The sequence below is a fragment of the Lepus europaeus genome, chromosome 5, assembly GCF_033115175.1.
Source record: "Lepus europaeus isolate LE1 chromosome 5, mLepTim1.pri, whole genome shotgun sequence".
NCBI classification, from domain to species: Eukaryota; Metazoa; Chordata; class Mammalia; order Lagomorpha; family Leporidae; genus Lepus; species Lepus europaeus.
Genome location: NC_084831.1, coordinates 102940925 through 103059957, shown reverse-complemented (window position 1 = coordinate 103059957; position 119033 = coordinate 102940925). Strand labels below are relative to the sequence as shown.

General features: G+C 49.7%; 3 protein-coding genes and 1 non-coding gene across 7 annotated transcripts; 1 reads left to right on the top strand and 3 right to left on the bottom strand.

Moving 5' to 3' along the window:
• Positions 1-1247: 1247 nt before the first annotated feature.
• ELAPOR1 (endosome-lysosome associated apoptosis and autophagy regulator 1) lies at positions 1248-110405 on the bottom strand. Of its 3 annotated transcripts, XM_062191881.1 has the most exons (25): positions 110335-110405; positions 101309-101384; positions 100686-100844; positions 99958-100166; positions 38463-38583; positions 35933-36125; positions 30947-31094; positions 30416-30496; positions 29755-29860; positions 29479-29628; positions 21569-21657; positions 17959-18136; positions 17164-17292; positions 16725-16815; positions 14199-14304; positions 13814-13951; positions 12512-12775; positions 11050-11223; positions 6604-6784; positions 6224-6320; positions 5661-5762; positions 4038-4164; positions 3781-3959; positions 2704-2869; positions 1248-1650 (listed from the first exon to the last, which is right to left on the bottom strand). In XM_062191881.1, exons 4-25 carry the CDS (start codon positions 100108-100110, stop codon positions 1582-1584), a joined length of 3042 nt encoding a protein of 1013 aa, XP_062047865.1. In that variant the 5' UTR covers positions 100111-100166; positions 100686-100844; positions 101309-101384; positions 110335-110405; the 3' UTR covers positions 1248-1581. The 3 variants fall into 3 exon arrangements, with proteins under 3 accessions (XP_062047865.1, XP_062047864.1, XP_062047866.1); XM_062191880.1 differs by lacking the exon at positions 110335-110405 and having other exon boundaries at positions 99958-100163; positions 101309-107563; XM_062191882.1 differs by lacking the exons at positions 29479-29628; positions 29755-29860; positions 35933-36125; ... (3 more) ...; positions 101309-101384; positions 110335-110405 and having other exon boundaries at positions 30947-31035.
• CFAP276 (cilia and flagella associated protein 276) lies at positions 101252-105692 on the top strand. Its single transcript, XM_062191883.1, has 5 exons — positions 101252-101332; positions 103528-103644; positions 104154-104257; positions 104587-104726; positions 105493-105692. Exons 1-5 carry the CDS (start codon positions 101252-101254, stop codon positions 105561-105563), a joined length of 513 nt encoding a protein of 170 aa, XP_062047867.1. The 3' UTR covers positions 105564-105692.
• Positions 109942-110360, bottom strand: LOC133761362 (small Cajal body-specific RNA 2). Its single transcript, XR_009866160.1, has one exon. It is a non-coding gene; the product is annotated as a small Cajal body-specific RNA 2 (non-coding RNA).
• Positions 110406-114064: 3659 nt separating the features above from the next.
• TMEM167B (transmembrane protein 167B) lies at positions 114065-118571 on the bottom strand. 2 transcript variants are annotated; one of them, XM_062191879.1, is made up of 3 exons: positions 118457-118571; positions 115466-115645; positions 114065-114931 (listed from the first exon to the last, which is right to left on the bottom strand). In XM_062191879.1, the coding sequence occupies exons 1-3, from the start codon at positions 118464-118466 to the stop codon at positions 114738-114740; spliced, it is 384 nt and encodes a 127-aa protein (XP_062047863.1). In that variant the 5' UTR covers positions 118467-118571; the 3' UTR covers positions 114065-114737. The 2 variants fall into 2 exon arrangements, with proteins under 2 accessions (XP_062047863.1, XP_062047862.1); XM_062191878.1 differs by having other exon boundaries at positions 114065-114900; positions 115514-115645.
• Positions 118572-119033: the final 462 nt, after the last annotated feature.

The window sequence follows — 119033 nt, the reverse complement described above, 5'->3', positions numbered from 1 at the left end:
AGCCCAGCTCCCTGCTTACTGTGTCTGGGAAAGCAGCAGAGGATGGCCCAAGTGCTTGGATGGAGTTTCAGGCTCCTGGCTTTGGCCTGACCCAGGCTCAGCCATTGAGCCATGTGGGGCGTGAACCAGGCAGATGGAAAATCTTTCACTCTGTCTCTGCCTCTCTATCACTCTGCCTTTCAAATAAATTTAAAAGAAAAGAACAAGGAGGAAAGAAGGAAGGAACACACAGAGAGAAAGAAGGAAGTAAAGAAAGGAAGAGAGGGAGAGAGAGAGAGAAGCACATATCATGACCACCTCAAGTTTGTGCAACTGTGGGTTGAATCCTCCAATCTGGTCCCATTAAAACCCTGGCTTTCAGAATCAGACACCCCCGTTCCTTGGCTCAGACTTCTGGAACTGGGGTGCTCGAGGATGGCAGGGGTCTACTGTCTCTGCAGGTAGACGCCAACAGATGGCAAGGCCAGGGCATCTGCATTTGGGGCTTACCAGGTTCTCTCTCTCTAAGATTTATTTATTTATTTGAAAGGCAGAGTTTCAGAGAGAAAGAGAGAGATCCTCCATCTGCTGGTTTCCCTAAATGATTGCAACAGCCAGAACTGGGCTGATACGAAGCCAGGAGCCAGGAGCTTCTTCCAGGTCTGCCACGCGGGTGCAAGAGCCTGAGGACTTGGGCCATCTTCTACTGCTTTCTCAGGCCATAGCAGAGAGCTGGATCGGAAGTGGGGCAGCTGGGACTAGAACCAGAGCCCAGATGGTTTGCCGGTTCTGCAGGCGGCGGCTTTACCCACTATGCCACAGGGCCAGCCCCACCTTGTTCTCTTTAGTATCATGGGGATATGTTTAAAAAAACAAATAGATCCAGTAGGACTTTGGGAAATTTCTAGATGAGCCTTTTTCCTTTGGCTTCAGTGAGGATATTTATCTCTTATGAGAGAGGAATGAAGTACCTGGTTTAAAAAAACAAAAAGCCCTTCCTTATCGCCTCTCCCTGTGCTTATCAAGCCTCTGCTTGCCCGGGCCACGCTCACCTCGGCCTCTGACTGTCCGTTACTCACAGTGCTACAGGAGGAAGGAGCCCAGGCAACTGCAAGGCTCACCCACCTTGGAGCCCTGAGCCCCCTCGCTTTGTCTCCCTCCTAAGGCGACAGCGACCAAGAAAGCGTCCAGCTGTTCTCTGTCCAGCGACAGGACAGAGGAAGTCATTTCTCTACTTACCAAGGGAGATTTTCCTTCCAGAGCTACAAGAGTGACGAGGGGTGGGGGAAGAGCTGTGGCTCCAGCGGCTGGGCCACGGTAGGAAACAAGATGCAAGCCAGGGGGTGTATATAAACAACGTGTGGGTGTATTTGGCAGGTTCGAGACAAGCAGAAAGGAGGGTTTAGGTATTCCATAAAAAAACAAAAACAAAAAACAAAAAATAAAAACCCAAAGCTCTGAAATTCGAACTTCTTCTGTTAAGGCCACAATGAAGAGATTTCCAGCAGCGGGCTCTGATCGCAGGACGCCGGCACCCAAATCGCCATGGGCTCTGAAGGGGATGTGCCAAGGTGAGGGGGCCGGTGTGGCAGGCGATGCCTCTCACAGGTCCATGTCCGGGCCCCCTGACGACGTCTTCAGTGGCACCGAGTCAAACCCGTCAGGAGTTCTCTGAAAGAGAGATGGCGACAGGCGCTGGCCGCTGCGCACGGGCAAATGTGGGGAACAGAGGAGAGAGAGGGAAAACAGGTGACAGAAGGAACCCCGTGGCATCCCTGTTTTCAGTGGTTTTGTGGAAACACAGAAATGAGATACTTTCTATTCTTTTTGCTCCCTTCAGGGTCACTCACAGAATAAGGAAAATCTTAAGAATCCCCTGCTTTGCATCTTTGTTGCTAGATAAATGAGTCCCAGATAGACTCAAGGGTGAACTGTCCTTCCATTGATAAATTTGATAAACAGCAAGGTCTAAGGAAGATGGAGGGACTTACACTGGCAGGTCAGCACAAAGGGAATTCGAGTCAGCAGTCTGAGCACCTAACCACCACCCTCCCCACCCAAACAGGTTCCGGACAGCAGGCAGGTGTGGGCACTGCAGCCTGGGGGGAGTTGCTGGGATGCTGTCCGCTGGCCCTGCGCCCAGCGATGGCGCTGTCCGTATTGCATTTATGAGCTTCTCACTCATCCACCCACACACCCACCCAGAGCCAACCTTCCCACTGAGCCACTCACTCATCACTCAGCGGTCAACAGCTCACACTCAGCTGTGACTCAGCCCCTAAAGGGCCGGACCCAGACACCTAGGAGACAGCACCCTCCACTGGTCAAAGCAGAGGCCTCACCCCTATTGGAGGTTGATCCTGGAGATCACCTTTCCTCCCACTCCAAAAAAAATAGGGCGAGGATTGGGGGTAAATAGTGATTGATTCTAACAACGAGGATGGTACAATACTGCTTTGGAAAACTAAACATTTCAGCCAATTAGGAGTGCAACTTGGGAGAGAAGGAGCCTGGTCTTGGGCAGCCTTGGGCCCCAGGGACAAGAGTACTGGGTGGTAATGCAGAAAGTCCACGTCAGGATTTCCAGCGTGGGACACAGAACAGCACAGGGGCAGAGAGCAGAGTGGTGGTCATGGTCACTGAGTGGCCCAGGGCCAATTGGTGTCCTAGGAGTGTCTTCCCCAGCGCTCAGGATGACCTCAGCTTCCTGGCCAGCTTCCCTACCTTGGAGGTAAATGATTTGATCTTCCCGAAGAGGGACTTCTTGCTGGTAAAGATGAGGTCGTCTTCCACGTCCTCCCCTTCCATGATGGCACAGCTGTCAGCTGCGGGCAGGTCACAGTCCTTGAGCGTGGCGTTCATCACCAGCTTGGAGTACTTGTATTCCAGTCTGTGACCAGAGGGGTGGGAAGGACAGGGCATCAGAATGTGGCGATGAGGGGGAAGGAGGGAGAGAGGTTTGTACATCAACAGGTCCTCCCATGTTGTGGGTAAAGAAACTGAAGCATAGCAAAATGCTGTTCAGGTTGGGTGTACGGGAGGGATCTTGAGGGGGCGGTGCTGTGGCACAGTGAGATAAGCCACCATCTGCAGTGCCAGCATTGCATATGGGCGCTGGTTCATGTCCCAGTTGCTCTACTTCCAATCCAGCTCCCTGCTAATGCACCTGGGAAAGCAGTGGAGGACAGCCCAACTCTTTGGGCCCCTGCACCCACATAGGAGACCTGTAAGAAACTCTTGGCTCCTGGCTTCAGCCTGGCCCAGCCCTAGCTGTTGCAGCCATTTGGGGAGTGGACCAGCAGATGTATGATCTATTTCTCTGTCTCTCCTTCTCTCTCTCTCCGTAACTCTGCCTTTCAAATCAATCAATCAATTAATTGTCAAAAAAAAAAAAGGTTTTGACTGCCAGTTCAGTGATCTTTTTCTCTTAAGGCTGGCTGTTTCTGTGCCCTCAAAGATTACTGGAAATACTGCAATCATAAAGTCATTACTTGTATTATTATTAACAATACAACAGATAAAGGCTATTCTGCTTATCTAACAGCCATTTATAGGCTAATACAGTCTAATACTAATACTAATTGTTAGACTAATACTCATATAGACATGTGACACCATCCCAGTTCAGGAGTCAGGGTAACCGAGACATACACTTGACAAGTGGCCATCCAGTCTCTGGCCAAAGTCACAGAGTCTGTGGCCAATTCCAGAAAAAAGCCTCATTGATTGATCCACTCACAGGTCCCCCTGCTCATTGAGCCAACCCTGCCCATTCTCAGACTCCAGCACCCCACCATGTACTTTTGATTCTTCTTCCAGAAGTAGCAAGTCAGGACTGTGAGCAGGATGGCAGTACAGGTGCCCGCGGAGATGCCCACTTTCAGCCAGAAGTCGATGGTTTTGCAGATGGTGACTCTCTGCTCGGGCAGGGAGATGCCCCCGGCACAGATCCTTGGCTCTCGCCACACGTAAGTAGTCTTCTGTTGGGGAGACAGACGAGGACCTCAGATCTCACCCCTCTTCTCTCCTGCAAAGCTCCCAATCAGAGGGCAACTCACCTGGATCCCAGCCACACAGCTGCTGACGAAAGCGTGGTAGTCAGCGGCCGAGCAGAGCGGGCAAGCGGCCGCGCTCTCCCACAGGAAGTGGAAGTTACAGCCGTCGCAGGTCCCCTCGGAGCATGAGCTGGCAAAGCAGAAAGGATACTCGGGCTCTCACTAGCTGCCCCGGTGGGGAAGAGCTGGTTACCCGATTCATCGTCTCCCTGCCCGAGCTGTCAACTCAGCAGGATCCTCCCAACTAGTTCTCAACATAGGCTTAGGTCTCTGATGTCCCTTCCCAGCCTCCCCGGGGCTCCTCATCTCCTACCCTTTTACATCTCTGCTGACATCAGGAGCTCACATAAGGGGTCTGAGGCCTTGCCTGGCTGCCCCACCAGTCCCTAAGAGGCTCCTGTCCTCCCCGTGGGCCGGTGACATTTTGCATTAGCTACTTGGATGCAGCTTCCCGGAGGTGGGATTAGAGTTGAGGTGGGTTTCAGGAATGGACTTCAAGTCCTGGGTCTCTGTTATGACAGCAAGGACAGCGAGTGTATATGCAGACGCCACTGCTGGGTCAGGAGGTCCTGCTTCGATGCTCTGTCTCTCCAGCCAGTTGGCTTTTGGGACAGCGTTTCCCAAACTGTGTTCCTTGAGGCACTAGGCCAGCCAAGATTTTAGCTGGCCTTGTGTTGGGGTAAAAGGAGGGGGGTGGTGTCTTGAGATCCTACTAGCTTGGAAATTCTCAATTCTCAATTGGCGCTCAGCTATTAAACTAAGAGCTGGGTCTTCTACTTGTAGAAGAGATTCCTAGGATCCTTAAACCTTTACTAATACTAATAATAGCCACACTCCATGAGAAGTCCCAAGGTCTCCCTGTCTCAGTCCTCAACACAGTTCCACATGGAAACTTAGTGTGATGCTGATTTTACAGATAAGGCAAAAGAGGACCAAAGAAGATGAGACACGTGTCCATGATGAAATAGCTAGTACATTGGCCGGCGCTACGGCTCACTAGGCTAATCCTCCGCCTTGCGGCGCCGGCACACCGGGTTCTAGTCCCAGTTGGGGAGCCGGATTCTATCCCGGTTGCCCCTCTTTCAGGCCAGCTCTCTGCTGTGGCCCGGGAAGGCAGTAGAGGATGGCCCAAGTGCTTGGGTCCTGCACCCGTATGGGAGACCAGGAGAAGCACCTGGCTCCTGGCTTCGGATCAGCGAGATGCGCCAGCCGCAGCGGCCATTGGAGGGTGAACCAACGGCAAAAAGGAAGACCTTTCTCTCTGTCTCTCTCTCTTTCATTATCCACTCTGTCTGTAAAAAAAAAAAAAAAAAAAAAAAAAAAAAAAAAAAATAGCTAGCACATGGATGAGCTGACTGAAGAGCAGCCCTCAGCACGAGCCGCTGGGTCCCAGGATGCCACCGTAACGGTCTGGGATGCAGAGGTGGCTGGGACTCTTTCTTCTGCCCCATTCCTGCTATCTGAAGACTGTGGGTCTGGGCCCAGGACTATGCCCCCAAAGAGCCCATTAATGGATCTCAAACTGTTTTCTCTTCCGCTGTTTTTCAGTAAACTCTTGCTCACGGGCTAGAGTGAGTCCAGGGAAGGGGGACTCTGGCCTGTGTCACGTCCCCTGGTAGGGCTTACTTTGGCAGCGACAGAACTCCTGGGGCGGGCTTCAGCGGACTGCACCTGACGCGGATGGTGGTCGCGCGCCCAGCATTGCAGGACTGGGTCACATCATTGGACCTGCAGGGAGAGGCAGCCTTGACTGGAGGACGGGTCACTCAACCATGTTATTGGAGAGCCACTGAGGGAAGTCAATGTGGACAATTCCCTCACTTCCCAAGTCAGGCCTTGGGCTGCAGCCTGATACACAGGGAGTCCCCAGGCCTTGGTTCAGCCATGGAGAGAGTGAGGATCAGGGAGATCTAGTCGAGGGGGAAACCCACTGGCCTATGAAAGGCATGGCTGACACACATCAGGGACTCCATAGGCTGGAAGGGAGGGTCCTGTGGCTGCCCCAAGAATACCCAAGAAGCTGGGATCAGGGAACTCCCAGCCTTCAGATGGCATGAGCAGGCAGATCTGCTAGACCTCAGAGCTGCGCTGGCTTGATAAGGAGGGGGTGGCAAGGGAGGGAGGGATGCACCAGAGGTTGTGGGAGAGTCCTGAGCTGCTTTTGCATTAGCCTGGCCCCTCAGCCTCACCTATAAAAGAAGATCACATCTGGTATTCCTGAGGTCTCTGGGTGGAAGAGTTCAGCAGGGGAGGTGATCCCATCCAGAGTCAAATCTGTTGACACTCCTGCCAGATCAGACCCCCTAGTTAGGCCTCACTGAAGCTATTAGCTGGCGACCACTTCAATGCTTTCAAAACCTGTCCACATCCAATCTGATTTCATCTTAACACATCCCCTAGCGGCTCATGAAACAGCGAGCCAAGGGCTTCTCAGAGGTCCCATGGGCACTGGGCACCCAGGAAGGGATAGAAAACAAGGGTCAGGAGGTTGGACGTCTCATTTGGGACAATTTTACCTCCCAGCCACACACACCCACACACACACCCCTAGAGCAGCTGAATTACTCACCAATTAGTCGATCAGCCAGGCTCACAGGCTGCGAGGACACCCCGGCCTTGTAGCCCGTCACCTCTGGGGGGATGATGACTGCCTGGCAGACGTAGGCTGAGATGGATTTGGAGAATCCGGACTCGCCCTCGGGAATCCGGATGTCGGTGACGTTGTCAGTGCACACGGACATTTTCTTACCCTGGTAGGGTTGCGGGGTGCCGGGAGCAAGAGTGGGAAGAAGTGAATGCTCACAGAGGAAGTCCCAAAAGGGAGCAGGGAACAGTGTTTTTCACATCTAAAATTTCAGCCTTGCAAATGGTATTTGTTGCAGTGCAATGATTCATCCCAGATGGATTTAAATATGAAAAAAGACAAAGCTAAAAATAACACCTCGGTGTCCTAGTTTTTTTGTAACTCTGGTCTAGTCTTGGAGTTCCCAGTTTATTTTTAAAAGGCAGAGTGACAGAAAGGGGGAGACAGGGTGGGGAAGGGGATAGAGAAACATATCTTCCATCTTTTGATTCACTCCCCAAATATCTGCAACAGCTGGGGCTGGGCCAGGCCAAAGTCAGAAGTCAGGAACTCCATCCAGATCTCCCATGTGGGTGGCAGGAACCCGAGTGAGCTGTCACCTGCTGCCGCCCAAGTGCTTTAGCAGGAAGCTGGATTGGAAGCAGAGGTGAGACTTGATCCAGACACTTCCACACGGAATGTGGGCTTAACCCACTGCACAATGCCTACTCCCCAGTGGTTTTGTCTCCTTGGAGTCACCTGGGAGCCCTAGGTGAGAATGGCTGTGATCTGGAGGTCTAACCTACCAGCCCAGCACTTACGTGCCCTTCCTTATCCTAATCCGTTTTCTAGACAGAAACTGGAATGTGTAACTGATCCCAGAAGCGAGTGAAGTGTATTGGAACATTTGGCCTGGTTGATGGTCCTTCTGTGTCTGCTGCTGGGCTGTGACTCTACCGCGTTTGCTTCAGAAGCACTTTCCAGACAGAGATAACCAGGAGAGAAAACAGAGCCCATAACCAGCCCCTTCCTGCCTTACAGAAGGACCTCTGAGAAGTGTGTCCAGAGAAGGAAGTGTCCCTCCTCTCCAGTCCTTAACACCCCTCAGTGTAGACACGGGAAGATGGTGAGAGTGGCCACTCTTTGCTCGAGCGTTTGTAAAGAGGAAACATTAAGGTATTGCGCCTTCAGGACTGTTGAACTGGGAGGGTATTGTGGTGGAGCAGGTGAAGCTGCCGCTAGGGAGGCCCGCAACCCGTATCCGTGTGTCTGGAATTGAGTCCTGATTCCACTTCCATTCCAGCTTCCTGCTAATGCACCCAAGAAGCAGCAGGTGATGGTTCAAGCACTTGGGTTCCTGTCACCCATGTGGGAGACCCAGATGTGTCCCTGGCTTCTGGCTTTGACCAGACCAAGTGCCAGCTGTTGTAAACATTTTTTTTTAAAGATTTATTTATTTATTTGAAAGACGGAGTTACACAGAAAGGAGAGGCAGAGAGAGAGAGAGAGAGAGAGAGAGAGAGAGAGAGAGAGAGACAGAGAGGTATTCTGTCCGCTGGTTCACTCCCCAATTGGCCGCAACGGCCAGAGCTGCGCCGATCCGAAGCCAGGAGCCAGGAGCTTCTTCCAGGGCTCCCATGTGGGTGCAGGGCCCAAGGATTTGGGCCATCTTCTTACTGCTTTCCCAGGCCATGGCAGAGAGCTGGATCGGAAAAGGAGCAGCCAGGTCTTGAACTGGCGCCCATATGGGATGCCAGCGCTTCAGGCCAGGGTGTTAACCCACTGCGCCACAGCACCGACCCCTGTTGTGAACATTTGGGGAGTGAACCAACAGTTGGAAGATCTCTCTCTTTCTCCTTCTGACTCTCCACCTTTCAAATCAATAAAACTTTTTTTTAAATGTTAAATTTATGGGATATCAGTATATAACTTGTTTGCTAATATAAAATCATTTGTAGGATATTTTAAATTTAAGTGGACTACACATTTAGAAAATAAATTTTCAGTGTTATGAATGTTTTAAGTGGAGCTTAATGTTTTAAGTGGAGCTGTCCCTCAGGTCTTTTCCTAGATTGTTACAGGAAAAGAACTTGAGAACAGAAGGAAATGTTTACATTATAACAAAACAAAGAATTATTCTGTCCTTGAACAGAGGCACTGTAGTGTGACAAAAACCATCTATGAAAAGAATAAGGGAGGCTGGTGTTGTGGCACAGTGGGTTAAGCTACCGCTTACAAAGCCAGCATCCTCTATCAGACTGTTCTGTTTTCAGTCAGCTCCCTGTTAATGCACCCAGGAAAGCAGAGGAAGATGGTCCAAGTACTTGGGCCCCTTATCGCCCATGTTTGAGATTTTGATGGAGTTCCAGGCTCCTCCTGGCCTCAGCCTGGCCCAGTTCCAGCCATTGTGGGCACTTAGGGAGGGAGCTGAGAATGGAAGATACGTCTCCCATCACTCTACCTTTCAAATAAATAAATCTTTTTTATGATCTTTCATAGATTCCTCCATTTCTTCCCGTGCTCTCTACACACACATCGACTTCCCTCAGGCTGCAGAAGGGTAGGAGTTGGATGGGGCACAGGCCCCACCACCACCACACAGTCACAGACTGAATGCCCAAGAGGCTCTGTATCTTCTAACATTTGAACCGAGCTTTGCAAATTGTCCAGCTGCTAACTGTGGTTTACAGGGAGCTTGATCAGGCACCCTTTACACCCTTGCTCTTGAATGTTGAATCCCAAACGCCAACAAGGAATGGCCACAGGCCTTCCTTATCTTATAAAAGCCTTTCCTGTAGTTTCTTCTCGCTGACAGCAAAGACACATGGAGACGAGCAAAGGAAGTCCACTTTACACAATCTCTGGAAAGCACATCACAAATGCAGTGATATGGGGCCAGTGTTGTGGTGTAGCAGGTAAAACTGCTGCCTGCGACGCTGGTATCCCATATGGCAGCCAGTTCCTGACCCAGCTGCTCCACTTCTAATCCAGTTTTCTGCTAATGGCCTGGGAAACCAGCAGAAGATGACCCAAGTGTTTGGGTCCTTGCCACCCATATTGGAGACCCTGATGAAGGTCCTAGTTCCTGGCTTTGGCCTGGCCTAGTCCTGGCTGTTGTGGCCATCTGGGGAGTGAACCAGCAGATGGACGCTCTCTCTATGTGTGTATTTGTGTGTTTCTTGCTTTCTCTCTTTAACTCTGACTTTCAAATAAATAAATAAATCTTCTTTAAAAAATAGAGATTGTCATTGTGGCAAAGTGGGTAAAGCCACCACCTGCAGTGCTGGCATCCTATGTGGGCACCAGTTTGAGTCCCAGCTGCTCCACTTCCCATCCAGCTCCCTCTAATGTGCCTAGGAGAGCAGTGGAGAATGTCCCAAGTCCTTGGGCTCCTGTAACCATGTGGGAGACAGAGAAGAAGTTTCTGGCTCCTGGCTTTGGTGTGACCCAGTCTCGGCTGTTGTGGTCATTTGGGAAGTGAACCAGCGGATGGAAGATCTCTCTCTCTCTGTAATTCTGCGTTTCAAATAAATAAAATAAATCTTTTTTAAAATATAAAAATATACATGCATAAATAAAATAAATACAAATGCAGTGATTATCAAAGACTGTTTTTTTTGTGTGTTTTTTTTTTAAGGAGGGTGGAGGAAGGTTCCTCCTGCATATTTTTAAATACAGAGGTTGGGGGTGGGAGCAGTTGTGGTTGTAGTGCAGCAGGTTAAGCCGCCACTTGCCACACTGGCATCCTTATTGGAATGTTGGTCAAGTCCTGGTTGTTCCACTTCCATTTCAGCTCCCTGCTGATGTTCCTGGGAAGGCGCAGAAGAAGACACAAGTGCTTGGGCTCCTGCCACCCACACGGGAGACCAAGATGGAGTTCTAGGTTTCTGGCTTGGGCCTGGCCCAGCCCTGGCTGTTGAGGTCATTTGGGGAGTGAACCAATGGATAGATTTGTGTGTGTGTGTGTGTGTTCATCTGCCTTTCAAATAAATAAGTAAATCTTAAAAAAAAAAGATAATAATAATGAAAATAGAAGTCGACTATCTCTTATCCAAAATGCTTGGGATCAGAAATGTTTCACATTCAAGGAATTTTTTGTTGGATTTTGGAACATTTCCATAGATTCCACCAGTTGAGTATCCCTAATCTAAAAGTTGGAAATGTGAAATGTTCCAAAGCCTGGAATATGCTTACGCACCTGAGGGATACCAACTTGCAATCATTTTGAGACCGGCGAGCAGGTGACAGCGAGCGGACACCTTAAACATCTTTGTTTTCCTAAAGGTTTATGATCCAGATGGCTGCATGTCACGGGAGAATGGGGGTCATTGAAGAGCCCTCTAACCACCTTGGCCTGGAAAGTGTTCCTGCTTTTATCCTGGCTCTGGCTCTAGCCCAGACCCCCGGGCTGCCCCTTTAAAAAAGCCCACACCATCCCCTTGCACAGCTCACCTGGTTTCCACAGAGACTGACGGTGAAGTGATGGAAATATTTCAGCCCCTTGGAAGTGAAGCTTGGCCCTCCAGCCAGAGTTTTGATGTCTGCCAGAGCCGAGAAGTTGTAGTCCAAAGTCCTCGAGGGAACATGGCGGGAGAAGGTGCAGTCATTGTAGCAGAGAGAGTGGATCTGGGGGTGGGGGAGAGGCTGGGTCAGGCCCACGGGACCCCGCAGCACCTTGGGGGGCTGCAGCACAGTTTTCTCCTAAGCGCTGGAGAATGGGGTGGAATGGGAGTGAAAGAGAAGGAAGACAGGGCTCAGGTGGGCATTGGAACAGACACCAGTGGGACCGACGCACTTCTGCCCATTCAACTATGGGCACATATGTGACGTGCAGATCCAATTGCTAGTTTTCAGTGGACATTTTAGCCAAATTCTATAGCCTCACCCCGTGTCTAGATTACATGATCCTCTCCAAGACACAAGAAAGTCTTTCATACTAGCAAGCACAAGACAATGAACTAACTAGAAGAAGGGTGTCGGGAATGGCACAAGAGAAACTATAGGTCTGTCTCCATCCCCTGGCCACTTAAAACTCACTGGACCCTGTTTCTCCTTTCTCATTTTTTCCGCAGGGAACTCCAAAATGGGGCTCTAATTCCCATGGGGATAGCCCTTCTGCAGCACTTTTACACAACTGTAATTCCCTCCCTCGGCGGCAGAGGGCGCTCCAGCAGAAGAAGGGTGTGACAAAAGTCCAAGGTCCCCAAAAGAGGCTGCGAGGGCTCTGCAGTCATGGCACTTATTGCACAGCCGAACTGAGCCACATCTGCAGAGTATTTGAATAGTGTCTTACAGAGGTATGGCCAGGGGTTGCGATCAGTAAGACAGAAACTCACTTAAAAGCAAAATTTAGGGGTATCTCAGAGCCTTGAGTTCCAAGCACATTCCCAGACACAGAAAGTGCAACAGCACAGTTTCTCCACCTTGGGAGGAAACCTCTATACCTGTGAAGCTGAGAAGCCACTGAGACAGAGAAGAGCAATGCCCATTAACCACATGTCCCACTAGACGTTGGGGCAAAGACGATTTGGTTGTCCACAAAGAAGAGGGGACAAACTCCCATAATAACAGGCTGGACTGGATGAGGCTGAATTCAATCCATCAACCCCACGATTCCTTCCCTTTGGGTCTCTGCACAGATGCCAAACACCCCCAGGATTGGGTGGCCGCTGCTCTCCAATACCCACCAAAAGAAGATGAGCCCAGTCCCTGACTGTGGCTGGGCCTTGGACATCCAGCCCTGCTAGTGAGCACTCAGCATCCATCGTCACAGCCTGGTACTCAGGATGTCAACCCGAGGGTATGCTGGGGGAGCACCTGAGTACCAGCCCCTCGAGAACCCATCCAGAACTCAGCGCCTCCTGAAGACATTCAAACAGAGGCCAAGGTTGGAGGCAGGGCAGGCTGCTGGCACCTTGTTGCTCTTGGTCCCTGGACCACAGGGCACGCAGGCCTGGGCACCGTAAGGCTGGTGGGCTTTCAGGATTGTGTTAGGGGGGCACGAGTGGCACGTCCCGGAGTTTCGGTCGATGTAGTAACCGGCAGGACAAGAGGTGCAGGAGGAGCCCATGTCAGAAGCTTCTAGGGCACAGGGACGGCAGTAGGAGGCCACGCCATCCATGACGTTGGTGACATTGATGGAGTAGATCTTGGCAACGTCGTTGGTGTACCTTCTGCCCTGGAGACAAGGAAACAAGAGGGTAGAGAGTGGAGGCCTGGGACAGCAATGACCGAGTCCTTCGGAAATAGCTAAGTACTTCCATACCACTTTTGAGAAAAACCTTAGACACATCCTAAACTTCACAGTGACTATGTACATTTGTGTCATCTTAAAAGAACATTGGATCGGGCTGGTTCTTTGGCGTGTCAGGTTAAGTCGCCTTGCAATGCCGGCATTCCATATGGGTGCCAGTTCATGTCCTGGCTGCTACTCTTCCAATCTGGCTCTCTTCCTGTGGCCTGGAAAAGCAGTGGAAGATGGCCCAAGTGTTTGGACCCCTGAACCCACGTGGGAAACCCGGAAGAAACTCCTGGCTCCTGGCTTCAGATCAGCCCAGCTCTGGCCATTGCAGCCATTTGGGGAGTGAACCAGTGAACAGAAGACCTTTCTCGGGGCTGGCACTGTGGCATAGCAGGTAAAGCCACCACCTGCAGTGCTGGCATCCCATATGGGTGCTGGTTCAAGTTCTGGCTGCACCACTTCCAACCCAGTTCTCTGTTATGGCCTGGAAAAGCAATGGAAGATGGCCCAAGTGCTTGGGCCCTGCATCCACGTGGGAGACCCAGAGGAAGCTCAGGCTCCTGGCTTCTGTCTGGCCCAGCTCCAGCCATTACGGTCATTCTGGGGAGTGAGCCAGAAGATCTCCCTCCTCCCACCATAACTCAAATAAATAATAAAAATAAATCTTTTAATAAATAAATAGATTTTTTAAAAAAGGAAAACAACACCAGGTCAGGCACCACCCGTGGGGGCAGGGACTGCAAGGAGGGACAGGTTGCTTAAGGGGCTCCCGGAGTCACCTCTCCTGGAAGCCACTGGGAGAGGGGCGGATGGTTCTCAGAGCCCTGGGGCGGGCAGTTCTCTGCTGGGCTCCTTAGGCTGCACTAACGCTTGGGTGTGAACCTCAGACTCCCAGGTAAGCGACTGCTGAGAATCCTGCCGGGTGCACAGGGACTCTTGTGGGAGTCGGGGGTCTGCAGGGGGGGTGGAGCTCACTGTCTCGTGAAGGGTGGTCCTCTGGAAGGCCCAGGTGAAGCTCACGGTGGCGTTCTCCTCGATGGTGTAGGTGTAGGACTGCTTGCCTTTGGAACCTTTCCACGTCTCCACGGGGGTGTTGGTCCTGGAATTCATGCCCTGGGTCCAGCACAGACAAGGGAAGAAGGCGTCAGGGCTGGGGGGGACCAGGTGCCCACAGTGCTGCTGGGCCAGGGGCCATCAAAGAAGCATGGCTCCCCGCCAAGGCCCCGATGGGGCGGGCCCTTCCTCTGCAAAATCATTGCAAGCAGGTGTCAGTGACGCTGATGTACCAGTGGGGCAGAGGGGGGCAAACCCCTCCCCGCCCCCCGGAAGTCCCAGAGCAGGCAAAGAAAGGAAGACGCACCACCATGAAGTAGAGCTCACAGTTCACGGAACAGATGGTCTCAAAGACAAACGTGATCCTGGCCACCTCTTTGTTCTCTGTGTCTTCCATCACCGACTGAGGCGGTCTGTGGGGGCAGAAACTGAAAGTCAGTTCCAGGGACGGGAGCTGTGGTGCAGTGGGTTAAGACACAGCTTGGAACGTTGGCAGCCCATACTGGAGAGACAGAGTCCTGGCTACTCCACTTCCAATCCAGCTTCCTGCTGATACATCCTGGAGGCAGCAGATGATGGCTCAAGTGCGTGGGTGCCTGCCACTCATGTGGGAGATGCAGATGGAGTTCCAGGCTCCTGGCTTCAGCTTGGCCCAGCCCTAGCTGCTGTGGGTAGTTGTGGGGGTGGGGGGGTGGGGGTTGAACCAGTGGATGCAGGAGCTCTATCTCTCAAGTAAATGGAATAAAGAAGTACAAAGTCCCAGAGGCCAAGTGGTGCTTCCTGAGGAGTGTGTTCATCAGCACAGGGGCTGCTGGGCACAGCATTAGGTTCTGAGTATGTTGGAAAGAGCTTGGACCAAGTCCAGCTGTGCTATGGGACCTTGACTCAGCCTGAACTGTGCCTTCCTCATCTGTAAAATGGAGCTGACAGTATCTTTATTATGCACCTCCCACCACTGTGGTGAAACCCAGAGGCATAACAGATGTGCAGGTGCTTTGCAAAATGCTTCGGGGCCTCACTAGCAGAGCGTGGACTGCACACCAGCAGCATCACCAGCTCTGGGCATTTATGAGAACTGTAGAACTCCAGGGCCCTCCCCAGACCCATCCAATCAGAACCTGTATGTTGGGGCTGACATTGTGCCATAGCAGGTTAAGCCTCTGCCTGCAGACTGGCATCCCACATGGGTGCTTGTTTGAGTCCCAGCTCCTTGCTAATGTGCCTGGGAAAGCAGTGGAAGATGCCTGCCCAGCTCTGGTCATTGCAGCTATTTGGGGAATGAACCAGCAGATGGAAGATCTCTCTGTGTCTGTAACTCTGCCTTTCAAATAAACAAAATAATTAAAAAAAAAAAAAGAAGAAGAAGAACCTGCGTGGTTCACTTGATTCCCCAGTGATTCACATATGCAGTAAGTGTGAGAAGCGCCACTCCCATAAGATGTGAATTGCCCACATTACTCAGTAGCTCTGCATGGATTAAAGCAGCAGAACATGCCCTCGAAGCTGGCAGGCTGCTCCCTCTGGGGAACGTGAGAGACACACCCACGTGCGTTAGGGTAAGAGTGAGGAAGAACTTACCTGTGGTGATCAGTCTGGCAGACTGAAGAAAGTTCGCTCCCCCGGCAGTCATGGGACCTATCTGGTCAGCTCTGAGCAATGTCAGTTAAGGGATGGAAAAAAAAATACCTTTAGGGCAACTGACAGGGGCTGAGAACCTGGAGGGAAAGCAGAGGAGGGCTGGAGCGGCCGAGCTGGCGACAGGGGAACCACGCGGTGGCCTCCCCCTGGCACTAACGCACACATGGGCAGGAGGGTTCGCAGTGGCTCTGCAGACGAATTCATGACTATTCTTTGGACGTTAGCCATCTGCCTGGATTCTGAGGTCCCCCGGCTCCCACTCCTCTACACAGTGCACTAATCAACAGGCTCGAGGAATCATCCCAACCTGAGTTAACCCTAGGTCACGACCCGGAGCCTGAAGCTGTTCACAAAATTGCGGCCAAGTTCAAGGATGCTGTCTCCCAGTCCAGCACTCTTTCCACCACATCATACTGCCTGGAGTATTATTTTTTTTTAATGGCAAATAAATTGCTTATTGTCCCGGAACTTCTTGAAATACGGGACAAATATGACCATAAGAACAACCCTCTTGCTCCAAGTAAAGACGAGCTGTCTATGAGCACTTCTAATTCTTTCAAGTTTAAAAAAAAATATTCTCTGATCCCACGAGGAGAAAGGATTTGACTAAGACGTGGCCAGTGGCTGGGAGACGCTAGACAGGACGGGAGGGCGGCAATCAGCCCGGGAGCAGCTCAGAGAGCACAGGAGCACCCACCTCGGTGCTGAAGCCGCTACTGCGCTCTCTCTGCTCTAAACAGACCCGGGACAGAGATGAAGTTCAGCTCCAGAGGCCCTCCCCTCCACAGCACCCCAGAGCACGTGGGATTTTTTTTTAATGTATTTTATGTATTTGAAAGAGTGACACAGAGAGAGTGGGAGAGACAGAGAGCGAGATCGAGAGAGAGTGTGTTCCATCTGCTGGTTCACTCCCCAAATGGCTGGGGCTGGACCAGGCTGAAGCCAGGAGCCAGGAACTCCATCTGGGTCTCCCATGAGGGTGGCAGGTACTTGGGCCATCCTCCACTGCCTTCCCAGGAACATTAGCAGAGAGCTGGATTGGAAGCGGAGCAGCCATGACCTGAACCGTAATCCAACACGGGATCCAGCCTCAAAGGCTCTGGTCTAACCCGCTGTGTCACAACGCCAGCCCAGTGTGTGGGATCTGGATGTGGCCAAGCTGGCCTGGGCTTCCCCTTGGTTTTGTAGTCCTCACCTAAATCCTGGCACAACCAGAGTGAGGATCATGAAGTCATTGTCCGAGGCGCCAACGGCTGTATAAATGTGATCGCCAGCCACCTCCCAACCTGCAAAAGGAGTGGGGAGGGTTAATGCCCTCGTGCTGGCCGGGGCAGGGCACATGAGCACCTGATGACGGTCTGGAAGGGTGAGATGGCGCCATCGCCCGACAGGTCCAGAACCACTGCCGGATACGAACCCTGGTCAAAGACCGCGGGACTCTCAGAGCAAGACCTCTGCACGTGTGCGCATTGTCTCTAGCTCTGTGTTCGTCTCCGGATATACATCCACGAAGAGTGGAACTTTTGAGGGAACGCGTGGCCTGATCGGCATGTCTTTATGAAGAACTGGGAAGGTGGTGGGATTCCTGGGGCAGCACGACGGGGTGATGAGTCAAGGCGGGGAGAGGCAGTTACCTGTCATGCCCTTGTACTCGAAGTTGATCCCACTGAGCACGGTCGTTTCCATGTTTGTGGGCAGCGTATTCCACCACTTGTATTCAAACCCCATGGCAGGCTCCGTCCCCGCTGGGCAGTGGGTACAATCTGGGGGAACCACAAGATCCATGCCTTGAGCAGGAAGGCTGTAGCCCCCCTGGCGGGAGCTGCTGACCCACAAACAAACAGCAATGGTAGCAGGCAGCCCAGCAGGCCTGGTGGCTGCACACTGTTACTCAAAGACTTGTCAAACTCTCCCACAAGCAGTCTGATGACGGATTGGACAAACGCAAGGTGTCTACACTGACCCTACATTCCAATACCTGAACCACCCTACTTACCCACTGAAATGTACCTTTTAGTTGGCCATGTGCAGTTCCTACTGTCATCACGATTCTCATGAAATACTTTCATGCTGAGAGGGACACAAATCCCCCCAACTCCTTTTTTTTTTCTTGCAAGCACAGCTTATGGGTTCTGACTGTGGCAAGCCAGTCAGCCCAGTGCCCCAGCTGGTGGACATCCCCACCATGTGCTGGAAGCCTCAGCCGGGTGGCCCGGGGAATCTTCAGGCCTGAGTCCCATTCGCCGTTAGAATGAGGCGGAAGGAACACGGTTCTCAAGTCTGACCCTGGCCTGCCGCTGGGAGCAGCCTTTATCTCCATCCCTGAATGAGCCCCCATTCACCGGCCCCTCTGAAAGCCCACCCAGCCCACCCGTGGGGCTGATGTAGGGACGGGTGGGACGCAGGAAGCAGGGCCCGAGGGAGGTTACCAGAGCCGTTGGAGTAGGAGCCGTAGGGGCAGGGCTCGCAGGTACTGTTGCTGGTTTTGAAGAAGCCTGGGTTGCAGGGGGGACAGCGGGTCTTCACGCCGGATGCGGGCAGCTTCACTGCGCCCTCGAGGTCCTCGCTGCAGATCTTTGGCTTGGCCCACTTGTACATGAGCTGCGTCTGCAGAAATGGATTCAGCACTGCTCACGGGTGGGGGGTCCAGCCCATCTGTAGGACTCTAACTTGGGGACGGGGTGAGGGTGGGGGTGAGCAAGTTTGGCGGCAGACTTCCGGGCTGGAACTGGGGTGAGAAACTTGTTTTGTTCACCGCCGTGTCCCAAGTACCCAGCCCAGTGTCTGACACGTGGCTGTGCTCAGTTACTGTCTGAGGACTTTGGGACAGAGGGAACGGGGTGGGGGGGTGGGGGTGGGCAGATGTCTTCAGAGAAAGCCCAGCTTCCACTGTGGAATCTGGGTCCCACCGAAGTCACAGGAGAAGCAGCTGATCAAAGTCTCCAACACAAAAGGCATGGACCAGAGGAGGCCAGGCCAGGAGGGCGTGGCTGCGATGTCCCAGTTTGTTTTCCCAGCAGTGCATCCTTCGCTCTTTGGTTTGTTCAGGAAACACTGACAGAAAGTCGGGTGCATCTGTGTGTCAGGCCTGGCGTCTCCGAGACAAAACCAGACGTGGCTCCTGCCCACCAGGAGCTCACCAACCAGCAAGGGCAACGTGCACACAGCGGTCCAGGTGGGACATGGTGTGGGCGGGACATCAGGGCCAGGGAAAGGCCAGTTAGCAGTTTGGTGGACAGGGGAAGTCAGGTCCTGTCACTGCCCCCCATGGAGGGGGCATCCCTCCTCTGTTGACGGAGGTGTTGGGTACAGAAGGGGAGATGAGTGGCAGGAGGCGTCTGCTGTACCACGGGAAGTTGGGGCAGCTCCACTCTTCCCACAAGACCCTCTCATCACTGAGCCAGAGACAGAGGCGCCCAGATGGACCACAGGGAGGGGATGATGGAAACGATGTGTGTGGCAGACGACACATGTGGACAAACAGCCAGGGAGGCCTCTGTTCCATTTTATCCAGAAAAAGAAATGGCAAGGCCAGGGCTGGCGCTGTTAAGTCTCAGCCTGAGGTGCCGGCATCCTATATGGGTGCCAGTTCATGTCCCAGCTGCTCCACTTCCAGTCTAGCTCCCTGCTAATGGCCTGGGAAAGCAGTAGAAGATGGCCCAAGTGCTTGGGCCCCTGCACCCGCATGGGAGACCCCGAGGAAGCTCCTGGCTCCTGGCTTTGGATTGGCCCAGTTCTAGCTGTTGTGGCCATCTGGGGAGTGAAACAGTGGATGGAAGACCTCTCTCTCTCTCTCTCTGTGTCTCTCCCTCTCTCTGTCTGTAACTCTGCTTCTTAAATTTAAAAAAAAAAAAAAAAAAAAAAAGCTTTAAAAAGAAAAAGAGAAAGAAAGAACAAGGCCACAAGGAGGCACCTGCACCACTTTCATTGCCAGCGAGCTTTGGGGCCTCTTCCTCTGCTGTCCACTCAGCCTCCTCCCTGTGAGCAGCAGCCAATGGCCAGGCTTACGTCTTAACCTTGCCCTGCCCTGTCCCATCTCCTGTAACTTTTAGGGACAGGAGGGTCCATCAGGCATGAAAACTGAGCTGGGCCCTCTCTTGGAGTGACACATTGAGTGGATCCAAAGGATGGGCCATCCTGGTCCCTGAGAAACCACTGAATCACAGCCAAGGTTGCAGGGGCAACCACAGGCATCAGTACCAAGCGTGTTCCTTGATTTTAAAATACAGAGTCACGGGCAAATGGAAATCAGCAGACTGAGCAGAACCAGCATGGGTGCCAGGCACGAGGGACACTTCCACGAGGTGCTGCTGGTGAAAGCGCGCTCCGTGTGCTCCCTAGGCCAGGTGCCTGGGTGCCCCTGCCTCTGAGCCGCTCTGGCTGTCTGCACGGCGGGGGTTTGGGCTCTGGGCCGACCCAGCATCTCAAGACCCGCAGTGGTCAGGTGAGGACAGACCCCCAGGCCTGCAGGCAACACAGTACACGACAGGTCCGGTCTAAAAGGCCTTGTCCTGAGTCTGGGAGGGCAGGGAGTGGGGCAGGAGGAAGGAGGCACAGTGCTGAGTCTACACGGAGAAGAGGCGCAGGATTAACTGTCCCCAGTGTGTTATGAGTCAGCCGAGACCAAGCAAATGAATATAATTTTGACGAGGTCACACAGCACAGCAGGTGCTACAAGCTGTCTCAGGTCCCAGTGACCTGGAACATAGCCCCTCTCTCCTGGCTGCCAGGGGGCGGGGAGTGATGCTCCAAATCGGGGGAAAGACAGTGATAACAGGTGGCTATGGAGAGCCATCACTTTTAAGGGAGAACTCAGCTGACTGAGGCATCCAAAGAGCCAAGCACTGTGCCTGGTGCTGAACGCAGGATTCCTGGCTCCTAATTCCATCTCCCAGGCAGGCCCTGGCTGAGGGACTGCCAGTTCAACCCAGACGTTGAGCCCGGACATTGAGTTTTAGACAGATGCCTCGGCTCACACCTTCTGGCCCACTCCTGCTCGCTTCCCAGCATCCCTCATTCCTCCGACTGGCCAGGCACACGCCCCACCTCTTCTCCACCTGCTCTGCCCTCTGCCTGGCTCCTCCCTCATCTCATTCAGGGCTAAGTTCAAAGGGCAGCTCCTCAGCGAGACCAGCTCTCCCCCCACCCTCCTTCTCTAGCTCCTAATCTCATTTATCACCCTGTGATCCATTACATTGCCATCTGCTGTCTCTCTCTGCTCCTCTCAAGAGCTAGATCCTCCTGTGGTCTTATGGACGGGTAGGTCCCTAGTGCTAGTCCCTAGCGCTGGCACGCAGGAGCTGCTCAGTGGATGTCCGCTGATTACTGAAGTGAACAAGTGACTGCTACACGAGGCCTCCTCTGGCTCCCTGGTCCTGGTGGCCCCTCTCCTGGGTTCCCCTCCCCGCGCCCTGCAAATCTGCTGGGTGCTTTGGTCGGGCGCCGTCTTTGCCCCCTCTCCAGCCTCCCCAGGGGTCACGGATCCTGCTCCTGAGAGCAGGAGCTTGTCTCCGGCCCATGTGCTCCCCAGCCTGTCGCATAAGGCCTGGCCCAGCAGCACGGGCGCTGTTGACTGAGTGACCATACAGAGGGAGGCTTTTCCTGAGGCGAAGGGCGTGGGGGAAAGAGAGAAACAGCAGCGACGGACCGAGGAAGGTCGTCCTCCGGGGAGCCAGGGAGCAGCAGTCCCTTGCCGGCCCACAGACTCAGAGCTGTGGGGACAGGCCTGACGCACTCCACGAGGATAGCCAGGCGTTGCCCGGTGGGGCCGAGCAAACAGGACACGCCAAGCCAAGGACAGAACAGGATTATTTCGGAACACAGCACTCATGAAGAAGTCATGAAACAAGTGGGAAAAAAAAAAAAAAAAAACAGGTTGTGCTCTGAAAACAAATGACGTCACCTTGTTTTGTCTCTCTGTACAACCCCCACCCCTGGCCCTGGAACCAGCGCGCAGATCTGCAGGTTTTTCTCTGGGGCTGGCTTTGCTGCCTGCTGTCACCAGGGGCGGTGCAGGGGCTCCGAGACCATGCAACTCACCTCTCCGTTGGCATCACAGGCCGTGTGTGTGTAGAAATAATCCTTGTCTGTGCAGGCCGGGCGCACTTTGCAGGAGGAGGATCCTTTCTCTACATCGCCAAAGCAAGAAACACGATTGGAAAGCAGAGCTCCTGACGCTGGCTTGTGCCCCCAGACCTCCAGGCCGCTGGGCTGCATGGCGCCCAGATGCTGCAGGAAGCAGAAGATCCTGCAGGCCCACCCTGCCCTCTGTGTCATGCCCAGTCCCCCAAGCCTGCTCAGCTGTCCCCTTTGCACCTCTCCCAGGTGCTGACGAGAACCCGCTGGCCTGGGCTGCAGGAACAGCCAGGGGTGGGGTAGCTGGCAGCAGCCTCCTGCAGGCTAACCACCCGCAGCCCCCCCCCCCCCGGCCCCTGCAACCCGCCATCCCCCTAGTGCCTCTGCCTTCTGAATGTGGGTGTGGATTCTCCACTCCTGAAGGGTTGAAGTAAAACTCACTAAAACCTAGGACATTGCTTTCCTGCTCTTTTTTTTTTTTTTTTTTTTTAATTTATTTGACAGGTAGAGTTATAGACAGAGAGAGAGGACAGAGAGAAAGGTCTTCCTTCCGTTGGTTCACTCCCCGAATGGCCGCTACGGCCAGTGCTGCCCCGATCCGAAGCCAGGAGCCAGGTGCTTCCCCTGGTCTCCCATGCGGGCGCAGGGGCCCAAACACTTGGGCCACCCTCCACTGCCCTTCCAGGCCACAGCAGAGAGCTGGACTGAAAGAGGAGCAACTAGGACCAGAACCCGGCGCCCACATGGGATGCCAGCACTGCAGGTGGAGGATTAACCAAGTGAGCCAAGGCGCCAGCCCCCATCCTGCTCTTATCCTAAGCCTTCCTCTGGCTTTTCCCATGGTCTGCACTGAGAACGAAGGCCTCCATCCTTTGAAATTCTCCTTGTCTCACACACCATCCTGCACAAACAGGTTCCCTGTTTGGACTCCATTTAAGATATTATGTGGTTCTTTCCACGTTCCTCAACACAGGCATCCTAGCGTCTTTAACCCTTGACCTGCACCCAGTGAAAAATGTTGAGCAGAGACTTACACTAGCAATTGTACTTTTTAAAAATTAATTTATTTCAGATGCAGAGTTACAGAGAGAGAGAGAAAGAGAAAGAGGTCTTCGATCTGCTGGTTCACTCCCCAAATGGCTGCAACAGCCAGAGCTGGGCCAGGCCAAAGTCAGAAGCCTGGAGCTTCTTCCAGGTCTCCCAGATGGCGGGTGCAGGGCCCAAGCACTTGGGCCATCTTCTGCTGCTTTCCCAGGCATGTTAGCAGGGAGCTGGATTGGAAGTGGAGCAGCCAGGACTCAAACTGGCACCCATATGGGATGCTGGTGCCACAGGCAGAGGCTTAACCTGCTATGCCACAGTGCTGGCCCTTACCCTAGCAATTAAGATGCCCACACCCCACATTAGAGTGCCTGGATTCAATTCCTGACTCCAGCTCCTGACTCCAGTGCCCTGCCAGTGTAGACACTGACAGGGAGCAGTGTTCCCAGCCCCTGACTGCAGCCCCAGCCATGTGGCCACTTGGAGAATGAATCAGTAGATAGGAACCCTGTCTGTCTCTTTCTCTGCCTTTCAAATAAAAGTTAAAAATAAAAATTTTGAAAAGAAAAATGTTGAGGCTGGCATTGTGGTGTAGTGGGTAGAGTTGCCGCTTGCGACACTTTCATCCCATACAGGTGCCGGTTTGCATCTCAGGTGCTCTGCTTCTGCTGATTGCCTGGGAAAGGCAGCAGAAGTAGGCCCAAGTGTCTGGGCCCCTGCCACCCGTGTGGGAGACCCAGAAGACGTTCCTGGCTCCTGGTTTCCCCCATTGCAGCCATCTGCAAATACATAAATCTTTTAAAAAATGCTAAATCTCAGTTTTATCCTACTCTCTGCATGAAGATACTTCAAAAAAGTTTGTGAAAAATTGATTATTCATTTTGGTGCAAAAAAATTTTGAACTCCAAACTTAGTTTTTTCATAATATGCATTCCACAGACTTCTTTTTTGAAATTTTTATTTACTTATTTGAAAGGGAAAGAGAGAACAAGAGAGCACTTCCATCTGCTAGCTCACTCCTGAAATGCCCACAGCAGCCAGGGACGGGCCAGGCCGAAATCAGGAACCAGGAACTATATGCGAGTTTCCCATGTAGATGACAGAGGCCCAAGCGCTCAGGTCATTACCAGGGAGCTGGCTCAGACGTGGAGCAGCCGGGACATGAGCCAGCACCCATGTAGGACGCCAGCGCTACAGGTAGTGGCTTAACTCACTGCTCTAGAACACTGGCCTCTGCTACCATTCTTTCTGATGTGACTACTGTGTCAGCTGCAGATGAGCATTTAATAATAATGATACCTCCCCCCCACACACACTCTCTCTCTCTCTCTCTCTTTCTGTATGTGTGTTACCTGACAGTGGAATGAAATTTTTGGGGAAAGATTTATTTATTTATTTATTTGAAAGTCAGAGTTATACAGAGAGAGGAAAGGGAGAGGGAGAGGGAGAGGGAGAGGGAGAGGGAGAGGGAGAGAGAGAGAGAGAGGGAGAGAGAGAGAGAGAGAGAGAGAGAGAGAGAGAGAGAGAGAGGTTTTCCATTGGATGGTACACTCCCAAATTGGCCGCTATAGCTGGAGTTGTGCTGATCGGAAGCCAGGAGCCAGGAGCTTCTTCTGGGTCTCCCATGTGGGTGCAGGGGCCCAAGCACTTGGGCCATCTTCTACTGCTTTCCCAGGCCATAGTAGAGAGCTGGATTGGAAGTGGAGTCGCCAGGTCTTGAACCAGCGCCCATATGGGATGCCGGCACTTCAGGCCAGGGTGTTAACCCACTGTGCCACAGTGCTGGCCCCGGAATGAGGTTTTAAGGAAGACAGATCGGGGTTTGAATCCTGCTTCATCATTTAACAGTTGTGTCACCATTTTGGTCAACTTAATTACCCTCTGACCCTCAGCTGTTTCAGATGTTGAGCAGGAATAAAAATACCTGGAGTAAGGGACCTGTGCTGTGGTATAGCAGGTAAAACCGCCACCTGTGATACCAGCATCCCATATGGGCACTGGTTCAAGGCCTGGCTGCTCCACTTCCAATCTAGCTCTCTGCAATGCACCTGGGGAAGCAGTAGGGACGGCCCAAGTGCTTGGGTCCCTGCACCACGTGGGAGACTCTGAAGAAGCTCCTGGCTCTTGCTTCTGGCTTCGGCCTGGCCCAGCTCCAGCCATTGCGGCCATTTGGAGAGTGAACCACTGGATGGATGACGATCTCTCTCTCTCTCTCTCTCTCTCTCTCTCTGCTTTTCCCTTTTCTATGTAACTCTTTCAAATAAATAAAATAAATCTTAAAAAAAAATACCCTGCCACCTAGTAAGCAGCTACTCACTAAAAGGCAGCATTATTATTTTTGCAGTAATTACTACTACCTGCATGTCTGGGGATTACTTTTATCTCAGAACTGTCACTGGGGATTGAATAAGGATTAAAAGTCTCTTTTCCCTCCCTTGCCGGTATGGGCTTATTTCACAACCGGTCTCTTCTTTTCAATGCACCAGGTGAGTTCCTGGCTCACAGAATCTAATCACAGCCACGTTGTCCTGCACTGGGTTGTTCCTCAACCACCCATCTGCAAGTCTTCTCTGTCTCCAGCTTATTACGCTGTGCGGGAGGGAGCCACTGGCTGCACGACAGCCGAGGTCGCCCCAGTCATTTACTTGGTTAACAAGCAGGAGGAGCAGCACAGCCCAGAAGGTCCGGGGACTCCTGCTTTCCACTGACTTGGCCAGGAGAGATCTGGGGGGAGATGTTGCAAATGGGCCAATTTCCGGAACTTTGTATATTGGGGCCTCTGGAGAGCAAGTCTCCTGTTAGAAAATGCACCGTGCACCAAAGCTGTTCTCTGCTTGGGCAGGTATTTGTTCAATCTGACACCCTAGCTCCTGGTGTTTGGGGAAAAAAAAACAAAACAGTCCACCTGTTTGCACACTGATCACTGATAAGCAGGTTTTAATAAATGATTAACCCCGGCCCCAGCGCTGAGCTGGACTTCACTTTCCTAGCTCAGGTTTCGCCCAGGTTAAGCATGGTACAAGCCAAGTTTGAAAGATCGACTGGAGCTATGCGTGAGGGAATGACAAGTGGTCCAAGTAGGACTGGCCCTGGGCAACATGGGAAGAAAACACTTATCTCTTTCTGCACCTCCCTCCTTTCCCCCAGGAATACAGAGCTCCCACTCAGGATCCATCTTCTTAACTGCCCTGAGCAGTTAAGTACCCAGCTAACAGGTTGGGCGCTGGGCACACCCCCAAACTCTCTGACATCTTTATTCAGCTGTAAGTGGGGAAGTCACTCCTTCACTCTGCTTTGAGCAATAAATGAGATAATAGTCTGTGGATTATAAAGTGCTACGCAAGTGACTTCACATGATTGTAACTGGCACCATGAGAGGAGTGGCAGGGCTTAATGGAAATGCATGAAGAAAATGAGTGCTTCCTGCCTGCCCAGCCTCTTTCTACAGCTTTTACTCACATTAATCAATCTTCACAATAACACTAGGAGGTAGATATCATTGTCATTCCCGTTGTAAAGATAAAGAAACTGAGTCGCAGGCAAGAAATTGGTCCAACATAGTAAGTGGTGGGACAGAGATCTGAACCCCAGTGATGGAATTCTGGAGCCCACAATCTTACATTCCACTCTTCTAGCAGGGCACCGCTCACTAATATTAAACATAGCACAGAAGAATTAATGCTAACCATCAGATCTTAGGCTTCAGTGTTACAGGTGCATTTAGTCCAACTTCCTGTGAACTAGCTCCCCAGACTCCACCTTACTTATGTCCTGATACCACTGATGCACCTGCTGCAGAATCTCTCTAGCACTGTCTCTGCCTCCAGCATGCCCCTCCTCCTCCACCTGGCAGCAAGAGTCGCTTCTCAAAAGCAAAGCCAGATGGTGTTTAAAGCTATTCTGCGGCCTCTTTGGCTGACGGGCCCAGCGTTTTCATCAGTGCCATGGAAGGGCTGCCATGTCCTCTGCCCCTGCCCGCCTCTCAGCCTCGGCTGGTCCTTCTCGCCACCTGCTCTGCAGCCATGCTGAATCACTGCCCGCCCTCTGAGTCTATTGGCCACAGCTCACACTCCTATCCCGGGGGCCCCACCCCCATCAAATCACAGATTCAGCTGGTGAAGCCTTCCCGCTTCCCAGAGGGGCCAGGCCACCTCCCTTGTTTGCCTCCACTGCACGCTACCTACCATGTTGCACTACTCTATCCCGCTACTAACTGCACCACACAGAGTGACTGTGCTTAAGGTGGACATAACCACGTTTCCGCATTTCAACAGAAGCTGTCGGCCGGCATCAGTTCTAGCGCTAGCATCAAGCCCAGGGCTTGGCACCTGGCAGGCACTCGATACACTTGTAAATGGATGGGGCTTTCTTTTCTCTCTCCCCTGATGCTCGTTCCATCACAGGCTCACATGCTCACATTCTTCTGACCGCATTCTTCGTAGGAAAAAAAAAAACCAACAACCTCAACAACAACAACAAAAAACACCTCACTACTCAGTCTTATAAGAGGCAGATGGAGAAATCGGAGGCAGAGGGAGACTAGGCTCCGAGAACTGAGACTCTCCACCTAACACTTTCACAACAGCTCCCTGGATAAAAGCTGTTTGTGTGGAGTTGATCAAAACTCGCCTAGGCAGTTTTTCTAGAACCACCTTGCTGTTTCAAACTCTTGCACAAGTGCTGGGCTGGAAAGGAGCCGGGGACTTGACTAACAAAGGCTGCTATTGACAGAGGCAGAGCCAGGGAGGGGAATAAGAAATCCAAGTGGAAAAACAGGAATTTAGACTTAGAGATAAAAAGCTGCCTCCAAGATCTAAACATCCCTGTTCTGGCTGGCAATGACACTCAATTTGGCAAGATCTGTGTAGATAAATGGGACTTTTGTTTTAGGAACAGTGTAGGAAGCAGCACTTCGCAAGGTCAAGGGCTGGTCTTAGCTGAGCAAACACTGAAACACCTGCGTGAGTGTGGCTGTGTCCCTGTAGGGATGCCGGGGTCCGCCTGAGAGGGCCTTGCGCTGGGTTTGTGTATGCTTCTGTGAAAGAAGGGAGAAGTACAGCCAGGGTCCCTCCGGGGGAGGAGGGGACTCTCCCTCTCCCCTGTTCGTTTCAGGACCTGTCTTGGAGATTGGTTCCTGTGTCGGTCCCTGAACTGTGTGAGCAGAGGGCCCTCTACAACACAGCCTGAGCCCCTCCCTCTCCCCAGGACCCCTCAAGGGAACCGCGTCCTGTTTTTCAAATGGGGGTGCCTTAGGAAGCTATCCAGAACTATGAAAAGAGGCTGCTTCCAGCTGTCCCCGCCCTACGCTGTGTTCCAGGGAATACTGGGTTTCCTGAAAGCATCTACTTTGAATGGAAAGGATGCTCAGGTTGGTAAAAAGTAGCAACAGCCACTTTAATAGCTCCTGCTATTAAAACCCTAGTGCTCCCAGCCTGAGTTGATCAACCCGCAATGTACACACGTCTCAAAACTTAGCAAATACATACAATCATTACGAGGCAATGAAAATTAAAACTTTTTAAATGTTGGTGCTCTTGGGGCTGCTATGGTGGTGTAGTGGGTAAAGTAGCTGCCTGCAAAGCCAGCATCCCATATGAGAACTGGTTCGTGTCCTGGCTGCTCCACTTCTGATCAGCTGCCTGCTAATGGCCTGGGAAAAGCAGTAGAAGATGACCCAAATGTTTGGGCCCCTCTACCCAAGTGGGACACCAGATGAAGCTTCTGGCTCCTGGCTTTGGCTTGGCCCAGCCCTGGCTATTGCAATCATCTGAGAAGTGAACCAGTAGGTGGAAGATCTCTCTCTCTCTCTCTCTCTGTAACTCTTTCAAAATGAATAAATAAATCTCTTTAAAAAAGCTTTGTGGGGCCAGTGTTGTGGCATAACATGTTAAGCCACCTCTTGCAATGCCAATATCCCAAGTAGGCATCAGTTCCAATCCCGGCTGCTTCACTTCTGATCCAGCTCCCTGCTAATGCACCTGGGAAAGCAGCAGAAAATTGGCCAAGTTCTTGGGCACCTGCCCCGTATTTGAAGCTCCTGGCTCCTGGCTTCAGCCTGGCCCAGCCCTGGCTGTTGTGGCCATTTAGGGAGTGAACCAGCGGATGGAAGCTTGCTCTCTCTCCCTCTTTCTCTAACTCTGCCTTTCAAATAAATCTTAAAATAAAAAACGGTTGTGCTCTTCAATATGTAGCCTCATGATTCTTATAAATGAATTTGGATAATAATTTTTATAAGTTAGAATGTATAAATGTACACTCCTCTTATCTACTGTAGCTGTTGCTTTTAATTGTAACCTTACAATAGGTAAGGTTTCATTTTTAAAAAGACGTCACTGCTTTTCTATGAAAAAAAAAAAAAAAAGGGTTTCAGCCCCTTTCCCTAATTTCCTGGTCCCCCGAACTCTGAGCTGCTTTCCCTTTAGCCACTGCACCATGGCCTTGTCAACATTTAATAGACTACGTGACTTATTACGCAGGCATCGCTTATTCTCACGGCTGTCGTTCTGTATCTGCCTTCCTCCCACGGGGACGCACACTCCATGAAGATGAGGGCCTTCATCTATTTTGCTCACTGATGCGTCCCAGGCACCTAGACTACAGCCTGGCCGACGGGAGAGGCTCAATGGATATGTATTGGGTTCTTTTCTATTTCCAGAGTGACTGATGGAGCTCTGGATGGGCAAGGATCTCCCAGGGCCCAGGGAGGAAGGTTTTAAGAATGCCCATCTGCAGCTTGGCCAGAGGAACGCTCCTCTTGCTGGTTTCTCCCCGGGTGTTAACTGGGGACCCCCCCCCCCCACCAGCCACACTCTCGCCACTCCCAGGCACATCACCTGCGTATTTGTCAGGGTCACACGGGTGGCAGGAGGTTTCCCCTTTATTGGAGTACGAGTTGGCCGGGCAAAGTTTGCAGAAGGAGGAGCCCTGCTTGTCGGCGTAGGTGCCGGGTTTGCAGGGGAAGCACTCAGATGTGTAGGCCACCCCTAGGTAGGAAGAAGCGCACAGACAAGCCAGCAGTGAGCCCCTGGGAACTGACTCTGCCCCTCCCCACCAGAGGCCAGAGGCCGGGAAGTCAGCCCCCAGTGCAGGCCCAGCCCGCCCTCCCGTACCTGTGATGGCGATGTTTCTCACCAGCACAGGCTTGGAAACCTTGGACCACACTGAGAAGGCCGTGGTTCTCCAGTAGAGGACGTTATTGCCTCGATTTAGCTCCACCTGAAAACCACCGACAGGAGGCGCCAGTTCATCTCAGAGACGGGTGCCGCTAACCAGTGGGTTTCGCCTCTGCTGGGGCTCCCTCCTCTCTCACAGCCTTAGAGAGGGGGCAGTGCTGATTTCTACCCTCCCACTCCTCTGCGTCAGCTTTGCCCTTCCTCCCATCTTGACGCAGCCCCTGTCTCTTTCCAAGCCTCACCTGCCCTCTCTCATATGCCACTCGCATCTCTAATGGCCAAAGCCGACCAAGGGGTCCGCAGGTGCTGACAGTAGGGTGCCTGGCATTCCCTCATTCCTCCCTGGTTCTACGGAGCACAGGTGTCACCCACCGAAAAATTCTGCCTTAAAGCTGGAAAGCTGTGGGTCCCGGGGTCAAGCCACGGGAGCACAAGCCTGACCATGGCGCCATCCCCTCGAGAGGAGAGGAGCTCCAGTAGCATCCTCATTATTCTGCTCGGGACAGGTGGGAGTGCAGACTGGGAGTGGATGCTCTTCACGGAAGGGCCCTCGGTCCCTCCTCTGGGATCTGCAGGACCAGGCTGCGGTGGTACTCACGCTGTGGAATTCCCATCCTTTCTCGGTGGTTTTCATCCACCTGGAGTCATCGGCGTTGGGCTGGCACTGGTCGTTCTGAACCTGAGGCAGCAGGAGGTTGGGATCAGAGCCCCATCTTCCCAAGGAAAGAAGTGCCTTACCCTCTGTTGCACCAGCCCCCAGGAGGACCTTCCTATGGGACAAGGGCTATCAATTTCCATGAGGGACTGAGCTCAGGACCCATGGGTCTAGAAGCAAGGCATGAGCTAACGGCACACACAAAGCATCTGAAAGAACTTGCAATCCAGAGGCCGCTTCTACGCTGTAGTTACCGCTGAGCGGGGCTACAGGACTCTAAATCTCTCACGCCCTCCGCGTCCACCTCCTTTGCTTTTTGCCTTTTCCTCCTTGCCTTCAGAGGCCTCGGCTCATTTGGCCCAGAAACCAACTGTGATTTCCCACGCAGGACCATGATTGTGATTGTCTCCTGCGAATGAACCCCAGCCTCACAGCGTCCCAACCTCCCACCCTCCCTCTTGGCCAGGGGCTTACAAAAAACTCAAAGATGATGCTGGAGTCTGGGTAGTAGTATTCGAAATTGACCGTGCCGGACTGCTTCAGGTTGACAGCGTACATCAGCGTGGCTGTGCACTCATCCGTGTTGGAGGCGATGTAATCGCCCCTGGGAACCCACTTGGACCTGTGAGAGAACAGGAACCAAGTTCACCGGCATGAGCACAGCCCCTCAGGCTTCGGGCCAAGTGTGGGTCTTGGCGGGGAGGGGGGGCAATCGCAGACTTGTTTGTGGTTCCCATGGTTCACAAACTGAAATGTGAGCCTGGAAAGGCTCTGTAGGAGGGACCAAAGGAGCTCAGAGGCAGATCAAGGAGCGTGGGATCCAGCCAGGAAGAGGAAGACGCACCGGTACACTTCCGTACCATGCAAAACCATGGCAGGTGAAAGGGAGAGGTGTGTGTGTATGTGTGTGTGTGTGTGTGTGTAGCATTTATTGGTTGCTTACTATAGTCCAGCATGGAACTACATGTTTTATATTCGTGATTTCATCATAAGCAGATGTGCTATTTTTCCATTAAATGGATAAGGAAACTGAGGCTTGAAGACGACCTTGCCCAATATCATGAAGCCAGCAAGTGGCAGGGCTCAGATTCAAACCCAGGTCTGCTCAACTCCAAAGCTGTGAAAGGAAGCCACTAGACACAACTGTTCTTCATAGTATGGCTGTGTCTTGTCACCTGTGGTTAGGAATTGAGATTGTTGCCAATTTTATTATTATTATTATTATTATTGCTATGGTGTACATTCTGTTAAGGACGTTCTTGTTCCTGTGTCCTTCTACACATGTCTGAATGGAGTGGCTGGGAGGAGAGCCGCCAGGTGGGAGGGTGTGTGGGCCTTCAGCCTCCCCAGCCACAGCCACGTGGGTCCCCAAAGGGGCTGCATCATTTTGCACCCAGCAGCGGCGCTGGAGAGTCCCTGTTGCTCCACATCCTCTCCGACTGCTTCCAGTAGGATGTGGCAGGAAGTAAGTGTCTAAATGGGCGTGCACTCTCATTTCCTGGACTTCTAGTGAGGCTAAGCATCTTTTCATAGCTTATTTGCAATATGGATTTCCTGTGCTGGTTATATTTTGTTTTTGTTTTTGTTTCAAGATTTATTTATTTATTTATTTGAAAGGAAGAGTTACAGAGAGGCAGAGGCAGAGAGAGAGAGAAGTCTTCCATCCACTGGTTCACTCCCCAAATGGCTACAATGGCCAGAGCTGCGCCGATCCAAAGCCAGGAGCTTCTTCCAGGTTTCCTATGTGGGTTCAGGGGCCCAAGGACTTGGGCCATCTTCTACTGCTTTCCCAGGCCATAGAAGAGAGCTGGATTGGAAGTGGAGCAGCTGGGACTTGAACCCGTGCCCATATGGGATGCTGGTGCTTCAGGCTTTACCCACTACGCCACAGTGCCGGCCCCTATACTTTGTTTTAATTCTCCTTCGACTGATTGGCTGGCCTGTAGATTCTGTGAGAACAGAAGCCAAATTTGTCTTGCTCACTAATTTATTCCCCCCAGCACCAGGGCCAGGGCCTGGCATAGGGGAGAGTCTCAGGGATTATGGGTATGGGAGATGGATGCTCTGCCCAAGGCCAGCCTAGCTCTCCAACTGCCTACTTATGCTAGTGAAGGGAACCTCAACATCAGTCCACAAGTGTCCAGAACAACACATGGTATTTGCAGCTCTCCGGTAGTCAATGTTAGTCTCAAAACGGAAACATATGAGCTGAGCTCATCCAAAACGCCCTGGCTAACCCAATGGCATTGAATTCTCCTTGTTGGAGGAGGCACACCAGTGCCAATGTGTTCCCGGGACCAGCTATAAATAACTCCTGAAGTTTGATGAATAAATAAAAGGATGTCATGAGCAGGTAACAATGCAAAATGCATCACAATTCTGATTTTTGTCCGTGCTGTCCCTGGTGAAGACATTTCACGTGCAATAATAACAACATCTAGACTGATTTCTTGTGCTTGTATCAGTCTAAATTCTCTACCTGCATCATCTCATTTAACGCCTACCACACCCTGCAAGAAGAGCTCTGGCATTCTCGTGGTGAGGAAAGAGAGGCACCGAGGTGCTGGGATCTGCATGTGATATTTTAATTCCTAATGTGTTTACATCTTTCTAACACTTATGTCCATCTTGCATGCTTGTTTCACTGACCCAGCGTTTGGGCTTTTGCTCTTTCTTCTCCACTAACAAGCCACACCCTTCAACCACTGCCTCTTCACTCTTCTTCCCCTTTGCATATTGCAGTCTCTGACCTTGAGCTGTTTCCAGCTCCATAGTCCTGGGACATTTTCTCAGGAGCCTTGTGGGGGGGGAGGGATCTCCCGAAGGGCCGGGATCCTGTGCCGACACTCTGTTCAGTTGGTCTGTTTTGTTCCCAGTTGTTTATTTGTGCCATATAACACGTTAGAGGCTGAGGACAGAGTGACAAACACTATAGGTCTATGGGGTCAGAGGTGGTTTCTTGGAGAAACTGACTTTTAGGCAGAGACCTACGGGTTAAGATGGAGTCAGCGGGGCCAGCACTGTGGCGTAATGGGTAAAGCCACCTCCTGCAATGCCGGTTCCAGTATCATATGCTCCACTTCCAATCCACCTCTCTGCTATGGCCTGGGAAAGCAGCAGAGAATGGCCCAAGTGCTTGGCCCCTGTACCACGTGGGAGACCTGAAAGAAGCTCCTGGCTCCTGGCTTTTAATCGGCTTAGCTCCGGCTGTTGCAGCCATTTGAGAAGTGAACCAGCAGATGGAAGCTGTCCCTTTGTCTCTGTCTCTGTTTCTTGGTCTCTCTCTCTCTCTCTAGCTCAGCCTTTCAAACAAATAAATTAATTACTTAATTAATCAATAAAATATTTCAAAAAATAAAACAGTCAGCTAGGGGCCAGCATTGCTGCACAGGCATCCCTCATCGGAGTGCTGGTTTGAGTCCCAGCTACTTCACCTCCCATCCAGCTTCCTGCTAACGTAACTGGGGAGCCAGCAGATGATGGCCCCAGTGCTTGGGCCCTTGCCACCCATGTGAAAGACCTGGATAGAGTTCCTGGCTCCTAGCTTCAGCCTGGTCCAGACCTGGCTGCTGTGGTCATTTGGAAAGTGAATCAGCAAGTAAAAAAATCTCTCTCTCCTTGCCTCCCCCTACCCACCCAGTCTGTTGCTCTGCCTTTCAAATAAAAATAAATACATAATTTTTTCCTTTAAAAACAAAAAGGAGTGAGCTAGGGGGAGGGACAGGGAGGAGCATATTTGAAGGCCTCAAGGAGTGGAGGGCAAGGCGGCCCGTGCGACTGAAGTCCAGCAAGCAGAGGGAAGGTGCTTAGAGAGGCTGGGAGATGGGTGGAGGGAAGGTAGGAGACTTTATTCCCATAGCAGTAGGGAGCCACAGAATCCAGTACTACGGTTGGATTTGTGCTCTTAAGTTCAGGCTGGCTGCTGAGTGGATCAGGGCCAGGAGGAGGTCAGGAGTGGAAACAGGAGAGCCAGCTGGGAGGCTACAGAACAGGCAGAAGAGGATGCTGGCTGGGACTGGGTTTGGATCAGTGGGGCTGGGTCCAGGAAAACACACAGCTGAATGGGAGAGACAGACACTTGAGCTCCTGGGGACCAGCTCCATGACGGCCTTTCTGGGGGACAGTGGGAGAAACCACAGAACCTCTTCAGGTGGCCACGTCTTCTCCTTTGGTACAGAGCTGAGACATCCTGTCCCTCCGGGGATGTCCAGAGGCTGCAGCAACATGTACTGTGGAAACACAAGCTGTTCCTAACCGGCCACATCCTGGCTGGCTGAGGAGTAATGGTTCCTGGACACTCCGCGCGGTCCTCGGAGAGAGGAGAGGCCGTTCCTCTGCATGGGGGGCACTGGCTGGGCGAGCCACACCTGCACCTTGTCCAGGAGCACGTGGTACCTTCCATTAGGCCTCCAAGGGCCCACACACTCCCTCTCCCTCCATCTTTAACCTTCTCTGCCTGTATCTCCACTTCCAGCAAAACTGAGCTCTAAAACAACATTAACATGGAACCACTGAGGGTTTGCTGCTCGGCGCAAACAATGGTGCTTTTAGGAGACTTAAGTACACGAATGGAAGACCGTGCTCTCAATTTTAGAAATCCAAGTGTAACCCCATTCTTCCGTCCTTTTTAGCCATTTGACTGCTTGAGTATAGGGAGACTTTCAGTGACTTTCCCCTCATACTCATTGTCAATACTTAGCAAAGCCATGACCATTGCCTTCTGCACGTTGTCATCGGCACTCCTGCTACCTGGGGCCCAACAGTGCCCTGTGTTATCAGAAGATGGCAGTATGGGGCAGTAGGAAGCTTGGGCCTGGGTTTGAGTTCCAATCCCATCAGGTGCAAACTAGACAACCAAGGGCAAGTTGCTTAACATTGCTGAGCCTCCAATTTCCCTTCTCTGTCTCAGTAATAACTTTATCACCAGGTTCTTGTAAGGATTGTGCGTGTGTGTGTGTGTGTATAAGGGTGTGGCTTGGAAGATCTCGGTCGGCACTGGCCCCAGCGCTAGTCCTGCTGGATCTCCACAACACCCATGAACTGAGGTTGAGCTGAAGCCGTTTTAGAAGTGGACAGCAAAGCCAGGAAGATCCCCCAGTGCTTTGCACGTTGTATCTCAGTCAAGTCGAGGAAGCTTATTGGCAGATCTGGGATCCCACAGTGGAAACCCAATCGGGTTTTATTGTAAGCAGATCGGGCCATTTAACCCCTGGTCTGCTTACCCACTGCCCTCCGTCTCCCCATGTCCGTCACCTCTCCCGGACGCCTGTCAGTCACTGGTATACGCGGGTCAGTGAGAGGGGGCCAAGGCGGGAGGCACACCCAGCAGTCCTGTGGGGACCTGCTATAGTCCCACCCCCGCCCCAGCAGCCTGCCTTCTGCTCCCCTCCACACGTCCCATCCAGCCCCAGAGGCGCCAGCAGGGTCGCCCAGCGAGCCGAGCCGTGTGCGGGAACTCACAAAGTGCAGTTCTCGGTGGACTCGTTGGTGCTGTCGTCGATCTCCATGTTGGCGGAGAGGCTGGCAAAGCCGTGGGGCAGTTCATCCCACTCGTCGAAGCGGATGCCCGTGCCCAGGGAGTAGCGGCCCTCGGCACATGGCTTACAGGACTGGTCCTTCATATCCAGGAACTCCCCAGCATTGCAGGAGAAGGCTGGAATGCAGGGCGGGGACAAGGGAGGGCTGGTGAGGTCAGTGCCATCCCAGGAGAAGTAGACAGGCTCTGAGCCTCCTACAGGGAGGGGCTTGGGGAGGGGGTGTAGGAACCACTGCCATTAGGGCCATAGCATGGATCATGGGGTTCTGTTCACACTGGATGCACAGAAGAGGCAAAGCCATGGAGACAGAAAGTAGACTGGGGTGGGGGGTGCTGGCGCTGTGGCGTAGCAGGTAAAGCCACCGCCTGCAGTGCTGACATCCCATATGGGCACCAGTTCGAGTCCCAGCTGCTTTGCTTCCAATCCAGCTCTCTGCTATGGCCTGGGATAGCAGTAGAAGTCCTTGGGCCCCTGCACCCACGTGGGAGACCTGGAAGAAGCTCCTGGTTCCTGGTTTTGAATCGGCGCAGCTCCAGCCATTGTGGTCAATTGGGGAGTGAACCATCGGATGGAAGACCTCTCTCTCTCTCTCTCTCCCCTCTCTCTGTGTAACTCTTTCAAATAAATAATAAAAATAAATCTTAAAAAAAAGTAGATTTGGGGCCACTGGGAGTTGGTGGTAGGGGTAGATCTGGGGTGGGGAGAGCTTGTTAATGATGGGAGACTTCTTTTAGGTGTGGTTAAAATGTTCTTCAATTAGAAAGCGATGATAATTGCTAGGAATATTCTAACAATCGCTGGATTCTGCTCTTAAGTTTAAGGCAAATTGTATCTCAATAAAGCTGTTTAAAAATAAAAAGGTTCAGGGTCACGGCTGTGCTGCCTCACTGAGGGGCTCTGGGCTGATCCCTGGAGTCTCGGCCTCAGCCGTTGTGAGAGCTCCGCAGTGAGGGGGATGCCGGGGGCTCTCGGGCTGGCCCCCTGAATGGCGCACTGCCCTTCAGCTCTGCAGCTCCCCTCAGGCTCTCTGGCCTCTGCCGCCTCCTTTCTGGCTGTACTGCCACCGTGCTGGCCGGCATTCTCCTGACCTGCTAACCCAACCACTGCAGTGCCCTCCGAACGAGCTGCCTATTGCTTATTTTTGCTCATTGAGGGGCCAGAGCTGTCACCCTCAGCACTGATACGTGCTACCATTCTCCTTATTTACAAATGAACGAGGCACTCGCTTTTGGTTATAAGAGTTAAGCTCTTAGCTTGACATTCGACCTCTTCCACAGTCTCCCCCAAACCTAACTTTCTGGCGAGACCTCCCACTATAGATCTTTCTCCACCTCAAGCCCAGCTGTGGCCGACTGTGCTGTTTCCACCCCAGACCCTACGCTTCCCCACCTTGGAACCTGGGCTCTCGCGATCCTCTCGGCTGCTCCTGACTCCCACCCTCTCTCCCAACGTGTATGTCTGAACTGCTCCGGGGAGCGCTGGCTGGGTGCCTGGCACGGACACTGTGGGAGTTCCACAGGGATTTGCTCACACAGCGAGTGGGAGTGGGAGAATGAGCGTCTGCCCTTCCTCCATGCTTTGCGTTCCTGAAGGCAAGGACTGCGCCTTACCCATCTCTGTGGTTCGCACAGCACGTGCGCATCACAGGGCCGACACGGAGCAGGAGCGCACTGGAAGCGGCTCACATGCCCCCACTAGGCGCACCTCAGATCTGCTCAGGTGTCAGCGCTGTCCACTCACCAACTTACTCGCCTGCTGACTCGGGCCCTGGGCTATGCTGATGCTAGAGTTCAACACCATCTATCTCCTCTCAACCCTTCCAATAATTCCTTAATACTGGCTCCTGATTTTTATTCTTGTTCTTTCTGCGTTTTAAGAATCATGTGGGGCGGGGGGGGGGGGGGTGGGAGCTGCTTGGTGGCTGTGGATAAGTAGCATCCACAGAGTCACCGAGGCAGGGACAGGCGCGGAGGCGAACCACAGCCTCTCTGGTCACACGGTCAGATCCACCACCAGAAGATCCTGTGCCCGAGAGTGACCCCCTGCACTTTAAAGGCCTGTCTCTGCAGAAATTCATCTTCGCTGGCTTCCTTTTCTAGAACGATAGCGCACTGCAATGTTCCCTGATGACTGACTGTGGCTGGTGGGTATAGATTGGAGAGAAAAACACAAGCAAAAAGAAACAAAATATATGCAGACAGAAAAAAAATCTGAATGCACACAGCTGGAATTGCATATATGCACTGATGAGGCCTGAATTTTTTTTTTTTTTAACATAAGCAAATTCAGATACCAGTCTGCCTCCATGAAATAGCATTTCTGCACCAAATTTCAGAAGGGTTGAGGAGGGTGACTAACGGGGGGGAAGATCAGATTTCCTAAAGCAGCTGCCCTGCTGGGCAGAGCCTAGCTCGGGTGGCCAGGGAGGGCCCTGGACCAGGGTGGCGGCTTACAGCACTCGGTGCCCTTGACGGGGTCAGGGAGGCTGGTGCACAGGCCCGGGGTGTGCGGCACGGCGACCCTCCACCTGGAACCCGTGCTGTCACATGCGGTGTACTCATAGTGGTACTCGGACTGCAGGGGAGAAAACACAGGGAAACGTGCATCAGCAGTGGTCAGACGTAACAGCCCCCCCCCCCCCACACACACACACATGCTTCCCAACACGCTGGCTGCTGACTCTCATCATCGACTCTGGGACTCCTGGCAGGCTGTGGGCGTCACAGTGCTAAAGTGATTCCAAAACATGTACGGGAATGACGATAGTTTAGACCATTCCTTTCCACCAGGGTCTAAGCCCTGCCGGTACATTTTGGGGCACTGGTATTTGGTGCAGCAGTTAAGATGCTCCTTGTGATGCCCACATCCCATCTTGGAGTGCCTAGATTCAAGTCCCAACTCTGCTTCTGATTCCAGCTTCCAGCTAACGTGTGCCCTGGGAAGCAACAGGTGCTGGCTCAAATGCTTACACCCCTGTTTCTCATGTGGGAGACCTGAATTGAGTTCCTGGCTTGGGCCTGGCCCAGCCCTGGCTGATGTGGGCATTTGGGGAGTGAACCAGCAGATGGAAGATCTGTCTATATCTCTGTTTTTCCAATGCATTAAGTAAATAAATATAAATAAATTTTAAATATTATTAAGCAAAGTCACAATTTTTAAAAAAGACTTATGGGGCCAGCGCTGTGGTGCAGCGGGTTAACACCATGGCTTGAAGCACTGGCATCCCATATGGGTGCTGGTTCAAGACTTGGCTGCTCCACTTCCAATCCAGCTCTCTACTATGGCCTGGGAAAGCAGTAGAAGATGGCCAAGTCCTTGGGCCCCTCCACTGCACCTGCATGGGAGACCTGGAAGAAGCTCCTGGCTCCTGGATTTGGATCAGCACAGGTCCAGCCATTGCGGCCAGTTGGGGAGTGAATCATCAGATGGACAACCTCTCTCTTTCTCTCTGCCTCTCCTCTCTCTGTGTAACTCTGACTTTTGAATAAATAAATAAATCTTTTAAAAATATTTATTTTATTTATTTGAAAGAGTTAAAGAGAGAGAGAGAGAGAGTCTTCCATCCACTGGTTCACTCTCCAAATGGCTGCAAGAGGCAGAGCTGGGCCTATCTGAAGCCAGAAGCCAGGAGCTTCTTTTGGGTCTCCCAGGAGGGTGCAGAGGCCAAGCATTGCTACTCCATGCCCAGGCACATTTGTAGCTAGCTGGATCGGAAGTGGAGTTGAACCAGCGCCCATATGGGATGCTGGCATCGGAAGTGGTGGCTCTACCCACTATGCCACAATGCCGGCCCCAGTATGAATCATTTTTAAAGGCATGTTTTGGTAACTCTTTGCTACTATGTATAAACAATGTCCTGATGGGACAGAAATAAGAGAAGGTTGGAAACAGGTGAATTTTTTATTACTAGAAGTATGAGCAGGGGCATTGCAATGGAAGAATGTTCTAAATGGAAGGGCTGATCCACAAAGAATTTATAAAAGGCTGCAAAGAGGTTGTATTTCTATTTCCCCATGTTCCTCACACTCCATTCTGCCCAGAAGGATTCTGAATTCCCACTTGGGTTCTGTGAAAATGTCATATTTATCCCAGGCAGGAGATGAGCTCTTATCACGTGTGCTGGTTCATGCCTCATTTCTCTGTGCAATGGGAATCTCACAGTTCACTTGCTTCAGTTGAACTAAGAATAAACTGAATAGCAACAACAGAACAGCCAAATCAAGCATTAAATAAAACAACAAAAAAAAGCACTGGTCGGAAGAAAGAAAGCACAACTGATTTGCCAAATGTCCTTGAACATTTCTTGTTCCTTTAAATCTTGTAACAAACAACAGACTGTGGAATTAATGTCGAGTTTGAATGACAGGTTTTTTACAATCTGCACTTCCCTGAAACCCTATTTAAGCCCAGGGGAACTTTGTATTACCGTACCTGTGAGAAAAATAGGATGATAACCCCCACCAACCCACTTGCAAATATGAAGGAATGACACGTATAACTGCAAGAAACGGAGACTGAAAATGAGGCCGCTTTGAAGTTGGTTAATTAATATATCAGGATCCAAAGGAGAAAGCGTTAGCTTTCAGAAGAAATAAACACACTGCATCTCATCTGTTCTAAGCTGTGTGTTTAACGTCCACAAAACCAAGGTGTGTCTTAGAAATGGCCCAGGAACCCTTGGGTTGATATTTGAACTGATAGAGCCCTTTATGTCTCTGTGGCATCTAAAGAGTGGTGTCTCAGACTTGCTGAAATACGGTACACACGTCAATTCTGCTCTTGTGGTTGAAGGGACGTGGGAACAGGAGAGGACAATTTTCTATTTTCTTCTAGTATAAATATTTACCAAACCCAGGTTGTGTGCTTGGCTTGTAGAGGGACGAGATGTGCCCTGTGGGGCTCAGGACAGCAGCACATAAAGTCCGCTTTCACCTGCAGGGAGCAGGTGCAGAGCAGGGGGAGGAAGTCGGGAGAACGAGGAGACCAACTTTTGACCAGAATCTTCGGCTCTGGATTTAGGTGTCAGTGTGATGCACAAAATAAGAAACATCAGGGTGGGAATTCTCCTACTCCTGGTCACTCTCTCTCTCTCTCTGGTTCCTTTGTGCCTCGTAATTTTAGTCTTTTCCTCATCTCAGAGGACTCCAAGGATAAACAAGGGAACTACCCAGGAAGCACACTGGTGCCAGTCCTGAAAATAATGCTTTCAAAAGGGTTTTGCTGGGGCTGGCACTGTGGCGTAGTGGGTAAAGCCGCTGCCTACAGTGCCGGCATCCCATATGGGCACTGGTTCTAGTCCCAGCTGCTCCATTTCCCATCCAGCTCTCTGCTATGGCCTGGGAAAGCAGTAAAAGATGGTCCAAGTCCTTGGGCCCCTGCACCCACGTGGGAGACCTAGAGGAAGCTTCTGGCTCTTGGCTTCCAATCAGCACAGCTCTGACATTGCGGCCCTCTGGGGAGTGAACCAGCGGATGAACGACCTCTCTCTCTGCCTCTGCCTCTGTACCTCTGTAACTCTGCCTTTCTTTAAAGAAACAAACCAAAAACAAACAACAAAAATAAAGAGGGCTCTGCTGCTGCAAGCACGAGGGGTAGACCAAAATCCAGACTATGTAAATTGCATGGCAAACTGCATGAAGAAGGCAGAAGGAATGGAGCGTTCTGCCTGCAGACATCATGCTGCTCATTTGCCTGGTGCTCTCACAGCTCCCAAACACCTCCACAGCTCCCTGGAAGGCAAGTAGAGCGGGGTTGCTTCCTTCGCTGTACAGATAAGAGAGCTGACTCTCACGGGAGTGAAATAGCTTGTCCAAGGCCACCTGTAAGTCACTGACCTAGAACCTGGGCCACCAGGAATCCCCCACTCTCGTGGATCTGATCCAACGCAGACAGACCGGGCCAAATGTAACAGCCAAGTCTAAGAATTAAATGTGCCGGTGTTGGTTGTCTGCCAGCAGCCACACTCGCATCTGAGGCCTGAGAATCGGTGAGAAAATAGCCAATCTGTCAAAGCAGATGACGTCAGGCCACTCTGACTACATGTGCGTCTCGGAGACTCACGGGCCAAGTCCGCTCCTGTTCACTGTCTTTCATTTGGTGCTCCCCTGGGCCCCACGTGGGTGGGAGGTTTGCTGGGAAAATGGTGGTCCTGAGCCTTGGAAAATCCCCCTTCCAATCTGTGCTAATTTATGTCATGCCCCTCGGGAACGTTTACGCCATCCGGCGTGGCTGGCTCTGCTGCAGCTGTTTCAAAGCTGAACTGCACTTGGAGATCACGCCTTTCTTTCTTTCTTTCTTTTTTTTTTTTTTTTTTTTTTTTTTTTGACAGGCAGAGTGGACAGTGAGAGAGAGACAGAGAGAAAGGTCTTCCTTTTGCCGTTGGTTCACCCTCCAATGGCCTCCAAGGTAGTGCGCTGCGGCCGGCGCACTGAGCTGATCCGATGGCAGGAGCCAGGTGCTTCTCCTGGTCTCCCATGGGGTGCAGGACCCAAGGACTTGGGCCATCCTCCACTGCACTCCCTGGCCACAGCAGAGAGCTGGCCTGGAAGAGGGGCAACCGGGACAGGATCGGTGCCCCGACCGGGACTAGAACCCGGTGTGCCGGCGCCACAAGGCGGAGGATTAGCCTAGTGAGCCGCGGCGCCGGCCAGATCACGCCTTTCAAGAATAAGCTTGGAGAGAGCTGAGACTTGGCTCAGGGGTAAAACTGGCAGGACTCCTCAATTGTAGTCGGTGATCTATGGACAAATCAATTCCCGACAGGACCTCCACTCACCCAGCGATCTGTCTTTAAAAATGCACAGTCAGCATAACACAGATTCACGAGGGGGACACAGACACACGCAGTATCTACTCACGTACCCAGCACACAATTCCTTCCTCGCTGCCATGCACAATTACAGGACACACGTCCAATCACAGTGCTCCAAGAGATACAGCAGAAAGTGACTGCCGCCTGTTCACCAGGGCAACGGGGAAGGGTTTAGGGAGGAAGGGTGGGGATCTTTAGTTAACCCATCCCATCCCCGTCCCACCAACATCACCCAGCCGTGCGACACTCCTGGGCACAGAGTTGGACTCTGCTGTGCCCAGTACTGAGCTGTCTGTAGATAACACCAATGCTTCAGTCTGGAAGAACAATTCACTCAGACCCGAGATATGTTCCGTCTTTGCTGTGTAAGACCAATTGCTGAAATGACATTGTTACGGCTGATATTGTGGGGTAGCAGGTTAAGCCGCTGCCTGAGACACGAGATCCCATATCGGAGTGCAGGTTTGAGTCCCGGCTGCTCTGCTTTCAATCCAGTTCCCTGTAAATGTGCCTGGGAAGGCAGTGGAAGATGGTCCAAGTGCGTGGGCTCCTGCCATCCATGTGGGAGACCCGGATGGAGTTCCTGGCTTCAGAATGCCCCAGCCCCAGCCATCACCACCATTTGGGGAGTGAATCAGCAGATGGAAGCTCTCTCACTCAGTCTCTCCCTCTCTCTCTGTAAACTCTGCCTTTCAAATACAATAAAATAAATCTTTAAAAGAAAAGAAAACAGACTTTCAAAAGAAATGATAATAATAATATTAAAATTTCCAAAGCAGGATGATACCTGGATGGACACCTGTTTTTCCTGATACCTTTACCCCCTTTCTTTCAAAATCACTTTTCTTTTTTAAAACGTGATTATCAAAGTAATAGATTAGAGACCAGAGAACAGCAGTAGTCTATGGGTTGGATGCAAAGAAGGTATTTGGTTGTCATTTACTATGAAGACAGGTAAGGGTTAAGCTGGATGAGCTGATGACCAAGTGATGCAAGGCCCAGAAGTACTGGGTTAGCCTCTTTGGTGGGCCACAAGTAGACTAGTTGGAAGTGACTCCACCCCCCTTTCTCTGTGGGTCTCAACTCCCCTAAGCCATAGCTGTCTCATTAAAACATAAGGATGGGTAGACATATTGCACAATGGGTTAAAACCCTACTTGGGATGCCACACCGCATATTGGAGTGCCTGAGTTTGAGTCCTGGATACGCTCCTGATTCCAACTTCTTGCTTATGCGCATCCTGGGAGGCCACAGGTGACATGGATCCCTGCGAGTCACACGGGAGACCCAAATTTAGTTCCTGGCTTCTTGTTTGTAGCCCTGGCTATTGTGGGCCTTTGGGAAATGAACAACTGAATGGGATAACCTCTCTCTCTCTTTCTCTCCACCTTTGAAAATAAATAAACAAAAAACCATTTTTGAATGGGTACACACAGTACCTGCCACACTGGCATGGCCCATGGCTGCCGAATGTGATTGTGCAGGCTATTCGCAAAGACACCAAGCTCAGGGAATGAGCTGAGATTGAAACCTAGCTCCAGCTCAGCATGGTAGGTGAGGTGCCCTTTTATGGGGCTATCTATGCCCAGAGAGGAAGTGTTTCCACATGTGCAACAGGTCTACCATGAGCATAATAAAGATGATGTAGGTTAAACACTTAGTGCAGTAGGTTTCGTTTTTTCATCTTCAAAACAACCCGATGAGGTAGGAGCTGTTGTTTTGCCATTTTACAGATGAGAAAATTGAGGCAGTTGAGAAGCGAAGTCACTTGCTCAAGGCTGCACAGCCTGTGCTCAAGGCTGCTGGTGTTTGAAAGCAGCCTGTGTACTTCTCTCACTCACAAAAGGTGTATAGCTCTGTAGCCGGCTCTCAGGAGACTGGAAACTTTGCAAGGAGAGCCAAGGAGGTCAAATTTTGCAAACAAATCCCAAGGGGAGAAGACTCAAGCCCTAAGCCATACGGAGTGGGAAGGCTGGAAGGCATGGGATCCTCGCAGAAGCACCTTCGCTACAGTGGAATCTGTGGGTTTTGCCTGCCCAGTGCACATCCCCCCTCCGCCAAGGACAGCAGCCATTTGGAAGTAGGTCCTCCATGGCACATATGTCTGGGTGGGGTTGTCAAACGGGGGGGCCCACTCTCCCTTGCCCCGGGAGAGGCATGTGACCCGAGCTAGGCCCATCAGACACATTCCCCACCCACTGGAGAGGAGACCAGAGGGCTGAGGACATTTAGCCACTGAGTAGGGGTCTGAAGTGAGTCAGAAGTGCGGGAGGGGTGGGCTGGAAATGAGGGCAGCTGGGGATAAATGCCCCTCCTTACTTCCCAGTTACCTTAGGGCTGCCCTTGGTGACAACTCTCACTCTCAACCAAAATCCACAGCGGTTACAAAAATAAAGATTACGCCAAGGGAAATGAGCTGACCACAGAGGACAACTCTTAGACAAGTGCATTTAGATGAGGCTCACAGAGTAGCCAGAGACAGAAAGTAGGCCGGCAGATGGGGAGAGGGAGATAGAAAAAAATTGTTTAGTGACTACAAGGTTCCAGTATTTAAAACTTTATTTATCTACTTATTTATTTGAGAGGCAGAGAGAAAGAGACAGGTAGATAGGGAAAGCAAGCACCATCTGCTGGTTCACTTCCCAAACATCCACAGCAGCTGAGGCTGGGCCAGGCTGAATCAGGAGCCAGGAATTCAATCTGGATCTCCTCCCACATAGGTGGCAGGGACCCAAGTACCTGCTGCCTCCCAGGGTCTGCATTAGCAGGCAGATGGAATCAGGAGAGGAGCTGGGACTCGAACCCAGGCCCTCCAATCTGGAATGTGAGGGTCTGAACAGGTGTCTTCATGACAAAACCAAACACCCATTCCTAGAGTTTTCAGTTTTTCACGATGAAGAGTCCCGTATGTGAGTGGTGGTGATGGTAGCACAATAGTGTGAATGTACTTAATGCCACTGAACCATATACCTAACAACAAGGTGTTAAATTTCGAGACCAACACTGTGGCCTAATGGAGTTAAGCCTCCACCTGCAATGCCAGCATCCCATATGGCCACCGGTTCAAGTCCTGGCTGCTCCCCCCAATCCATGTTCCTGATAATGGCCTAGAAAAGCAGCAGAAGATGGCCCAGGTGTTTGGGCCCCATGTGGGAGACCTGGAAGAAGCTCCTGGCTTCCACCTGGACCAAACCCAGCTGTTGCAACCATCTGGGGAGTGGACCAGTGGATGTAAGATCTCTCTCTGTCTCTCCCCCTCTCTGAAACTCCGACTTTCAGATAAATAATCTTTTTTAAAAAACAGATGTTCAGTTTCATATTATGGATATTTACCACATTAAAAAAAAAACATTTTAACAGATTACAATGCAGCTTACGACACAGGTATCCCATATGGAAGCAGTGGTTCAAGTCATGGGTGCTTTGCTTCCCATCCAGCTCCCTGCCAAAACACCTGGGAAGGCAGAATAAGGTGGTCCAAGGCCTTGGGTCCTGCCATCCACGCAGAGGACCAGGATGGAGTTCTGGGCTCCTGGCTTCAGCCTAGCCCATCCCTGGTTGTTGCAGGCATTCAGTAAGAGGATCGGTGGACAGAAGATCTCTTTCTCTCTCTGTCTCTCCCCATCTCTCTCTGTCCTTCTGCCTTTTGAATAAATAAGTGAAATATTTTTTCTTTTTTCAAAAGGTTATTCCACAGATCTTGGGGCACATGCTCTATCTCAGATACCCCAAAAAGGAGAAATCTACTGATTTGGTAGCCTAAATTTAAGGAACATCTCCAAAATTATATATTATACATGTGCGTGTGTGTATGTGTGTGTGTGTGTTGTACAATTATAATCCAAAGACTCACCAAGACAGCGAAGCAGAAGGCAGCAGGCAGTGTGAACATCATGGCAGTGGTGATTCCCTGATGCTTATGTGTTTACTGTTAACAAGTTCCAAAAGCATTGCATTGCCATTGTGCAAATAAATGTTAAGTGCTAAAAGTGATTTTTAAACCTCCTTCCCTAGTATGTTACTGCTTAAATGCTTAAACTTTGGAGACATTATTAACTTGGAGCGTGTCAGGTCTCCTGCATCCTAGGCGAATGGCGTTCACTTACTTGTTCCACAATCAACAAGCACTTACTGAGCCAGGTCCTGCTGAAGCAGCAGTGACTGCACCAGAGTCCTGGCTGCCCCGGAGCTTTGTGTTGGGGAGTGTGCTGGCAGGCACGGGGTGGGGAGGATAGGGACCTTAAACACATCTCGTGTCCTCCAAAAGTCGTGGAAATGCGTATTACTTTAAAATTATGCATCGGTTTCAGGTTGTTTGTTTGTTTGTTTTGATGTGCAACATGTCTGATAGGATCTGGCTTGAGGCACTGAGAAGAGCAAGTCAGCAGTTTGAGAAGAACCCGACCAGAGCAACATAAATTCTGCTAACGTTGAAGCAGGAAGAAACAGGTCATCGTGAAGCTTGGATGGAAGACTGGTGAAATCATGATGCGTGAAAATTTTCTGGGGACAATGAGCCCCCAAAGAAATCCATAGTTCGCAAACGATGACTCATTTTAAGAAGGGACGAGATAATATTGACAAAGAAGCCCAAACTGGCAGACCATACACACCAATTTGTGAAGGAGAAAAAAATCATCTTGTTCATGCTCTAATTGAAGGGGACCAGCGATTAGCAGCAGGAACAATGGCCAACACCAGAGATCTCTCAACTAGTTCAGCTCACACAGTTCCGACTGAAAAATTGAAGTGGAGCAAACTTCCTGCTTGATGGGTGCCAGAGCTGTTACATCTAGTATGGCTGCAGACAAGAGCAGAGACCTCAAGGTAAATATTAAACAGGATCAAGATCCTGAAGCATTTACGCAAGGAGCTATGACAGGAGATGAGACACTGATTTACCAGTACAATCCTGAAGACAAAGCATGATCAAAGCAATGGCTACGAAGAAGCAGAAGTGAAAGATGGGCAAGAGAAAAGGTCACGGCAACAGTTCTGGGAGATGCTCAGAGCATTTTTCTTTTCTTTTCTTTTCTTTTCTTTTCTTTTTTTGACAGGCAGAGTGGACAGTGAGAGAGAGAGAGACAGAGAGAAAGGTCTTCCTTTGCCGTTGGTTCACCCTCCAATGGCCGCCGCGGTAGGCGCGCTGCAGCCAGCACACTGCGCTGATCCGATGGCAGGAGCCAGGTGCTTCTCCTGGTCTCCCATGGGGTGCAGGGCCCAAGGACTTGCGCCATCCTCCACTGCACTCCCTGGCCACAGCAGAGAGCTGGCCTGGAAGAGGGGCAACCATCTTTTCTTTTCTTTTAAGTTTATTTGACAGGTAGAGTTACAGACAGTGAGAGAGAGAGAGACAGAGAGAAAGGTCTTCCTTCCATTGGTTCACCCCCCAAATGGCCGCTATGGCTGGCGCTATGCCGATCCAAAGCCAGGGGCCAGGTGCTTCTTCCTGGTCTCCCATGCGGGTGCAGGTGCCCAAGCACTTGGGCCATCCTCCACTGCCCTCCTGGGCCACAGCAGAGAGCTGGATTGAAAGAGGAGCAACCAGGACTAGAACCCAGTGTCCATATGGGATGCCAGCACTGCAGGCGGAGGATTAACCAAATGAGCCATGGCGCCGGCCCCTTCTTTTCTTTTTAAAGGTTTATTTATTTATTTGAAAGGCAGTTACAAAGATAGGAGGAGAGACAGAGAGCTTCCATCTGCTGGCTCACACCCCAAATGGGCCAATCCAAAGCCAGGAGCCAAGAGCTTCTTCCGAGTCTCCAGGTGCGTTCAGCGGCCCAAGCACTTGGACCATCCTCTGATGCTTTCCCAGGCCATAGCAGGGAGCTGGAGAGGGAGTAGAGCAACCAGAACTTGAACTGGCACCCCTACAGGATGCCAGCACTGCAGGTAGTGATTTAACCCACTATGCCACAGTGCCAGCCCACTCAAACCATTTTTCTTACTGGCTTTATGGGTGTCCAAAGAACCATAAATTCTGCTTACTAGGAGAATCTTTGAGACAAAAATAGCAGAAAAACACCCAGGAAAGCTTCCCCAGAGACTCCTTCAGCACCCCAACAACACTCCAGGTCACTCCTTTCATTGAAAAAGGTAATTTTGTGAGCATTTCAATGGGAAATCTTTATACATCCACCTTCCAGTTATGATCTGGAGCCTTCTGATTTTTTTTTGTTTCCTAATTTGAAAAAAAAATCATTAAAGGACACAATTTTGCTTTGATAAATGCTGTAAAGAAGCTTGCCTGGACATAGTTAGATTCCTAGGGCCCTCAGCTCCTCAGAGATGGACAAAGTGCCTGGTGTCATTGCTGCCAGTGTCTTGAACTTGATGGGGTGTACATTGAGAAATAAAGTTTATATTTTTTTAGGATTTTATTTATTATTTGAGAGAGTTACAGATAGTGAGAGGGAAAGACAGAGAGAAAGATCTTCCATCCACTGGTTCCAAATGGCCACAATGGCCAGAGCTGAGCCTATCTGAAGCCAGGAGCTTCTTCCGGGTCTCCCGTCTGGGTACAGGGCCATCTTTTACTGCTCTCCCAGGCCATAGTAGAGAGCTGGATCAGAAGTGGAGCAGCCAGCAGTGCGGCTCACTAGGCTAATCCTCTGCCTGTGGCACTGGCACCTCGGGTTCTAATCCCAGTTGGGGCACCGGATTCTGTCCCGGTTGTCTCTCTTCCAGGCCAGCTCTCTGCTGTGGCCCGGGAGTGCAGTGGAGGATGGCCCACGTGCTTGGGCCCTGCACCCGCATAGGAGTCCAGGAGAAGCACCTGGCTCCTGGCTTCGGATCAGCGTTGGGGGGTGAACCAATGGAAAAAAAGGAAGACCTTTCTCTCTCTCTCTCTCTCTCACTGTCCACACTGCCTGTCAAAAAAAAAAAGTGGAGCAGCCGGGACTAGAACTGGAGCCCATATCGGATGCTGGCGTCACAGGTGGAGAATTAACCTATTGTGCCCCAGTGCAGGTCCCACATTCATAGTTTTAATTTTTATCTTTCAATCCCATTTTTCACGAGCTGTTTGACATCCCTCCTATGTTCTTACTCGCCTTTCCTCTACCAGGAAAGATCTTGATGTCTGAGGACTCTGGGGAAGACTATTAACACACATCTCTGACTCCAACCCAGCACTAACCACTGCACCACAGTGTTTCCTTTTTGATGGATGAGGATTTGAAAGTCGTGACAAGCTTTCAACATACACGTTTAGCCTCGTTGCTTAGAAATAACCTCTGCAGCGGTAGAGCTAAGAAGGCAGAGATGCCAGGTTAGAACCGCCCAAGGCAGAGGTATTAGGTGATGTGGTGGTGGGGGTTTGCTGTTCTACCAGCCTTCGTTCTGGCCAAGACTGCTTGTAACGGGCAGCCCAGACTGGCTAGAGAACCAAAAGGCTGCTCCGGAGTTAACATGGGCAATCCCTGGCCTGCAGGGGCACCCAGGGTCAGCGAGGGCTCAAGAGGGTGCAGCCCCATTGGGTCTCAGTGTCCTCATCCATACAATAAGAAAGCTGGACTTTGGTCTAATTCTAATTTCTATTGTTTATTTTTTAAAATTTTCTTTATATATATATATATTTTTATATATTCTTTATATATATGTTCTTTATATATATGTTTTTAAAGGATTATTTTATTTATTTGAAAGAATTACAGAGAAAGAGGTCTGCTGGCTCACTCCCCAAATGGCTACAACGGCCCGGGCCTAAGCTGATCCGAAGCCAGCAGCCAGGAGCTTCTTCCAGGTCTCCCACATGGGTGCAGGGGTCCAAGCACTTGGCCCATTTTCTACTGCTTTCCCAGGCCATAGCAGAGAGCTGGATGGGAAGTAGAACAGCTAAGGGCTCAAATCGGCATCTATATGGGATGCTGGCACTGCAGGCCGGGGCTTTAACATACAGCACCACAGCACCAGGCCCCTAATTCTAATTTCTAAGATCCCTTCCAATTCTAAGTCCTTGTTATGTGGTGCTGTCCCTGCGTGGAAATCTGTCCTTCCTTCCATCTTCCTTCCTCTTTCTTTCAAAATAGCACATTTTAGTTGCAAAAATAATTATCGGAGTAATACATGTTAAATGGTAGAAAAGACAAAATACAGACCAAAATAATAAGAGAAAAATCTTCCACAGCTCCAGCAGACAGCTACTTTTCACATCTTGCTGTATTTCTTTCCAGATTTCCTCTACCTGCACATGCTTTTTTTTTTTTTTTTTTTTTTTTTTTTGACAGGCAGAGTGGACAGTGAGAGAGACAGAGAGAAAGGTCTTCCTTTTCCATTGGTTCACCCTCCAATGGCCGCCGCAGCCAGCGCACCACGCTGATCCGAAGGCAGGAGCCAGGTGCTTCTCTGGTCTCCCATGGGGTGCAGGGCCCAAGCACTTGGGCCATCCTCCACTGCACTCCCGGGCCACAGCAGAGAGCTGGCCTGGAAGAGGGGCAACCGGGACAGAATCCGGCACCCCAACCGGGACTAGAACCCGGTGTGCCGGCGCTGCAAGGTGGAGGATTAGCCTGTTAAGCCACGGCGCCGGCCCCCTGCACATGCATTTTAAGAACAAAATGAAGATCACATTTGATCTGCACAGTTCTGTATTCTGACTTTTTCTTCCTTCAGTTTTAGGTCACTAAAAGCACTTTCCCACGTCTGTAATGGTTGCACTAGAGTTTCCCTCCCCGTTTTCTGATTATCGACACTGAGCTTTGTCCACTCAGCCCTTGTTTTGGATCACGCTGCAGTGATGTTTTCTATTTCTGATTGTTTCCTTTGGAGGGACTCCTAGAAGCAGGATTACCAGCTTAAAGAACATGAGTTTCTTTAATATCTGTGACCAGGAAGGGGGATTTCTAACAGAAAATAGACATCCCTATTTTTTTAAGGCTTATTTATTTGAAAGGCAGAGTGACAGAGAGGCAGAGAGAGACAGAGAGAGAAAGAGAGAGAGAGACAGAGAGAGAGAGAGAGAGAGAGAGAGAGAGAGGACTTCCACCTGCTGGTTCACTCCCCAAATGGCTGCAATGGCCAGAGCTATGCCGATACGAAACCAGAAACCTAGTGGTTCTTCTGGGTCTCCCACGGGGCTGCAGGGGCCCAAGGACTTGGGCCATCTTCTACTGCTTTCCCAGGCCATAGCAGAGAGCTGGATCATTAGTGGAGCAGCCGTGACTCGAACTGGCACCACCATGGGATGCCAGCACTGCAGGTGGCAGTTTCACTATGCCACAGAGTCATCCTATGTTTAAAAAAAATAAAAACTTATGTGGGGCTGGTGCTGTGGCATAGTGGTCTAAGCCTCTGCCTACGGCACTGGCCTCCTATATGGGCGCTGGTTCATGTCCTGGCTGTTCCTTTTCTGATCCAGCTCTCTGCTACGGCCTGGGAAAGCAGTAGAAGATGGCCCAGCTCCTTGGGCCCCTGTACCCATGTGGGAGACACATAGAAGCTCCTCGCTCCTGGCTTTGTATTTGCTCACCCGCTGCCATTGTGGAGTTTGGGGAGTCACCCTGTGGATAGAAGACCTCTTTCTCTGCCTCTGCCTCTCTGTAAGTCTGCCATTCAAATAGATAAATAAATCTTTTAAAAAAAAAAAAAACCTTCCCAATTTCTGTCATTCTCATTTCACCTGCTCCCACTCACGCCCTATTAATCTCCACCCACTCCTCCTCACCTGAGATCATTTGTAACAGTTCTCTTTTTAAGAAAAATATCTGTGCAATGAAATGTACAAATCTTAATTCTGCACTTTTGAGGCTAAGAAGAGACAACTAGGGGAGGAGGTACCTCCTGCCACCTGCACCTCACAGAAGAAACAGGTGGGGCGGAGCAGGTGCCTCGTCCGGAGTGCATAGCAGGGCGGCATAGCTCTCTGTGGGTTTGTCTTGGCTGCGGCAGGGAAACAGGTTCCTAAATAAACCCGGACTTTGCCTGGAGCCAACTTTTGACTAGAGATCTGGAGCGGGGGGGTGGGGGTGGGCTGCCTCCTGCTCCCCCTCCATGCACAGGCTCACCACCCTTCCCTCTCACTGGCCCTGAAAAGGCGAATCCTTGGGGGAAGATGTCAGGATGGGGGCAGGGCCGGCTGGACAATGCTCCTGAGCTGGGTGCAGTGGGGTCAGCAAGAGGTCACTGACTCCATTGCAAGCCATTCTTTGCTTAGCAAGTACCCGACTCAGATGGTGGCAGATCCCATCCATTAGTCCCAGGTCAACAGAAGCCCTCTGCTACTCTGGTACCCTCCAAAAATCCCCGGCTGCCAGGGTGAGGCCAGCTCTTTGCTGGGAGGCAGGAAGGAGCTCCACTTTGCACAGGATCCTGGGAAACTGCAGAGACTGTCAGAGTTGGAATCCTCGGTCCCCGGGAGGAGACTGTCTCTGGGCCCCGCCCCAGCTAGGTGTTCTCCTGCACCCTTGGGGTGCTGCGCCCAGGATTTGGGTAGATGGTCCTGCTGAGGCTCTGGGGCACGGCGACCTGGCTTGTCCCATTGCGCAGGGAGGAGGGAGGGCCTTCCCTATTGTTCCCCAGCTGGCTTCTCCCTGTCCTCCTCCCCACTCCCACACTCTCAGCCGTGTCTCCTTGCTCCCAGGGCCTGGTCCTGCCAGCCCTAGGCCTCCCAAGCAGACGTGAAAACTGCCAGTGATCATGCTGAAAGCTCCCCTTCCTGGCCTCTACCCCAAGACAATCAGAGTCTCTTCTGTCTCTTCTTCCCCCTCTTCCCTCTTTGTTTTCTTAAATTTAAAAAAAAAAATTTAAAAATTATTCGCAGGGCAGATATAAAACTGACAGAGCTCCCACCTGCTGGTTCACTCCTCAAATGCCCACTCGGAGACAGAGGTGCCCTAACAGACATCTTAACCTACTCTTCTAGGCCTCAAGACTTAAGTGCTAAAAAAAAAAAAAAAAAAAAAGACTTCAGTGTTTACCTCATTTGGAAGGAAATCAGGTGAACAAACCTCCTACAAGACCTGGACCCTGGGCAAGCAGGTGAGGAGTTTTAGGAGCGTGCATTCCACTGAGCTCCACGGTGGTCCTTGGATCCCCTCGGAGGTCTGTTATCCCCACCCACCCCCCACCCCATGCAGGATGACACTGAAACTTGTCACAATCTACTACTAATTTTAAAGTACTTTGATATTTCATCAAACCAGAGCTGTTCACTATTTTAAAATTTTATTTTATTTATTGTAAAGGCACACTTACAGAGAGAGAGAGAGAGAGGTCTTTCATCCTCTGGCCCACTTCCATGACCACAAAGGCCAGAGCTGGGCCCCTCTGAAGCCAGGAGCCAGGAGCTTCATCTGGGTCTCCCACTTGGATGCGGGGGCCCAAGCACTGGGCCATCTTCCACTGCTTTTCCAGGCCATTAGCAGGGAGCCCGATCAGAAGAGGAACAGCCAAGGCTCGAACTGGTATCATATAGCCAGCAACATAGGCAGTGGCTTTACCCACTGTGCCACCATGCCTGCCCCAGGCTGCTCACTTTTGAATAGAGAGGCTGAAATCCTTTAACCCATTGATTTTCAAACCATGTTCTAGAGCCCAGCGGTTTAGAAAGCCAGCCCCTTCAAAGGGGGAGCAGAGAGTCCCTCCAGCGATAGAGCAACACTTTTGTTTTTTAAATCTCTTTTACATGCTTAAAGCTTTTGAGTTGAAATTGTGTTTGAGGCGTTAGTTTCATATAAGGGAGGAGCTGGGATGTCAGAGTCTCTAAGGACTCAAGGTTGCTCAAGGTGGCACTGCGGGCCCTGAGGCCAACCTGCAGGGTCAAGGGTAAAGCTTTGACTTTTCTTAACCACCCACCAAGCCCCTTGTTATCTTTACCTACAAGTGAGACCCCCTCTCTCCCAGGGCAGGCACCAGACCCAGTGGAAGCCAAAGCAAACGAACCGCAAGCAGGCTGGCCCTGCTGGGCCACCCGATCCTGCACTGTTGCCTGGCAACACGGGGCCAGAGCCCTGGGCTCCCGGTCCTCAGCACTCAGCCAGCACCCCTTCCTTCAGTATTGCTCTGTTCTGCTCTGCATTTCCGGCTTCCCTTTTCACCAAAACACAGCAAAGGCAGCTTCCGGTCACACCACAGACACATCGGCCAAGGCGGATAACTGGATCTCCATGTTCAGCTGGGGCAGTCTGAGCTCCCAGGCCTGGGCCAGCTGGGACCTATTTCTTGCTGTCCAACCTGTCTGTGACCTTGGTCGAGAGTTCCTGGGAGACACTGGCCAGGTTAGTGAGGCACACGGACAGATGTGGTGCTAACAGCCACCACGCGGGGGCACCTCTGAGCACCCATGCATGGCTTTCTGGGCTGTACTATCCATCTTCCGTCCTCACCAACCCCCACCCTTTTTTTTTTTTTAACTTTATTTATTTGAAAGTCATAGTAACAGAGAGAGAGGAGAGATAGAGATCTTCCACCTGCTGGTTCACTCCCTACATGGCCGCAACAGCCAGGGCTGGGCCAGCCTGAAGCCAGGAGCCAAGAGCCTCTTCTGGGTCTCCCATGTGGGTGCAGGAGCCCAAGCATTTGGACCATCCTCTGTTGTTTCCCAGGTGCACTAGCAAGGAACTGGATGGGAAGTGGAGCAGCTGGGACTCAAACCAGCGCCATATGGGATGCTGGTGCTGCAGACAGCTTAATCCGCTGTGTCCAGCCCTGGCCCTGACCAACTCCCTTGAAGTATGACTGAGTTACTCTTGGTGCCTTGGCCTCCTTCACAGCTACAACCCACTCGGTCTGTGTCCCACCAAACTCAAACCCAGAAGGAATCTTAATTTTACTCAAGACACTTAGCACCTTCAAATACACTTTTGATTTAGTCATTCACTGTGCTGTTTCTGCCCCATTCACTTTCCAGGTCAGATGGCAGCATCATAAGAGCATGGATCTTTGCTTTCATTTGTGGAGATAGTCCAGATCCCCACACAGTAACTATCCATATTTGTCAAATTACTGAATTATGAAAAAGGGTGAGGCCCCAGAAGCACACCTAGAAGGACTGGGAGTGGAGCCAGGCAGTCTACACCCTGAACTTCTACAGCAAGATGTGGGTCAGTCATTAGATCTCCCTCATCTATATGTCAGGGATGATAACTCCCTCCTAAGATGATTAAATAGATTCCTCCCAAAACTGAGCCACACGCATTTCTCAGGATGATCGGGAGATTGTATTCACAAAAACTTCTCTGTAAATAGGTGAAAGGATAAAAAGGGGGCCAGCACTTTTAGCTAGGCACAGTGAATTTAGCCCCTGTGGCATCCCAAATGGGGACCAGTTCAAGTCCTGGCTGCTCTACTTCTGATCCAGCTCCCTGTTAATGTGTCTGAGAAAGTAGCAGTAGATAGCCCAAGTGCTTGGGACCCCGAATGGGAGACTTGGATGGAGTTCCAGGATCCTGGCTTCAGTATGGCCCAATCCCGGCCGTTGCGGCCATTTAGGGAATAAACCAGCCGATGGAAGATATCTGTGTGTGTGTGTGTGTCTCCCTCTCTCTCTGTAACTCTGCCTTTCAAATAAATAAGTCAATCTTTAAAAAGAAAAAAAAAAAAAAAGGCAGCTATGGCTCAGCCATCCCTGAGGGGCTCCCAGCATTTCCCCCTCCTTCTGGCAACAGGGAAGACAGAAAGGAGCCCCCCCACACACGCACCGGCATTTCTGGCCTAAGAAGCATCGGCCCTGGGCAGTTAGAGCCTCCCCTGGATGTTCCCTGCCAGCCCTGACTCACCTCCGGTCTAATCCCAGCTTCTCACACATATGCAACAACAGCTGTCCCCAGTTTTTTTCCGCCTGCAACTCCCCAGAGCTAATCTCTCTGAGACAAGGACCCGTCCCCAGCATTAACGACACTGACTGCAGCCACACCACCAGGTACAGAAGGTTTTCTGTCTTGGTCATAAAAATCCCTAGGATTAAAATGGCTTTGTAGCCAAGAAGCAAAATGTCCCTTGATAAATTCTAATCCCTTTCAGATGGAAGAGAGTGTGGGACTCACATTTGCAAGGCAGGACTTTATGCGATTATATTTCAAAGATGTGCTTTCTCTCAATTTTTAATGAGATCAAAATATTGCTTTTAATTATTCTTTCTCCTGAGCTTTTAATCATACACATGAGAATCAGGCCATGGCCTTTGCAAAGCTCTCCAAGGACATGGCCTGCCTGAATGTTAGCTGTTTATGACGGGGAACTTGAACCTGGAGGATGGACTTGTAGCCTGAGAACCACGTCAACAGACTGGGCCTCTGGAACTCCACTGGAGCAAATCTCTGTGAACAGCAGCAACACCACCAGTTCCTAGAACACTATTTCTCAAACTAGGGATCCTGGACCCCTGAACATTCCCACTTATGCTTTCAAGAGGCCTCAAGTTCTCTAAAGTATCTCTTTAAAATATTAGACTTTAAATTTTAAAGCAGTTTTAGGTCCACAGGTAATTCACCTCCCCTCTTAAAAATACTGGCTCCCAATTGACCTCAAGTTCAAATATCACAAGCAGCTGAACCTCACTTTCCCTTTTTAAAATAAGATAAATTACAGACCCTAAAATTCATTCTTTTAAGTTGCACAATTTAGTGGCTTCTAGAATATTCACAAGGTTGTACAACCATCATTATTATTTAATCCCAGAATATTTTCATCACCCACAACGAAGGGAAATGTAGGGGGATGGCACTGTGGTGTGGCAGGTTAAGCCATGGCCTGCAGTGCCAGCGACCCTTATGGACGCCAGTTCGAATCCCAGCTGCTCTCTGCTGGTGCACCTGGGAAATCAGCCAAAGATGGCCCAAGTGTTTGGGCCCTTGTACCCACATGGGAGACTCAGATTAAGCTCCTGGCTTTGGCCTGGACACGCCCTCGTCACTGCAGCCATTTGGGAAGTGAACCAGCAGATGGAAGATCTCTGGCTCTCCCTCTCTCTCTGTAGTTCTGCCTTTCAAATAAATAAATAAATTTTCTTAAAAAGAGAAAGAAAAATGTAGAAAGTGATTTGCAGGGGCTGGCTCTGTGGCGTAGCGGGTAAAGCTGCTGGCTGCAGTGCTGGCATCCCATATGAGCACCGATTCGAGTCCCAGCTGCTCCACTTCTGATACAGCTCTCTGCAATGGCCTGGGAAAGCAGTAAAGATGGCCCAAGTCCTTGGGTCCCTGCACCCACGTGGGAGACCCTGAAGAAGCTCCCTGCTCCTGGCTTTGTATCAGCACAGCTCCAGCCGTTACAGCCATCTGGGGAGTGAACTAGCGAGTGGAAGACCTCTCTCTCTCTGCTTCTTCCTCTCTGTAACTCTGCCTTTCGAATAAATAAGTACATCTTAAAAAAAAAAAAAAAGTGATTTGGCTGGCACTGTCGCTCAATAGGCTAATCCTTCGCCTGCTGCACCGCTACCCTGGAATCTAGTCCCGGTTGGGGCGCCGGATTCTGTCCCGGTTGCCCCTCTTCCAGGCCAGCTCTCTGCTGTGGCCAGGGAGTGCAGTGGAGGATGGCCCAAGTGCTTGGGCCCTGCACCCCATGGGAGACCAGGAGAAGCACCTGGCTCCTGCCTTCGGATCAGCATAGTGCGCCGGCCACAGCGCGCCAGTCACAGCGGCCATTGGAGGGTGAACCAACGGTAAAGGAAGACCTTTCTCTCTGTCTCTCTCTCTCCCTGTCCACTCTGCCTGTCAAAAAAAAAAAAAAAAAAAAGTGATTTGCAGTCATTCCCTATTTTGCCCTCTCCATAACTGGTGGCAGCCCTGAATCCGTTTTCTGTCCCTTAGCATCTACCTCTTATGGACATTTCTTTCTTCTTTTTTTTTTTAGAAAGCTTTTATTTAATAAATATAAATTTCATTGGTACAGCTTTTGGAATATGATGGTTCTTCCCCTCATCCCCACCCTCCCACCCCAACTCCTGTCCCACCTCCTACTCCCTCTCTCATCACATTCTTCATTAAGATTCATTTTTAATTATCTTTATATACAGAAGATCAACTCTATAGTAAGTAAAGATTTCAACAGTTTGCACCCACACAGACACACAAAGTATAAAGTCCTGTTTGAAGACTAGTTTTACCGTTAATTCTCATAGTACAACACATTAAGGACAGAGGTTCTACATGGGGAGTAAGTACACAGTGACTCCTGTTGTTGATTTAACACTTGTTGATTGACACTCTTATGTATGACATCAGTGATCACCCAAGGCTCTTGTCATGAGCTGCCAAGGCTATGGAAGTCTTTTGAGTCCACAAACTCCGTCATTATTCAGACAGGGCCATAAGCAAAGTGGAAGTTCTCTCCTCCCTTTAGAGAAAGGTACCCTCTTCTTTGACAGCCCCTTCTTTTTGTGGACATTTCATATAAAAAGAATCATGCACTATACTGTCTTTTATTTTTTCATTAATTATTATTATTTTTTTGACAGGCAGAGTGGACAGTGAGAGAGGGACAGAGAGAAAGGTCTTCCTTTGCCATTGGTTCACCCTCCAATGGCTGCCACGGCCGGCGCGCTGTGGCCGGCGCACTATGCTGATCCGAAGGCAGGAGCCAGGTGCTTCTCTGGTCTCCCATGGGGTGCAGGGCCCAAGCACTTGGGCCATCCTCCACTGCACTCCCTGGCCATAGCAGAGAGCTGGCCTGGAAGAGGGGCAACCGGGATAGAATCCGGCGCCCCAACCGGGACTAGAACCCTGTGTGCCGGCGCCGCAAGGCGAAGGATTAGCCTGTTGAGCCACGGCGCCGGCCCTTCATTAATTATTTTTAAAGGCAGAGTTACAGAGGAGTCAGAGGGAGAGAGAGAGAGAGAGAGAGAGAGAGAGAGAGAGGTCTTCCTTCCACTGGTTCACTCCCCAAATGGCTGCAAAGGCCGGGGCTGGGCCTATCCAAAGGCAGGAGCCAGGAGCTTCCTCCAGGTCTCCCACGTGATGCAAGGACCCAAGCACTTGGGCCATCTTCTGCTGCTTTTCCCAGGCCATTCGCAGGGAACTGGACTGGAAGTGAAGCAGCCAGGACTAGAACTGACTCCCATATGGGAAGCCAGTGTCTCAGGTAACAGCTTTACCCGCTACGCCACAATGCCGGCTGTGGGTGAGCCTGTGCCCCGCTGGGAGATTGCCTGTCTAGCCCACGTAGGAGGTTAGCCTGACAGCTAGCAGGCGGCAGGAACCTCAGGCACCGCACCCCCTCCCCGCCGCCTTCTGTTGAAGAGCCTTTTAATTGCCAATGGGGTAAACTGCTCCTGGGTGTGGCCCAGGCCCATTAGGACCACTGGAAGCCTACATTAATCTTCAAGCTGATTGGCGTAGCAGCGCCAATATCAGCTTTATCCTATGGAGTTAGTGTTGCCATGAATTAGCTACGCCCCCTCTCCTCTGCCTGCCCTTTAAAAGGTGTGCTTGATTGTTAATAAATGGACCTGTTCACCCAAACTTGTCTCTGGCGTTTCTTGTCAAAGAACGCTGTTGTTGCCGGCGCCGAGGCTCACTAGGCTAATCCTCCGCCTGCAGCACCAGCACACCGGGTTCTAGTCCCAGTTGGGGCGCCGGATTCTGTCTCGGTTGCTCCTCTTCCAATCCAGCTCTCTGCTATGGTCCGGGAAGGCAGTGGAGGATGGCCCACGTGCTTGGGCCCTGCACCCGCATGGGAGACCAGGAGAAGCACCTGGCTCCTGCCTTCGGATCAGCGTGGTGTGCTGGCCGCAGTGCACTGGCCACAGCTACCATTGCGGGGTGAACCAATGGCAAAGGAAGACCTTTCTTTCTGTCTCTCTCACACTGTCCACTCTGCCTGTCAAAAAAAAAAGAACGCCATTGCCCCACCATCCCAGCAGTGTGTGGGCCTCGCAGGCTCCCAGTATATGGTCTTTTGTGTCTAGTTTCTTTTACTTGGCATAATATGTTTAGGGTTATCATACTGTAGCATCCATGTGTCAGTATTTCGTTCCTTTAAAGCCACTGGTGGTTTACTTTATCTTTCAAATGTATTCTCTCTGACAGAATCTCTGTTTTCTTTTTCTTATTTTTTTCAAGATTTATTTCATTTATCTGAAAGGCAGAGTGATGGGGTAGGCATGGTGGGGGAGGGGAGAGAGACCTTCCTTTTTTTTTTTTTTTTTTAAAGACATGTACTTATTTGAAACGCAGTTGCAGAGAGGGAGAAGGGGAGAGAAACAGAGAGAGAGCTTTTATTTTTTAAAGGTGTATTTATTGATTGATTTTGAAGGAGTTGCAGAGAGAGATCTTTCATCGGCTGGTTTACGTCCCAAATGGCTGCAGTCACAGAGATGGAGAGCTTTACCCAGGTCTCCCATGTGGGTGCAGGGCCCAAGCATTTAGGCCATCCTCCACTGTCTTCCCGGGCCACAGCAGAGAGCTGGACTGGAAGAGGAGCAACTGGGACTAGAACCCGGGGTGCCAACGCTGCAGGTGGAGGATTAGCCTAGTGAGCCACAGTGCCGGCCCTACTGCTAATTCCATCACTTTCTTTAATTTGCTCTTTTCTTCAGCTTCTACTTATACATCATCTTACACTTATACATGACTGGTTCAATCCAAATCTTATCCTTTTATTTGTTTATTTACTTATTTGAGAGATAGGGAGCTCCCAACCAGCGGTTCACTCCCTACATGCCTGAAATGTCCAGGGCTGGACCTGGCCAAAGCTGGAAACACAACCCAGGTCTCCCATGAGTATGGCAAGGACCCAACAACATGAGCCATCACATGCTGTTTCCCAGGGTGTGCATTAGCAGGACACCGGAATCACAAGTGGAGCCAGGACTTGAACCTAGGGACTCAACAGTCTTAACTGCTAGGCCAAGTGCATGCTCCTAGCCTTTTTCTAAAGCTCCCTGGGGCCAGCATTGTGGCACAGTGGGTAAAGCTGCCGCCTGCAACACCACTGCTCCACCTCTGATCCCGCTCTCTGCTAATGGCCTGGGAAAGCAGAGGAGGATGGCCCAAGTGCTTGGGCCCCTGCACCCACGTGGGAGACCTGGAAAACATTCCTGGCTCCTGACTTCAACCTGGCCCAGTCCTAGCCATTGCAGCCATTTGGAGAGTGAACCAGCGGATGGAAGATCTCTCTCTCTCTCTCTCTTCTCTATGTCTCCCTCTCTCCCTAATTGTGCCTTTCAAATAAATAAAAATAAATCTAAAAAAAAAAAAAAACCACACACCTCAACTCCATTACACCAACTGAAGATTCTTTAGCAGGATTTTTGAAGCTGAGAGAGTAGGGAGAAGGCTGATGCAGCATCTGACCACCATGAGCAGGAGCTGACCCTGCCATTGTGTTTCTCAAATGATTCTGACCCTTGGGGGAAAATGTTCTTTAAAGGGAAAGTAGAAAATTAGAAGTTTTAACCTAGTGATGGAAGAAACATGGCAGATGCAGTTTGCCCTATGGTATTTGACATTCTATCTGTGCTTCATAAAGGGATCTTTTTTTAAAAAAAAAAATTATTTATTTACTTGAAAGAGTTACACAGAGAGAGAAGGAGAGGCAGAGAGAGAGGTCAGTCTTCCATCTGCTGGTTCACTCCCCACATGGCTGCAATGGTTGGAGCTGGGCCAATCCAAAGCCAGGAGCCAGGAGATTCTTCTGGGTCTCCCACGTGGGTGCAGGGGCCCAAAGACTTGGGCCATCCTTTACTGCTATCCCAGGCCATAGCAGAGAGCTGGATTGGAAGTGGAGCAGCCGGGATTAGAACCAGCGCCCATATGGGATGCCGGCGCTTCAGGCCAGGGCGTTAACCCACTGTGCCACTGTGCCACAGCACCGGCCCCATAAAGGGATCTTATCAGCTATGTGCACATCTATGACATATGAGTTCTCTCAGCCAGAGACAGGGCATAGACACCAGGGCAGGTGCCTCTGCACCCATCAAATGAGAACTGTACCTGCTGCAGCTAGGGAAGTCTGTAGTGTGTTTGTAAGAGAGGCTCACAGTAAAGACCCCAGGCAACTTTCTGGGACAAAGTCTCAGCCCCGGCTTTTGGCAAATGCCACCAACTAAGAGTGTTGCCCAGCCTCTGCCATCCCCAGGGGAACCAGAGATGAGTGAGTGGAGGATCATCTTGGGGAAGCCAAGGCCTCCTTGGCCAATCTGATGCCCAAGGCAAACAGAGGCTCAGCCACAGCCCGGGCCCAGGTCGGGATGCGGGGTTGTGGAAGTGGGCATGGGTAGCTGACTTTAGAAGACTCCAGGTGGTTGACAACATTTCTGCATAAGTGGAATCCGGCCACCGTCCCATAAATCTGGAATTTCTGTGCTCCAGCTAATTTGAGCTTTGTTAGGGAAATAGCTAAGAATTCAGAAAAGTCTGAACACTGGTAAAGGAGGAAAACAAAGTGAAGATCTTTCTCATGACACCTTTATAATTTTTTACTTGATTAGCATGTGGATATTTTACCTGTTCAAAAAAAAATGTCAAATCTGAATGCATCGCTTTGCCTTTGTCATTGGCTACTGCACGGTGACCGGGGTTTGCAGCTGATTCTCTAAGTGAAAGCATGAGAAGAAAGGACGGGGCCCTGTCCCCACATCCTGCAGTCGGCTCTGCCCAGTCCCACCTGAAGCGCCCTGTAACCATCCTTCACGACACCCACCATTCCCAGTCCTTCTAGATAAAGTCCAAGATCCTGGGGGCCGGCATTGAGGGGCAGCGTGTTAAGCCACTGCCTGTGACTCTTGCATCCCACGTGAGCACCGCTTCCAGTCCCTGCTGCTCTGCTTCTGATCCAGCTCCCTGCTAATGAGCCTGGAAAGGCAGCAGAGGATGGCCCAAGTGCTTGGGCCCCTGCCAACCGCAATGGAAGACCTGCATGGAGTTCCAGGCTCCCGGCTCCAGCCATTGTGGCCATTTGGGGCGTGAACCAGCAGAAGAGAGATCTCAACCCCTCTCCTCCCAACTCGCCTTTCAAATAAATAAATAAATCTTAAAGAAGAAAAGAAAGAAGGTAGGCGCTCCTCCTCCACTGCACTCATGGAGTGCTGATCAGAAACTGCTGTCCTTTGTTGCTACCTCCCAGTCTTGCTGATTGCAATTTGATGGCAAACACTTTGACTCATTTGCTGTGGGACAACCTCTAATTATGCTTTTCCTGCGACACCTCCCAGGGATCTTGAAGAATCTCAGGTTGTGTTAGAATTGGAGCAAGGTCTCCCAATCCAAACTGCTTAGGGCTGTTGGTTACCTGGGAGACTGGAACACGGCATTTAGCAGTGATTACAGCCACAAGTAAGTTTTTAACATCACAAGTTTGTTCACAAAAAGTTCAAGCGATGGAGAGATGTAAGTGCAGATACACGAGAGAGCTATTCTCTTCAGCCTTAACAAGGACGAAATCTTGTCATTTGTAGCAACACATGTGGAACTGGAGGTCGTTAAATGAAACAAGCCAAGCACAAAAAATAATGCAGCATTTCGCTCATTTGTGGAGTTTAAAGAGTTGACAAAGGGGGTTGGCACTGTGGTGTGGCAGGTTAAGCCACTGCCTGCCACGCTGGCATCCTGTATGGACTCCGGTTTGAGTCCCAGCTGCTCCACTTCTGATCCAGCTCCCTGCTAATGCGCTTGGGAAAGCAGTGGAGGATAGCCCAAGTCCTTGGGCCCCTGCACCCATGTGGGAGGCCTGGAAAAACTCCTGGCTCCTGACTTTGGACTGGCCCAGCTCCAGCCATTGCAGCCATTTGGGGAGTGAACCAGTGAATAGGTCTCTTTCTGCCTCTCTCTCTCTCTCTCTCTCTCTCTCTGTAACTCCATCTTTCAAGTAAACCAATAAATTCTTGAAGAAAAAAAAGAGCTGACATAGAAAAGCTGAATGTAGAATGGTATTTACTGTGGGCTTGGGAGGGCAAAGGGGATGGGGCACAGGAAAAGGTACACCTGGATAAGAGCAAGAGGTTCTGGCTTTCTACTGCACAACAGGGAGCTATAGACACTGATAATGTACTGTCTATTTCTCTTTAAAAAAAACTAGAATAAAAGATTTTTGAATGTTTTTACCATAAGGAAATGTGAAATGTTTGAGGAGGTAGATATATTGACCCTGATTGGACATTACACATATAATATATGTGTAATATACATGTGTAATATACACATGTAATATACACACACATATATATATAATACTCCATAACTAAGTACACTTTCTATATGCCAGTTAAAAGTAAAATAAGTGGGAAAAATAGAAGAAAAATCAAACTTTTTTGGCTTTAAAAAAGAATTTTTTATTTCTTTGAAAGGCAGAGTGACGGAGAATAAGGGATAAACAGAAAGAGAGTGAGCGGGATCTTCCATCTGCTGTTCACTCCCCAAATGGCCTCCACAGCCAGGGCTGGGCCAGGCCAAAGCCAGGAGCCAAGATCCAGGAGCTTCGTCTAGGTCTCCCACATGGGTGTCAGGGACCTGAGCACTCGGGCCATTTTCCACTGCTTTCCCAGGTGCATTAGTAGGGGGCTGGATAGGAAATGGAGCAGCCAGGATGCCACTGTTACAAGCAGTGGCTTAACCTGCTGTGCCACAACACTAACCCCAAAATAAAATGTTAAGGATACAATAAGAGACACATGGCATAAAAAATAAAAGTCTTCCCAGCCTCCCCTCAGTGCCCACTGTTAATTACGTGGTGGCTCGTGAGGCCTGTGTTAGTGTTCCAGGGCTGCTGTCACACACTGGCTGGAGTAGTTTTTTGTTTGTTTGTTTTTATTATTGTTGTTGCTGTTGTCCAAGGATCCATTTTTTACTTGAAAAGCAGTTACAGAGAAAAAGAGAGAGCTCTTCCATCCTCTGGTTCAGTTCCCAAATGGCCACAATGGCCAGAGCTGGGCCAGGCTGAAGCCAGGAGCCAGGAGCTTCTTCCAGGTCTCCCACGTGGGTGCAGGGGCCCAGGTACTTGGGCCATCTCTGCTGCTTTCCTGGTCACACTGGTAGGGAGCTGGACCAAACATGGAGCAGCCAGGACTTGAACCTGCACTGATATGAGATGCTGGTGTCATGGGCAGTGGCTTAACCTTCTGTGCCACAATGCCAGCCCCTCAAATAGATAAATACTTTTTAAAACAAAACAAAACAAACAATAACACACTTACTGTCCCACAGATCCAGACGCTAGAAGTTGGAAATCCAGAAACCAAGCTGTGGACCAGGTTTGCCTTCTGGGTCTATGGGACAGTAAGTGTTTCTGTCCTAGCTTCCGGGGACAACCAGCAATTCTTGGTGCTCCGTGGCTCGTGGAGGCATAGTTCCAATCTTCATAGGGCATTTTCCATTTGTGTGTGTCTCTGTGTCCAAATTTCCCCTTTCCTGGAAGGACAGCAGTCCTGGGGCATGAGAGCCTGCCCCCACTACATCTGCAAAGACTACTCCAGATGAAGCCACAGTCTGAAGTGGCGGGGTGCACCCCGGGTACTCTACAGCACACCCTCAAACTTGGGAAATTCTGTCTCTTTAATCTTAACCACCCAAATGGCCTTGACATCAAAGCTGGTCTCATCCATTGTCCTGTCCCTGTGCCCGGCTCAGAGCCTGGTAACGCAATAGCCATGTGACAAACGCTGGAGCATCAGGGAACTCTGAAGGGGACAGATACTGTTTCTTCCATTTTAAGATGAAGAGATGGCTTCAGGGATGTGCACTCACGGCCCCAGTGTCAGAGACACTGGTTCAAGTCTCGGCTACTCCACTTCCAATCCAGCTCCCTGTTAATGTGCAAGAGAAAGCAGTGGAAGATGGTCCAAGTGCTTGGGCCCCTGCACCCACAAGGGAGACCTGGAAGAAGCACTGGGCTCCTGGCTCCTGGCCCAGCTCTGTTATTACGGCCACTTAGGGAAAGAACCAGGGGATGAAAGATCTCTCTGTGTCTCACCCATCTTCTCTATAACTCTGAAGTTCAAAGAAAAAACAAAAGAGAGTGGGTGTAGAGCCAGAAATTGGCTTGGGTTTTTGGTTTGTCTTGGGTGGTCTTTCAAAGATTTATTTATTTGCAAGGCAGAGCAATGGAGATCTATCCTCTGGTTCACTCCCCCAAATGTCCCCAATGGCTGGGACTAGGCCGGACTGAAGATAGATCCATGTCTCCCACGCAGGTGCAGGGGCCCAAGTACTTGGGCCATTTTCCACTGCTTTCCCAGAAGCATTAGCAGGGAGCTGGATCTGAAGTTGAGCAGCCGGGACTGGAACCGGTGCTCCTACATGTACCACAATGCCTGCCCCCTTGGGGGGTTATTTTGAGCCACCTCCTATGCAGTTACAGGATTTCCACAAATCTTGCTTCCTCCCCCAACCGTCGTTATCATTTTTTATGCTGAAAGATTACATAATCCCACCATTTTCCACAAGGGAGCAGAGACAGAAGAGTGAGCAGAGGCAATTACTTAAAGCTGGATTCGTTCCTTCCTCTGCAGGGCATGATGAATGAGATCTGCGATTTCCCAGGAAGTTCAGCTTCAGCTTCAGCCACGCAGGAAAGAGAGCCAGGTTCCTCTCGGGCAGACCAGCAAGACGCTTTGAAAGCTGCGGGAGGGCTTCAGCGCTGTGATGAAGGTGGAGACGGCACAGCCCCGCCCGCGTGGCTTCTCCTGCACAAGCAGGGAAGATGCGACAAGAGCAGCAGGTACAGCAGCAGACTTAAGTCCATTGCTCGTCAGCCAACCAACAGGGAGCCTCACGCAAGCTGGCAGAGTGCGGGGCTTGGGAAACCTTTGCAGGAATGACCTGGTTTTGAACAAAGCTGCTTTTCTCCTTGGGAGACTTGGTGGCCGAGGAGGATGGCAGGCAGACGGCAGCAGGGGGACACAGGCACCGGGCCCTGTGAGATCAGGAGGCCTGTGTGAGGCCCACAGCACTCCCCACAGCGGGGCTCAGCCTGGGCAAGGTGAGAGCTTGGGAGAGCTTCGCAGAGGCGGACTGGAGCGCCCGAGCCAAGGCAAGGGGAGGGGAGCAGGGCCATGGATTCACCAGGGGCGTTCCCTTTGGGAACCCTAACGTTGTCCATCGGGCGGAGGGGATCTGGAGAAAAGAACAGGCTCTGAGGCAGTGGCTGGGCTGGAGGCCCTCAGCTGGCGTCCACTTCACAGCGGGTGGCAGGGGAACATCTGTCACAAGGTAGAAACGCGATGCTGCTTTACCTGCCACTCAAGCTGCTAACAGTGCCCCCTGCCCCTCCCACTTCCTGCCACTCGCAGCCAGGCACCGCTGGGCTGGGCAATTCTACACGATTGCTTGGAGTTGCTGGGGGTGGTTCAGGACAGCCTGGAGCCCCACATTCCCTGGAGCCCAGCCCCATTAGCACCGAGTGCTTTGCCAAAGCAGTCGTGGCCTGGATCCAAACGTGAAATTTGCTGGAAGAAATTAAGGCTGGATGCTGAGCTCCCGAATTTTCAGGAAAGGCCTCAGATGATCCTTCTGCTTTTTAAGCAGCTGCAGGAGTAACCAGGGCCACTTCTTCCTTTGTACACCTACTGATAAAACAGCCATCTCATCTTCCGCTCCCACTCAGCAGGGCCAGCTTCTATCGTGGTTAATAGACAGCAATTAAACAGCACGTCCCCTGCTATTTCAACTTGAGACAAAAGGAAGTGACTCCAGCTTTAAAAATAAGATATATACCATCTCTTTCTCTCTCTTTTTAGAAAGACCCCTTTATTTATCTGAAAGGCAAAGTGACACAGAGAGATGACAGAGTGACAGAGGGAGATCTCCTCTCTGTTGGTTCTCTCCAAATGCTTGCACCAGCCAGGGCTGGTTCATGTCAGAGCCAGGAGCCAGGAACTCCATCTGGGTCTTGCACGCGGGTGGCAGGGGCCCCAGTACTTGAGCCACCATCTGCTGCCTGCTCAGGCACATTAGCAGGAAACGGGAGTAGAAGCTGAGTAGCCAAGACTCAAATCACCCCACACTCCAATATGGGATGCAGGTATCTGAAACGGCAGCTTAGCTGGCTGTCCGAAATGCCTGCCCCAAGATACACAGCATTTCTTATATATATATATATACATATATATATATAATATCCATATATATTAATTATATATATTCATATATATGAAATAATAACCACATGTCCTAAAATAATCTCCACAGTTAGTGGGAGATACTATTCACAGATACTACAGTGTGTCAAGAATCATATTAACTAAGGAATGAATTTCTTTACAATTCCCTCCTCTGAGGTTCCTAATCTCTTCCAATCTCATCTCACAGGCAGCCCATCAGCCCATCTTTTTGTCACATCTGCCTGCTAAATAATTTTACCCCCATGTTTCCTTCACGAGCTCTGAGCTATAAGGGTTTCATCTTTTACCTTGGCCACCAGGAAGTTCAGGGTCAAGTTTCCAGTTCATTTTCTTATATAGCATTCATATATTCATTTCATTACTCTTCCTGCATTGTCATTCTACGTTGCATTTTTCTGGTCATGTCTAGTTTGTATTTTGACTTCACTATTTTGATGGTGGCATTTTTTTTTTAAATTTTATTTGAAAGGCAGAGTTACAGAGAGAGAGGAAGAGAGAGAGAGAGAGAGAGATCGTCCACCCACTGGTTCACTCCCCAAATGGTCTCAATGGCTGGGGCTGGGCCAGGCTGAAGCCAGCAGCCAGGCGCTTCATCCAGGCCTTGCACGTGAGTGCAGGGCCCTAAGCTCTGGGTCGTCTTCCATTGCCCCCCAGGTGCATCAGCGGAGAGCTGTACTGGAAGTGGAGCAGCCGAGACAAACCAGCATGCGTATGAGATGCTGGCACTGCAGACAGCAGTCTAACCTGCTGTGCCACAGCACTGGCCTCTGATGGTGGCATTTCTTGAAAACTGAAGTTCTGACCGGCGCCGCGGCTCAATAGGCTAATCCTCCGCCTTGCGGCGCCAGCACACCGGGTTCTAGTCCCGGTTGGGGCACCAGATTCTGTCCTGGTTGCCCCTCTTCCAGGCCAGCTCTCTGCTGTGGCCAGGGAGTGCAGTGGAGGATGGCCCAAGTACTTGGGCCCTGCACCCCATGGGAGACCAGGATAAACACCTGGCTCCTGCCATCAGATCAGCCGCGGCGGCCATTGGAGGGTGAACCAACGGCAAAGGAAGACCTTTCTCTCTGTCTCTCTCTCTCTCTCACTGTCCACTCTGCCTGTCAAAAAAAAAAACAAATTGCACCATGGAGGCTGGTGCTGTGGCACAGTAGATTAAGCCCCCACCTGCAGTGCTGGCATCCCATATGGGCTCTGGTTCAAGTCCCAGCTGCTCCACTTCCAATCCAGCTCCCTGCTAAGGCACCTGGGAAAGCAGTAGAAGGTGGCCCAAGTCCCTGGGCCCCTGCACCCATGTGGGAGACCCAGAAGAAGCTCTGGCTCCTGGCTTCAGATCCGCACAGCTCCGGCTGTTGCAGCCAATTGGGGAGTGAACCAGAGGATGGAGGATCCCTCTTTCTCTCTCTCTCTCTCTCTCTCTCTCTCTGCCTCTCCTTCTCTCTCTGTGTAACTCTTTCAAATAAATAAATAAATCTTTTTTTTAAAAAAAATGCACCATGTATATTTCCTTTGTAGCACTTGTCACAGCTGTAAATTTTATTTCTGGGGTGGTTTGATTAATAGGCATTTCTCCCTCTAGACCACAATCTCTCTGTGGACAAAGCCTGGCACATGATGAGTCTGCAGTAAGTTTTGAATGAATGAATGAGTTTATAACTCCTTCTCTCCTGTCACACACTTAGCATCCTCCTGCTCAAAAAAATTAAATAAATAAAAAAATAAAAATGCCAGTCCTCCTCCAGCGTGTCCAGGATTAAGTGCAACTTATCTCCTTCCCACAGTCTATCGTTGACCCCCAGGGCTGGTCTCGGACCACCCTCCGTTCCTGCTCTCCCCCTGCCCTGGAGTGCCTCTGGACAACATGACACCATTCCAACCCGGCCCCTGACACCTGCTCTACACCATGGTGGGCTCAGCTTTGGCTGCTGCTCTTGGTCCTCACATGCCACCCACCCCCCTCAGCCTTCTTGATTTCTTCCGTCTGCCTCTTCCAGGTGCAAAGGCCCAAAACCCTTGCAGAGGCTCACTTGTATCTCTTCTCTAAGTGCATGGTGCTGACAGACGTATCCCTTTGCCCACCAGACCAGGGAGCCCCTGAGGGCAGGCGCCCAACAGATTCATCTCAAATCCCCAGCCTCCAGCACAGTGGGAACGCTGCAATCATGACTGTATTCGCGAATAACAGTAACACGGAGATGTGGGACGATCGCGTTTAGGAAACTAGTTGTACAGCTAGAGCAGGAGTGGGGAAAGTCCCACCCGAGGGCCAGGAGGGAAATCTTCCGATCTGGCCCTGCCAAGGCAACCGCAGGCAGGACTCGAAATCCAATAAATCTATCGCCAGCTAATTCTGAAGTTGATCACTTTGTTTGGTCCACCGATGATGAGCCACATATCCACGTGGCCCTTGGCTGAGAAAAGGATCCTCAGCCCTAAGCGAAAGGAATGGAAGACTTCCTTACACACTGTCATGCTGTGGTTTTAAATAGTGCCACGCAGGGCTGGTGCTGTGGTGTAGCAGGTAAAGCTGCCACCTGCAGTGCCAGCAACTCATATGGGTGCTGGTTTGAGTCCTGGCTGCTCCACTTCCAATCCAGCTCTCTGCTGTGGCCTGGGAAAGCAGTAGAAGATGGTCCAAGTCCTTGGGCCCTTGCACCTGCATGGGAGACCCAGAAGAAGCTCCTGGCTCCTGGCTTCGGGTTGGCACTGCTCCAGGCAATGCAGCCATCTGGAGAGTGAACCAGTGGAAGGAAGACCTCTCTCTTTCTCTCTCTCTCCCTCTCGCTCTGTGCCTCTGCCTTTCTGTAAATCTGCCTTTCAAATAAGTAAATAAATCTTAAAAAATAAAAAATAGTGCCACAGATGCTTTTCTATTCTTCCCTTGGAGCGGAAGATGGAGTGCAATCCTCCCTCCTTGCTGCGGCACGTGGGCTGGACCAGAGACTTGATCCTAGTGACTACGGGAGAGCGACGCTGCGCTAAGGCAGAACGGCATCGCGGCTTCTTCCTCGCTCCTTGCCCCCCCACTCCCTGCTCTGGAGGCGGCTGGCCTTCCTGTGGTAGGGCCGCTCACGCAGCCCTGTGGAGAAGAAGCCCACGTTCAAGAACGGGGACTTGTGCACAGCCACAGAATGGACCGTCTTGGACGCGGCTCTCCGAGCTCCGAGCAAGCTTCTGCGAGACTGCAAGCCTGGCAGGCAGCCTGGCCGTGGCCTCAGGAGCAATGCCGTCTTGACCCACGGAACGTGGGAGTTCTTCGTTATTTTTAAGCTGCTGAATTTTAGGGTAGTTTGTTACAAAGGAAGAGATATACATGGTTATCCATTCAGAAAAAGAATAGCTTTTAATTCCTACTGAACCAAAGCTGATGGTACCACATTAATAACCCTATTAAAACAGTGATACATCATTCTCCCCACCTGACAGACTACATCTTTAGGCCTTATCTACATTTTACCACTTCTTTAAAGCCCTGGTTGGTGCCTGCTTTTTTGTGTGAGGCTCTCCCCAACCACGACAGACCACACAAACAATTTTTCTCTGCTCATTTGCATCATGGTATTTGATACTATAATAGCTTCCACTTATCCACTTATCGAGTGCATACTTTTGGTGTAGTAGGTTGAGTAGTGTTCTTCCAAAATTCAAGCACATCCCAGCCCTCACAATATAACTTATTTAGAAGCAGAGTTTTGAGGCCAGCATTGGTGTAGCAGATTAAGCTGCCGCCTGAGATGCCCATAATCCCACATGGGCAGGTTGGAGTCGCGGCTGCTCCTCTTCTGATTAGCTCCCTGCTAATGCACCTGGGAAAGCATCAGAAGATGATCCAAGTACTCGGGCTCCTGCCACCAAGTGGGAGACCCAGAAGAAGCTCCTGGCAACTGGTGTCAGCTTAGCCCAGCCCTGGCTGTTGTGGCCATTTGGGGAGTGACCCAGGCGATGGAAGATATCTCTGTATCTCTCTCTCTCTCTCTCCCTCTCTCTCTCTTTTTTTTTTTTTTTTTTTTTTTTTGACAGGCAGAGTGGACAGTGAGAGAGAGAGAGAGAGAGAAAGGTCTTCCATTTCCGTTGGTTCACCCTCCAATGGCCGCTGCGGCCAGCACACTGTGCTGAACCAAAGGCAGGAGCCAGGTGCTTCTCCTGGTCTCCCATGGGGTGCAGGGCCCAAGTACTTGGGCCATCCTCCACTGCACTCCCGGGCCACAGCAGAGAGCTGGCCTGGAAGAGGGGCAACCGGGACAGAATCCGGAGCCCCGACCGGGACTAGAACCGGTGTGCCAGCACCGCAGGCGGAGGATTAGCCTATTGAGCCGTGGCGCCGGCCTCTCTCTCTCTTTCTCTCTCCCTCTCTGTAACTCTACCTTTCAAATAAATAAATCATAAAAAAATAAAAGAAATAGAGTTTTGGGGCCCGTGTTGCAGTGCAGTGATTTAAATAGCTGCCTTCTGTGATCCCCTATGAATGCAAGTTTGAGTCCCAGCTGCTCCACTTCTGATCCAGTTCCCTGCTAATGTGCCTAGGAAAGCAGATGCCCTGAATACTTGGGCCCCTTCCACCCGTGTAGAAGACCCAGATGGAATTCCCGGCTCCTGGCTTTGGCCTGGCCCAGTCCCAGCCATTGTGGCCATTTGGCAAGTGAAACGGTGGATGGAAATCTCCCTCTGTCTGTCTGTCTGTCTCTAAGTCTCTGTATGTACATGTCTCCCTCTCTACATATAACTCTGCCTTTCAAATAAACAGATAAATCTTTAAAAAAAGAAACAGATTTCTGCAAGTGTAATTACTTAAGATGCTAGATGGGGATGGGCCCTAAATTCAGTGACTGGTGTCCTCCGGCCACGGAAGACACAGAGGGACCTGCGCAGGAGGAACTCCAGGTGAGATGGATGTGGCTGCCAGCAAGGAACCCAGGGATCGCCAGCGGCCGCTAGAAGCTAGGGAGAGGCCAGGAAGGTCTCATCGTCATGGCAGTCAGGGAGAACAGGGCCCTGCCCATCGCGCTGGTGTTTCTGACTTCTGGCCCGTGAGAGAACACGTTTCTGCTGGGTTAAGCCACTCAGTCTGCGGTCCTTTGGAGTCCTCCTTTCTAATTTTTACAACAGTCCCTCACATTACACACAGGAGCTCCTCTGGCAAACGAGACGGCTTGATTACATGCAGAAGGCAGCCTCAGTCTCCCAGCCGGCGGTTTTGCTCGGATAGATACCAACCCTCCTATGGCTGTGTGGCTATGCACTCCCACGGCTCCTTCCTCACTGGCCTCCTTCCACGCACTTGATTTCTGTTTACAACTGCCTGCTCCCTTAAAGGCTGTATCTTCCATTTTTAAAATCAGATAATCTGAAAGGCAGAGAGAGAGAGAGAGAGAGAGCGAGTGCTAGCTCCCTTTCACCAGTGTTCACTCCCCAAATGCCTGCAATAGCTTGGAGCTGGGTCAAAGCAGGGAGCCGAGAACTCAATCCAGGTCTCCCAGGTGGGTAGAAAGGACCCAACCACTTGAACGATACATCACCTGCTGCCTCCCTCCCTGGATGCTGATTAGAGGGCAAATGGCATTGGGAGAGAAGTCAGGGCGCTCTGATGTGAGACAGCGGCATCCCAAGTGATGTCGTATCTATGGCCCCAACACCTACCCCAGGTTTTATTTTCTTTTGATTTTTAAAAAATTTATTTGACAGAGAGGATCAGACAGCGAGAGAGAGAGAGACAGAGAGAAAGGTCTTCCTTTGTTGGTTCACCCCCCAAATGGCCGCTATGGCCGCTACACAGGAGCTGGGTGCTTCCTCCCAGTCTCCCATGTGGGTGCAGGGCCCAAGCACTTGGGCCATCCTCCACTGCCTTCCCGGGCCACAGCAGAGAGCTGGACTGGAAGAGGAGCAACCAGGACTAGATCCCAGCGCCCATATGGGATGCCGACGCCACAGGCAGAGGATTAACCTAGTGAGCCATGGCGCCGGCCCCCAGGTTTTATTTTCTACCAGTGTTGGTTGCATATCATGATCCTTTCAGTCCATTATACTCGATAAATATTTGATGAAGAAATCTTTTAAATTTCTGAGATTTAAATTTTTAAATTTAAATTTAATTTAATTTAAATTAAAATTTTAAATATGAGGACAAAATAATGATTTGGTAGCAATCATTAGACAACACAACGGCTCATGACCTCTAGAGGAAACAGGTTACTGATATTTTCAAGCTACAAAATAGCCTACTGATAACCGTCCCCTGGAACCAGACGCCAATACAGACAGTGTCAAAATTCCAGAAGGGGACAAAAACCAGGAAGGGTACAGAGTGGAGGGCCCCAAAGTCAGAAATATTGGGGCCATCTCGTGACGCATTGTGCTGCTTAACTGGCAGATGTCAGGCTACTTGTGTCAAGGGCGAAGACCTCTCCTTTCTCCGCATGTCATTTGGACCCTAAATGCCCGCCAGGGTTCACACAATGACTTCCTTTCAGCCAAGGATAATGGGCAATCTGTAGGATTCCTAAAAGAGTGCCAGCTAAAAGAATTCCACGATTTCCTCAAAACCCCTTTCCAGTGTCTGACATCCTGCTCTATGTCATAACAACTCACAAATGTCTTAGGAAAAAAAAAATTGTACTTTCTTATATACCTCATACAGGGACCACTAGACGTTAATCTTAAATGACTTTCTTAAATGCATCACAGGATGAGTGACAGGTAGATCTCCCTGAATGTTCAAGGTCCCCGTTCCCATCCAATGAACCCTTCAAGACACTGATGATGTCTCTTAGCTCATAAATGAGGAATGGAGCCCTGTGGGTATCACACACTTGGGCTTGGGTATCGGTTTGCAGAAGGGCTCCAAGAGTCCATCTTGGATCCATTTGGGCTCTGTTATCAAATTTAAGGGAGAAAATTCTGAAGCATGCAAAATCTAGAAAAGGAAGGGGGTGGTAAGTTTTGGCTCAAAATATTCTCTGGTTACTTAACAATTATAAATTGTTTTATTTTTTATTTTCTTATTAAGGTAGAGTTACAGATAGGCAGAGGCAGAGAAAGAGAGAAAGGTCTTCCATCTACTGGTTCACTCCCCAAATGGCTGCTACAGCCAGAGCTGTGCTGCTCTGAAGCCAGGATCCAGAAGCTTCCTCCAGGTCTCCCACATGGGTGCAGGGCCCAAGCACTTGGGCCATCTTCCACTGCTTTCCCAGGCCATAGCAGAGAGCTGGATGGGAAGTGGAGCAGCCGGAACTCGAACCGGTGACCATATGCGGTGCCGGCACTGCAGGCAGCAGCTTTTACCTACTATGCCATAATACTAGCCCCTATAAATTTTTTTTTAAATAATACTTATACCATAATGGCATAGGTTTCTTTGACAAATTATAAGATTCTCTTGCCAGAAAGTTCAGACCCATCTGGGCATAAGCACCCATGCAGGTTTTGCAGGGCACTAGCAAGGCTGCCTGGGGATTGGATGGCTACTGAGCTCCACCCTAACGCCAGTATTTTATGAGGCCACAATGTTATATCTAGATGACATTTTCCCAAATGAACAAACTTGGTGCTCTCATTGGGCTTCAGTTTCTGCAAGTAAAGAATTAAGAATTTAGGGGCTGGCGCTGTGGCATAGCAGATAAAGCTGCCACCTGTGGCACTGGCATCCCATATGGGCACCAGTTTGAGTCTTGGCTGCTCCACTTCCCATCCAGCTCTCTGCTGTGGCCTGGGAAAGCAGTAGAAGATGGCCCAAGTGCTTGAGACCCTGCACCCATGTGGGAGATACAGAAATTCCTGGTTCCTGGCTTCAGATCAGCCCTGCTCATAGCCATGCCTGTCCACTCCCCTTGTTACTTACTCATGGTCTTGATATGGGGCCAGAATAGGCAGGGAGTTAGACGGGAATAAACAAGATGGAAAAGTTTCCACAATGCCTGCCTCCAGCCCTGCACCTCAGTGTCTGCCTACAGCCCTGCCCCTCAACTCCATGTCCCTCACATGCCAGTCTAGTGCTCCCTCTTTGCTGTGATGCACCTGAGAGTCCTACACGACAGAGGGGACACCACGATGACCACGTGTACACAGAGCTCATGCAGAGATGCCATGAAGCCCCCAGAAGCCCTCACACGTGCCAAACCCCACCCGAACTCCATCCGTTCCTATATTCCATTAGGGCACCACCCTCTGTCCCATAGAGGGCACTGCTGCCCTCTGCCTTCTCCAGTGCTCTCCTTGCGGGCAGCTCTCTGGTGCTCTCATGGTGAGTGTCTCTCTCTGTAGGGTGTCCCACACTCATGCCTCACTGTATGCCCATTCATATAAACCTTGTTCTCATTTACACAATTCACTTATGCCTCTGCTTTGAATTCTTATCTCATGCAGGGTCAAGAACTTAAAATAAAAACTGGGACATTCATCCTTCCAACAGTCTCACTTATACAGACCTGGACAAGCCTGCATCAAAAGCTGTCAAGTACACTGGCCACAGTCACACATTCTCTGGAAATTGTACAAGAAATCTATCTACATATGGGGGTGGGGCAGGCATTTAGCACAGAAATTAAGATCCTGCTTGGGATACCTACATCCCATGGCAGAGTGCCTGGATTCAAATCCCAGCTCCACTTTCAATTCCAGCTTCCTGCTAATGCACACCTTGGGAGGCAGCAGGTGATGGCTCATGTGCTTGAGGTTCTGCCACCCAGGTGAGACACCTGGATTGAGTGCTCTGCTCTGGCTTTGTCTGATGCAGCCCCGGCTGTTTCAGGCATTTGGAGATTGAACCAGCAGACAGAAGATCTCTCTCTCTCTCTCTCTCTCTCTCTTTCTCTCTTTCTCCCCTTTCAAATAAATGAAAAATAAGTATTTTTAAAAAGACTTATGGATAGTCTTTTAAATAATAAAACACTATCACTCTATATGTTCTTTTAAAAATCTGCCCTTTCCTTTTTCAGTTTTTTTTTTTTTTTCACCTGACTTTCTGCTGACCTGTTGCTTATTTGGACGGAAGCCCTTACTTCTTTTAGAAATTATTTACACAGCTATATTAATATTTGTAAATGAAGGCCCAAGCACTAATCTTTTAAATACTTTTTACAGGGAAAATCAGCTGACCCATTAATTCAAAATTTTACTGGGCATCTAATTGACAAGCTTGCCAGGTACGACTTTCCCATTTGCTATCCTGAGTTAGAGCCATTCTTGGGAAAGTTTTGAACTACCCCAATTGAATGGACAGAATTGATGCTTTCTGTTTCTTTTCGCCTGGTGGCTTGGTACACACTCATATTTTGTGATTGGGGTTGGAGGTTGAAGTAGTCAATTTCAAGCAGACAATTGGCCAATTTCCATTTCTTTTCTAATTCAGAAACAGCTTTTCTCTACTGTCTCACATGGGTAAGGAATGCTCCAATTAGCATGCTGCCTCACTTACAATTAAAATCCAATTTGGGCTGGCGCCGTGGCTCACTAGGCTAATCCTCCGCCTTGCGGCGCCAGCACACCGGGTTCTAGTCCCGGGCTGGGTACCGATCCTGTCCCGGTTGCCCCTCTTCCAGGCCAGCTCTCTGCTGTGGCCAGGGAGTGCAGTGGAGGATGGGCCCAAGTGCTTGGGCCCTGCACCCCATGGGAGACCAGGAGAAGCACCTGGCTCTTGCCATCGGATCAGCACGGTGCACTGGCCGCAGCGCGCCTACCGCGGCAGCCATTGGAGGGTGAACCAACGGCAAAGGAAGACCTTTCTCTCTGTCTCTCTCTCACTGTCCACTCTGCCTGTCAAAAATAAAAAATAAAAAAATAAATCCAATTTGTTTGCTTTTTATTTTGTATCAGCAGTAAAATTTGGATTTAGGAAACCACGTCCTATGCCTAGAAACCCAGCTTATTCATTTTTTTCATGCTGCATAGTATTGTGGGTCTTTTAAAAAGGCCTTTAATGATCCATGACATATCAAAGATTAAAGAAAAAATAGGTGATAACCTCTTATTAGACTTCTCAGAATTTAAAAAACAGAGAACCTAGGAAGTATGAAAAGTATTATTTCTTTCAGCAGCTGTCAAACACGAACCATAATTATCTGTTCTGTTCTTTATCTGGCGTGACATAGAAGGAGAGCTTAAGAAATGTGACAAATAGCACAATTTTTATCACTTACCAGAGTGATATGGACTAAGAACAAGCTACAGATCAGGCTGACTCCTTTTCAAGGAACTTGGCAGAATTAGCCATCCAGGCCCAGGCTCATCTGCCCAGATCCAGACACACCGACAGCTCATTAAGCCAACAGCATTCAGCCAGGCCCTCCGAGTCTCCGTGGTTCCCAGGTGACACCAAGCGTGAGCTCTCTTGGCCACAGCCCCTCCAAGCCGGGCAGCTGATTGCACACAGAGGAGGCTAATGATGTCTCTAAAATTCCATGCAGCCATCGTGACGCACATCCATCAGAAAGTTAGGACACGCTCTCAGGCCGCTAATTGTGCTCTAAAGAATGTACTCTGCACATAGGCCCAAGGATGCATCAATGCATGTGGGAGGCTGCTCAGTGTAACGTTGTTGAAATGGAAATGACTGGAATCAACCTAGTCATCGGGAAGTTTCTGCTTCAATACATCATGTACATGCATACAATGAATCACAATTTGATGGTTAAAAATAAAATGAAAAAAAAAAAAAAAAAACACTGGATAAAATAAAATGGGGGCTGATGTTGTGGCCTAGCAGGTTAACCCATCACTTTTGATGCCAGCAGCATCCCGTTTTGAAGTGCCAGTTTGAGTCCCAACCACCTGCTAATGGGCTTGGGAAAGCAATGGATGATGGGTCCATGTGGGCCCCTGCCACCCATGTGGGAGACCTGAATGGAGTTCCTGGCTGCTGGCTTCAGCCCAGGCCAGCCAACACTGGCTGGTGTGGCCATTTGGGGGATGACCAGAGGTTGGAAGATTCTCTCTCTCTCTCTCTCTCTCTTTAAAAATAAAGAAAATATAATGATAGGGCAGGCGTTTGGAACAGTGGTTAAGACCCTTGACACACCTGCATCCCATAGCAGACTGCCTCATATCCCAGTTCTGCTTCCTATTCCAGCTTCCTGCCAATGCACACCCAGGGAGGCAGCAACTGACGGTCCCAGTACTTGAGTCCCTGCTCTCTATGTGGGAGTTAGACTGAGTTCCAGGTCCCGGGCTTCAGCCTGACCTAGCCGCAGTCTTCCAAGCATTTCAGGAGTGAACCAGTGGATGGAAACCTCTGTCTGCTGCTGCCTTGCGTATAAATAAAAATAAATTATAAACATTTTTAAGACTGTTCTTTAAAAAAATGAGCAAATAAACAGTTAAGCAGTAGTAATGAAAATAGTAAAATACCATACAGCGATCTGATTGTTACAGAAAGTGATAAAGAATAGACAGCAGGGGCCAGCGCCATGGCTCACTAGGTTAATCCTCTGCCTGCAGCACCGGCATCCCATATGGACACCGGGTTCTAGTCCCGGTTGCTCCTCTTCCAGTCCAGCTCTCTGATGTGGCCTGGAAAGGCAGTGGAGGATGGCCCAAGTGCTTGGGCGCCTGCACCCGCATGGGAGACCAGGAAGAAGCACCTGGCTCCTGGCTTCGGATCGGCGTAGCTCCGGCCATAGTGGCCATTTGGGGGGTGAACCAACGGAAGGAAGGCCTTTCTCTCTGTCTGACTCTATCTGTCAAATAAAAAAAAAAAATAGCTGTGCTTCTGTAGGAATAAAATGTCTCAAGGATATATTGAAGCAGGTGTCCACAGTGGTCAGCCTTTGGGGATTTGCAGGGGTGATGGGAAACTTTCCAGCTTCTACTTTGTACAGAGTTGACTGTTAGCACAGACTAGCAGAAAACAGCATGGCAGATAATTCCCTGCTGACTGATCTGCCCTTCTGTCAGCTGAGCAGCCTTTGGCAGGCTCAGCTCTCTGTGTCTTTGTTCCCCTATCTACCCAATGGGGGTTCGTTCAGGAAAATTTTAAAGCATCCACCGTGTGACAGGCACTGGAAATACAGAAACGGACAGAGCATACATGAATATTGGCCCTCTAGAGTTTATATGGACATTAAAACGTGCGTGTATTTGTGTGAATGTGGGTGCACTTGTGTTTGTTTATATGTTAAATATATATATCAGATGGTAAAGAGTGGAGAAAAACAAAGCAGAAAGAAGAGAAGGGGGGCTAGCGCTGTGGCATAATGGGTAAAGCTGCCGTCTGCAGTGCTGGCATCCCATATGGGCACCGGTTCAAGTCCAGGCGGCTCCACTTCCAATCAAGCTCTCTGCCATGGCCTGGAAAAGCAGTAGAAGATGGCCCAACTCCTTGGGCCCTGCACCCACGTGGGAGACCCGGAAGAAGCTCCTGGCTCCTGGCTTCAGATTGGCGCCATTTGGGGAGTGAACCAGCAGACGGAAGGCCTCTCTCTCTCTTTCTCTCTCTCTCTCTCTCCTTTCCTCCCTCCCTCCCTCCCTCTCTCCCTCTCTCTCCTCTCTCTGTGTAACTCTAACTTTCAAATAAATAAATAAATCTTAAAAAAAAAAAAAAAGAGAGAGAGAGAGAGAGTAGAAGGAATGGTGTGGGATGGAACAGGGAGACATACCGGTACTACCCACCACATAGAGTTATTGTGGGACTATGGGACTATGTCAATACACGTAGGCCACTTAGAATACCCCTTATATGTTAATTATTATGACCATGTATTACTTTTATAATGAAAAAGGAAAGATAATTTTTAAATAAAGTTCATGCCCCCACCTTTGATTAAAATCTCATGTCCTTCTTTAATGGTTGTTGACACTTCAAAAGGGAGATTTACTTTTTTCTTTTTTGAAGGGCAGAGTTAGAGAGGGAGGGAGGGAGGGAGGGAGAGAGAGAGACATCTTCCATCCACTGGTTCACTCCCCAAATGGCTGCAACAGCCAAGGCTAGGCCAGGCTGAAGACAGGAGCCAGGAGCTTCATCCAGGTCTCCCATATGCATGCAGGGGCCCAAGCACTTGCGCCATCTTCTGCTCCTTTCCCAAGCATATCAGCAGGGCGTTAGATTGGAAGTGGAGCAGCTGGGACATGAACTGGTGCCCACATGGTATGTTACAATGTCTTAACCCACTACGTCATAACACTGGTCCCTGGAGGGACCTACTTTGTTATTTTTCAAGTGTAAGGTCATTTGGTGGAGCCATACTGGCCTTCGTTCTATCCCTAAGCTCCGCCGGCTTGTCCCTCAGGTACACCCCCATAGCCTGCAGGTCGCCACTGAAAGGTCCACAGAGAGGCCGGCTCCGGCCTTCCCCACCTATGGTCAGTCTCTGTGTAAGAGTCTCTCGCCATACGCTGCTCTCTCTTAGCATGTCAGCAAGCTTACTACTACAAGTGGATGGGAGTGGTGATTTCTGAGTGTCAATGCAGCCGTTCAAGCCAAACGAGCTGCTCCAGGAAGACCTCCTAGATGCGGAAATGTGAAAGAGAGGAACGGGCAGGCTGGGCAGAGTGTGCGCAAAGGGTGGACAAAGGGTGGAAGTGGCTGGGTGAAGGGGGAAGCCACTGAGGGGGCGATCTGGATGAGAAGGATGTAGAGGGTTTTATACACTTGCCGGGATGAAGTGAAACCCTCTCCTCTTGAGAAAGGTCTCCAGTGACGACCACATTGCTCATTAGTGCTGTGTGGCTGTAGCTGTGTTGTCTGTTGCTTGGCGTGTGTGCTTGTGGGTGTGTAGATGGATTCTTAGCACCCTCAGAAGTGCTGAGTTTTGCATTCAGGTTGGTGCAGGGCTAAAAAGAAGTGGAAGGATGAGAGCCAGGAACACTCTCCCCATTGCAGCTGGCACTTCCAGAAGCGCTCTGAGGTCATTTCAGAGCTCTATGTGGGGTCCTTTTTGAAACCCACAGTGGTCCTCAGCTATGCACCCAGCAAAAATGAAAGAAGTGTGAGTGTGTGTGTATGTCTACTAATTCATCAGAATTTTAAAGGACTGACAGCATTGCTATAGATATGAGAAAAGATGAGGGTGTGAAAGGTTGATGGGAGGCCGGCGCCGCAGCTCAATAGGCTAGTCCTCCGCCTTGCGGCGCTGGCACACCGGGTTCTAGTCCTGGTCGGGGCGCCAGATTCTGTCCTGGTTGCCCCTCTTCCAGGCCAGCTCTCTGCTATGGCCCGGGAAGGCAGTGGAGGATGGCCCAAGTGCTTGGGCCCTGCACCCCATGGGAGACCAGGAGAAGCACCTGGCTCCTGCCTTTGGATCAACGTGGTGCGCCAGCCACAGCGCGCCGGCTGTGGTGGCCATTGGAGGGAGAACCAACGGCAAAGGAAGACCTTTCTCTCTGTCTCTCTCACTGTCCACTCTGCCTGTCAAAAAAAAAAAAAAAAAAAAAAAGGTTGATGGGAAGTAAAATTGGTACGATTTTCCAAAAGAGAAATTGAGTAATATGGAGAAATACAAAATACAAAGCCCTTTGGTCAAGGAATCCCCATTTCTAGACACATAAATTGAGTTCACCAAATAACAACTGAGCAAATGTCTACAAATATATATCCAGAGGAGTTAATTTCAGTATTGTTTAGAATAATAGATTGACAGCTATCTGAATTAGTAATATAAATCAATTATATGCCTCAGAATTCTATGCAGCTTAAAAATGATAGATGTCCTTTTTTTTATTCTTTTTTTTTTTTACAGGCAGAGTGGACAGTGAGAGGGAGAGAGACAGAAGAGAAAGGTCTTCCTTTTCCGTTGGTTCACCCTCCAATGGCCACTGCGGCCAGTGCACTGCAGCCGGCGCACCACGCTGATCCGAAGCCAGGAGCCAGGTGCTTCTCCTGGTCTCCCATGCGGGTGCAGGGCCCAAGCACTTGGGCCATCCTCCACTGCACTCCCAGGCCACAGCAGAGAGCTGGACTGGAAGAGGAGCAACCGGGACAGAATCCGGCACCCTGACCGGGACTAGAACCGGGTGTGCGGGCGCCACAGGCAGAGGATTAGCTTATTGAGCCGCAGCACCGGCCAATGTCCTGTACTTATTAACATACAGCACTGTCCCCTGCATATTACTATACACAGCTTATGAAGAGCATGTGGGATCTGCCCATATGGGGGTAATTATAAATTTATATCCAGGGGCCAGCACTGTGGTGTAGCAGGTTAACGCCCTGGCCTGAAGTGCCAGCATCCCATATGGGTACCTGTTCAAGTCCCGGCTGTTCCACTTCCTATCCAGCTCTCTGCTATGGCCTGGGAAAGCAGTGGAAGATGGCCCAAGTCCTTGGGTCCCTGCACCCGCATGGGAGACTCCTGGCTCCTGGCTTCAGACCAGCTCAGCTCTGGCCATTGCAGCCATTTGGGGAGTGAACCAGTGGATGGAAAACTTCTCTGTCTTTCTGGCTCTACATCTCTCTGTAACTCTTTCAAATAAATGAATATTTTAAAAAATTATATCTATACTCAGAGAAGTACAGAAAGCCTATAAACAAGAAGTTTGCAAAGTTTGCAACAAAATGTTTACAGTCAATTTAACTGCTGAGAAAATTTTGAGTGAGTTTTGTGTCCTTTTTTTGCATTCTACATTTCTTGAATTAGTACCATTGTGGGGCAGACATTGGGTGCATGGTTAGGACATCCTCCTTGGGACACCTGCATCCATATCGGAATGCCTGCTTCCTGTCCTGGCTACTCTGCTGTTAACGCTGACTCTGGGAGGCAGCAGCGATGAGTCAAGCACTCGGGCCCCTGCCACCCACATGGGAGGCTTGGATGGAGTCCCAAGTTCCTGGCTTTTCCCTGGCTCTCTCTGTCTCTGTCTCTCTGTGCCTTTCAAGTAAAATGGAAAAAAAAATAAATTAAGAGCATACCATTGTTACACAAACAATAAGGCTATTTAAGAAACAAAAAGGTGGGGGGTATAGTGGTATAGTGAGTTAAGCTGTGGCCTGTAAAGCCAGCATCCCATAAGGGTCCTGGTTCATGTCCTCCTATTCAACTTCAGATCCAGCTCCCTGCTAATGGCTTGGGAAAAGCAGCAGAGGATGCCCAAGTACATGGGCCCCTGCCCTGCATATGGGAGACCTGGAAGAAGCTCCTGGCTCCCGGCTTCGGCCAGTCCCAGCTGTTGCAGCCTTGTGGGAAATAAACCAGCAGATGGAAGATCTCTCTATCTCTCTCTCTGTAACTGACTTTCAAATAAATAAAATAAATCTTTAAAAACAAAAACAACAAGGGCCGGCGCCATGGCTCACTAGGCTAATCCTCCACCTGCAGCGCCGGTACTCCGGGTTCTAGTCCCGGTTGGGGCGCCAGATTCTGTCCCAGTTGCTCCTCTTCCAGTCCAGCTCTCTGCTGTGGCCCTGGAGTGCAGTGGAGGATGGCCCAAGTGCTTGGGCCCTGCACCCGTATGGGAGACCAGGAAGAAGCACCTGGCTCCTGGCTTTGGATTAGCACAGTGACCATTTAGGGGGTGAACCAACAGAAGGAAGACCTTTCTCTCTGTCTCTCTCTCTCACTGTCAGACTCTGCCTGTCAAAAAATATATATATATATATGAACACTCAATAGGTCAAAAAGGAATAGGGAAATGTGGAGTTAGGTCCTATTCCAAAACCAACACTATATGTGCTTTGCCTTGAGTATTTCATTCCTGTGCAATACTCCTGTAGCAGCGATTCTGCACCAACACATACAGTGAGTAAAAACTCTGATGTCATCTTCCCAGCAGATGTTGAAGGTCTACAAATGACCTTATGGTTACTGTAAATTAGGTCTCCTTGTAATAATCTCTCATACCCTTCCTTTTTCTTTCATAGCTAAAAGTCTGTTGGAGTCAGTGGTTGGTTGTTTATATCAACTCTTTTTCACAGTGGTATACTGTAAAAATGGCAACAAATTCTTTCCATCCCTGTATGTGTGCAGTTTTACAACATGACCCTGCAGGATCTTCCCCCAAGAAGTGGAGACTGTGGTGGGCACTGTGGCACAGCAGGTTAAACTGCCACTTGGGAGGCCTGCATCCACTATGGGAGCACCTGGGTACAAGTCCCAGCTCTGCTTCCAATTCCAGCCTCCTACGAATGAGCACCCTAGGAAGCAGCAGGTGATACCATGAGTATCCTTGCCACTCACAAGGGAGACCTGGATTGAGTTCCAGGCTCTTTGCTTTGACCTGGCCCAGCCCAAGGTATTGCAGGCATCTGAGGAATGAGCAAGAAGATGGGAGGTTTTGCTTTCTGCCTGTCTCTGTCTCTGTCCCTCTGCCTTTCAAAATTAATTAATTAATTAATTAATTAAATTGATTAAGTAACCCATAAATGATGGAAATTTATCCTTTACAGTCCTGGACACTGGGAAGTCCAAGACCCAAGATACCAGCAGACCAGGGGTCTGATAAGGGCTTGTTCTTCATGGATGGCACTTTCTGGGCATCCTCACATTGGGGAACATCCACACGAGCTCCTTCAGCTCTGCTGTAGAAAGACATTAATCCCGGGGCTGGCACTATGGTGCAGCAGGTTAACACCCTGGCCTGAAGCACCGGCATCCCATATGGGCGCTGGTTCAAGACCCGTCTGCTCCACTTCCTGTTCAGCTCTCTGCTATGGCCTGGGAAAGCAGTAGAAGATGGCCCAAGTCCTTGGGCCCCTGCACCTGCGTGGGAGACCCAGAGGAAGCTCCTGGTTCCTGGCTTCAGATTGGCACAGTTCCAGCCATTGCAGTCAATTGGGGAGTGAACCATTGGATGGAAGATCTCTCTCTCTCTCTCTCTCTCTCTCTCTCTCTCTCTGCCTCTCCTCTCTGTGTAACTCTTTCAAGTAAAATAAATAAATCTTTAAAAAAAAAAAAAAAGGACACTAATCCCATGGGACCTGGTCACCTCTCCATTACACTGGGGAACAGGTGCCAACATACGGACCTGGGAGACGGCACAAACATTCAGGCCAGCAGTGGCCAAGGTCCTGCATGGACTCCCCATCTCTGAAATGAGGTAGGGTTAGGTCCCTCCCTTGGGTGAACAACTTGGAACTTTTTGGTAAAGATAAATCTGTGCCCGCCTCACAGCCCAGTACCCCACTTCCATCTGTGAATCACAGCCCAGCACCCCACTTCCACCTGTGAACCAGGAGACAAGTTCAACAACATCCCTGGAAGCATCATTTGAGAGAGTAAAACACTGGAAACCCAAATGTCTGTCAACAGAACGAATTTTAAAATTGTGGACTAGCCATACAAGGAAATATTTTACAACACTGAAAATGAACAAGATACACAATAACATGAATGAGTTTAGAAACTTAATATTGAGTTAGAAAATCAAATTCTATAAGTCCAAATGCAGTATGACATATTTTTACAAAAGTCAAAAATAAAAGTAACTAAGGTTTTGTAAGGAAAACACACATGTACACACAGCTACTCCATGACTTACAATAGGATTATAGCCCAGTTAACCCACTGTAGGTTGAAAATAAATTGAACATGCATTTAATACATCTAACCTACCAAACATGATAGGCTGGCCTAGCCTACCTCCCAGGTGCTCAGAAAACCCAGAGCAGTGTACAGCTGGGCACAACCATCTAATACAATGTGTATTTGATAATAAAGTGTTGAATACCCCATGGGTGTTACTGGAGACATGATGGGTTATGGAAACACAAAGCACAAGATCCAAGCAGTGCTGGCAACAGGGTACACAGTGGCACACTGGCTGCTTCCCCAGAACTGTGCTCACTGATGCTCCCAGCATCATGAGAGAGTATAGTGCCCATACATTGCTAGCCTCAGAAAAGATCAAAGTTCAAAGGCGGTTGTGTAGCCTAGTGAGTAAGATGCCGGTTAAGATGCACACGTGCCACATCAGAGTACCTGAGTTCAAATCCTGACTCCAGCTCCCTGCTAATGTGGACTGCGGAGCCAGCAGTGATGGCTCACCCACTTGGGTCCATACCACTCACATGGGAAGCCTAGACTGAGCCTCTAGCTCCCCCAGCTCTGATCTGACCCAGCGCTGAGCCATTGTAGGCGAGTGGGGAGTGAACTAGGGAATAAGACTCTCTCTCTCTCTCTCTCTCTCTCTCTCTTTTTATTTGACAGGTAGAGTTATAGATAATGAGAGAGACAGAGAGAAAGGTCTTCCTTCCATTGGTTCACTCCCCAAATGGCAGCTACAGCCGGCACTGCGCCGATCCGAAGCCAGGAGCCAGGTGCCTCTTCCTGGTCTCCCATGCGGGTGCAGGGGCCCAAGCACTTGGGCCATCCTCTACTGCCTTCCCAGGCCACAGCAGAGAGCTGGCCTGGAAGAGGAGCAACCGGGATGAGAACGCAGCACCCATATGGGATGCCGGCGCCGCAGGCAGAGGATTAACCAAGTGAGCCACGGCACTGGCCCTCTCTCTCTCTTAAAAAAAAAAAAAAGATTGTCTCTCTTAAAAAAAAAATCAATATTTAAAGTAGGCTTTGTACCAAATACATAAATACATATCAGTTTCATACTACCATAAAGTAAAAAAATCATAAGTCAACCATTATAAGTCAGGGATCGTCTGTAAAAAAATTTTTTTTAAGTAAAGGAGAGTCTGGCATTGCAGGGCAGCAAGCTAGGCTGCCGCCTGCAGTGCACACCATATCAGAGCTCCAGTTCAAGTCCCAGCTGTTCCACTTCCAATCCGACTCCCTGCCAATGTGCCTGAGGAAGAAGTGGAGGATGGTCTTGGTCCTTGGACCCCTGCCACCCACGTGGGAAACCTGAATGGAGCTCTGGGCTCCCACTGCAGCCACTTAGGAAGTGAACCAGTGGATAGACAGTATCTCTTTCTCTCCCCCTCTCTGTCTCTTTCTCTCGGTGTGTGTGCCACATTCCACTTCAAATAAATAAATAAATCTTTAAAAAATAATAAAGTAAAGGGGGCAGGTGTTTGGCACATGGTTGGGACATCACTCAGAACACCCACATTCTATATGACAGTGGCTGGGTTTGAGTCCCAGTTCGGCTTCCAGATTCCTGCTGACGCACACTCTAGAGGCAGCAGGTGATAACTCAAGTACGTGGCATACCCAGATTGAGTTCCAGGCTCCTGGCTTCAGCCTGGCCCAGTCCTGGATATTGCAAGCACTTCGGGAGTAAACCAGTGGATGGAAGATCTCTCTTAGTCTCCTTGCCTTTCAAACGAAGAGGGGCAGGTGCTGTGGTGCAGCAGGTTAGGCCACAGCTTGCTGCAGATGGAAGATTCTCTCTCTCTCTCTCTCACTTTCTCTGTCTTTCAAGTAGATGAAAATAATAAGGCCGGTGCCATGGCTCAACAGGCTAATCCTCCGCCTAGTTCTAGTCCCGGTCGGGGTGCCGGATTCTGTCCCGGTTGCCCCTCTTCCAGGCCAGCTCTCTGCTATGGCCAGGGAGTGCAGTGGAGGATGGCCCACGTGCTTGGGCCCTGCACCCCATAGGAGACCAGGAGAAGCACCTGGCTCCTGCCTTTGGATCAGCGCGGTGCGCCGGCCGCAGCGCACCGGCCGCGGCGGCCATTGGAGGGTGAACCAATGGCAAAGGAAGACCTTTCTCTCTGTCTCTCTCACTGTCCACTCTGCCTGTCAAAAAGAAAAAAAAAAAAAGTTAATTTAAACAAAATGAGTAGGGGAGTAGGGAACAGGAAACCAAAATTCAGGTGGCTGGGATTGGAGGTAAACCCCAGGAAGTTCTGTCAGCATGGATTGTGTTCTAGTTCCTAAACTGCATGGTGGGTTAACAATTTATATATCATATATATCAATGACATTTGTCTACATAATTAGACAGGTTTAAACGGTGAATAGGAATGAGTAGAAAAAGAATGTTAGGTTCAAAAGCAATGAAATAACAGAAAGATTAAAGTAACAATGCAGAGATGGAGGGAGGGAGAAAGACAACCAAGGGGACAGAGACAGGGCTACGAGGAAGGCAGGAAAAGTAATTCAGAAAATCCACAGGGATGGAGTCATGGAAACCAAGAGAAGAAAGTGACCCTAGGAGGTGAGCGTGAACATAGTTCTATCAAATGCTGCTGGAGGAAGTCTGATTGGGACTGAGAAGTTACCGTTGGGTTGGCCTGGAGGAGTTTTGGTGGAATTGTGGGGATGAAAGTTCACTGGAATGGAGACAGAAAGGAGAGACTTTCAGTGCAGTGATCTTGGACCAGACTCTCAGGGGCTCTGGCGGCACAGGCATGCACTGCCGTAGGATGTTTCAGTCAACAATGCACTGCATACAGGAGGATGGTCCTAAAGATTATAATAGCACATGGGGCCGGTGCTGTGGCATAGCAGGTAAAGCTGCCGCCTGCAGTGCCAGCATTCCATATGGGCACCGGTTCGAGTCTCGGCTGCTCTACTTCTGATCAAGCTCTCTGCTATGGCCTGAGAAAGCAGTAGAAGATAGCCCAAGTCCTTGGGCCCCTGTACCCACGTGGGAGACCAGGAGGAAGCTCCAGGCTCCTGGCTTCAGATCAGCACAGCTCTGGCTGTTGTGGCCAATTGGAGAATGAACCAGTGGATGGAAGACTTCTCTGCCTCTCCTTCTCTCTCTGTGTAACTCTGACTTTCAGATAAATACATCTTAAAAAGAAAACTGCTCACAATAAGTTTAAAAAAAAAAAACAATATAGATAAAAAAAAAAACATTATAATGGCACAGAAAAATTCCCACTGCCCAGTGACCGTGCAGCCTTCCTAATGTCACTGGGCATTTCTCATGTGTAAACAAGCCTACTGCACACCAGTCTCATAAAAGTAAGCTCATATAACAATGTATAGCACATCACACTTTGTCATGATAATAAATGTTTCTGATTTATATGTTTAATATACTGTTATTCCTTATTTTACAGTGTAGTCTTGCTTACAAAAAAATGTTTGGAGCAAAACATGACATCATTTTATGCTGGCAGTAGCCTCATACAAGGATACTTCAAAAAGCTGGTGGACGGTGTCGGCACTGTGGCGCAGTGGGTTAAGCCGCTCTCTGCAGTGCTGGCATCCCATGTGGGCAGAGGTTTGAGTCCTGGCTGCTCTGTTTCTGATCCAGATCTCTGCTAATGAGCCTAGGAAAGCAGTAGAGAATGACCCAAGTGTTTGGGACCCTGCACCCACATGGGAGACCCAAAGGAAGCTCCTGGCTCCTGGCTTCAGCCTGGCCCAGCCCCGGCCATTGCAGTCATTTGGATGAGTGAACCAGCATATGGAATATCTCTCTGTCTCTGTCTCTGTCTCTGTCTGTCTGTCTCTCTCTCTCTCTCTCCTTCTATCTTTCTTCTCTCTAACTCTGACTTTCAAATAAATAAATAGGTAAATAAAACTTAAAAAAAAAAAAACCTTAAAAAAGAGTTGGTGAAGAATGGAATTAAAAGGATTATTTTGGTGCAAAAATTTTTGAAATCCATATATAATTTCTTCATAGTATGCATTTTCCATGAATTTTTGAAGAGCTCTTGTACATCTCGTGTTTATCACCTCTCTCTCTCTCTCTCTCTCTCTCTCAGATTTACTTGAGACTCTGGCACTGTGGCATAGTAGGTTAAGTCTCTGCCTATGGAACTGGCATTCCATATGGATGCAGGTTCATGTCCCAGCTGCTTCTCTTCCAATCCAGCTCTCTGCTTATAGTCTGGGAAAGCAGCAGAGGATGGTCCAAGTGCTTGGGCCCCTGCACCTGAGTAGGAGACCCAGAAGAAGCTCCTGGCTCCTGGCTTCAGATCGGCCCAGCTCCAGCTGTTTGGGAAGTGGACCAGTTGATGGAAGATATCTCTCTCTCTCTCTCTCTCTCTCTCTCTCTCCCCCCCCATCTCTCTTTGTTACTTTGCCTCTCCAATAAATAAAATAATTAGCACAATGAAAAGACAAAATCTCCTAATGACACATTCCTCAGAGCACACCCCCACACTTAAGCAATGCATGGTTACATGGGAAAGCAGTAAGAGTGGCAGCTGGAGGGGCAGTAAGAGAGGCAGTTTGGGGGGTTTTATCCTTGCCATTTTTCTAACTATTTTATATAAAGATTTGTTGACTTATTTTGAAAGTCAGAGTTGGAGAGAGGGAGAAACAGAGAGATATCTTCCATCCACTGGTTCACTCCCCAGTTTGCCTATATGGGATGCTGGAGTCTCAGGCAGCAGCTTAACCCACTGTGCCACAATGCCAGCCCCTATTTTTCTATTTTTTAAGATAGGAGAAATAATAGTGCATTTGAAGGCTGACGGGAATGACTCAGTAGAGGAAAAAATTAATGACTCCAGAGAGAGTGAGTTGCTGACCTACATTAGAAGGGAGAGGCACAGGCAAGTGAGAGTTAGCATTAGAGATCAGCCAGGGTGGTTCACCGTTCACTGCTAAAATCGTGTCATACAAGACCACTTAAGGACCTGCAACAGTGTTCCTATAACGTTTTTTTAAAGCAGATCACAGGGGGCTGGTGCTGGAGCATAGAAGGTTAAGCCTCCACCCTCAGTGCTGGCATCCCATATGGGCGCCAGTTTAGCTCCCTGCTAATGCACCTGGGAAATCAATGAAAGATGGCCCTGGTTTTGGTGTGGCTCAGTCCTGGCCATTTCAGCTATTTGGGGAGTGAACCACTGGATAGAAGATCTTTCTCTCTCTTCTGCTCTCTCTGTATCTCTCCGCCTTTCAAATCAATAACCTTAAAAAAAAAAAAAAAGCAGATCATAAAACAGTACCAAGAACAATGCATTTGCAAAGTGCTTTTTCTTCTTTTGTTACAAAAATTATCTCCTTTTTTGTTTTGTTTTGTTTATTTAAAAGGCAGATAGAGATCTTCCATCTGCTATCATTCTCCAAATGCCCCCAAGAGCTGAGACTGGGGCAGCTGAAGCAAGGAGCCTGGAACTACATCCTGATCTCCCATGCAGGTGTCAGGGATCCGAGTACTTGGGTCATCACCTGTTGCCTCCCAAAGTTTGTAACAGCAGGAAGATGGAATCCAAAGCAGAGCTGGACTCAAACCCAGGCACCCAACATGGAATGCAGGTGTTGCAAGCAGAATCTTAACCACTGCACCAGGGCCCACTCCTGCAAAAGCACTTTTTTTTTTTTTTTTTTTTGACAGGCAGAGTGGACAGTGAGAGACAGAGACAGAGAGAAAGGTCTTCCTTTTGCCGTTGGTTCACCCTCCAATGGCCGCCGCGGTAGCGCGCTGCGGCCGGCGCACCGCGCTGTTCCGATGGCAGGAGCCAGGTGTTTATCCTGGTCTCCCATGGGGTACAGGACCCAAGGACTTGGGCCATCCTCCACTGCACTCCCTGGCCACAGCAGAGAGCTGGCCTGGAAGAGGGGCAACCGGGACAGGATCAGTGCCCCGACCGGGACTAGAACCCAGTGTGCCGGTGCCGCTAGGCGGAGGATTAGCCTATTGAGCCGCGGCGCCGGCCCGCAAAAGCACTTTTAAAGCATTATCTGGTTTAATCCTCTTGACAATCCTTAAAAGTTAAGAACTAGGGGCCAGCATTGTGGCACAGCGGATTAAACCACGCTTGTGACACCGGCATCCGGTATCTGAGTACCGATTCAACTCCTGGCTTTTCCCTTCCAACTTCCTGCTAATGCACTTGGGAAGGCACAAGAAAATGGCTCAAGTGCCTGGGCCCCTGCCACCCATGTGGGAGATCTAGATGGAGTTCCTGGCTCTTGGCTTTGGCCTGACCCAGCCTAGCCTGTTGCAGCCACATGGGAAGAAAACCAGCAGATGGAAGATTGATCTCTCCCCCTCTTCCTTTCTCCCCTCTCCCCCTCCTCCTTTCTCCCCTCTCCCCTACACTCTGATTTTCAAATAAATAAATAAACCTTAAAAAAAAAAAAGAACTAAATTATCCCCATTTTCCAGATGGAAAAATGGAGGCTAAGAAAGGTGACTATTTTTTCCAACATAAGACAGATGAAATGGTAGAATTGGGCTTTAATTGCAGGCCAGAGATTTGTACATTCATCTCCAGGAAAACAATGTCCCCTCAAAATATGAGCCACTCAGGATTTTTAATTTTCTTTTTTTTTTTATTATTATTTTTTTGACAGGCAGAGTGGACAGTGAGAGAGAGACAGAGAGAAAGGTCTTCCTTTGCCGTTGGTTCACCCTCCAATGGCCGCCCCGGCGCGCTGCGGCCGGCGCACCGCGCTGTTCCGATGGCAGGAGCCAGGTGCTTATCCTGGTCTCCCATGGGGTGCAGAGCCCAAGAACTTGGGCCATCCTCCACTGCACTCCCTGGCCACAGCAGAGAGCTGGCCTGGAAGAGGGGCAACCAGGACAGGATCGGTGCCCCGACCGGGACTAGAACCCGGTGTGCCGGCGCCGCAAGGCGGAGGATTAGCCTGTTGAGCCACGGCGCCGGCCAGGATTTTTAATTTTCTAGTAGCCATATTTTAAAAAGTGAAAAGGCACAGGTGAAATTAATTTTAATAATACATTTTATTTAGGCAATTTCTACAACATTACCATTCCAGCCTGTACTGAGTATAAAATTTTGTGGCGATATTTTCTATCTTCCATTTGTATGCAGTCTCCCAAAGCTGATGTGTGTTTTACACTTTATGGCTCATCTCAGTTCAGACCCTAAATTTGCATCAAACACAGGTGATCTGTAGTTACTAACAGTTGAGGAACCCAATTCGTATTTCAAAATTGCTCCAGATACCGTTAAAAGTTTTTTCAATAATTGAATTGAGTATTTTTAACTTAATTAAAATTGAATAAAGTTAAAAATTCGTTTCCTCCGCTGCACTGGCCACACTTTGAGTGCCCAACAGCCACATGTGCCTGGTGGCTGCCACACGGGACAGCACCGCCCAGACCCACCTCCTTCGCTGAGTCCATCAACTCTCTCCTCTGAGTACTCCTCATGGCTACTCCTTCCCCCTTTTTAGTTCAACCCGCTTCTCTCACCCTTAAATTCTTTTTTTTTTAAGATTTTTATTTATTTATTTGAGATGTAGAGTTACAGACAGTGAGAGGGAGAAACAGAGAGAAGGGTCTTCCATCCAATGGTTCACTCCCCAATTGGCCGCAATGGCTGGAGCTGCGTGGATCTGAAGCCAGGAGCCAGTTGCTTCTTCCCAGTCTCCCATGTGGGCGCAGGGGCCCACAGACTTGAGCCACCTTCTACTGCTTTCCCACAGCAGAGAGCTGAATCAGAAGAGGGGCAGCCGGGGCTGGCGCCATGGCTCAATAGACCAGGATAAGCACCTGCTCCTGGCTTTGGATCAGCGTGGTGCCCCGGCCGCAGCGGCCATTGGGAGATGAACCAACGGAAAAAAGGAAGACCTTTCTCTCTGTCTCTCTCTCTCACTGTCCACTCTGCCTGTCAAAAAAATAAAAAAAAACAGCTAACATGTCTTGGGTATTTACCATACATCAGGAACACTCCTAAGCACTCTGAATCGTCCTATGATAGTACTGAAGCCCACACCACTAACATTCCCATTTTAAAAATGCAAAACTGACGCCTGAGAGGCCTAACCTAGTTTTATCCAGAACCCACGCTCTATACCACGCCCCTGCCTCTCTCACAAGCACAGTCTCGTGCCACAGTCAGCGACAGCCGGGATGTACAAGGTTGTCCCATTAGACTGTATTTCCCAGTCACACCGTAGCCGTTTCAGTTTGTGTAAGTACACTCTGTTATGTTTATACAATGACAAAATCACCTAGCAACGCATGGCTCCCGTCGTCCCCTGGCCATTAAAGGACACGTGGCATCCAATACATACTGTATTCTTTAGGGCACATCTCAGTTCAAACACTAAATGTGCGACAGAAGTACAATAAATAATACATAATAATACACAAAAGGGATAATTCAACTGATGGGATTTAAAGTAAGTTTTTTTCAAGATTCAATGTACATTTATTCTTAACAAAAAGTAATTTTTAAATTATCTTCTTTTTGTTACATTTTCCAATTTGCCAACAAAATATGCCACTTTGTTTTTTTAAGATTTTTCAAAATAACTCAGACAATTATCAGTCTTGTTTGGTTTCAGTATTCCTACCTTGACACAGGAGAAGAGACAGAATGACTTCTTAAATGGCTTCAGGTCCCCCAAATGTATTATTCTCTAGCTGCCTCTGCTATAAAATGGAAGTGGCACATCTTGCTATTCTATTATGTACTTTATGACAAATGAGTTTTCATTTCCTCCTTTCATCATATAAAGCAGAACGTTTTAGACACCAACCTTGAGGGTTTCCAACCAAAGGAGTCATTTTAAATCTTAAAATTTTGGGATAGACATGTAGCATAGCAGCTAAGATAGGTAAGTGTGTACCACTTCACTTCCACAGTGAAGTACCTGGGTTCGATACCTGGCTCTGGTTCCTGGTTCCAGTTTCCTGTTAATACAGACCCCAGAAGGCAACAGTAATGACTCAAGTGATTGAGTTCCTGTCACCCACTTGGGAGAACTGGATTGAGCTCCCAACTCTCACCTTTGGCCTGGCCCAACCTCAGCTGTTTTGAGCATTTGAGAGTGAACCAGTGAATAGTAGCTCACTCATCTATCTATCTATCTATTATCTATTATCTATCTATCTATCTCTTCCCCTCTCAAATAAGTAAAATATTTCTAAAATCTTCTACTTTCCTGAAATATTTCCTGAAATCTCAGAGGCCTGAGAGTTTTCCAGATCTACCCACTTTCCCCTAGAGCCAAATGCAGGAGGAAATACATCCATAAAAGCCCAGAAACCGTGCCCATTCAGAGAAGCAGCTGCCCAGGCTTGGGACTCTCCCACCTCTTACAGGCGCAGATCCCGTGGAAGTCTGAGTCAAAAAAGGAGTCACTGCTCCCTGGGGCCGTTCTTCCTGCACTGGAGCTTTTAGCTGCCACCGTTCTCACACTCTAAAATTCTCACAAAAAATCTTGCCTCGGCCCTCACCAGCACCCTACACCTTCATCCTGGGGCCAAACCCTCTCACCTCCACCTTCAGCATATTTCTCACATCTGTGCCTTCCACTTACGCCACGGCCACCATCCAGTGCAGTCCCTCTGTTACCTTCTCCTTGACCTCCATGACATCTTCTGAACCGGCTTCTTCACCCCATCCCTCTCAATCTCAACTTTTGACCTACCTCAAGCAGATGTACTTTATTTTCTTGCTAATCTGCTCTGAGAAAGTTGACATCCCTGCCAGATACCTCTTGGGGATTCTCTCCCTGGTTTCCATTGTGCCCCATGCTGAGCCCACTTTTCAGCCAACTGGTCGACTTGCAATTCCCAGGATTATTTGCATTTTCCATCCAGGGACCTTCCTTTAGGCTCCTCCCTTTATCTAGAAAGCATCCTTCCTCCATCTGCCCACTGAAATGCTTTTATATTGCCACTATGTCATTCCTGATAGATCAGTGCCCCCTGCCTATCAAGATCTCTTAAGCCTCCATGTATGTCAACAGTATATCCTAGGCACTTTACATGTTTATCCAACTTAATTGAATCTTCACAACAGCCCTGTGAGATGGGTATTACCACTCCCATTTCACAGATCAGGGATCTGAGACTGTCAGAATTAATTAACTTGCTCCAAGTAGCATCCTTACTAAATGGCAGTCATCACTCATTCCAAAAATGTTATTCCAATCTATGTCTGTCAGATTCCTAAGTCCCCTGGGCTTTACAATACCGATCGGGAAGTCCCTTTGGGGGCAATTAGCACCGAAGCCTCAGGACAAGGCAGATCACGTCAAAGGCAGTTTTCTGCTGCTCTCTCATTGGCTTTAGTCATTGTGCTATGGGAAGTGCTCCTTTGGCTCTAGTCGGCCCTCAGCCTGGGCTAACACAGGGCTAAAGAAATGATTCATGAAGACAAACAGTGTACTGGATGTTTAGTTCCACTGGTGACCCTGATTATTCTAAAACCATGAAAGGAACACCAAGCCCCGGCACGAGTCCAGTAGCCTACAACTCTGAGTTCTCTGTCACCTTGACTTAGGCCTCAGGCTAAACCTCTGTTTTCTGATTACACCCAGAGGGATCACGAAAAAAAAAAAAAAAAAAAAGGCTGCAACCGTATTGTTGTCCGTAGATCCTGACACTCACACCCAACATAGGTGCACAAGAAATTCATATGAAGATTAAGACCGAGGAGGACTAATCTACCTCAGATTGATTTTTCACCATTTAGAGTTGGAAGCCCCCAAACTTGTTTGATCGGTTCATATTGCCATATGGAGAATGTTAGAATAAAGGGCTTATTCTCTTCCTTATTGTTCTGGAGGCAGGGTGCTCAGCGGCCACTGTTTGCTCAAGGAGAGAGTCAACAGGACTTGCTGACGCCCATGGCCAGTAAGCCCGCCTCTCAGCCACTTGCAACCTGGTGTGGGATGTGGATCTAATGAGAAAGAAGCTGAGTAGGGAAGGGGTTAGGAACTCCATGGCATGTGCTGTGTGCATTTTCTCTCCCTGTCCTCAAAGAATCATTTCTGAGGTGACTGCTACTGTAATCCTGATCCAGAAATGGTAGAGTCCCTATAGGACTAGAACCCTCATTATGTCAAGCGCCACAGCTTCCCACAACTCGAAGCTCAGAGTTCATGGAAGACTTTTTGTCAAGCAAATATCGGCCATGGAAATAGCACTAAAAAGCAAAATGTGAGTCCTCAAGTACCAATCTTCCCTCCTTTGAAGGGTTTAATTGTTTAAACGTGTTATGTTTCCCATAGTGGATGAAGATCTCAACAAGAAGTGGTAGTTGCTGTTTGAGAGTCTTAGCTCCATTCAGGAGAGCCCATGTTTGATTCTTAGGGAGGTGGACTTGCACGAACTCATTATTTTCGCTGGTTAGACCACAGGCTACCAAAGCAGTGAGTCGCGGGCACATGGACAAAATTGTTCTGTTCCCAATCATCCTTAAAACATGTCGTAAAGTGGCTAGGTGAGAGCAAAGACAGCCCAGGGCAGGTCAGCGTTAGGACTAACCACACTGAGCAAAAGTTTCACTGACTGGGGTAATTTATGTCATATTTAGGAATCTTTGAAGTGAAAGATCTTTATTTACAGGCCCCCTCCCCCCTTTTGCCATGATCTGCTATGCTGTAGACAGTTTACTGCTTCGCATATCTTTATAATAATACATCTCCATATGGGATGGGGTTGCCATTGCTAACCAGTTAACACATGGCTTATAAAAACCATTATATCCTCTCAACACTTTAGCCAAGTCTGACACTTGGGATTATCTTCACGGTGCTTGACTCTTGACAAACTGAAGGCTTTTAATCTTACAGAGATAATAGAACTTTTATTTTGCTTTCCTCAACGTAGTTCGTATAAATATATTATTGCTGTTGCTGCCATATGGTTTAAAAAAAGTTGCTCAGTGCACGACCATATACTGATATTTCAATGATATGAAAACTACTTGGTTTTGTTCCTCTCCGTACCTTTTTGTGTCTCTCCAAAACGAATTTTCATAAGGCATATTTGGTTGGAAGACACGCACTACCTAGTGCCTGAATGATGTTGCCAACATTTGAAACACGTTGAAAACAACTCAGTGCATATGTTAGCAGAAGTCCAGAGAAGGAGAGTAAAGACTGGGAGAGAATTAGATAGTCGGGAACTCAACATCTAGACAGAGTGTACTGAGAGGTATCAAGCGATAAACGGGATCTGCACTTGAAGCCTGCACGGTAACTGGAAGTTTAAACCGAGGAAAGAGAGACTCTAATGGGATCCCACAGCCGCTCTCGCACTTTCACACGCCGTCGACTGAAGTCATCATAAAAGCACACACATTGACATCAGTCCACTACTTTTTTCTTCTTTCTGATCCCACTGTCCCCCGCCCCTGCCCCCTTCCCTCTTCCTCGTTTGCCTCTCTTTATATAATCTTGCTTTTAACCACTTTTCAGGAGATTTCGCCCCCAATCAGAACGCAACTCACAGTCTTCTTCCTCCCTAGTTCCGAGTCCAGAGACCCAGCTCTCGCCTCTCCCCGGGGCTGGGCCGGTTCTCGCTGGGCTCAGCAGCCCACGCCACGAGGATCATCTATTTTGTGAGTCCCGGCCCTGACGCCGGGCCGCTGCTCTTCCCTCCCCTCGACGCCTCAGCCCCAAAGACACCTAAACTCCACGGCCTCTAGAGCTGGGCGCGACTGGCTCCCCCAAGGTCTCCGGCCGGTCGAAGGGTCGTGTCGGCAGGTGGACAGTACCTCTTTGCAGGCGTGAAGCTCCGGTCCGGCTCCCTGGGTCACCTGGAAGGCGGTCCCAGCCCAGAGCAGCAGCCGCAGAAGCCGGAGTGCGCGCCTCTCAACCTTCCCCCTGCCCCAGGCGGAGAGACGGCGGCGGTGCCCGGGATCAGCCATAGCGTAGTCCAGAGAGAGCGGCAGTAGCGGCTCAGGTGGTGCGGCTGCTGTTTCTGCTGGCAGAAGGCAAGGGGAAGAAAAAAAAAAAAAAAAAAAAAAAAGAGAGAGGAGGGAGGTTCACAGGGGGAGGATGCAAGGGGCCGGGCTCACTCCAGTCACCTCCCTGTGGCGCCGCCAAGGCCGCCCATCCTTCCTCCTCCCTCCGGCTCCTCGCCTCCTACCCACGTCGCCTTGACAACCGCATCCTCGTTCACTCGGCGCGGGTGGGGCGGGGACCACGAGCGCCTCAGCCGCTCACCTGCCGGTCGCCATGGCAGCCGCCGCCGCTGGCGCGCGCGGAGCCACACAGTGCGCGCGCCCGGGACGTGCAACCTGCCCCAGAGGCCGGCCCAGGGCCGCGCGAAAACCGCGACCGGACATTTCTCCAGGCCATGCCCAGCCAATCCGCCGGGCAGGGGCTATGGTGAGCCTCCTCTGATTTTGCAAAAGTGGAGTGTGCGCCCGTAGGAAAAAGCCCGAGATACTGCCTCGGGCCTACAGACACCATCGCCCACCGGGGTGGCCCCGGTACGTACCACCTGCATCCCGCCAAGTCCATCCGTGCTGTTACAGGCGGCTCTGTGAGAAGCCCTGGGATTCGTGTCGTTAAGCCGAGGTTAAGCAAGGAGAGTTCGCCCTAGCCGGCAGTACCTCCGAGCGCTACACGTGTTTTGACATCCTCACTGGCTCCTTTCCTTGAATATAGGGAAGACTTTTGTTAGGTGCGAGAAAAAAGGAAACGTACGGGTCATTTTTTTCTTTTAGGATTTCTCTCCTCGACTGCAGACTTTTGCAGAAATCCTGGAGGGTGAGAGGCTGGCGTTTCTTCAACTGGGGCTCAGAAGAGCACGTTCAGCACTTCCTGGAGCGCGCAACGCCCATTTCCCGCCGCATCCCTGCCTGCTTCCTCCCGAGGGGCATCCCGAGTCGAACCGCCAGGGGGTGTCCTTCTCGAAGGGAATTCGGCTCAGTCATAGATAGTGGGCAGTCGCCTGGCAACCGGAACAAGGTGTTCTAAACAATTGACATCCCGGAGCCTTCGCAGGCAAGGCTGTGCCCCGGCCACCTTGGCCTCCTGTCCCATCTCACTCGGCAATTAACCATGCCTCCCACTCGGGACCCTTTCCAGCACCCTATGCCAGATAACGACGATTCCTACCTGGGAAAACAGCAGGCTTCCAAGGTACGATGGTTTCTCTTACAGCTTCCATCAACCTGGCCAAGCCGCCCCGTTTCTGATAGTGCGATTGGCAGAGATGGTAATGGAAAGAACTCTGGTGAGGACACTGAGCACAGGACCAGAGAAGTCTCTTTTCGGCCTGCCCCCGCCCCCTAGTCCCCATCTTCAAGTTGGCTAAAGGTTCCCAGGTGCTTTTGAGCAGAGGGAGATAAAGCTCAAAGTATTGATTAGTGTGAGTGATAGGAGGGGCTAGGTTCCATCGAGCCCCTCCCTCCATTTGGAAACTGTCCTCCAAAGATAAAGGAGACATGGAGTGGGAGGGAATCTTGCGAAAGCCACCAGGTCACGTCTTCATGCCCTCTGTCTTTTGGTTAATGCCAGAATGTGTTTGAGTGCGATTGTGATCAGTGATTTGGGTGAACCATCTTCTTTTTTTTTTTTTTCTGCTATAAGTGTTTGAAATATTCCAAGTGTTGCAAAAATAAGTTGGCTTAATCAGTGACTATAGCTTGACAATGTCAAAGATCATTTTATTTATTAAGCATTTATTATTTATTACATTCTGGGCAGCCTGCTGAACACTGGTGATACCTAAAGTAGATATAGCTGCTACTCTCAAAGAAGTCAAGTAGAAAAGACAAGAGCAAGAGTGTTTGCACAATATAGCACCTGGGGGCAGTGAGGAAAAGGAAAGCTTTCTAAAGCAGGTGAGTTTTGACAAGCGTGTTAGCTGGGCCAGGTGAGGGAGGGGTGGAATGTGAGTTAGAAGAAGGAAATGGGAACCAGACAGTCAAGGCAAAGGAATCAGCAGGTGCACTCAAGGAAAAATGTGTGTGTGTGTGGCCTCTTTGGAGAACTACACATAGTCCTGAAGGGTTGAAGTATGGGTGTGAAATGGAAGTGTGGAGACATCAGGGCTGGAGAAGTGGCCTCGGTGGGCTGTGTGCACACTAGTGAGCTAGATTTTCATCCTGGAGTGAGTGACAGAATCAAATGGCAGTAGATGGGACAGAATGGGAGTGGAACAAAAGAGATCAGTGAGAAGGCAGGTGCATCGAGCTCCAAGAGGAAGGATAATGAATCTAGAGCAGCAACACAGGGATTGGTGATTAATATGCAGATGTGAGAACAAGGCCAAGAGGAGGCCTGATGGGATGTGGTGACTGACGGATATGGGCCCAAGAAACTAGTCCAGCATAACTCCTAGGCCTCTGAGGGCTTAACTGACACCACTCACTGAATTGGGGCACCTCAGGGATGCAGGTTTGGGGAGAAAGATGTCGAGATCAATTGTGTGGATGCTGTTTTTGCAGAGCCCGTGAAACATTTAAGTGACAGCTAAGAGTAGATGACAGTGGGTGGAAGATGTCTTGCCATGCCTGGAAGCTGAAGGATGTGGGCCATCCTCCACTGCTTTCCTAGGCCATAGCAGAGAGCTGGATCAGAAGTGGAGCAGCTGGGACTCAAATCAGTGCCCATATGGGATGCTGGCACTGCAGGTGGCAGCTTCACCTGATACACCACAGCACCGGCCCCTGGCCTCCAATTTTCTACCTGTTAATTGCATTTGAAGTCTCATTTGTCCTTCAAACTCAGGACATTTAAACCTGAGCGCATCATCTTTCCTATCTGCTCCCCACACTTCTCCCACCTCTTCCACTCCACTCCTTTCCCTGTATTCCTGGCCCATTTCTCTTTTTATTTAAGATTTATTTATTTATTTGAAAGTTGGAGTTACAGAGAGGCAGAGGCAGAGGCAGAGGCAGAGAGAGAGAGAGAGAGAGAGAGAGAGAGAGAGAGAGAATCTTCTATCTTTGGGCCAGGCTATCCATGTCTCCCATGTGGGTGGAAAGGGCCGAAGCACTTAGGCCATCTTCTGCTGCTTTCCCAGGTGCATTAGCAAAGAGCTGGATCAGAAGCAGAGCAGTGGGGACTCAAACCAGCACTCACATGCGATGGCAGTGTTGGTGTGGCAGGCAGCAACTTAACCCACTACACCACAACACCAGCCCCTTCTATCAGTTCTAAGAAAATGTAAGATCAAAAGCCTGGGAGATCCTGCCTCATATCATTCTCTTCGCAGACTTTCCTCTGCGAGTCGATTGAAACAGGATGGAATAAGGAAATGATGTCATTGAGGCTACCGCATCAGCCAGGTCCCCTGTGACCAGGTCCTGAAGGGGGTTTCTCTTTTGCAGAAACCGCCGTACAAGAATCCAACTCATCTGGCTCAGCAACAAGAACCCTGGAGCCGGCTCAACTCCACTCCCACAATTACCTCCATGAGGCGTGATGCCTATTTTTTTGACCCCAAGGTAGCTAGCACTGAAATACTTTTCTCTTGACACCCACTTTAGGACTCATTAATATTCCTTTTAAAAGGAAGTCTGACTTGACTATGTCTGTATCTCTCCTTTTGTCCCCAACCCAAAATCCTGCCAAATCCAAAACCAAACTAATTTATCTGGCCTCTAGGTCAGAAAGCTTGGATTTTGCTCCATTACCAGGAGCAGATAATTTTAATAGACTTTCCCATGTTTTTCATGAATGTAAGCATGAATGAGGTCAAGTTCAAGGCCAAATCAAGGATATTTCCACGTCCCCAGTGAGTCACCACTCTTTAGACCTGACTTCAATGGAGACAGTTCCATACTGACAAGAGTTCAGAAGTCATGGTTACAATTTGGCATGTAACAAAATTGGTGTTCAGTCCCAACAGAGGGGCTTCACTTTTCTTTTGGGGATGAGTAAAGCCAACAGCACTTGATGAGAGTGAAGGCACAGGGGGCCAAGTTAACCCTGGGGGATTGACTTTCCCCTGTAGACACCAAAGGATGACCTGGACTTCCGCTTAGCAGCCCTGTACAACCACCATACCGGGGCGTTCAAGGACAAAAGTGAGGTACTATTACACGAGGAGACCATCCACGGGTAAGTGGCAGAGGCAGGGCCTCTTCACCCTTGGGATGCTGCCGTCCAGTCACAGAAGGTAGAATGTCACCTGGGAAGTAACCACCAACGGGTGCTCGTTTATATACAAATACAAATATCTGTATTTTTTTTTACATCTGTGTCTGTAATATGCATATCCTTATTGTCTGCAATGAACAGAAATCCTCCAAGATTGTGCTCCTCTGCATAAACAAACAAAATATCTGGTTAATTCTACAGCGGATAAGGGCCTTCGGCTGCTTTATGATACATGTCTCACGTGGCCACCTTTCCCTCATCTTTCAGTCTCCATTGTTTTTCCCCATACCATCTTCTAGAATCAAGATCCAATTCCCTGGAGAATCTTCACCCGCTCCTCTGCTACCCCCTATCACTTCCCGGGCTAACATCAGACACTGGATCAACCCAAAGAAGGAGTCTATTCACAGCATCCAGGGATCTATAGGTAAGGGTTAGGAGACTGGGTGGGCAAATGGGTGGCACAGGTGTCTTTTTAAGTGGATCTGACAATGAGAGATTGGCAGTGACTGACTGGTAGAAAAGACCAGGGATTACTGAGGGTCTTGGAAAGCAGTGATTAATGTACAGACCTAATCCAAAGGACAGGTTGACCACAGAGCTAGGAAATTAATTCAAGTGTTCAGCACCTCAGTCTTACGTCTAGGGGACAAGCATTTCTTTCATTTTTTTTTTAAAGATGTATTTGTTTATTTAAAAGGCAGAGTGACAAGACAGGGAGAGAGATCTTCCATCTATTGGTGTACTCTTCAAATGTGCACCACAGCCAGGGCTAGAACAGACCAAAGTCAGAAGCCTGGAATTCCATCCAGATCTCCCACACGGGCGGCAGGGACCCAAGCACTTGGGCCATCATCCGCTGCCTTCCTGGATGCATTAGCAGGAAGTTGGATTGGAAGCAGAGTAGCTGGGACTTGAACAGCCACTCCAATACAGGATGTGGATATCCTAAGTGGTGGTTTCACCTGCTACACCAGAATGCCTGCAACCGTTTCTGGCAAGGGCAGGCACAGGGCAGAAACCTGGGAGCGGAACACCTATGACTACTTCCCATCCGCCCTCCATATGCCAGTTCCCCCAGCTGCTCTAGGACCCTTCCCCAGAGTACCAAGCCATGTGATGATTCGAGGTTCCCAAAAAAGGGAGAAGGATCTGAAATTCACAGCCCACTCCCTTTTCTCTTTTGTCCACAGTGTCCCCTCACACTGCAGCCACCAACAGAGGTTACTCCCGAAAGAACGACGGTGGCTTCTTCTCCACCTAGGCCCCTGGACGGATGGATCGTGGGGGCACCTGCTGTCGTCTGCCTCCATTAAACAGATTTGTTCAAGATGAAGTCTGAAGTGTCTCTTACCCACGGACTACGAGTTGCCACTTGACTCTTAAAATACGGAAGGGAAATTTCCCAACTTCTAGAAATGAGTCCCATGGGGTACATCTGCAACTTGGAAAGGCATCTTGCTGAAAAGCTCAGGACTTAGGACAGAAGGCACAGGACACTGTTGATAAACTGAAATCACTCCAACCGTACAGCACCATTCAAAATTTCTCACAAGCTCTATGAGCTGAGCACTGGAGAACAAGAATGGCTGAAGTCCACTCTCTCACTGAGCTTTCCCTGTAGTTCCAGCAACTCTAAATAGCTTTCATACTTAGTTTCAAACCTCTTTCATTTAGTCATCTGCTGGCCTCCACTTTTCCCCAAGGGCCATCTCTCTGTGTTCCTGGATTCCTGACACGGTTTAATCACTAACTCTGCCTCTGTCTCCTTGCCTGGAAGCTGTCAGTTGGTAATGGGATTCCTAGCACAACTCTTATAAACCTGGTTCAGAGATCAGGTGATTGTGTTTGAAAGTACATAAAAATGGATGCCTTCATTTGGTTTATAAAATTACAAGTCACATACAGGAATGTGCTGTGTCATTAGATTGGGCAGGAAATGTCAGGTCTTGTAGCATATTGGATAATACATTCCCTTTCCTGGGGCCGGTGCTGTGACATAGCAGGTAAGGCCGCTACCTGCGGTGCCGGCATCCCATATGGGCGCCAGTTTGAATCCAGGTTGCTCCACTTCTGACCAGCTCTCTGCTACGGCCTGAGAAAACAGTAGAAGATGGCCCAAGTCTTTGGACTCCTGCACCCACATGGGAGACCGGAAAAGCTCCTGGTTCCTGGCTTTGGATCGGTGCAGTTCTGGCCATTGCAGCCAGTTGGGGAGTGAACGAGTGGATGGAGGACCTCTCTCTCTGCTTCTCCTTCTCTTTGTGTAATTCTGACTTTCAAATAAATAAATAAATTTAAAAAAAATTCCATTTTCTAATTCAGTTTGACAATACAGGCATAGTTGAATCATTCAGCTATGAAAGGGCTTTATCCAGATACTCAGGGGCAGGGTCCCTAAACAAAACTGTCACAGTCCAACCCACTGGGACTCTCCAATCTACTAACATGTACCAAGTGGCGAGAGGAGTTTCAGTTCTCAGGATCTAGAATGCCTGAAGGTGGGAGACAGGGCTGGCTCCCTGGACAGACATGGCAGGCAGCCTATTTGAGGTACTAAACATTAAAAGACTTTGTACTGTGACCCAAAATTTTAAATTTTTTTAAAAAATATGGATTCCTGGGGCCATCACTGTGGCATAGCGCGTAAAGCCGCCATCTGCAGTGCCAGCATCCCATATGGAAGCCAGTTCAAGACCCAGCTAATCCTCTTCCAATCCAGCTCTCTGCTATGGTCTGGAAAAGCAGTAAAGATGGCCCAAGTGTTTGAGATCCTGCACCCGCATTGGAGACCAGAAAGGAGCTCCTGGCTCCTGGATTTGGGTCAGCACAGCACTGGCCCCTCTACCACTCTTTCTGTAACTCTCCCTTTCAAATAAATAAAGTTTTAAAAAAAGTGAAAAAATCTACAGATTGAGGGAAAATATATGCAGGCTGACATCAAACAAGAGGTTAATAGTCAGTTTATATAGAAACACAACAGCAAAAAAACCCCAAATAACCCAAGTTTAATATAGGTAAATGTGGTGTAGTGGGTTAAGCTACCACTTGGGTTACAAACATCCCTTAACAGAGTGCCTGGGTTCAAGCCCTACCTCCACTTCTGATCCAGCTTCCTCCTAATGCATGCCCCACAGGCAGCAGATGAGGGTTTAAGTAATTAGGCCCCTTCATGCAACATGGATTGAATTCCTGGCTCTTGGTTTTGGCCTGGCCCAGCTGTGACTATTGCGGGTATTTGAGGAGTTATCCAGCAGATGGAAGATTGCTCACTCACTCTCGCTCTTTCTTGTGCTCTGCCATTAAAATATTTTTTTAAATGGACACAGAACCTAAATACATATTTCTCAAAAGACATATAAACGAGAAAAAGTGCTCAACATTGCTCATCAAGGAAAAGCAAATCAAAACCACAATGAACTATCACCTCTCCCATTAAAGTGACCACGTGTTATCAAAGACAAAATGTAAGGTCAGGCATTTGGCCTAGCAGGTAAGGTACTGCTTATGATGCTTAGTGCCATACTGGAGTACCTGGGTTTGATTCCTGGCTCTGGCTCCTGACTCCATCTTTCTGCCTAGACCCTAGGAGGCAACAGTGATGGCTCAAGTAAATTGGATTTCTACCACTGATGCAGGAGTCACAGATTGAGTTCCTGGCTCCTAACGATTGCAAATATTTGGGTAGGAAACCAATGGATGGGAACTCTCTGCCTCTCAAAACAGATGAAAAAAATTAAAAAGACAAAAGAGAACAAGTGGAGTGGGCGCTGTGGCATAGCAGGTAAAGCTGCCCCCTGTGGTGCTGGCATCCCACATGGGCACCAGTTCAGGTCCTGGCTGTTCCATTTCTGATCCAGTTCTCTGCTGTGGCCTGGGAAGGCAGTGGAGAATGGCTCATGTCCTTGGGCCCCTGAACCCGTGTGGGAAACCCGGAGGAGGCTCCTGGCTTCAGATCAGCACAGCTCTGGCCTTTGCGGCCAGTTGGGGAGTGAATCAGTGGATGGAAGACCTCTGCCTCTCTCTCCCTCTGCTTCTGCCTCTCTGTAACTCTGCCTTTCAAGTAAATAAATTTAAAAACTAAGTAAATAAAAAAAAGTGCTGGCAAGGATGTGGAGAAAATGGAAATTTTATGCACAGTTGGTGGAACTGTAATAAAGTTGTAACAAAACACAGTACAGCAGTTACCCAAAAAATTTAAAATAGAGGCTGGTGTTGGCTAAGCCACTGCTTGGGACAAAATTCTCTTACCAGAATGCAGGTGAGTCCTGCCAAGTACATTTTTTTTTAATTTACTTATTTATTTAAAGGTAGAGTTACAGACAGAAAGACAGAAGTCTTCCATCCACTGGTTCACTCCCCAAACAGCCCCAACAGCCGGAGCTGGGCCGATCTGAAGCCAGGAGCTTTCTCTAGATCTCCCACACAGATGCAGAATCCAAGGACTTGGGCCAACTTCCACTACTTTTCCATGCCATAGCAGAAAGCTGGATCAGAAATGGAGCAACTAGTACACAAACTGGCATCCATATGGGATGCTGGCGCAGGTGGAGGCTTAGCCTACTATCCCGCAGGGCTGGCCCCCCACTTCTACACTTCTAATCCAGTTTCCTGCTAATGTGCCTGCTAATGTGAAGCAACAGTTGATGGCCCAAGTATTTGAGTTCCTGCTATTCACATGGGAGACCTAAATGCAGAATTCCTGGCTCCTGGCCTCAGCCTGGTCCAATCCCAGCTGCTGTGGCCATTTGGGAAGTCAATCGTGGATGGAAGATGTGTCTCTGCCTTGCAAATAAATCTTAAACACACACACAAACTGCCATATGGTTCAGCAATCCTACTGCTGGCCGAGTATATATTCAAAAAGAAATGAAATCATCTGTACTCCCATGTTTACTGCAGCACGGGCCACCATGGTCAACAAAAGGAAAAACCTTAGAGCCCATCAACTGAGGAATGGATAAGGAAATGCACATATAGCGAAAGACACATATCACATGATCTCTCCTATGAGTAACCTAAAAAGTGGATCCCATAGAAGCTGAGAGTGGAATGGTGGTGACCAGAGGCTGGGGACTGATGGGGAAAGGTTGGGCAGTTCCAGTCAGAGAAAATCCTGCTGTTGTATTACACAGCACGGCGACTATGGATGATGATAACCCACTACACAGCTCAAAAAAGGGCACTGAATGCTTTCATCACAAAGAAATGGCCAATGTCTGAGGAGGGGGTTGCCCTGATTTGAACAGTACACGAAGTGCACTGTGTACTGAAACATCACACAGATACACAATTTTTGTTTCAAAACCAAACAAAAAACATGCACATTTCTGGACTGTTCCTACTAATTAACTTAAAATCCCGGGCAAGGCCCTGGACTCTGCATTTTTATAAGCTTCTGAAGGATGCACTGGCATGCACACATGTATAACCCTTTGCACCAGCGCTGGCACAGGCCGCGAGTTCAGGAAAAAAGGGGGCGAGCCAGGGAAGACACACGGCGGCGAGCAAGGCCTCTACCACCTTCCAGCTCCAGGCCGCGGCCTCCAGCTCATTCATCGTCCGCCCTGCCCCGCCAGCTCCCCGCCAACAGCTACGGCACTGGCCCCCACGCCACCGGCGGCCTCGTCCTGAGGCCGGGCTCAGATCAGAATCGCCTCGATAATCAGCGGCCCGGGACAAGCCCAGCCTCGTCTATCTGATCAATTCATCACGTCTGAGCGCCGGGCCCCGTCGGACCAGCTCCGGGACCTCGGGGACCGCGGCGGTGCCGCCGCCCAAGGGCCTCGCTGCACAGCGCCCCCAGAGAGGGGGCTTCGCAGGAGGAGAGCTTTTCATTTCGGGACGGCCCGGCGAGGCTGGGGTCACGGCCCGATCAAATAAGATCAAGGTGTAAGGAGGGGAGAGGGGCGCAGGGGTGGGCGCACTCACTCGCCTTGCACGCAACACGCGCACACACATCCACGCATCCACTCGTGCCTCGGCCCACACGCGCCTCCCACGCGACACACAAGCACAGCACACACACGCCTCACCCAAGGCCGCTCTCTTCCCGTGCCGCGGCGGAAGTCCGCACTCTCTTTTAAACCCTTCGCCTCGCCTCGAGGATTCTGGGAAGAACCGCCGAGCACAGGCGAGCCACTGCGGCTCCCCGCTTGGCGAGGGAGCGCCTTACTGCCCTCGTGCGGCTGGGAGGGGAAGAGAGGTCCCCGGGGGAATCGATGCTGCCGGCCGGCTTCATCTATCAATTTATGGGTTACATCTTTTTTTTCAAATTTAGTTAGTTTTTTTTAAAGAGTTATTTTTATTTATCTGAAAGACAGAGTTACAGAGAGAGGTCTTCCATCTGCTGGTTCATCCCCCAAATGGTTGCAACAGCTGAAGCTGAGCTGATCTGAAGCCAGGAGCGAGGAGCTTCTTCAGGGTGCAGACTTGGGTCATCTTCTACTGCTTTCCCAGGCCATAGCAGAGACCTGGATCGGAAGCGCAGCAGCCAGGACTAGAACCGGCACCTATGAGAGCACCAGTCCCATTTATTTAGTTTTTTAAGGTGAACAAATTTCAGTGTGTATGATATTTATATTTTTATTTCGATTCATCTTAAATTTTAAAATATGGTTTCCAGGCCAGCGCCGTGGCTTAACAGGCTAATCCTCCGCCTTGCGGCACCGGCACACCGGGTTCTAGTCCCGGTTGGGGCGCCGGATTCTGTCCCGGTTGCCCCTCTTCCAGGCCAGCTCTCTGCTATGGCCTAGGAAGGCAGTGGAAGATGGCCCAAGTCCTTGGGCCCTGCACCCGCATGGGAGACCAGGAGAAGCACCTGGCTTCTGGCTTCGGATCAGCGAGATGTGCCGGCCGCAGCGGCCATTGGAGGGTGAACCAACGGAAAAAGGAAGACCTTTCTCTCTGTCTCTCTCTCTCACTATCCACTCTGTCAAAAAAAAAAAAAAATGTTTCCAGATGTGATTCAGTCTCAGATTTTTGGGTGAATGATTTCTTTCCCATGGAGAGCAATCTCTGGTCATTACAGACCACAGCATGAGCTCCCCCATTCTCCAAAAGGAGAAGTCAAACATTTTAGCAAAGGGACAGGTGAGGAATCGAGTAGTCAGACCCAAGGACAAGGCAGTCAGGATGCTGTGAAATGGGTAGAAGTAGGAAGACATGTCAGGGCCAGCGCTGTGGCACAGTGGGTTAACGCCCTGGCCTGAAGCACCGGCATCCCATTTGGGCACAGGTTCGAGACCCGTGCTCCTCTTCCCATCCAGCTCTCTGCTGTGGCCTGGGAAAGCAGTGGAAGATGGCCCAACAGATGGAAGACCTTTCTCTTTCTCTCTCCTCTCTCTGTGTAACTCTTTCAAATAAATAAATCTTAAAAAATAAATAAATAAAAAGGAAGACATATCCCTATCCCCACGTACAGAATGCTCCGGCTGTCCAAAATTTGATGCTGCCGCAGGCACATTGCTGAACCTTCATATGTGATTAGATTCATTAAAACACATATGACTTACAAACTCCATGAGTAGTGGAAAACAGTGCTAGTAATGACAAGTAGAACTCTTCCTCTCACATTAGCACAATTTTAACATCTCAGCTTCCTTTTTCCTTTTAAAAAGTATGGGGGCATAAATCAAAAGATTTTTGGAGATTAGTAGCAAATGGTTCCTAAATTTCTAATTTGTAGTTGCACCAGTCCCACCAGGCACCTGGAATAAACAAATAAGGGGGGAAATACCCATTATATGTGCAAAGATCCCATTCAATCAAAGACTTTCTAGGTTCTTGGCTAGGTAGCCTGGTAACTTCACACAAATGAAAAAGTTTTTGGCTGGTAGACGACACTTGCATTTTAACAGCAGTGGTTGGCTAAATGCATGGAGGTGGGGGTATGGACTGCTATTTAATATACCTCAAAACTTATTCATATATGTTAGCTCCTTCAAAGGAGAAAGCTAAGCCACCAAAGATTCTCAATTGTGTCACAGCACCAGTGACACTCATAAAGGGACACAGGAATGATCACTTGGTCACTAATGTGAACCAAGAAAGTATGCTATGGGTAGAACCCAAGGGAGTACTGAACAAAGCTTAATAAACTCAGCATGTGACAAATAAAATGGACAAAGATTATAGGGAAAGAAATTTTATTTTCAAGGATCTGTGCAGACAATGGTCAATAAAAAACTGTATTTCAACTATAAAAAGGAGCTGAAGTCATCCCACCCTGGTACACAGGGTTTATGGCGATGCCAGTTTAAGTCTGAAGCAGTATTGCTATCCCCACACCTCTACCCCTAAAATACTCCCCCAGAGGAACAACCTCCTGTAATTCTTAGTCAAAAATATTTAAGACACATAAACCAAAATACTGATTCAAAAAAGTTTCTCCTTATCTGCTTCCATAAGGAAATTAAATAAGCTGTGTATTGATTTCTTGCCCTAAATTACCTTCATCTTGTGCACTTTTTGGTACATTCTTTTATGAAAACACCTCAAAAATTCAACAACTCAAGAGTTTAGGTCAAGATGACCCACCCAGGAGACTGTAAAGATTGGTCTGAACCAGAACTGCAAATGGAACTAGTTGAAAACATGAAGAAGGTCTAAGCACCAAGCTTAGAGACATTAGCCCTATTAGAAAACGAGTCAGTCATTAAAGCTACAAAATAACATGTGCAAAACATGCTGAACCTGTTCCCAGGGAGGGACATTCCCTTTGGCCAAACAGGACCCAAAACCACACCTACAAGGTCTCTCTTCCTTCCTCTTCCAGAAGATATCCTTTCTCTCATGCAAAGATCATCAAAAATGAAAAATGGAAAACATATGAATCATTGAAATTTACCCTGTGCACCAGTTCCTGAACAGATAACAGCCACAGCTCTTGAGATGATTAGACATGTAGTGTTAACTTCATGGCTTTCCATACTTCTGAAACCCTCCAAGCACTAAACTGCTTAGTTTTAGAAGCTGAACTTCCTAGCAGTTTTTATTCTCTTGGGGGAAGCAGACAAAATGATTGCCACACAGGAGTCAACCACAGCTACCTTGTCCACATTCAAGTTTCCATGTATTGGACAATTCAACTGGAAGATGTATGTCTAAGCTTGCTTACTAAAATTTAACTTTAGACCTTTTTTAAAAAATAGTCATAAGCATCACAAATCCAGCAGCTGCTCCTTTTGCAGACAGAAGGAAGAGGGTGGAGAAGTTTCCCTTCAAATGTTGAGTCATCTAAAATGATTTGCTCAGGAGTTGCCATATTCCAAGGAAGAGTCCTTCAGTCTCAATTGCAAAGCTGTTTTCCTTTACTTCAGAAAACACTCTCATTTTATTAATGGGTTCTATGAATTGTCCAAACATGCCAGGAAGTATCAGCAACTTCTTTCATTTGAGTTTCTCCTGTTCTTACAGTAAATGCAATTTGCAGAGACAGCTAAAGACCACTACAATATGAAGGAAATCAACAGAGGGCCAAGAAAAACAATAAACTAAAAATTGGCCTCAAAACCCAGGCACAAACAAAAATCTTGTTTCTTGTATAACAGGGCAGAATTCCTATCTAACATCACAATAAATTCTTATACTAGATGAATTTACTAGTATATGAATTAACATACTAGATTTATTTATTCAACTGCAAATATATTAAACAATTATTTCTTCAATAGTTTCTCTTCCCCCTAGTGGTGGTATTTAAAACAGAGTAACAGTATTGAGCACTAAGTAATTTAGAAAATAGAAAAGCCTTTAGGAAATAGGTAATTTTCATACGCCATTTAATTGAGTGAAGCCGCCTTTTGGGGATACTGGTGAACAGAAAACGCTTTCTCCTCTAAGTGTCTGCTTCGTGTTTTCATCACAGACAGTTCCTGAATTTTACGTAAGCGCAGATTCTCCTGGCAAAACGCTCAGGCTCCAGCACGTGGCACAGCTCCTTCATCTGCTCTCTCTACAAGGGCAGCCGTGCTTCTCTCTCATGTTCCCAGATGGGCTTAAGAAAGATAAATTCGAAAGACAAACATCTTACTGGCATTTCATAATTCCTATCGCCCACCCAGCACCCCCTTCCCGATTTGTCAAATCCGAATCTAACAGGGAAGAAAAGAGTCCAGTCTTGGAAATGAGCTCTCCTTCCGAGAGTCTGAGCACGGCCTACGTCCTTCCCTAACAAGCCTCAGTTTTGCAAAGATCCTGACAAGGTGCTGAAGAACAAAACAGTAACAGGTTTGTAAGCAGGAGGGATGTAATCTTGCTGCTGAGGGAATGATTTGTCGGGATGTTCTCCGCTCACTACTGAGGACAGATTTACACAGAGATCAAAGGAAGCTGGCTGGCTGGAGTCCTCTGGAGCACGAGGAGTTCTCCCCACAAACGGCAGGGGCAGACGCTGTGCTGTCATCCTGGGGACTTTGATGGTTTTAGCTGAACTCTCCTACGCTGCGTCCAGGCCTCTGAGAGGTTCTTCACCCTTGTCCCCTTGGTTGGCAGTTGATGAGGTGGCTACTTTGGAATTCATTTTATAAACAAGACGTAAAAGGCCATTACAACACAGGCGATTGCCACAGCCGCGTGCAGCCTGGTTCCAATCACAGCAGCTGGCAGGGAAAAGCAGAGAATAAGTCACACCTGGGCCTTCACAAAGCCTTCACGGTCAAGTTGGCATCTGCGAATCTCTAGTCATAAACAGACCTATGGTCTCAGAATGATTTTCAGTGCCACCTCTCTGCTCCAGGATCTAAGCAAACATTGTTTTTATTTACCCTATTCTGAAACAAGACTCTGGCAGTTAGAATTCCAGATAGAGCCCCAAAATGAAAAGTAAAAAAGCATCTGAGTTAATTAAATCAAAACTTGAGCTCCAATGTATTCTTCCCAGAAAAGCAGAAACATTTTCAGTGGAAAAATATTCTTCCCACTGAAAGGAGGAATTCCAGCCCAGCCTAAAATTGTTTGGTTTATATAATTTTACTCCATAGAAAATGTAAAACTACCTGAATGCTAAAACAAACAATTAGGTTTAAATACCAGCAAATTTTCACATTTACCTGTTCTCTTTGGAAAATGAATATTTAACTTTATTGACTCTTAGACTCAATCTTAAGGAGTTTCTTCTGAAAGTGAAACAAACTCCCACCCCATTGCACCCTCCCCTTGCTGTACCACACTGTGAGAGATGGCAATCTCCTCTGTGTCCACACATGACCTTACCTTTGTAAAACACACCCCAAACTCCTTTCTTCTCTGACAGCAGCCAGGTTTTGAGACGAGGTACCTTCTTGAAGTAGGCACAAGTACAAACAAAGAGCAAACCGAACACCAGAATCCCATCCAGGGAGTACACTGTTACACAAAGAAGAAAAGCAAAGCTTTGGTGCTGACCTAGTTTGGGACAGGTGATCCTGCCCGAGAACCCCAAGGACTACAGAGTTTGACAACATAATACCAAGTTGATAACCTCCACTGGTATCACCAGCACCCGACAACAGGGAGCAAAGGTGCCGGGACTAACAAGGTGCCTTTATTATTTCCAAACTTCTTGCGGACACCCTCTTCCCAGCAATCCCACTGCCCCCTTCCCTCCCGCTCTAAGAACTAGAAATCCTGGGCAGTGTGCATCAGGCTCCGTGCGATCAGCCTCTTGGGAACGCCCTGTATGGCAACAGGCTGAGAGAAGCCCAAGAAATCCCTGCAGCCTGAGCACAGAGAATTAAACATGTCCTCGTCATAAATCATCTGGAAAAAGTCTGTCAGATCTGCATCTGTTGGTAAGGATACGAGGCAAAAAACAAAGCTCAATGGAAATTGCAAGGGCTAGAATTCAGGACTACAATTTTGCTATATTATCTTACACTTCATGCATAATACTCTGCTTATAAACCAAACTTCTCCCAGGAAGACAGATTGCTTTTTTAAAAAACAAAACAACTGGGGCTTCAATACAGCACAAAGCTTTATACTCTTAGTTCTATTTCTTATATGTAGAAACCAAGCTATTTGCTTTACAGGTAAGTACAATGAATTGTTTAACTGCAAAAAAGATATCAGACCATAAAAGGGAAGGAGAACGTCCAAAATTTATCAGCAGCTCCCCTGGGTCAGAATGCTCTCATTTCTTGATTCAGATTACTCCTTCCTCCTGCGTTGTCCCTTAAACTGTATCTAGTGTTCCGAGGCCTGTGATGATGCTCCAAATGGATACTGGATATAAGCTAGTGTCTACCTACTTCCTCCACCAAAACTACCTCATGGGGGGCCTGCGCTGCAGCATAGCAGGTACAGCTACCACCTGCAGTGCCAGCATCCCATATGGGCGCCGGTTCTAGTCCCGGCTGCTCCACTTCTGATCCAGCTCTCTGCTATGGCCTGGGAAAGCAGCAGAAGATGGCCAAAGTCCTTGGGCTCCTGCACCCACATGGGAGACTCAAAAGAAGCTCCTAGTTCCTGATTTCGGATCGGTGCAGCTCCAACTGTTGTGGTCATCTGGGGAGTGAACCAGTGGATGGAAGACCTGTTTCTGTCTCTCTGCCTCTGCTTCTCTGTACCTCTGCCTTTCAAATAAATATTTAAAAAAAAAAAAAAAAAAAAAACTACCTCATGGGGTAGTTTTGGGACTCAGTGGGTTAAGTCACTGCCTGCGATGCCAGCATCCCAAATGGGCACTGGCCAGCTCCTGGCTAATGCACCTGGGAAAGCAGCACAAGATGCCCCAGGTGCTTGGGCCCCTGCACCCACATGGAAGACCTGGAGGAAGCTCCTGGCTCCTTGCTTCGGCCTGGCCTAGCCCCAGCCATTGCAGGCATTTGGAAAGTGAATCAGTGGATGGAAGCTCTCTCTCTCTCTAACTCTGCCTTTCAATTAAATAAATGAGTAAATCTCTCTCTCAAAAAAAAAAAAGCTTTATTAAGTCCAGTTAATTAAGACACACACCAGGTTTTCATGAGGACCTAAGCCCTTACGTGCTCCTCTTTTTCTCCTGTAAGTTTTTGCAGACCACACCAAAATTCACAAGGAGGTGAAATCTGAGTTTCCCTGCCAGCCCTGTGGTCAAGGTACTTTCTTTTTTTTTAACATTTATTTATTTGAAAGAGTTACACAGAACGAGAAGGAGAGAGGGAGAGAGGGAGTAAGGGAGAGAGGGAGAGAGAGTCAGTCTTCCATCCGCTGGTTCACTCCCCAGTTGGCAGCAATGGCCGGAGCTGTGCCGATCCGAAGCCAGGAGCCAGGAGCTTCTTCCAGGTCTCTCACATGGGTGCAGGGGCCCAAGCAATTGGGCCATCTTCTACGGCTTTCCCAGGCCATAGCAGAGAGCTGGGTCAGAAGTGCAGGAGCCAGGACTCAAACCAGCACCCATATAGGATGCCAGCATTGCAGGTGGCAGCTTTACCCGCTTTGCCACAGCGCTGGTCCCCAAGGTACTTTAGAGAAGAGCCCTCATGTGCCTAAGAGGCTTTCTTCTCCCTTCCTATAAAGCTGACTGCAAAGACCGTATCAGCCCTGCTTCCTGTGCTCCCCTGCAATTCGGAAACCCTGTCTATTAAGTGTTGGAAGAACCCTGGAAGTTGAGCAAGAGAAACCGGGTGGCAAATGCACCTCGTTTGGAAAAGGCGGTGACTGAATCTATGCCTCACAACAGTAGCCAGGGTCTCCACATGCGATCACTCCGTCAGGACTTCAGACCAAACAAGAAAAGGCTTCCGGGCGTTTTGTCAAAACATGGAGAACTTCTTTTAGGGGATCTACATTCACACCCACACCCCGCCAAAGTGTGGGACTTGCTATGCTCCGTGATTTCTTGGTCCTTTCAACGAGCCTGGGGAAAGAACCCTCTCTCTGTCCCGGGGCTAAATCGCACTTCCAAGGGAACTGGCCTCCCCCAGGGCTAGCACGAACTTCTGGGGGAAAAAAAGAGAAATAATGGCTAAGGGTCGAGGATTAGAAACGCGGGCGCGAGAGGCAGTGGGAGTCCTCGCTGGGCACCCAGAGGAACCCGAGGAGGACAAGAGGGGCCGGGAGTTAGGGGCCCCCCCGAAAAGCCAAGGGGGGCCGGGCTGGGAGGGGGCGGGGAGAACAGCCACGTCAGTCCCGGCCCCGCCCGCCACGTTTCTCCCTTGCCCTTCCCGGCTCCGTTCCGCTCAGGTCAGCGGCTCTCACCGTTCGTCATGGCGACTGGGCCCGGGCCTGGGTAGGGGGTCCGGGTTCTGCGGCGGCAGCGGCGAAGGCGGGGGAACCCGGCTCCCGCTTGACACTTCCCGATCCGGGCCGCGGCGACGAGAAGGAGTGGTAATACGCAGGCGCAAGGTCCAAGAGGCGAGCACCGAACGCATTCGGGGATGGCTAGCCGATTGCCGAGCTAGGGACCAGCGTGGGTGGTGCTTGCGTACTTCGGGCCGGGTTAAGAGAGGGCTAGCCCGGAGGCTTCCTGCGTGGCCATGGTAACCAAGTCTCTTCCGGGTACCCCAGCCTCCAGCAGAGTTAATGCTGCTTCATATTTTGGGACTGGTTCGTGTCCTAGTATCTGAGAAAGTCAAGGTTTTAAGCTTTAGCTTGCTTTCTCTCTCTCTCTCCCTCCGTGTGTGTGTGTGTGTGTGTGTGTAAGCAGCAGCCCACCTGCAGTGGACCGGTGTCCCCAAGCCTCCACCTAATTAGAACCACGACCACAGGGTTCAAAAAGCAGCTCCTGCCCCTCCCCTTTTCTCCACCATCGTAGTGTGTGTGGTTGATTCCATTC

Excerpts from the sequence above, each read along its gene's own strand:
- TMEM167B (XM_062191879.1), bottom strand. Across the intron at positions 114,932-115,465 it reads TTGCCATCTCTCACAGTGTG|GTGTGACTTATTCTCTGCTT; the intron begins GTACAGCAAGGG and ends GTGAAGGCCCAG.
- ELAPOR1 (XM_062191881.1), bottom strand. The coding sequence starts at position 100,110 with ATGGCTGATCCCGGGCACCGCCGCCGTCTCTCCGCCTGGGGCAGGGGG. Across the intron at positions 21,658-29,478 it reads TGACCCTGACAAATACGCAG|AGAAAGGATCCTCCTCCTGC; the intron begins GTGATGTGCCTG and ends TTGGCGATGTAG. Across the intron at positions 17,293-17,958 it reads CTCCTACTCCAACGGCTCTG|ATTGTACCCACTGCCCAGCG; the intron begins GTAACCTCCCTC and ends TGGTTCCCCCAG.
- CFAP276 (XM_062191883.1), top strand. The coding sequence starts at position 101,252 with ATGCCTCCCACTCGGGACCCTTTCCAGCACCCTATGCCAGATAACGAC. Across the intron at positions 101,333-103,527 it reads GAAAACAGCAGGCTTCCAAG|AAACCGCCGTACAAGAATCC; the intron begins GTACGATGGTTT and ends TCTCTTTTGCAG. Across the intron at positions 104,727-105,492 it reads CAGCATCCAGGGATCTATAG|TGTCCCCTCACACTGCAGCC; the intron begins GTAAGGGTTAGG and ends TTTTGTCCACAG.